General features: G+C 36.3%; 2 protein-coding genes and 1 pseudogene across 6 annotated transcripts; 2 read left to right on the top strand and 1 right to left on the bottom strand.

The window, feature by feature from the left end:
• Nucleotides 1–26,691: 26,691 nt before the first annotated feature.
• LOC121412237 lies at nucleotides 26,692–27,986 on the bottom strand. The gene has a single exon (XM_041605141.1). The coding sequence runs from the start codon at nucleotides 27,623–27,625 to the stop codon at nucleotides 27,044–27,046; it is 582 nt and encodes a 193-aa protein (XP_041461075.1). The 5' UTR covers nucleotides 27,626–27,986; the 3' UTR covers nucleotides 26,692–27,043.
• A 7,590-nt stretch (nucleotides 27,987–35,576) lies between these two features.
• On the top strand, nucleotides 35,577–64,229 carry LOC121411447 (suppressor of tumorigenicity 7 protein homolog). 5 transcript variants are annotated; one of them, XM_041604190.1, is made up of 12 exons: nucleotides 35,577–35,794; nucleotides 46,093–46,175; nucleotides 47,050–47,182; nucleotides 47,865–48,035; nucleotides 48,844–48,922; nucleotides 49,298–49,452; nucleotides 52,676–52,773; nucleotides 55,182–55,369; nucleotides 56,485–56,635; nucleotides 57,155–57,398; nucleotides 61,726–61,865; nucleotides 62,841–64,229. In XM_041604190.1, exons 1-12 carry the CDS (start codon nucleotides 35,641–35,643, stop codon nucleotides 62,934–62,936), a joined length of 1,692 nt encoding a protein of 563 aa, XP_041460124.1. In that variant the 5' UTR covers nucleotides 35,577–35,640; the 3' UTR covers nucleotides 62,937–64,229. The 5 variants fall into 5 exon arrangements, with proteins under 5 accessions (XP_041460124.1, XP_041460126.1, XP_041460123.1 ...); XM_041604192.1 differs by having other exon boundaries at nucleotides 56,533–56,635; XM_041604189.1 differs by having other exon boundaries at nucleotides 35,584–35,794; nucleotides 61,723–61,865.
• A 5,559-nt stretch (nucleotides 64,230–69,788) lies between these two features.
• On the top strand, nucleotides 69,789–87,422 carry LOC121411448 (annotated as a pseudogene).
• Nucleotides 87,423–144,179: the final 56,757 nt, after the last annotated feature.

The following is a 144,179-nucleotide window of genomic DNA, read 5'->3' on the forward strand; positions in this document are numbered from 1 at the left end:
ACAGGTTTCATGTAGGCGTGATTATCATGCACCATCGATCTTTCTCCGCCTACCAAATTGTCCATGATTATTATTGGTTGATACGTGAGCATGTAAGAACATGAAGACTGACCATGGGCAAACCTCATTGACATTTGCCTAATCATTCTTTGTTCTGTTCTCTGTCCCTTTACAATTACAAATCATTACGTAATGAAGTTTATGTACAGCTAGCAAAACCAGAATACCGCAAGTGAACTTTTTTGTACTTGCACTGTAATTACATTCTTCAACGGTATTCATAAAACAACCTTTTATTGTTTATATTGTTATTAGACGAAAATTTGTTAATTCAATTGCTTTTATCCTTTGATTAAAAGAAAGGGAGACAGAAGGGGAAAAATCTACCCTCTTATGCATGTTGATTACGCTGATACAAGTGTATAAACTGTGCATTATAATGTCCTTTCTACTACATGGTTGTACCATTATCTTTAGTCACGTACTAAACATTTTTCCATATAGTATTTTTCCCGCCACTCCTCGAATTCATCCCCATATTTACAAGAACCTTTTTGTGTACCAAACGCTCAATGTCTCTATCCAATTAAGCATTGTCTCAAAGCGGATAACCAAATTCATTATTTGACTTGTAAACGGTCTGCTGGTGAAGATATGCTAAAAGTTTGTACTGTACCTTCATTTCATGTAAACTCAATGTAATCAATTTGCATTATCTCATCCCCAGGTTTCAATCACTAAGGCATGGTTATGCACCACTGATCACTTCCCACTCCTCAATGAAACTTTCGATTAAACAATAGTTGGCGGGTTCGTGTAGTCACTGACCTTGTCGTCCCCACCAGTCTTTTTGACAGTGCTTGTCATCTATTTAATCAATTGTTTGTTTTTGTACTTCAACATTTACTTCAGCTACTCTAAATGATCGCAAACTTAAACAAACTTTTATGTTCGTTTATGACTGTCTTAGCAGTATTTTGTTTTTCTAATATGTGAGAAACCTAATCGTTTCTGGCTAATGGATCTGACATCATGTTTGCTTTTTTCCCTTCTTTTCATTTTTCTTGATATTCATCTCTCAAGCATACCAATTCATGTCCTTTCAAAACAGATTTTTTTTTTTTTTTTACCGATAGAAACCACTGTAAATAATCAAATGTTCGATATAGCTGAATTTAAGCTCTGTTTGTTAATTATGTCTTGTCTCGATTCCCCCTTTGTTAATTCTAAGTATTGCTGCTGAAATTGTTTCATTGTATTTTTTTTTGGTGGTCGGGCTTTGCTCTTCTGCCTATTCATCATTGACCAAGATGGGTCTTATTCATTTTGTACTTGTATATTATGTTCCAATTGCTGATACACGAGCACCACTTTCAAACATGAACACACCTTCACGCACACACACAATCACCTGCACCACTTGCACACTTGCAGTTGACCTCTCTCCAAACCTCCGGTACTTTACATTTTCACGCCCCCCTGTCTGAGTCACATACCTTTACCCCGGACATCATTATTGAGAATTCGCAAGATAGCAAATATTACACTCCCCAAGAATTTAATAACAAATTTAATAATACTTCAGACAATATTTCACTTTTTCATGCAAACATACGAAGTATAAATAAAAACTTTGAATATTTAGTTAACCTCTTACACTCATTAAACAACTTTCCCTTTTCCGTAATTGGCTTAACCGAAACATGGTTACATGAAAATTCCCCTGATATTTTTAATCTGCCTAATTATAATTTAATAAGGACTGACCGTAAAGAAAGAAGAGGTGGTGGCGTTGCCTTTTATATTTCACATAATCTTAAATTCACAGTTCGTTCTGATGCAAAATTATCTCATGCAGAGTCTTTGTTCATAGAGATCGAAAATACTAGTTCCAAAAACATTATCATAGGATTGATTTATAGACCCCCTAATTCAAATACAGAACTCTTTCATGATGAATTAGAACAATTTCTTTATAAAATAGGGGATGAAAACAAACATATTTTTCTACTCGGTGATTTTAATATTAACTTCTTGCCATCAATCGATAATAATAATGCAACTAATTTCATGAAATTGATGTACTCATTTGGCTTCCTTTCTATCATTAATAAACCCACCAGAATTAATTTAAATTCATCAACTCAAATTGATAACATTTTTTCGAACATCCATAATAGCAAAGCTATCGGAGGGATCCTCTGTTCTGAAGTTTCGGACCACCTACCTATATTTTTAACTTGTAAATGTAAACTATCTTACCCAAAATCCAAAAAAGAATATTTCTATCGTAAAGAATCTAAACAAAATATTGAACTATTAAAGCAAGATTTATTTTTAGAAGATTGGGAAGACGTTTACGATGAAGTAAATCCCAATATTGCCTACAATCACTTTAATAATAAATTAAAACATTATTATGAAAAAAATATCCCTTTAGGTAAAGCTAAAACCAAACGTAATAAACCCCAAAATCCTTGGATAACAAAAGGTCTACTGAAGTCAATACAGACACGCAATCGACTCTATAAGTCCCATTTGCGCAATCCAACTGATAATTCCTTAAAAACATATAAAATATATCGTAATAAACTAACTAAACTGATTCGAATATCCCGAAAATTGCACTATACTAACAAAATAAATAATGCCAGTGGTAATACAAATATAACTTGGAAAATTATTAAAGAAGTCTTGGGTACAAAAACCCACCCTCCACCTAATGATAACATTACTCTCAATGGATCTAAAATACTTCATCCCAGTCTTTATGCAAACTCATTCAATTCTTTTTTTACGAATATCGGACCCGAATTAGCAAATAAAATAAATACTCCCAATGCACATTTTGCAGATTATCTGTCAGATCCAAATCAGGAGTCTCTTTTTCTAACCCCAACGAACCCTTCTGAAATTGTCAACATTGCCCGTACCCTTCACAGTTCTAGATCTTCTGGGTCTGATGGCATCAGTATGTTTTTACTTAAGCAAATAATTCACCCTCTTGCTAGCCCCTTGGCTCACATATTTAATAACTCCTTATCTCAAGGCGTTTTCCCAGATTTATTTAAGATAGCTAAAGTCAATCCAGTTTTTAAGAAAGACAATCCTCACGAAATAAGTAATTACCGTCCCATCTCTTTACTTCCAACAATATCAAAAATTCTAGAAAAAATAGTATACACAAGACTTTACAAATTTATCAATAAACACAATATTCTAAATTCGAATCAATATGGTTTTAGGAAATATTATTCAACAGACTCGGCTTTACTTCAAATTTATGACAAAATAAGTAATGCCATAGCAAATAAAGAACACGTAATTGGTATTTTTTGTGATTTAAGTAAAGCATTTGATACTCTTAACCACGATATTTTACTCTCCAAACTCAATCATTATGGAATACGAGGCCAATCTCTCTTATGGTTCAAAGATTACTTGAATAATCGAAGGCAATATGTCACTTTTAATAATAATGACTCTGATTCTCTTTTAGTTCAATGTGGTGTTCCACAGGGTTCGATTTTAGGTCCTCTTTTATTTTTACTCTATATTAATGATATTATAAAAACCTCCTCTATTTTGTCATTTGTCTTATTTGCTGACGATACAAATATATTTTATTCTCATCAAGACCTTAATTCATTAAACTATGTAGTAAATCGTGAAATTTACAAGGTGTCTAACTGGTTTAAGGCCAACAAACTTTCTTTAAATACAAAAAAGACTCATTTTATGTATTTCAGACATCAATCTCATAATATCAACACACCGATTTACATTAACATTGACGGTACGCCTTTAGAACAGAAAACCAATTCAAAATTTTTGGGTGTAATTATGGATGAATTTCTGTCTTGGAACCAACACATACACCATGTTACAATGTGCGTTTCAAAAAATATTGGAATCATTTCAAAGTTAAAATTCCTTCTTCCTCATAAAACTTTATTCTTATTATACAATTCGTTAGTTCTTCCATATATATCATACTGTAATATCGTATGGGCAAACTGTGGCTCTTCTAAACTAAACTCTATATTTAAACTACAAAAAAGAGCTATCCGTATGTGTACAGGCTCACATTACTTGGCTCATACTGACCCATTGTTTCACAAACTCAAAACATTAAAAATCTTTGATATTAATAAGATTCAAATTGCTATATTCATGTTTAAGTATTTTAATAATCAACTTCCTCAGTCTTTTAATAATATGTTTAGATTCAACAGGTCTGTCCATTCCTACCCAACCCGCATATCTGGAAACCTCCACCTCACTAACCCCAAATTACTAATAACCCACAAATCCATTCGACATTACGGTCCCGATATTTGGAACAATCTTCCAGACAATATCAAATCATGTTCAACAATCTACTCCTTGAAAGCTAATATTAAACGTAACATTATTACATCTTACGCAGCCCCCTCTTAAACTTAATATCTCAACTGCTCTCTGCCGCACCTGCACCTACACCTGCACAGCACCCACTTGATCAATGAAGAACTATTACGTACCTTTTATGAGGCCTCCATCATCATCAAGCCTAATCGCTCACGATGGCGGTCTCCTGCATTCATTTATAACCTTGTTTTGAAAAAATATATAACACATCTTTTTTTTGTTAATATTTATTTACAATATTTATACTATGCGACTATTATTTTGTTATGTATTACCTTTGTAAATATTGTATATATGTATTTTGTAATTCTATTATTTTGTCATGTATTACCTTTGTAAATATTGTATATATGTATTTTGTAATTCTGATATTGATGTGAATGCAGAAATAAATAAAATCAAATCAAATCAAATCCAACTGCATGAGCTTCTGTTTCTACCCGTTATGCTGCTAACTTCCCGCTAGTTTTAACAAAACCGAACACTGATTCACTGCATTACTATCAATTTGATATGCGTGCAATAACATTTACGAATCACTGTAAACACGGTAAAGGCTTTTTAACTCCAACGTAGCTTTAATTTTAATCGTTGTTATCAGTTCTAATGTAATCTATTTATCCAGGCATGTGATGGCGCTATTCTAAATTCGGAAAATCCTCGATAACTTTCTGAATTGAGGAAGAAACTGCGGAGCGTTTCATGAAAGGACTTAAATTCAGTTCAATTTCATTTTATTGTCCACATGGAAGTTCATTTTCCTCAAATTGTAAACATTTGTAATAAAACGTTCAATATCACACAAATCACATGCATAAACACAATTATACATATTAATTATGACATTACAAAGCGACAAATACAAGAGAATTCTCCACGATAATGTTTTTCCTACAAAGATGTAAACATAAAAGCCCGTATTCTGATGTCACGTTTAACTTAAACTCAGGTTTAAAGTTGTAGTTTAAGTATGGGAAGCCAAAAGTATCAAAATCTTTATTAAGTTGTATGTTTCTTGTGTTTACTGTGCTCTTTCCTGCATTCATCGATGGTAAAGACAATCATCTATTTATACTTCCTAGACAATCATGAATGATTTGAGAGCCAAGTGAGCTGATGTATAGGATGCCTCTACACTGTTAGTGATTTATGTAACAATTGGCTATCCATACTTAAACCACAACTTTAAACCTGAGTCTAAGATAAACCTGCTATCAGAATACGGGCAAAAGACTATAAGTATAAAGGAGATCGTCAAGGCGCTGCACTGTGGCGACTTGTAAGTTACTGGATGTTTTATACCACAAGTCCTGATTTATCTGACAGTGGCCATAGTGACAGAGCTTGTCAGACAATCAAAATCAAGGAAAGTTTACAAATCTGACAAGTTGTCGGAAAAATGTTGGTCTCACACATGAAGATGGATAAAATAAGCACCTCTATGGTTTTGCCTCATATTGGTTAGAATACAGGAAATATAGACATTTTTTACATTCTAAATCCTCTGTTTTAAATTCTAAAAACCTCTAAATAAAATCTTTAAAATTGAATCTAAAATCAGTTGAAATAAAAACATACCCTGCTAATAACGTGTTCCTATACCAGATTTGTCCCTATACTGTACTTCAAAAATGTCAAAACCGACCAATAATAATTGTTTGTAAACTATCAAGATGTTGGTTTATTTTGACCATTTTATTCCGTCAGACACTTATTAAAAATTGGTTACTTTGATCAATCCCACTTAAGAGTATATAGAGAGCAACTCAAATTCGTAAGTGTTCCCCTTGATGAATACAAAACAAAACAATCAACATTAGTAGGCATCTATAAAATTTCAAATGCATCTTAATAAACAAAAGCAGCTTTCTAGAACTGCGGATCAGATCACTTTGAAAAAATATCATTATTTCAACAGGATAATCATTATAATATCATTTGATTTCATCTTCAGTGCTATATTGATCTAATTCAATATAATTCACATTTTATGGCATCACATAACCGTGTACCACGGGATAGGTTTCACGCAAAAGACAGGGGATTTCGTTGTGACGCGGAAAAGTCCGATAACGACGATGACGACGATGGTGCTATAGTGGCAATAGGTTGTAAGGTGATGAAGACAATAAAATATCCATTAATTTTCAAGATTTGGTATGAGAAGGGCTTTAAGATACTCTTTCCAAACCATTACCATGTCAGCTGCCACGTAAACACAAGGTACATGAATCAGAAGGGGTGTCGCCATTCGCCACAGAGGGCTGGGAGTGATTACCCCTGTTTTTTTTTCAAGTATAGTGAAAACAAAAAGGATAAAAATGTAAGAGAAACAAGTGAAATGCCTCTGGCCGTCTCACCTGCATCACGCGGTTCAATATAGCAGCAGTGCTGACTTTAAATACTACTCTAACTCGCACAAGATGTTCAGTGATACATGGTTACTCTTATGTCCACTTTTTATGAACTAGACCAATAAACTTACAGAGATATGATGGTTATTCAACAAAAAAACCCAACATGGCCAAACTTCATTGACCTTACATGACCTTTGACCTTGATCATGTGACCTGAAACTCGAACAGGATGTTCAGTGATACTTGATTACTCTTATGTACAAGTTTCATGAAGCAGATCCATAAACTTTCAAAGTTAGGATGGTAATTCAACAGATACGCCCAATTCGGCCAAAGTTCATTGACCTTTGACCTTGGTATGTGACCTGAAACGCGCACAGGATGTTCAGTGATACTTGATTACTCTAATGTCCAAGTTTAATGAACTAGACCAATAAACTTTCAAAGTTATGATGGTAATTCAACAGATACCCCCGATTCGGCCAAAGTTCATTGACCCTAAATGACCTTTGACCTTAATCATGAGACCTGAAACTTGCACAAAATGTTCAGTGATGCTTGATTACTATTATGTCCAAGTTTCATGAATCAGATCCATAAACTTTCAAAGTTATGATGGGAATTCAACAGATATCCCCAATCCGGCCAAAGTTCATTGACCCTAAATGACCTTTGACCTTGGTCATGTGACGTGAAACTCATGCAGGATGTTCAGTGATACTTGATTAACCTTATGTGCAAGTTTCATGAACTAGGTCCATATATTTTCTAAGTTATGATGACATTTCAAAAACTTAACCTCAGGTTAAGATTTCGATGTTGATTCCTCCAACATGGTCTAAGTTCATTGACCCTAAATGACCTTTGACCTTGGTCATGTGACATGAAACTCTAATAGGATGTTCAGTAATACTTGATTAACCTTATGGCCAAGTTTTATTAACTAGGTCCATATACTTTCTAAGTTATGACGTCATTTCAAAAACTAAACCTCAGGTTAAGATTTGATGTTGCCGCCGCCGCCGTCGCCGCCGCCGTCGGAAAAGCGGCGCCTATAGTCTCACTTTGCTTCGCAGGTGAGACAAAAAACCAAGAGGAAAGGGAAGAAAGATGCGAGAAGAGTATAAAAAGCAATGGTCGAATATTTATTGTTTTACTTTATTACCAACGTTATTAAACTGAGAACAAAAAATATATGACGTCACATTTAGCTCGCCTCCCCCCCACAATCAAAACTCCCTGGCGCCACCCCGCTGCAAATCAGTGCAGGACATCGTGGAAGGCCTGGGGCGCCATCGGTATCCATTTCACTATATATACTGCACTGCATTTCGATCGGGGGTGAATCCAGTATGTATTCATGCTGATTTGATGCAGTCATTCACGCAAAGATGTGTACGGAACCAATATTTTTTGTCGACAGTACAGGCACCATTTCAAGTGTATATCTTCAGAGCTCCGATGTATGATATCTAGGCGTCATCTTGTAGGTTTTTATTATGATTATACTTTAATTTCATGAGCACATTACTTGGGTACATTGTACATGGATGATCCTACATACTTTAAAGTGATTGGTCAAAGTAATTAATCCACTGGTGGATATGATTGTGTCCCGGGATTGTGTCCTTCCAATAAAAATGGTCAATATCAATCAAAATTTTAAATTGGTTAACTTAAGCAGGTTTCATAGACCGTCTAGCCCTGCACAAAATATTGGAGGGGCGAATAAGGATTAAAGGTTAGCCCCTCCAAACCATATACGTGTCAGCTCCACAGCCACAATAAACCTATATCCAGAACGTCGATTATCAAGTTCTTTTTGGTTTGGTTTTATTTATTTCCTACGACTTGAAGGAATCATAGATGACTTGAATCTACATAGACTTGTGTATTGGTGTAACAAAAATTTAGCAGGAAATCTGTATGTTTTAGCATCGTTGGTATATAATGGATCTACTGGATTATATATTCACACACTTGATGTATTTATTATATACGCCGCCTATGAGAATAACTTGATATGGGATGTGCGTGCTGCGATACTGAACGGATAACGGAGAAGGAAACTGAATTTCCATCTTATATCCGCCCTTGTTTTTCTTTAAATCTAGCCTATAGGCAACCATACACAGGGCATCAAATGTCACCCTCGGATACATTAGCCTTTTAAAAATGAAAATAAACGAGATAGTCATGATAGTAGAGATGCCGTGGCCGAGTTTAGAGACGTGAATGTCGACAGTGATTTTTTTTTATTCAACATTCAAAGAAATCAAAATGCTATAAGCATTCTTGGTTACTATGATTTTGTGCGCCTTTTTTTTTTAATAGTCAGTGGTTGTAGAAGATATTGAAATTATGTCAAATGGCGTACCGTGGGTCACGACATGGGGGGGGGGGCACCAGCGAACATTTTGAGTCATTTAGTGGGCGCACGAAGCGCGCTCAATTGCTAGGTATAATGACTTATAGAGACATTGTGCCTTTGAACAGATATGTATCTCATTCATGTGAGCGCGAAGTGCGAGCTGAAAATGTCTAATATTCAGACCCCCAAAAGACATTATATGGAAATTTTTGTAATCTGTCTCACTAAATAAACTATGCAAGCGCGAGCTGAAAGTGTTTGTATATTTTAACTCCAAAGAGTGACATTTTAAGGACTATTTTTTTAGGAGTTCATGAAGAGCCTACAATATCTTTTTTTTGTTATTTATATGAAGAGCATACATATCTCACCATAGTAATCTAATGCGAGCGCCAAGCGCTTGCTGATTTTGTTAGAACTACACCTAAACATATGAAGCAATTTTTGTAGTCATTGTAATCATTAATATGTTACGTTGCTCACTGATAAAATATTGCGAGCGCGAAGCGCGAGCGAAAATTTTTGAAATTCAGACTTTTAGAGTGGCATTTAAGACCATACGTATTTCACTACCCAAATGATACGAGCGCGAAGCGCGAGGTGAAATTTTTTTATATTCAGGCCAGAAGAAAGGAACATTTTAGGAAATATTTTTAGGAATTCATAAAGAGCAGACATGTCTCACCAATCTATTAATGCGAACGTAGACACTGAATGGATTTTTTTATTTAGACCTTAAAAGGGGGAATTCACTGTAGTCATGATAAAGAAGAATTATGTCGCTACTCGCTACAGTTGCTACATAAAAACAGTAATAACTCAAAGTACGAGGAAATATATTTGGTGTATATTGACTTGAAACGGAATGTTCTATAGTACAATAGGATTATAATCTCATTGAACAGACAATGCGAGCACCAGGAATGATGAACACATAGGCACTAAGCACATCATGCTTCATAAAGTTATGAAAAACAAATTATTATGTAATATAAAATGATATATAATACAATAATCGCTTCTTCCTCTTCTACGTTTCTCTTTCCTTTTCCATCTTTTTCGCCCCCCGGTTTTTTTTGCCAGCCGATGGAGGGAGGGGGGGGGGGGCACGCCACTGTGTCAATGGTCGTACAACGACGAAATCCGGGATATCTTATCATAATTCGTTGAAATCAAATATTGGATATATCCGATATACACACTTCAAGGATGAATTACAAAATGCAGCATTTGCTTATAGACTAAACACTCTAAATAGTATCGATAAAAATAACCAATTCGTTTACTAATGTGTGCCCAACTTTCAAAATGGTAAAATGAACCACAAATGGACTTTTCAACCAATTTTTTGCTAATGATTACGGCCAAAATCTGCCACCTTTCCTAATATTTTTTCGTCGGACGCATTATTCACCAAGAATAAAATCAGGCAAGTCTTTTTCCAACAGTGTATTTAATATGCAGATAGATGATCACACTCATTTTCCTGTTTGCAGAATCCTTATTTGACACATTAAGGAAGAAAGTAATGATTGAGGCCTACATATACCTACTCACGATGTTTGGAGTACCCCAAATAAATATAACTGATAGGCCCTAATAAAAAATAGGGCCTGCTACTCAGCTACTGTAAAATTGATTACTACAGGTTAATCATAAATAATGCATGGGACACATTTTTTCCTCATACGATAAATCAACAAATAATGCATATAGGAAATAGTTTCAGATAATAGCAGTGCCAATTTCATGAACAAAGAACAGGAGGAGAACTTGAGGAAAAGGAGGAGAAAAAGAACTTGAGGAATATAAGAAAAAGAAGAAGATGAAAAAGAAGACGGAGGAGGAGAAGGAGGAGGAGAAGAAGAAGGAGAAGAAGAAGAAGAAGAAGGAGAAGAAGAAAAAGAAGAAGAAAAAGAAGAAGAAGGAGGAGGAGAAGAAGAAGGAGGACGAGAACGAAAAGGAGGAGGAGAAGAAGAAGAAGGAGAAGAAGAAGAAGAAGAAGGAGAAGGAGGAGAAGAAGAAGAAGAAGAAGAAGGGGGAGGAGGAGGAGGAGAAGGAGGAGGAGAAGAAGAAGAAGAAGAAAAAGAAAAAGAAGAATGAAAGAAGTAGGAGGAGGTTAAGGAGGAGTAGAAGGAGGGAAAGAAGGAGGAGGAAAGTGTACTTACATGTCGCATCTCGTGAGCTATATCCGCTTCCTTGTCCGACATCGCTGTCATTCTGTATCTCACTCCCTATTTGTACAATTCTTCTTCAATTGATAGGCCTTACTAATGATATCTCCAAGACGTTTTATTTACACAGTATATAACGGAAATGTGTGATCTTCTAATGATTCACAGAAGGATAAAAGCTATTACGATGTCCACCTCTTTCCCCGTACACAATCTGAGGTATATACACGAGCAGGCCAAAATATTATGTCCTCCCTAATTATATGTGTCGGTTAGTGGTCGAACATGAGTGTATATTGGCGTCGTCGAGAAAAAAAAACAGGTGGCGCGAAAACAAATTGAGGGGTGTAGTTGGTCGTCTGCGTTGCTCAATTCTCACCCAAGATTGAGTTATTTCCTCATATGACGAAAGAGAGTAAAAGATTAATATATATGAAAGGAAAACGTTCACAATAGCTAGATCTACTCATGCCATTTGTAAGTACTGTAAGGAGTCAGTTGTGATGTGCAGTAGGAGTGGGCGATATGTCTAACCCTCTATTATAGGACATAATTATCACAATAGAATTTTCAAGGTAGACATTCCTCTCCTGCTTGGCGAATACTCGGAGTTATCAAACTTTTCAAGGGTTCTGTCAAATAAAAAGATCATCGCAAAATTATGATCACAGTGACAAGGGATAGGTACTTTGGCTATTATTAATCATATATCCTGAGGTAGGCTCATGCACTGTCAAACATCACTGCCGACATCCATAACGCATTATGAACCCCGACGCACCCTCTTTTGCCATCCACTTCTTTTCACCTCTCTCTCCTTCTCTTCATTTCTGCCAATCTCTCGTTCTCTCTCTCCCATTCCTTGCCTGACGTCACATTGCGTGGTCCTGATCTCTGATGGAATTTGCTTTTTCATGAAAAGGTATTTCTATTGTTGTGGTATTTCACATCATTATGTTGTTCAGCCTTCTCGCCCACGCACTTCTCGGGGTCAGTCTGATGTTAAGTTTAATGCGAGGTCTACCATTATATTGAAATAGATTTATGAATATATTCCAACTTAAATAATTTCATTTGAGAAAGCCCAAACATATTTTGGTGATTTTTTAAAAAACAACTTCCGTTACTATGTTTGTCCTTTTTTGTGTTCAGGTGGGCCAGACGAATATTCCGTCCGGTATACGTGTGCCATTTATGGGGCAACCGCGAAGCCCAACATCAATTACTGAAATCTGCTTATATATAAGTTGGTTAGAATAAAGCATTTGACAATTTCAATATTGAATCATCTGAATCAGTCAACTTAAACAACCATTAAAAACCGTCAAAACTGTGGATTTTTAATGAAATATTGACAGACCAGCATGAGACAGTGGCCTAATGAGCAAATAATTTTTAGCGGGCCAAGCATGTCAAATGAGGAAAATATTCTAAAAAGCTGTGAGCGAGCGAGGAGAGCATGGACGACAAATTAATATTCAAGTGGGGGGGGGGTGAAATAATAGTTCACCCCCCCCCCAAACAAGGGGTTCAACACTAAAATTTACGCCAGTGCAGGAGAGTGATCGAAACTTATTGACCTTTTTAACAAAATCTCTTTTAATAATAGATTTCACAACGATTCATAAAATAATATCAAGTTTCACCATTTTTATTCCATTTCCTAAATTTTGTTTGGTCGTGAAAGTTTTGGCGACCCATGGCCACCAAGCCCCCCCCCCCATCTGTACGCCAAGATAAGTGTGTTTGGGGGGGGGGGTTGCCCATACTTCCCCTCAGTGTAGGTCCATGCTTCAGCTATATATTCTTTTGTTTATAACGAGTTTTGTTTTTCATTGCCATTATATCCACGAGGATCTTATTTCAAGTACCAAAAAAGTATCTTAGAAAGAAGACGTGACTTATGGAGGCTATAAAGGTTAGATCTGTTCAACCTGTGCTATCGTGTCTTCCGAAACGATTGAGCCATTCACACACAGGCCCCAGATTTGGCATTATATTATGGTTTTCTGCCAAATGAGATAGAGAGTTTCGTTGGCACATCGATGATTGATTTTCAACGTAACTTTTACTTTCTGCACATACGACCAACATGATTATTTAACGTGGAATGACAAATAAAGATATAAAAAAATATATAGTGATGTTCTTGAGAACATCACGTCTCCCTCTCTCGTTCCCCTTCCTTCTCTTCTTTTTTCTGCCCTTTCCTTTGTATTGTTTATTGTATTGTATTGTATTTTTGTCTGTTGGCGTATGGGGCGTATCCCGCCAAAAGACTGCTGGCTAGCGACCGACGGGTTTCCATTCTCAGCCGTTCTCTGATTGGTCAATTAAGGCAGTGAGGTGTCTGTGTGTTCCGTGTGTGTATGTGATGCGAAGCGTGCAGTACATGTGTTCACTGGACGTGAGGGCATAGAGTAGACACCCAGTCGTTTTCTTGATTTTAACTTTACAATAACAACGATCAGGGATGGGTTTATTTTGTTGCAGAGTGTGCATGTGAAGGATATTACAGCTCTTAATCAGCTGACTCTCTTTCCAAACTTAAAAGTGTAATGACAATTGCTACATTCCAATTATTTGATTTGTTTGTTTTAGAAAGGGTCTTTTATTTTTTACTCAGTCTATCAATCCTCTCATTTATTAAAGAGAGTCTTCACTTAATTGCGTTTCATTACATAAACAGAATGTCCACTGTAATGAAAATGGAAACATGCCAGTCAATTGACCAGCATAATGTGAAAATGGAAACATGCCGGTCAATTGATCAATATAATATGGAAATGGAAACATGCCGGTCTGTTTACCATATATTTCACTGTATAATGAAAGTGGAAACATGCCGGTCAGTTTACCATATGTTTCAAAATAAAAATGGAAACATGCCGGTCAATTGGCTATATGTTTCAGTGTATAATGAAAGTGGAAACATGCCGGTCAATTGACCAATATGATATGAAAATGGAAACATGCCGGTCAGTTTACCATATGTTTCAGTGTATAATGAAAATGGAAACATGCCGGTCAATTGGCTATAGGTTTCAGTGTATAATGAAAATGGAAACATGCCGGTCAATTGACCATATGTTTCAAAATAAAAATGGAAACATGCCGGTCAATTGGCTATAGGTTTCAGTGTATAATGAAAATGGAAACATGCCGGTCAATTGACCAGTGCATAATGAAAATGGAAACATGCAGGTCAATTGACCGATATAATAGAAAATGGAAACATGCCGGTCAATTGGCTATATGTTTCAGTGTATAATGGAAACATGCCGGTCAATTGACCAATATAATATGAAAATGGAAACATGCCGGTCAGTTTACCATATGTTTCAGTGTATAATGAAAATGGAAACATGCCGGTCAATTGACCGATATAATATGAAAATGGAAACATGCCGGTCAGTTTACCATATGTTTCAATGTATGATGAAAATGGAAACATGCCGCTCAGTTCACCATATGTTTCAGTGTATAATGAAAATGGAAACATGCCGGTCAATTGACCGATATAATATGAAAATGGAAACATGCCGGTCAGTTTACCATATATTTCACTGTATAATGAAAGTGGAAACATGCCGGTCAATTGGCCATATGTTTAAGTGTATAATTTTTTTTTATATATTTCAGAATAATGCTCAAGTAGTACAGGCTGTATGATCTGTTATATCCATTTGGTACATTAGATTTTTTTTTATTCCTCTTTAGCAAAACTGTTGGGGGCACATAAAAATCTAAGAATATCAATATCATTACTATATTTTTAAAATTATTATTTCTCTTCTTTTTCTTTATCAAAGGAGGCGAGTTTCCTGTAATTTTACTATTTGTTGTCTTAATGAGTGTTATGTATTAGGTGCTGGAGCCTGGCGAGTATATGCTATTAATAGGAATGTGGAGGCATGCTCTTGCTGTTGTCTAGGGCATTCCTCCTTATTTCATTTCATTGTTGCTTTTCGGGCTCTAGTACCTCACACAAATCTAAGTTATTTTTGTGCTATATTATGTTAAGCATTACAAACATTCCTTAATCAGTCCGGCATGGGTATTCAAATTCTTTCTAATACCTGTCTTTATTTCTTTTACTGTATCTTGCCTGGCGTTACATACTTTTTAGAATGTTTGTCAATGTGTTTTATTTGAATTTTAATAATGTGCAATTTTATATATCGAATGTGCAATATTCTCTCAACGGTTTTTCCATGAGGGCTCTGGGCAATAGTACTGAATTTTACTTTTGCGAGCCCTGGCCCACGGAAAAACCGTTTTCTTACTCTTTTCTTTTTCATTTCTACTATATCTATATTTAATTTTTCAATTTCAAATTGTATTTATGTAATTGCATTGTACAATTTTTGTATGTTTTTATGGCCAAATAGATAATAATAATACTTACAGTATTTTGAAAGAAATAAATCCATACAAGTACAACTATACATGTATAACATATTCTCTGCTAAAAAAAATCAGGATATATTCAAATGATGAATTGGGCATTGATAGCGGTATATAATTCATGGTGGCCAGTTCACTGAGTTAAAAAAACTGTTCTCTCAGCAGGCCCTGCCATACCCCGGCTTTAGCTGGGCTGCCTAGGTGCTCAAGCATTCAATGAATGTATAAGGGGGGTGAAGGGGGGAGGGGGCATCATGCCCCAGCCCATTTTGCATGGGTTAAGAAGGTGTAAATTTGTTTTCAGTAATTACCAATTTGATAATAGAAAAATTATTGGGTTCATAATAAAATAACAATACATATATTTGCATATTTTCAAATGAAATCTGTAAAATCAGTGCACCATATATGTAAACAGGGGCCGCGGAAGCGAGGGGGCTGGGGGCTTCAGCCCCGGCCCCCACTTTTTTCCAAAACAGTGTACAAAAAGTTAAAAATGACCATAGGATTGTGATTTAATTTTTGCATGGTCAGCACCCCCCACTTTTAATACCGTTCCGCGGCCCCCACCTTTTTCCAAAACCGTGTACAAAAAGTTAAAAATGACCATAGGACTGTGATTTAATTTTTGCATGGTCAGCACCCCCACCCCTCACTTTTAAAACCATTCCGCGGCCCCCACCTTTTTCCAAAACCGTGTACAAAAAATTGAAAATGGCCATATAGGACTGTGATTTAATTTTTGCATGGTCAGCACCCCCACCCCCCACTTTGAAAACCGTTCCGCGGCCCCCACCTTTTTCCAAAACCGTGTATAAAAAATAAAAAATGACCATAGGATTGTGATTTAATTTTTGCATGGTCAACATCCCCCCCTTGAAAACCGTGCCCCTATGCAGTTTCGATAGAAAAATCACTTTGTAATATAACTGCATTGCCAGATCCAAATCTGTTAGTAATATATGTCCCATTTTTCGTCCATGCAGGCTGGGAAAATTTATATCTCAGTAGAATAAAATTCACAGAGCATAAAGTGCTGAAAATTGGTTCAAAATTGGATAAAAAATTACAAAATATTCTGGGCATGTAGGCTGGGTGGCTGATGATTTCACATCCCCACGTTTATTATATGAAATCCCGGGTATGAAATAGTAAAAACATTCTACCAAGAACTCAAACAACGGGATTTTGCCGCAACTTATTTCATCTTCATGCATTTTATCACATGAAAAAGTGAATTTACGATTTCATGTAATTTACACTGAAGAAAAAGGAACAAGTGGGGATACGTGACATCAGCCCACAAAACGTACCTAATATGAATATTCATGACGATGTGCATCAGTATACTGTTTTCACAAAATATTGATAAACTTTGAAATTCAATAACTTTGTTATATCCTCCCGCCTACACACAATTGATTTTAAAAAAGGCATTAACATTCCGAATTAAACCTTTCTTTAAATATATTATATAGCTATAGGGAACTACACTTTATGTCATCATATCAAACTAAAACAACTTAAAATACAGCTGATATGCCTTCTCCACTACCCCCCCCCCCCCCCGAGCCACGATAATACCCTAACACAATAATAGCGTGGTAATCCCTTGTACTCATGTATTGAATTTATATAGTCTCATGAGAATTAAAAAGGGGATTAGCATGGAAGTTCCTTTTGATATGGATAAGTCCCTTCAATAGTAAACTTGTCAGACATTAAGCATCCTGCCATATAAATCAACAATATAAAATACATTATAATTACAACTATTAAATCATATGCTATAGGCAAACCAAACGCCCATACTGACATTTTTTTTGCACTGAAACATGTCAATTGACCAGCATGTTTCCATTTTCATTATACACTGAAACATATGACCGGCATGTTTCCATTTTTATTTTACACTGAAACATATAGCCAATTGACCTGCATGTTTCCATTTTCATTATACACTGAAACATATGGTAAACTGACCGGCATGTTTCCATTTTCATATTGCTCAATTGACCAGCATGTTTCCATTTTCATATTATATCAGTCAATTGACCGCCATGTTTCCATTTTCAGTATACACTTAAACATATAGCCAATTGACCGGCATGTTTCCATTTTCATTTTACACTGAAACATATAGCCAATTGATCTGCATGTTTCCATTTTCATTATACACTGAAACATATATATGGTAAACTGACCGGCATGTTTCCATTTTCATATTGTATTGCTCAATTGACCGGCATGTTTCCATTTTCATTATACACTGAAACATATAGCCAATTGACCGGCATGTTTCCATTTTCATTACACACTGAAACATATGGTAAACTGACCGGCATGTTTCCATTTTCATATTATATTGCTCAATTGACCGGCATGTTTCCATTTTCATGTTTCCATTTTCATTATACTGTTATATACTGCGCTGGTCATTGACTGGCATGTTTCCATTTTCATTATACACTGAAACATATAGCCAATTGACCGGCATGTTTCCATTTTCATCATACATTGAAACATATGGTAAACTGACCGGCATGTTTCCATTTTCACATTTTGCTGGTCAATTGACTGGCATGTTTCCATTTTCATTATACACTGAAACATATGGTTAACTGACCGGCATGTTTCCATTTTCATATTATATCGGTCAATTGACCGGCATGTTTCCACTTTCATTATATAGTGAAATATATGGTAAATTGACCGGCATGTTTCCATTTTCATATTATATCGGTCAATTGACCGGCATGTTTCCATTTTCATTATACACTGAAACATATGGTAAACTGAGCGGCATGTTTCCATTTTCATCATACATTGAAATATATGGTAAACTGACCGGCATGTTTCCATTTTCATATTATATCGGTCAATTGACCGGCATGTTTCCATTTTCATTATACACTGAAACATATGGTAAACTGAGCGGCATGTTTCCATTTTCATCATACATTGAAACATATGGTAAACTGACCGGCATGTTTCCATTTTCACATTTTGCTGGTCAATTGACCGGCATGTTTCCATTTTCATTATACACTGAAACATATAGCCAATTGACCGGCATGTTTCCATTTTCATTACACACTGAAACATATGGTAAACTGACCGGCATGTTTCCATTTTCATATTATATTTCTCAATTGACCGGCATGTTTCCATTTTCATGTTTCCATTTTCATTATACTGTTATATACTGCGCTGGTCATTGACTGGCATGTTTCCATTTTCATTATACACTGAAACATATAGCCAATTGACCGGCATGTTTCCATTTTCATCATACATTGAAACATATGGTAAACTGACCGGCATGTTTCCATTTTCACATTTTGCTGGTCAATTGACTGGCATGTTTCCATTTTCATTATACACTGAAACATATGGTTAACTGACCGGCATGTTTCCATTTTCATATTATATCGGTCAATTGACCGGCATGTTTCCACTTTCATTATATAGTGAAATATATGGTAAATTGACCGGCATGTTTCCATTTTCATATTATATCGGTCAATTGACCGGCATGTTTCCATTTTCATTATACACTGAAACATATGGTAAACTGAGCGGCATGTTTCCATTTTCATCATACATTGAAACATATGGTAAACTGACCGGCATGTTTCCACTTTCATTATATAGTGAAATATATGGTAAATTGACCGGCATGTTTCCATTTTCATATTATATCGGTCAATTGACCGGCATGTTTCCATTTTCATTATACAGTGAAATATATGGTAAACTGACCGGCATGTTTCCATTTTCATATTATATCGGTCAATTGACCGGCATGTTTCCATTTTCATTATACAGTGAAATATATGGTAAACTGACCGGCATGTTTCCATTTTCATATTATATCGGTCAATTGACCGGCATGTTTCCATTTTCATTATACACTGAAACATATGGTAAACTGAGCGGCATGTTTCCATTTTCATCATACATTGAAACATATGGTAAACTGACCGGCATGTTTCCATTTTCACATTTTGCTGGTCAATTGACCGGCATGTTTCCATTTTCATTATGCACTGAAACATATGGTTAACTGACCAGCATGCATGTTTCCATTTTCATATTATATCGTTCAATTGACCGGCATGTTTCCATTTTCACATTATGCTGGTCAATTGACTGGCATGTTTCCATTTTCATTACCATTCTGTTTCAACGCAATTAAGTGAAGACTCTTTAATAAATGAGAGGATTGATAGACTGAGTAAAAAATAAAAGACCCTTTCTAAAACAAACAAATCAAATAATTGGAATGTAGCAATTGTCATTACACTTTTAAGTTTGGAAAGAGAGTCAGCTGATTAAGAGCTGTAATATCCTTCACATGCACACTCTGCAACAAAATAAACCCATCCCTGATCGTTGTTATTGTAAAGTTAAAATCAAGAAAACGACTGGGTGTCTACTCTATGCCCTCACGTCCAGTGAACACATGTACTGCACGCTTCGCATCACACATACACACACGGAACACACAGACACCTCACTGCCTTAATTGACCAATCAGAGAACGGCTGAGAATGGAAACCCGTCGGTCGCTAGCCAGCAGTGCCAAAAGCCTCGGGTTTTTGCACCTTCTTCTTTAAACCTAACATGTACATATATATATTCTTCATAACAATTTGATTTTTGTATGAATGAATGTTTATGAAAACTTTAATGAAATGGAAGAAAATAAATGTTTATTTGAATTGAATTGAGAGATCAGGGTCCCATCCCGGGGGGGGGGGGGGGCACTTCCATTCACGAGTGGATACCATGCGCGACCATGGGGTCTCGAAAAGCACCCTAAACACGTAATTTCTATATTCCGAAAATGCACCCCTTAACAAGTATTGGCGTGTGAAACCCTACCCTTAACAAGTACTGGAAACAAAACGATACTCTTGGCAAAATATTCCCTGAAATGAACCCCTAAACAAGTACAGGAATGTTTTATTGTTACGGGTCATTCGGTCGTCGGCTTTACCTTACTTGGTTTAGTACGACCCCACCTTCTACACCTCGCGCAAATCGGACTCTAAACACGAAGTGTTGGGGCAAAAAGGACATCCTTTATAAAACATTTTAATTTGTTTTATCATCCACGCAAATTCGACCCTATAAACAGGTAATTTTCCTAGCGAAATAGATACCCTTTTTTCATTATTTTTGTGTTTTTGACACCCTTATCACGTTACGTACGTAACGTGCCCTATCGTGAAAAAGATCCTTTTTACGTGTTTTTTTTGGTCGCGCATGGTATCCACTCGTCAATGTAAGTGCCCCCCCCCCCCCGGGGTCCCATAACACAAAAGTTAGCGATCAATCGTAATTTTCACGATTGATTGTACACTGAAGTCATTTCATTCATTCATTTCATTTCATTTATTTCATTGTCAACAAAATATAAATCAAATCATGTACAATCATAAATACAAATAAAGTCAATGCAATCAATCGTAGAAAGATGTTCTACGTTCATTGCTAAGCTTTGTGTTACGGGTCCCAGGGGGTGTATATCACAAAGATTTAAGTGTGACTTCATGTGAAACATCCCCCAGAAGAAGGAACCGATGAATCTTCTCCATTGTATGAAGATGTCACCAAAAGATATTCAATTATTCTCAACAACAAAATTAAACTCCTGATTAACAAAAAATTCCAAGAAAGAATTCCACCGATTCCACGATTGCAGAATTAGGTCAACGATTATTGCTGTACGCAGGATTTTCTTTCCGAGGGGGTGGGGGTTATTAAATATGTAAATGTTCAAGCACATTTTGCAAGACAGAGCAAAGCGATCAAGCGTCACTATAAAGGTGTTTTTGCATGTTTGGAATTAAATTGAAGGATTATTTGTACATTTGTAATTTGTAATGGCTTTTTTGTAAACAAAGTATTAAAAACTAAGTTTGAAAATTCACGGGGCAAGTAAACTATTGCTACCCTCCCCCTCTTACGGCCAATGTATTGCTGCTTTGGGCTTGTCAGTCTCTGTGAATGGACCAGAACGGCTGTTATCGATGGCGGTATGTGAATGACCTTCTATTTCTCTAAGTCGGTTTAGCCGCGGTTTAGTCATATTCGTCAAGGTTTCGGCTAGATGAATATTATGAAACCTCAATGATATTGATACTGGGAACCCGGGGGGCACTTCCATTCACGAGTGGATACCATGCGCGACCATGGGGTCTCGAAAAGCACCCTAAACACGTTATTTCCATATTCTGAAAATGCACCCCTTAACAAGTATTGGCGCGTGAAACCCTACCCTTAACAAGTATTGGGAACAAAACGATACTCTTGGCAAATATTCCCTAAAATGAACCTCTAAACAAGTACAGAAATGTTTTATCGTTGCGGGTCCTTCGGTCGTCGGCTTTACCTTATTTGGTTTAGTATGACCCCACCTTCTACACCTCGCGCAAATCGGACTCTAAACACGATGTGTTTGAGCAAAAAGGACATCCTTTATGAAACATTTCAATTTTGTTTTAACATCCCCGCAAATTCGACCCTAAACACGTAATTTTCCTAGCGAAATAGATACCATTTTTTCATTATTTTGTGTTTTTGACACCCTTATCACGTTACGTACGTAACGTGCCCTATCGTGAAAAAGACATCCTTTTTACGTGTTTTTTTGGTCGCGCATGGTATCCACTCGTCAATGTAAGTGCCCCCCCCCCCCGGGGACTGGGAATTAAAATTGTCCCTCCTTATATTGGAAGTGTGTTTTGCAGTGGTGAAATGCAATACGATGCTGGAAAATAAGTTCATACAAAAATATTGCAGACTGCAAATTTTACAAGGTGTCGACCAATACAACCTATGTGGAGCGTTGTGGCCCAGTGGATTATAGTCTTCTGACTTTGAAACAGAGGGTCGTGGGTTCGAATCCCAGTCATGGCGTAATTTCCTTCAGCAAGAAATTTACCCACACTGTGCTGCACTCAACCTAGGTGAGGTAAATGGGTACGTAGGAGGCCTACCCGGTAGGAAGAAATTCCTTTAATGCTTTGAGCGCCTAGGCAGCCCAGCTAAAGCCGGGGGTAATTAGCAGGGCCCACTGGGAGAACAGTTTTCAGAACTGAAGTGGCTTCCCTTGGTAAATATACCTAGTGTATCACACAAATTCAATTTGCATATTATTCAATGCATTTTAAAAATAACCACCACGATTTTGCCATAGTTTATCAGTAGTTTTATTTTGTCCAAAGCAATCACCAAATTAGATTTCACTAAAAAAATCCCCATCATATTCATTCAATCGCGACACACCATAATCCCTTAAGAAGTCGCTCATACACCAAAGAATATAAGCCTAGTTAGGGCAAGTATTAAAAATGGACAATATACTTATGATTTATTAATTCCTAATGACAAGAATGACTCTATATCATACGCAATGTCTCTCATTTTCGGTGAAGGTTGTGATTCCCTAATCCCTATACTGTACACCGAAATATAAAATATTACTGGTACTTAATTACCTTTTTCGAAGCAACTGCAGTCGCCATTACGCTGTCTCTCCGTCTGTATAAACTTCGCTTTGATTATTTTTTTTCCAGAAAAACAGTGTTGGTAGAAGTGAAGATAATGTAGATCTATGAAGAGAAAGAAGTCTGCCCCGATCAGAACATAAGGTGTCTGTGACTCTGTGTCACCAACTGAGCCCTTCCACATCCAGGGCTAGTGACATTTAACAAACTCTTACCGCTTTGTGGCGTAGCGTGACAAAATGGCGGGAAAACAGGGGAAGGTGATTAAAAAATTTTCAGGCAAATAAAATGGGAAAAATCGGGAAATGTCATAATACCATACACCTGTTAACATCATAAATATTTGTCTTGTGTGGTGACATGCTTGTTAATTGAATAAAGTTTGGAAGGGTTGCCAAAAATTGTAGAGAGGGGAGATGCACGGGGGGGGGGGATCTCATCCCTGTGACCCCCGAAAATTTAGTACTAACCATGCACCAACTGCCCTCAAATTTGTTAAATCCTTGCACGTAAAACATAGCATCCACATATCATTTCCTCTTTATGATCGAGTTTCGTTTTCATGGACTATGAAGAATGATCGTTCAACTGTCTGTCTTGTTCGCCTTGTAAATTTTGGTTCTTGTGATGGATAAAGCTGTCCGTGCGCAGCGGGAAAGACTGGGGAGGCGGGGGCGACAGTTGCCCTCTCCCGGAAATTTTCAAGTATTATTTTTTCGGGGTCATATATTTTTGGGGAATCTAACCTATATGCACCGTATCAATCGATATTTAAACAATGTATTTCTCGTGACCAACTCGTTCGCTCTGTTCACTTGCGAGCGAGATTCAATGAATATTTCACACATAATTCTCTGTTTGAGCAGGAAAAAAAAGTATCCCACTCTCATTATGAACTCACATTTAATTTCACTAAGAGGTGTGAATACATTTTTTGAATCTTCAAGTCAGTTAAAATAAAACATTTCTTTCCATGTCTTGAAAAATCGTTACATCCGGCGTTACGTAGGGGCTATCTTGTCATATAACATGGCTGCTCTATAATAGTTTGACAATTTGTTTGGACTCCACACATAAATAAATTGCAATACAAGGGGGAGGGGTCGATTATAGACCAATGCAAATGAATTTGGAACTTAATTATAAAAAACAATGCGTTAATAAGGGTTAATAACCCCCTTTTAAATGGATACTTGTGTGCCGTTATCAGCTTGCGGATTATCCCACTTTCCCCTTCCATAATAAAATAACTTAATATCAACAAACTGACTTTTTTTATATTTGACTTGGGAGCGGGAAGGGGGGGGGGGGTAACTGACATTGATGTTATTGTTTAGCCCAAGTTTTTATTCTTCCTTGTTAGTTTAGCCTTTCTCATAAACAATATTATTGTGATTGATTTCACTATGAGCGCATTTAATTATATACTCCGTTACATGCATCGATGAAAAACATGTACTCTCGTTAATGAGTGCATTTTAAAGATTTTGCATTTAATACAGAGTGGATGCAAGTTAAAAACACAGACCCCATTAATTCTTGGAAGGGTCACTCAAAATGAAGATTGTAATTTGATTGAATAGAGTGTATTAGAAAAAAATCTTTTTCCACTCTATAGTAACTTTAACATTGAAAAGTTTAAGTTGATTGAAGATATTCCTTCCTCTCCCCTCGTTTCCCAAAGTGCATACTGACTACGCCTCCCTCCGCTTTTCCTTAAATCCTCCCCAAATAGCAACAAAAATCCTGATTGCTTTTACCGCTAAAATGAACATCCTGTCAATATTTTTTTGTCTTTTTTCCAGTTCTTCTGCTTTGAGAGGAAATCAGAGATGGTAGTTTTATATTTTTGCTGCAGTGGTTATGTTAGAAGTTAAGGCCTGTATTTCCGGAGATTCTGGTATGAGAAGATTATAACGGCCTTCGAGTTATTGAACTTGGTATACAGTTTGAATATTTTGTGACGGGGAAAAATTCGGGAGAATATTAAACTGTTAAAGGGACAGGCTTTCTCATTGTTTCTTAATGATTTAGGCCTAGGTCGAAAAGTTTTTTTTAATGAAAATGGAAGGAAATAAGAGGTTGTTTTATTGTCTTTCTCTATTTCTAGTCCAGGGGGCGACGCCACATAGGGGTATGGGTTCGACACCCCCTACGTCGCATGCACCAAAAGGGGGAAAAGAGAAAAATTGGGAAATGAGAGGAAGAAGGATGGAAAGTAGAGGGAAGAGTTTAAGAAAGAGAGGACTGTGACCTTATCACTCTATCCTACCCCTATTATCATAATCATTGCAGTGAGAGAAATAATGACGTCATTTTTAGTTCGTCTTCCATCCCCCAATCAAAAGCCCTGGTGCCGCCCCTCCCCCAGTCGTCTCTATTTTTCGGTCGGCACTCCCCCCCCCTTTCCATTTCCCACCATCCACTCTGCCCCTCTCTCTCTCATACTCTCCCTTTCTTTATTTCTCTCTCTTTCTGTTTATCTATTTCTTTCTTCATCCCTTTTCTCTCTCCCCTTTTATCTATATCTCAATCAACCTTTCTTTACACAGATTATTTGTTTCAGTAAAGATGTGTGAACGTAATGAGCTCAGGAATTATAGAGAGAAAAAAAACTATCGTATACTGTAGTAATAAAGACAGCATAAATCATTTTAATTAGAATGAATATCATATAAATATATATACATCTGTTATATATGCAAACATAGGAAAAACAACAATTATTTGCTCATTTCCGTTCGTCAGGGGAAGAGCTAAAATAAATGATAAAAACACGATATAATAAAATATATGGACACATCACCATTCTAGTATAATTCTATATACAGAAATAAATTTCTCCTATGTCATAAATCATAAAATCGTCATTTTTCGAATTTTTATCTATACTTCTTAAACACTTAAAAAAACTTTTGCTCACTGCTTAAAGTGTACATGAGACACATTAGTGGGTAACTGTTGCAAAAAATAAATTACTGTGACCATACTATTATCCTTTGGCAAGAATAATTATGGGGCACTATATTGGCTCTATTTACTTGAAAACTATATTGAACCACAGGGTTAAAAATGATTTTATTAATCCAAAAAACAAACAAAAAATATCGTAATCATAAATAATTATAAAAATATCAAATATTAGCAGCCAGGTAACATCAATAGGTGACGCCGGTCTTCAGTCGACACTCTAATATACTGGTATCTTTTTTTTTTTCATTCTGAACCTTTCAGAAATTCAGAATGAATCGTCATTTTTATGGTTTGAATTGGATGAAGTCGTGGTCTCTTATACTTTCCTAAATAAAGGGTGCAGAACAGCATCAGACTCGTAAAGCTAAATGCAAAGACAAAAGCTGCAACCCTCGCCAAGATTATTGGCTAGGTGGACATAAGTGTAAAAGGTTTTTTTTTTTTTTTTTGGGGGGGGGGGCACAATTGTGTTTGTTGTATTTATTACGAACTTTTTAAAAGAATGGTGAAGAAAACCATCAAAGTTAAAAATACATTTTTCTTAATAGTTATATTGTTGCCCGCATAGCATAGCATAGCATAGTTATCATCTTCTATAAGAGACGTGTGATACACAAGTCACAATAATAAACAAGAATGTAAGACAAACCCGAGTTCAGAATTCCGGTGACCGTTTCATGAAAGTTGTCAGCACTGACGAGTGTTGTCTCTCCGATAGTTACCATAGTAACAGTAAGAGGCCAGATGTTTCGAGTCAATCAAAACTAAGGAATTCACTGAAATTTTCAGCACTGACAGCTTACATTAAAGACCCCCCCCGGAAGATCTGTTTATTTAGACAGTAAGTCTGACTTTATACATTTCATCATAATACTTCATCCCCTGGTCTGTACATCTAATGACGTCACGGCTAGCAGCATCCCGTGATGGCATCATCCTAGATCCACTGCTGTTGATTGCAGTCCCATAAATGTATTTTAAATTCTCCACCATGTTCTCAGCTGGCAGCATCCAATTCTTAGTCACCTCAGAAGACCCGTCCCACCTCAAGAGCGATTCGTCGTAAGGCAGTCCGGTAGTTCGGCAGATCTTTGGCAGCATCTCGTCAGGGTTCAACAGCAGATCGTCGCTGTCGACCACGATCGCTTCGGCGCCGAGAGACTCCCGGACGTATTTCCACACGTCATAGACGTCCTTGTGGAGTTCAACACCCGGGTTCGCGTAGGGGTAGTTCCGTTGAATGTCGAAGGTGTCCTCTTGTGCGTCTTCCCCATGTAACATCCCCAAAGCGGAAAGTTGGCCGAACACGGCTACCCGAAGAGAGGAAAAGACACGGAGAGGATGCCGTATCAAGAAGATGTGTTTGTAGCCTTTGGGGATGAACTTGTATCTCTCTGGAGAGAATGCAAAAGCCATGTCTTTCACCAATACATGTGGACTGGTTGAGTCATCCAGCAAACGCTTGACTGTCACAAACCTATCATCGCGAAATCGGGAAACACAGTGACGTCATTGTTGGTTTGATTGAATGAAATGAGTATTTTATAAATTAATGACTTACGAAATTGTTTCTTTGTATTCGGATGGTTATTCGGCTTTATTCTGAATGGCCAAAATTGATTCGGGTCAATTCTTTGCGATTCTGCACTGAATCAGGGCCCATTCGTCTCTATTCTGGGAGCTCCCCGAATAGAGACGAATAGGTTGCAAAACCACTTTATCCATCCAAATCATGCCATTTTCGGGAAGAATCGGGCCGAATTTATTCGGGAGAATTCGGATTTAATGTAACCGTAATGTAATACGGCCATAATGTAAGAGGACTTGGCAAATGGAATGAGTATTACTTTTGTGATTTAATGACTTATACGCAAGATATTCTTTCTTCTTGCAATAATTTCCTTGGTTCTCCTCTTTCAAATGATCGGTCAGTCTTGTGTAAATATCTTCGTTTCCTTCGTATTCCACAGGCAGGTCTAAAAAGTAGGCCGAGCTGTTCTTTCATCTGCACTGTTACAACCCTGCAGTAGGTATAGGGTTCGAACCACACCTGGATGCCGTCGACAAAACTAAGACACTTGGTGAGGGCCGCAGAAACAGAGCGAGGTGCGCACCAGATAATCGTGCGACTCTTGCCACAATCGGAGGCGACTTCTGATTCTTTACACCGACCCGTTAATTGATGTTGAAATACCACAGTTGCTGGAAGATGCCATATTTGACCCAATATGCAGTTGTCGTTACGAGATGTTGTGTATGTGCACCAAAATCATGTCGGAAGGTTTAAACCAGCAATAGATGAATAGTGTACCTCGATAATAGATTGAAAGGATGAAAACCAGCCATCCGTGGATACAATTGTCGAATTTTGCGAATTGTATTATGATAAAGAATGAAACAAGTATGAAATATTTTCCAGTGTGATGTTTGCATCGGGCATGATCCTATACTATAGGCAGTGGCTTTGTAGCGTTCCAACGGTCATCATCCCCACAATAATAAAATAATACGAACTGTTTTGTACAGATATACTTATAATTGCCCAGCAAGCAATAAAAATATTTCTTTTATTCTATAATCTTTCCCAAACCTAGCAGATTATTACATCTTACCGTTAGATCATCACGATTCTAAGTCCTGCATGGGCCCCGCCAATACAAAGGTTAGCGATCGATCGCACTTTTGATGTTTACGATTAATTACACTTTGTTGTATAATGCAATCAATCGCCAAAAAATGTTCTATACCAAAATTGCTAAGCTGTGTGTTACGAGCCCCGGTCACAGTTCTGGTAACATGTCAATACTCATACATCTTTGTTATCATTAGCTCTGAAGTGACTGCCTAATAGTTAGTTATTCAACTAAAAATTCCCTTACTGTTCCTGTATAACATCTATCCAAACGTAACAGGTCTACATCGCTTTCGTACTTTTTAAAAGCAGCAGGCCAATGCCTGGTCTGGGGTTATATTCTTCCTGATCAATTTCGGGGGGTTGGAAGCAATGATATCTTGGGGATATTCATTTTCAAGGTCTTAATATAGGATTCCTATTCAGTATTATCATCATGACGTGCAATGTCCATGCACTGGCAATAATTTTAACTTTTAATTTCAGCTTGCTTAAATTTCTCTTGATTTCAAAATGAATTGGTATTCTCAACCGCGTAGCCAGGATTTCATTTTGGAGGGGGCGGTAAATGCACGCGAAGCGTGCCAACACTTACAGAGCGCGCGAAGCGCGCTCCCTAGGGGGTGGGTGCAGGGAGGGGGAGTTTCCCCCTCCCTTGCGAAGCGCGAAGCTTTTAGTGTTTCATAAATTAAAATGAAAAGGAGCAGTTTCTCTTGTCTCTAGTACCTCCAATTCGGTTGACTATATTGCGATTTTGAACCTTGTTTTCAAAAGTGATTGTGAACGCAGAAAAGAGGTATACAATGGAGGAAATTATAATTATAATAACTCCGCGCGAAGCGCGGAAGCTTAAGTGTTTTATCAATTTTTCTTGCCATAAAAAGGGTCCCGAGAAAAGGGTATTCTCAAAGATATACTGAAACTTTCTTTGGAAAGATCAGATTTGAATTTGATTACAAACAATTTAGCATCAGTGCATATTTTTAACTCGCAAAACAGAGGAGAAGATTGGTAGAGGAAGATATTCCTCCCCGCGCAGAGCAATGAAACTCTGAATTTCAAAGGGCGGACGGTTCATCAAATGTAGATATGTCTAATACCCAATCGTCTCTAATTCAATTGATTTTTAAGATTATTGAACTTCATTACAAGGAAAATAGTGCGCATAAAGTTGAAACTTCTGTGATTTATTGAAATTATCTATCTATATAATAAAGGATGATTAATTTTTTAGACTTATCCTGAAGCGCTTCATTTTGAATATAAAGAAACTTAAGTGTCATTCAAAATTTCAAACTGAGGGCGCAAAACAGGACAGGAGATGAATGTATACAGGGAAATGACATGAAGTTTAATACAATTTGATAAAAAAAATATTGTACTTCTTTATTTAATACGACACGAATTCCATACCTTCCTCTTTTTAAATTAGGAACCTGTTTGCCCCCAAATTATGGTTGTTTATAGTAATGAGCTGAAAAGCGGGAGAAGCTGACTTTATGGAGGTGACGGCAGAAACTGATATAAAGATTTTACCCGCTCGGAGCCGACCAGACCAGAAGTTGCGCGATCAATTGAAGCTAATTGAAAAAAAGACAACTTCATATATTTACTTCGGCCTAACCTTACTCAAATTCATGCCCTAATGTATACAATTTTAACTTTAACTGGCAAGAATCACATAGCTGAGGTGGAAAAACAGGGTTAGAGAAAAGGTGGGGAACAATGGAGAACTTCAATATTGTCATTTAACCGCGCGCAGCGCGGAAGCAAAATTCATATATGAATTTAGAGCAAGAAGAGTGAAGGAGTTTCTCTTTTGAGAAAAAAATAAAGAATAAAAAGAAAAAACACAAAGCTACCTTTCTTCCCTTTCCTTCCCTTTTCCTTTTCTCTCTTTTTTCCCTTCTTTTTTTTCTTTTTGGGGACGTTTTTTTTTTTTTTTTTTTGGGGGGGGGGGGGGCGACCGCCCCCTGGCTACGCGCCTGGGTATTCTAGCTGTTGCTGGCTATTGTACATCCATGGATGAATTGTTTTAGTGTCTTTGAAATGGTCTTCCGTATACATGATTTGCTTATTAATATGATATTTAGAATTATTTTGTGTTATTCGTTGTAGAGCATTTGTAAAGATCTACCCCAATCATTATGCGATAGGAGTAGGAAATAATAAAAATTATGATAACGATAATAGCCATAATAATAATAATAATGATAATAATGATGATAATAATGATGATAATAACGATAATAATAATAATGATAATAATAATAATAATAATCATCATCATCACAATAATGATAATAATGATGATAATAATGATAATGATGATAATGATAATAATAATCATCATCATCATCGTCATAACAATAATGATAATAATTGTAATTATTTATAGCAATATAAATAATATATGGTAATGATAACAAAAATAATAACAATTATTAGCCTATAGTAACAATGATGGCGATAATGATAATAGAGGGATCTTTAAAGCTCCCTCCTGGCTGCGGCAATAAAATTGCTTCAATCAGTTTCCTGATTTTAGCTGCCCCGTATTTTACCCTATACTTACTATTTTACACTTTTCACTTATAATAAACGTCTCGCCTTTTCTTGCTTTTTTACGTTATTATTTGTCTTTTCTATTGCTGCCACATTAAAAACGTATTTATATATATATTCATTTCATTATTAAATGAAGATGTAAATTTTTTTATTGATATATGCGGAATAAAATGCAGATACTCCTGCAAGAAAGAGCGCTAAAATCTGTTAGATATGATAATGCTAGATTTGTTTTACGAAGTACATTTTATTAATCGTTCGCTGCTTTCCTATCCATCAATAAATTGGTTTAACTGAGTCATCTATTTTGTTCTTGTAGCAAGATTACAAATAATTTCTGAATAAAATGTCATGAATTATACTTTCAGCTGTTATGTTACTTTGTTTTATAAGAACGGAAACCAATAAATGCAAACACAAATACAAAATGCCCTTGAAATTTCATACATACGGATGCAGGGGTGGCGGAACCGGAGGAGGGGGCACTTGTCCCCCAACAAAAAAATTCCAGTAGGAAAAATGCACTTTTTTCAAAATGGAAAATGCCCCTTTTTGAAAATGAAATGCACCGTTTTTTAAAATGAAATACCACATTTAATTAAGTGTGATACATTTTAGGTTACAAAATCATTTTTTGGCTCGTGCTTCGCGATCGCATCAACCAATTTTCCTCTATCACCTGTCAAAAAAAGAAAAGCAAAAATGCCATGGATTACTAAAGCTATTCTACGATCCATACATACCAGAAATAAACTATACAAGACATTTTAAAGAACCCTTCTATTCAAAACAAAAATAAATATAAAACTTATAGAAATAGACTAACCAATATAATTCGGGCTTCTCGCAAATTGTTTTATTCCGAGAAACTTAACAAAGTTAAATCAAACATGAAAGCCACATGGGAGATCATCAATGATTTGATTGGCAAGAAACCCAAAGTATTACCTAAAGACAATTTCACAGTTCATGCTGCTGCAATAAATTCAGATGATGTAGCTGATACCTTTAATTCCTTTTTCGTTAACATAGGACCCTCTTTGGCAAACAATCTTGCCAGACCAAACCAAAGTTTTGCAAAATTTCTTCCCACACCCATCAATTCTTCCCTATTCTTTAACCCCACAAATGTTCAGGAAATAATTGAAATAACAAAAAATCTCAAATCCAGCAAATCACAGGGATATGATAGAATTAGTACTTTCCTTCTTAAGCAGATCATACATTATATTGTCACTCCATTGTGTAATATTTTTAATTTGTCGATCAGCACCGGTAAATGTCCAGATTCCCTAAAAATTGCAAAGGTAAATCCAGTTAAAAAAAAAGACAATCCACATGAAATAACAAATTATAGGCCTATTTCTATTCTCCCCAGCATATCCAAAATATTAGAGAAGATTATTTACAAAAGACTTTATAAGTTCCTAGATACTTTTCAGTTTCTAAATTCAAACCAATATGGATTCAGGAAAGGGCATTCAACTGATCAGGCTTTAATACAAATATACGATAAAATTACAAATGCAATGACAAATAAAGAACACATAATAGGAGTATTCATGGACCTAAGCAAAGCATTCGACACTCTTGACCACCAGATTTTACTTAAAAAACTTGAAAATTATGGAATTCGGGGAATCACACTATCATGGTTTGAGAGCTATTTGTCTGATAGAAAACAATATGTCACAATAATATTTCTTCTAATTTTCAGACAATAAAATGCGGAGTTCCACAAGGATCGATCCTTGGCCCCCTACTTTTCCTTATATATATTAATGATTTGACTACTGTAACGCCTTTATTATCATTTGTATTATTTGCCGATGACACAAACATTTTTTTGTTCAAACACTAGCTTAGAAACTTTAGTAGATACATTTAATCGTGAATTACCTAAACTATCTTTATGGTTTAAATGTAATAGGCTATCACTTAATATAGACAAAACAAACTTTATGTATTTTAAGCATACAAGTTCACATATTACTGAGTTTCCATACGACATAAGCATAGATAATATTCCACTCAAAAGGAAAAAAGAAACAAAGTTTTTAGGTGTCACAATAGATGAAAATTTGAATTGGAATGAACATATACGTTGTATAACTACTAACATCTCCAGAAACGTAGGTGTACTTTACAAAATGAAAAACATAATTCCTCATACTACACTCGTTTTACTATACAATTCATTGATATTGCCGTATATATCGTACTGCAATATAGTTTGGGCAACGTGTGCAAAAACTAAAATTAATACAATATACTTATTACAGAAAAAAGCAATTCGAATTTGTACTAATTCGCAATATTTATCACACACAAATCCATTATTCCATAAACTAAAGACTCTAACTATTTTTGACATAAATTCATTTCAAAGCTTACTGCTTAAATGTTCAAATACGTAAATAACATGCTCCCACCTTCACTTCACAATTTTTATACTATGAACACATCTATCCATTCATACCCTACGCGGAACTCTTCTAATTTCCATTTAATCAACCCAAATTGCTTATTGCGCAGAGATCCATGGTCCTGATTTGTGGAACTCTCTACCAGAATCTATAAAAGATCCACGTCTCTTTACTCATTTAAAGCAAACGTTAAAGCTATGCTGATATCAGAATATTTGAAGTAAAATTTCTGTGTCAATGTGTCATCATTAAAGCATCATCACCATCATCATCCTCTCCATCACCTTCATCTTCACCATTTCACCGTCATCTTCATCCTTATCATCTCCATCTTTGCTCAAATTAGATTACTGCTGTTTTTCATAAAATGTACTGTATATCGATTCTGCTGTATTAATGTATTATATTAATCAATGAGTTTTAACCTGGGGTTGTCATTTTTTCAAGCTTATGATGACAATCCTTCTCCTGCAAATTGTAAATGTTAACTAATTTGGTATGAGATCAATTTTGTTTGTAATGATAATTTTAGTACATTTAGTTATGATTCATGCCAAAAAATTTATCAATAAACTAAGTTTGTTATGTTATGGAAAATGTATTATATACGAATGATGTAATTGCAGAAGTAAACAATAAAATCAAATCAAAATCAAATCAATAATAATAATAATAAGCAATTCTTAAAATAGCCTCCGATATGCGTGTGGAAGAATTATTGTTTTGTATAGGGCTAAATTTTGATACATGTGCTTTTTATGTTTTTGTTTAGTAAGTTAGTCATTTTGTTCCTTGTTACAAAAAAAATCTGAGAATGACCAATTTCAATTTGGAATATTACATATTTTGAGCTCGGGCTTCGCGCTCGCATTATTCGATTGGTGAGATATGTAAGCCAGTTAAGCAAGTTTTACAACTTCAGATTTAAATATTTTTCCAAATCGCTCAATTACTTCACGCAGATGATAATCTCATTGTGAAAATATCTGTTGGCACCAAAATGCATACTTTGACATGTAAGTGCCCTTTTTTTGGCTATGCCTTACAAACGAAAATACGTTCAGCCACCTCTATGTATAGATGTGCTTTACTTGTAAATTATATATAGTTTTAAAATGTCAGTCGCTTCATCAACTTCCTTCGCTCGCTGGCAGAATCAGTGTTTTTTCCCCCAAAGACGGTGCCCCTATGCCCTATATTGTAGGCAAGAGCGGAAATCTCCAGGGGCCGGACAATTTGATAATCCAAAAAAAGGTTATCACCCCAAAAAGGAAGGTAATCTTGTTCAAAATAGTGCTTTATTTCGATTTTGAATGATGTATTTTTTTCCATCATAAAAAGACCAAAAATAGTAGGGGGACATTTGATATTGTGTCCCCCTATACTATTTGGGTAGGGTAACGCGTCCCTCTGTCCCTCAGGGATTATGGGAAATATATCTGTTTAAATTTATCGTTCATGTTGGTGTGTTTTTATAGATGAGATAAGAATGTGATCGAAAATAAGAATGCTTATTTTTCTTCGCTCTTTGCTACTTTCCAGTAATATCGAGCAGTTGCCGAAGTGGTCACTTTTTTGCAAGATCATTCGCTTCTTCCACCATCAACCATGATCAAAGTGGTCTAGCGCCATCTCTCATTGATGTTTTTATAGCCATTTACTACAAGTACCGCCTAGCTTAATGAAATTTTTAATAGTTTGGGTCACTTTGGTTGAGATCTTTCATCAGGTGGTACGAGAAATTTTGCTAATCGCTACTCACTTAGAGGTACATACACACGACAGCTAAACCCCTCGATGACTGTATGATGGCCGGTATTTGGGACAATTTTGTGGACAATATAAAGTCATTTTTTGCATGGGTTTGGGTATATTTGTGGGTGATTTGGCTTTTTCTGGTTGGTGTACTTGTCTACATTCTGAGATCACCGTTGAAAGTTATGGAAAACGTGAATGTTGGTGAGTAATCTCTGAAAACATGATGCCAAGCCAATGTAACTCTGTGTCAATATTGCTACGAGTACGGTGTACAGCCATATTCTGAACTGAAACTGAATGAGCTAGTTTGAGTATGTGAGATGCGTATTTGCCTGGGTCCTGAGGGGGGGGGGGGGGAGGATTCAAATATATTGCTGTTCACACGCGTGACCAAGACATTTCTAAGCACCCCCTAAAAACGAGTATTTCTCCGTGTGTGCAAAATAACCCCCTAAACAAGTTTTTCGCAGGCTTTATTTACGGTACACATTTTGGCCTGTAAACAAGATGTCGCCAAAATATGACCTTGGGGGAAACAGGGAAAAAACATACCCTACACATGTTTGGCTAGTCTTTAAAAAAAGCTTTTGGGAAAAACACACCCTAAATACGTTTGACCCTCACCCTGCGATTGATTGACCATTGACCAGTCTTTCAATTAAAATCAACCTTTTCTTGAAAATCAGTGTTTTTGATACCCTTAACATGCTTAACAAGTCCTAGCGCGGACCGCATCCCAAACTGAAAAAAAACCCCACCCCTTTAAACTTTTTTTTGTCGTGCGTGTGTACAGCAATATATTTGAACCCCCCCCCCCCCGGTACCTGGGTCTGGGAGTAGGGAATTCACTTACCAGTTTACACACCTGTAAATACAAGTCTAATCTTGTCTGTGTAGATCTAGCCTTCTACATGTATGAGGTTGTGATAAGGAATGAGAGAAGTGCACATTTCTAAGCCAGAAATCATGGATGATCTAAAATTCTAGAGAGGATGTTTGTCAGAGCTCTTCTCTGCACTGTCATACATTATCAAAGGTTCAAACCCCACCATTGGTGTTTATTTTTATAGTGACATGCAAATGAAAAGTCGATAATGTCCCCCACTCAATATTTCAATTTTTATAGATTTGACAAGGACCAACCTGACTGAACCATAAATGTTAATTTACAATGTAGGCCTATGGAGGAAAAAAACTTTGTTTTGCAGGACAATTAGGAGAAAATTAAATTATTTCATATCTCATATGACAAAATACAAAAGAAATAATGAGTGGGGTATGTCATCAGTCACCTCATTTGCATAGCGACTGAGATGTACATACAACAGTTTTGTGAAATAGAGCAAACCTTTGAAATGTCATCACTTCCTTATTTCACATCTGATTTCAATGAAATTTCTAGTGTTATCCTTGTTGGATTTTTCTCTTTATATTCAAATAAACTTGTTTTTGGGTGGAATGTGGACTTGTCCTTTAATGGCATATTACATTGGACTGAGAGTGAGATGTGAATATGCAGTATGTCACTAGACAGAGACGTGTACCGCAGTATTGTGGAAGGTCAGGGGTCAGGGGGCAGGTCAAGGTTAATGTACTCCATTTTGGATTTGAGCAAAAACAAAAAGTATGAAATTTTACAGGAGCATGGGAATCTGATGCTGGCACATTGTGACTGTGTTTTGGGTTTACTGTTCATATTTTTGTGTGTACAACTAATTCTGTATCCATGGAGCTACCCCAGACTTTACTTATCAGTATGAATGTATTGGGTATTATCACAAATTATCTTTGTCTCTTTTGTTAATGTTGATATTTGAGTATAATGGTCTAGTTTCTATAATCTTCAAAGAGCTCTGCAGCCTTTCTCACACCCGTTCTCATTACGCTTTCTAAAACTAGTTTACTGGAAACTGATTCAGGAAACCACTTTGGAAGATCGCTTTGCTAGCGTTCTCACTTGATCACACGAAAGTGGTTTTCAAAATCACTTCACGTAAAGCGCTCTTGTTGCTATGGAAACGCTCTCAGTGGGGTGAGACGTTTCGCGCGAAATTCGAAACTGCAGCATAGGCATTCTACACCTGTTGTGTGGATTAGCGCGCTCAAAATGTGCAAAGATCGCTTCCCGAAGAACGGTTTTGTCCTCACTTATGCTAAAACCAGTTTAACGAGGCAAAGTGATCTTGAAAACTACATCGCGAGGTGGTTTTCCAAACTGGTTTGGAAGATCGCTTCCAAGACCGCTTTGACCGTTCTCACTACGCGTTAAACTAGTTTCCAGTAAACTAGTTTTAGGAACGTAGTGAGAACAGCCTCATAGGTGAGTTAGAACCTGATCAATGGGGATTGAGGTAAAAAATCTTGTGTGAATCACATACAGTATTCCTCATAACATCTTAATTAGAATTTCAGTCTTGTATTAATCTAGATTTTAAATGACAAATGTAAAGAAATCATTAAATATTGATAAACCTTATTTTGATGGTCTGATTTGGCATTTTTGACAGGTGTTTTTTTATATTAATTTTTATGTTTTTCAGATATTTAATTGATGCATAATTATGGAAATACAGGTTGGCCACTCAGTAAGTGGCAGCGGTGGGATACAATTTCCAAACTTAAAGCATTAAGGAGTAAGGCTATGTATTGTCTACCAATCATAAGGGAGGGGGGGGGGGCAATATGTGATCACTAATGGTGTCAGCGGTGGGATACATTTTCCAAACTTAAAAGCATTAAAAGCAGGAATAGTATGTATTGTCTACCAATTATAAGGGGGGGGGGGGGGGGATTGGTGGGATACAATTTCCAAACGTAAAGCATTAAGTAGTAAGGCTATGTATTGTCTACCAATCATAAGGGGGGGGGGCAATATGTGATCACTAATGGTGGCAGCGTTGGGATACAATTTCCAAACTTAAAGCATTAAAAGCAGTATGGCTATGTATTGTCTACCAATCATAAGGGGGGGGGGGGCAATAGTGATCACTAATGGTGGCAGCGGTGGGTTACATTTTCCAAACTTAAAAGCATTAAAAGCAGGAATAGTATGTATTGTCTACCAATCATAAGGGGTGGGGGGGGGGGTAATGTGCTCACCAATGGTGGCATTGGTGGGATACAATTTCCAAACTTAAAGCATTAAGTAGTAAGGCTATGTATTGTCTACCAATCATAGGGGGGGGGGTGGCAATATGTGATCACTAATGGTGGCAGCGGTGGGATACAATATCCAAACTTAAAGCATTAAAAGCAGGAATAGTATGTATTGTCTACCAATCATAAGGGGTGGGTGGGGGGGGGGGTATGTGATCACCAATGGTGGCAGCGGTGGGATAAAATTTCCCAACTTAAAGCATTAAGCAGTAAGGCTATGTATTGTCTACCAATCTTAAGGGGGGATATGTGATCACTTATGTTAGCAGCAGTGGAATTTAAGCAGGATGAGGCCATGAATTGTCTACCTATCACTGATGGTGGCAGCAGTGGGATACAATTTCCAAAAAGCAGTCAGGCTATGTATTGTCTACCAATCATAAGGGGGGGGGGGTGGTCACTATACTCACTAATGGTGGCAGCAGTGGGATAAATTTCCATACTTAATGCATGAAGCACTAAGGCATTGTATTGTCCAATGTCCACCAATCATAAGGTGGGGGGCAGCAATATGTTATCACTTATGGTGGCAGCAGTGGGATACAAGCAGTGAAGGCTAAAAATATGTAATGTCAAAAAGTATTAAATATGTAAAGTCAGAAAAGTAGAATGAAAGGCTGCATACATCTACAGTCTCCAGATTAAAGCATGTATATGTTCGAGAATTTTTATTTTTCATAACCCTCTTATTTCTTGATGGACTTTCATCAGACTTTCACCAATACTTCTCTGACCTTTTCTGCTTTAACTAGAACCAGGTTAGTGTCATGTTGAACTTCCCCTTTAACATTTTATATGTTATTATTCGTTTGATCTGCTATTCCTAGGTTGTCACGCTTTTAAGCTTTGCTTTCATGACCACCCTTGCAACCATCTTATTCATTTTGTAACAGAAAATACCACTGAAATTGTTTATTTATATGTATGGTGCATTTGATGATTTCAAACGAGATTATTTGTACATCATCATAATGTCGAATTTGAAATATGTATTTTCTTGTCTAGACTTTTGTTTATAAAAATGTTGCAATTTTTTTTTTAAATAAATGATTTTGTTTTTAATTATTGATATGCTATCACATCCTATTCATATATTTGTTATTATTTTAAGTTATCATTGTATGATTAGATGATGATTGTCAATGTTATCATCGCTGCCATTTTCATTATTTTCGTCGTCATGACCATCATCATCGTCATTAATATCACTCTTTCTTTCATTTTCATTAATAGACGGTTGCTAGCAATCCAACTTCTTATTCATATTTTGTATAGTTTTTACCTTGCATAAATATTGGATTGCCATAATAAAAAACATGAACAAGTATAGGCATTATGATAATATGTTTCCAGTGACTTATTTCGAAGCAAAAAATTCATTGAAATTATGCCGGAGTGGGGTTGGAAGGGGGTAACACTAACCCCCTGCCCCCTAGCGTGCATAGACCTCTATTTCCTACTGTGACCACACCCACAATTTCTATGTACTCTGCATCCTCATATCAGATGTTAATGTATTTTTTTCGAGGAAGTTAAATCTGCAAGAATAAAAACTATGGCATGGTACCTTGTGTAATTTCAAAATGCTGGAATCGTCCGATGTTTCTTTAAATAAATCTTGAAAACAGACTGTACTGGAAAAACCACTGGGGCGGATCTATCAGGGAGGGGGGGGGGGGGGCGCCTGGATCCGGATGATTTTTTTTTCTCCGGTGGTGTAAATTCCCCTTTCCTCTTTTTGCTTGTTGGGAAAATTTTTGATGGGAAATCTCCACGGGTCGTCGAAAAAAAGGCGGCGTCTATTTCTTGCTTCTGCTATGCAAGCGAGACAAAATGATCTCAGCTTATGAATTGTGATGATCAAATTGTTACGTAACAGGAGAAAAAAGGGACAAAAGGAAAGAGAGAAAAGAGAAAAGAAAGGAAGGAAAGGGGGTGGAAGTAATAAGAAGAAAAAGAAGAAGGAAAACGAAGAAAATAGAAGAATGAAAAGAAAAAGAATAGAAGAATATACCGGTATATATAGTTTAAATTTCGGCATGATTTTAAACATGTGATTTCATATTCCATGAACCGAGACACATTATGGTGACATGAATGCATGTTACAAAATTACGATCAGAGACCATTTCAAGTCAACAATCTCGAACTATACGTAATAAAGCATTGTTGTGCAGCTGCTTCCAAATATTTTTACAAGAAAAAATAAAAGATATATACTCATGGTCATGAAGTTCTGTTCGCGAGCAGAAAAAGGAGGTACGCACTCCCAAATAGAAAAAAAGTTGTGGGGGCAACCGGGCAAGGCACTCAACCACTGTATCCATGTATGATTTTAAAAAGAAATTTGAAGATTATTTTGAACGTATTGATTCATAATCGATAAAAAATTAATGATTGAATGACCTCAAAAGGTCAAGCGAATTTAAAATCCATACTTTGTTGTTCGAAATAGACATGACATACTCTGAAATTTTACTTTATTGATCGTGGGTCCGGCTATAGCCGCTGTGCAGCGCCAGATCAGCAGCAACTCCCACGTCTTTCAACGTCTTTTGGTTTGACTCGACCGAGGTTTGAACTCCCGACCTCCCGGTTGTGAGACGGACGCTCTGCCAACTGAGCCAACACCGATTCAGGTCAAATGACTGAAGAAAATAATGACTTTAAAATTTCACAATCTATTCGATCAAATTTAAGAGACTGTATAATGTGTTTTCTGTTTCTCAGAAAACAAGACACATGTTCTCGTATCCAAGTCATTTCACGTGAATGACAATTTGAATAATCATGATTATTGATAAGACTTATACCGTGCGTATATATATATATATATTCATTCATTCTCATAAATGCCATAGAAAACTGATCCGCTCGGCGTTCCACTCCCCAATTATTTTAAGCATTTCATGTTTTGCAATGCATGTATAATTATGTCTACTTCTTATTTTCTCAATAGGCAAATGACCTGACTACATTTCTAATTAGTTAATAAAATGTCGATTTGATTCTTTAAAAAATGATAGCGAGTGCAAACCTACAGGGGCGGATCCAGCCTTCGCCAATAGGGGGGGGGGCGGATTGTTTTTCAGCCACATTTTCCCCAATCGGTCGCTCGAAGTTAATTTTTGTTTGTTTCTTTGAAAGGTTAGTCCTAATAATCACTTCTAAGATTATATATATTCATATAGTATCATAAGCCTTAATTAGAAAGTGCGAGCGCGAAGCACGAGCTTTTTTGTTTATTTTATGTATTTTGTCTTAAAACTTAAACATTTTGGGCAATGTTTGTGATCCTAAACGAGGTGTGTATCCAACCAAATAATTGCTGCGAGCGAAGCGCATGCAAGCAGAAATTTCTAATATGCGTTTTGATCTGATACAAAAAGGATCTGTTAAAGGCAGCTTGTTAGCCGTGAAAACGTTACATATTTCAACTATCAAATACCGCAAGCGCGAGCTGAAAATTTTGACATTTTTACCTGAAGAATGGAAAACGATAAGTATATAACTAAATAATTGATGCGAGTGCAAAGCGCGAGCAGAAAATCTTTTTTATTTCTAATATACCTTTTGATCTGATGAAAAAGATCTGTTAACGGCTGCTTATTAGCCATGAAGACGTTACATAATTATTTTAACTATCAAGCGAGCGCGAAGCGCGAGCTGAAAATTTTGACATTTCTACCTGAAGAATGGAAATTCTAAGCACTTTTTATAATCGTGAAAAGGATAATAGGCCTATAACTTAACAATTGATGCTAGCGCGAGCGGAAACATTCTGGGGCGGTAGTCTGAGGTCATTTTATCTTTTTAAAATTTTTATTTTATCTCTTAAAATGAAATTGGTATTCTGAGAAGACATTTTATCCCTCAGATAAAATTTGAAATTTTATCTTTGGTATAAATAGGTGTGTCTTACAAAGATAAAATGAAGATAAAATTGTTCTCAGAATACCAATTCGGAGAGACTTTAAGGGTATTTATCTCACTGATTTTAACGGAGAAAAAATATTTTATTTTATCTGAGATAAAATGGATCTCAGAATACCACCCCGGACACTCTTCATGTTTTGTATAAAAGGATGAGTAATTGGAAAGTTTCCTACATTAATAATGCGAGCGCAAGGCGCGAGCAGACAATTTTTGATTTTGTGATCTGAAACTGGATAAAGAGTTAAATAGAGAACAAGCTGCGTATTTGAATAAACACGTGTTTCAGATTTCGACATAGAAATACCTATCTTGCCATAAAAATCAAGAAATCGAACGCAAAGTGCGAGCTAAAATATTATTCCGATCTGAAAAAGGGTCAATTTAAGCTCTGTATTTCAAGCGCTTTGCGGAAAAATTGTGAGATGGATATGGATCACAGTTTAAAAAGAGCTAATATCATGAATATGTTTCATTATTATTATTTTGAGTTTTTACATAGGACCGGGAATTCTATAAGGACATTATTTTCATCGTATTAACATGAGGACTATCTTCCTATTTCCCTTCCAAAGCACGAGAGCGCAAAATCTGTATTATGGCCTGAAAACTGGACATTATTTTAAAGCACTTTTGTAATTATGAATAAGATACATGAGTTAATATCTTTCAACGATCAATGCGAGCGGAAATCGTGAGCCGAACTTTGTTATAAACTGTCATGAAATGGGGATTTTAAGTAGTTTGTTTTAGAATTGATATTGAGATTTACATAACTCACCAATCAAAACGCAAGCGTGCAGCGCTGGCTGATATGTTTTGACAATCTGACCTGAATAGGGATGTTTTGATAACTTTATAGAATACAGGAAATCGATACCCGACAAGGTACCTGACAAATCCAATTTTGTGAGCTCGCAGCGCAAGCAGAAAATGTCAATATTCAGACCACAAAAGATACATTTTGAGAGAGCACTTTTTAAAAATCAATTTGTAAATCAAACAAAATAATGAAAGTTTAAATTCCGAGCTTAAAACGTTTTGTATGTTGACTTCAAAATTTGATATTTTAAATTCCATATTGAGCAAGATATGTAAATCTCCTAAAAGGAAATGCAAGCGCAAAGCGAGAGCGAAAATATTATATCCCGACCATGATGAAAGATTTTTTTTTATTATTTTCCAAGTCTTCCCCTCGTCTTATTTTATTCACTCGTCTTCCTCCTTTTATGTTTCCCCTTCTTTATTTACTCCTCTCTTTTCCTTTCTTGTTTTTCTTCCTTTCCCTTTTTTTGCTCGACAATAAGGGGGGGGCGGGCCCCCCGGGCCCCCTGGATCCGCCTATGGACCTACTTTGTATATATTGATCGAGCCAGGAGCGGATCCAGATAAGGGCACATCCGGCCCATGCCCCCCTTTTTTAGAGACATAAAAAATATATGTTAGGGGAATATGTCCTGCATACACATTTTTTTTCTTGTCACATTTTTCCTGGAAAAAAGAGTGGGCCTCCATTTTGTAGCAAAACCACCTTTGTTTTGCTTGTCAAATTTTTATTGATGTAAATCATTGATTGGGAGTGAAGACCCTTGGGAAATCCTGGATCCGACCCCAAGGGATTTTTTTAAAATACCCCCCATATATCACTGATGCGTTTTGTCTTTGTCAGCAAGATTTCCCTTGACGAAAGTAGACTAATTATTGTTCTTAATCTGTGTAAATGCTGTCCTGAATCCAAGGTTCTGTCGGTTGATTTGAGAATGTGGTTTTTATTAAAAATGTATGAAGCGCATTTTGCCATGTCGTGGTACCCCCCCCCCCCCCCCCCGGCCGTGGCCCATCCCAGCCCCATCCCTCCTTGCGTTTCTTGCAATCAAAGTCTTGGATAAAAATTGGATTTTCCGTGAAAAATTCACGGGAAAATCTCCTTTTCTTAACTCGACTTCCTATAAGCGTAAGTAATTGATTATTCTATTTTTGTGGGGGGGGGTGGAGGGGTCTTTTCTTTATCTTTAAAAAAAAATTAATCGATCGCTGGCTTTGTCGCTTTAGCCATGGACCTGGTAGGTCCATACTTCAGCTTTTGATCAGAGGAGAAAAAAAATGACAGACGATAGGTGACCTTTGACCTCAGCTTAAGTCTGTGAAAACTGATTGCCTGTCTGTGACGAACCTCCATATGTTCGGAGATTGAATACCATTTCTCGCTAAATTCCTACTTGTCTTCTGTGGCTCTAAGCAATTATTAATGTCTCTAGATATTTGAGGTTTCAGATTCGTTGCATTTTTTAAGCAAGGATGAATGGTAAGGCGGAAAATTTTATCGCATTTTAGTTGTTAAAATTTTCCGCTGTGTGAGCTTATTGCGGATGCCCCAATACCGGTACGACTGCGTGTGTATAGAATGAGATCGAGATCCATTTCGGCCTGATTTTTGTCATGCATGTGTGTGCAGTGTGTGACTGCTAGTGCTACTGGCTGCTGGTGTTTGTGGCTGGGCGCTTGTGCATAACCTAAATCTTATTTTGTCATAAAAATGGCTTGCTAAGTCAATCATGCTGCTGCCATTTAATCTGACAGACCATGTGAATGTTTGGTCTTTTTGTAATATCAAAACAGCAAGTCAACATAAACATTGTCTTGATTAAAAAGTCATCCAGTCGGTCCAGATTTGAACGTTGCATTGAATGATGGGGGGACCTGTCTAAAAAGCTAACGCTAGGCCTACGCACTTTGTTTACAAACTATTAACACTGTGCCAATTTTAAGATTTGAACAAGTTATCTTTCACTAATTTGTGTAGACAGGAATAACCGTCATTTCTGATGATTTCAACAATTTCTGAGATTTTACGATGGTGAGCAGAGCCAACGTAGTTCAGCGGAACAACCAAAATACAGAGACTGAAGCTTTTGGTCTGTAATTTGTGGCAAACATTCTAAAGATCATTAACCAAGATGAAAATGTCATATAATTTGTTATCCATTATGACTTCGTTGACGACTGGGAGATCTACAGGATTACCTCACTCCCGTATACCAGATGATGATGATGAGTGCATAGCTTTAGGACCCCTTGTACATCGGGCAGCAAAATTAAGAGGTGTAATTCGGAAAACATGGCAGGATTTTCGTATTTGTCAGTTTGTGAGTTTTTATGATTCACAAACCTGTTCCATCCAAAATCTTTTAAGAAACCAGGCTGACCAGTATGGCTTCCAACAAGTTTGCTTCTTCAGCTCCCAATCAAAGTGTGGCTTATGCATCTTCATTTTTCAGTGTTGCCAACCAGAAATAGAAATTGAATATATCCTTAAAACAAAATCCTTGGAAAGAAATTTTTATTTGTCTCAGATAACTATTTTTTTTAAATTCCCTTATCAATGTTCTCTTCTATTCTCTTTCCTACAGTTGCAATGTTCTTGAATACGCTCACTCCCAAATTTTATGTGGCGCTGACAGGGACTTCATCTCTCATCTCTGGCTTGATTCTGGTAAATTTTTATATTTTTTCATTAGAGAATGTTAGAAAACTAGGACTAGACCATTTTTGAAAATTGAATCATTGTTGTACTATCAAATGTAATTCAGTAACAAACTTTCCACCTGGGGAAATGATTATAAGTTATGAAAACTTCCACTGAACTGTACTTAACATCTTATTGCATCATCAACAGAAAAGTGTTAATTTTGTTTTGTTGTATGATTTGTAGTACAATTTTTTTGGTATGCCATATTCAGTTGTTTTATTTTTGTTATGGAGATCATTGATTAGATTTATTTTGAAATATCAGAATTAGTATTACCAGACATGTTGGTTCAATAGTACACTTACATGTAGAAGGGCAGAGGTTGTTTGATATCTGGCTAAGAAATGCATGTGTTTTCTGTTACATGTTTGGTTCCATGACATTTGCTCCGGCGACAGTTGCTCCACTCTAAATTCCACACACTAATTTGATGACCAACTTCAACTCTGGGTACAACACTATTCCCTACCCTAACCCTAAGCCAAACATAAAACCCTATTGCATCCCTAACCCTAGATCTTAGACGAAGTTAAGACCGGAGCAATTGTCGCAGGAGCAAATGTGTGTCACCTCTATTATCCCTTAATTGCCGTGATTTATTTTTGCAAAAATATATTAGCAAATAAATAATTGTATGAATTATTATTTAAGTTTAGTTTAAAAAATTCTTCAAACTTTATTTAAATGATAATGTTCTGTATTTAAATTTGTAATTTGCAGTTATATGAGGAAGAGATGGAAGGAAGGTAGGGGAGTCCAATCTACATGAAGCTAAATTTGCTTTTTATAAGAAAAAGCTGTAATTATGAATGTTTCTACTTTTCTGTCCAATTAATAGATCTTTGAATGGTGGTACTTCCGTAAATATGGAACATCGTTTATTGAGCAGGTGTCACTTAACCACTTGTCCCCTTGGTTAGGAGGTGCAGAGAATGGGGGAGGGACTTCTACTGGGCAACAGTCACCACCTGGTAAATATATATTCACGTCAGGGCTCTGTGATATAATGCTTAGCTATTGATCATAGGGCTGAATTTCATTATTGAATTAATTGATTATTGTGTATGATCAATAGTAATAATGAGCTCCCCGATCAATCACTAAGGTTATGTTACATACCCTGTTCAGGAAAATACTAAGTGACAAATATTACACAGGGTTTACATTGGTCGGGAAATTTATGGAATGTATACCGTATGTAGTTAAGATACATAAATTGAAAGATAATCCACTAATATCAGTCTATAGAAAGCAATCTATTTCATACACACCAAATAAAACGCATGCGAAACCAGTGTGTCATCAATGTGCAGCAATTATGATTGTAGCAATAATTGCTAATGGCACCTATGTTAAGATGAGACTAGTTAACATACAGGTCAAGTGTGTGAGAAGGAACCGCACAGCCTGTACCATGTTTTCAAATTCATCTCTTCAAGTTTATATGAAAGTCCTTTCCTACAATTCAGATAAATAAGGAAAGATGTGTTCAATACTTCAATATGTAACAGTAATACTATTAAGAGCCCTAGAGGAAAAAAAAGGTCCTACATGTATAAAAAACGAATTTAATGGGGATTATAACGCTTGACATATTATTCAGTAGTTAGTGATTTAGCAATAATATATCACTGGATATTTTTCATTGAACAGAGTGTAAAACATGGCGGAATCCACTGAACCTTATACGAGGAGCAGAGTATAATCGGTACAACTGGGTGACGGGGAAAGATCCATTGACATACTATGACATGAACCAGTCTGCACAAGATCACCAAACATTATTTACCTGTGATTCAGATCCAACTAGACACCAGGATGAGGGTAAGATGCTGCATTTGCAAACATTTTCATTTAGTGATTATGTTGTATATCATCATCATCATGAAAAGTATCTTTTTACCCCCTGTTGTTCCTTATGAAATTAACATTAGTTTTATAAAGCACTGAATAAAATTACACTCCAGAAATTCTGTCAATTTGAAGAAGAACCAATGTTATCTTGTTATCCCCAGTTTGTTTTGAAATGATCAGACTCTTGAAAACCCAATGGTTTTATTTGAGAAATATGTGGATGTAGGATATTTTTTTCCTTTATTTTGTTTATTTGTTAATGTTTTTTTAAAGTAAAAAGAAATGGATGAAATTGTATGTGCAGATTATATTTGATTAGTTAATTTTTTAAAGTAAATCTTCATCTGTAAAATATTTCTAGGGTGAAATTTGCAGACATTTTCATTTAGTGATTATATCATCATCATGAAAATTATCTTTTGACCCCCGTTCCTTATGAAATTAACGTTAGTTTTGTAAAGCACTCAATAAAATTACACTCCAGAAATTCTGTCAACTTGAAGAAGAACCAATGGTATCTTGTTATCCCCAGTTTGTTTTGAAATGATCAGACTCTTGAAAACCCAATGGTTTTATTTGAGAAATATGTGGAGGTAGGATTTTTTTTCCTTTATTTTGTTTATTTGTTAATGTTTTTTTAAAGTAAAAAGAAATGGATGAAATTTTATGTGCAGATTATATTTGATTTCTTAATTTTTTAAAGTAAATATTCATCTGTAAAATATTTCTAGGGTGAAATTATACCTGTTTTACGGTTTATCTCTTCTGAAACTTGCAGTTATGATGAAAGCATGGCGAGAGAGAAATCCTCAGAATCGTATAAAAGCAGCACACGAAGCCTTAGAAAAATCTGGAGAGTAAGTATGGCTCACCTCATTATCTTATTTCAAGTCAAAATGTAGCTATATGTACCATGTCTAGGAGGGGATTCATAATAATAGATGGTTGGAATAAGACTTGTAGTTCGTAGAACAACCTTGTTAATGGAGAGTCATCTCTACTGGTGGTGATCCTCGAGCTCGATCTTGGCCTGAGCCTGGCCTAGAGGATAACTATGTGGCCATTGCCTTGACTTAGACTTAAGTCCTTGGCCTTGTTCTTTGACAGTCTACTTTTGTCTTGATGCACATCACTGGTTCAGAACTGGAATTCCAATGCATTGCCCTTAAGTGGTATTTGGAGTTACTTTAATTATTCATCATGAAAACTACTTTTCTTATCACAATTTACAGTTGTGCAACAGCATTGATTTTATTAGCTGAAGAAGAAGCAACGACCATCGTTGATACTGAAAAAAAGTTTCGGCAAGCTCTCAAAATTGCTGAGGCCAACTTCAAGAGAAGTCAGGCTCTGCAGCACCACAGCCCGCCTCATGAGAAAATACACAGTAAGTTATTCATGTTTGATTTTCAGGATATTTTATGCGATGGTACAAGCATATGACATTTCTGACTGAAAATATAGTTTTCCTGTGATAACTTAAGATATGTTTGGACTAAGCCTGAGTCATATCGATTATTTCGAAAACCGGTGTTCGACAGCTTTAATTCGATCGAACATCGATGCATCGAATATATTGAAGGCGGGAAAAAATTTGCTCCGGCTATCGCGTCGATGCGCTAGCGCTATGCATGCACTACGCACTGACGGTATGCGCTGGCGTTAGCCGGGTGAGCGTTGCACAAGCAGATGACAGAGCAAAGTTCGTTTGTATTTTCTATGACCACAAAACACACAAAAAAAGGCAGGGGACCAATGCAGAATTCTTCCCAAAATATCTTCAACAATGATATTTGCAGATGACAACATATAAGTTTAATGTGAAACAATAATAAAGACATGAATCACGCAGAGTCGATCCGAATGATTTTCGGTCAACTAGCATTCGCAGTCCAGACTCGCATTCACCAGCCCCGTCCGCAGCCCCGTACACTCACTCTCCCGAAACGACAGGCCAGCTTGTCAGCGCCAGCAAACAAGTGCAACCAACGGAGAGCGCTATAACTTGCCTGTGATTGTGTAGTTGGCTCCAAAATGAGTTCCAAATAAATTTATGCGAATAAATACGTAATTTTCTCTGGATGGTCATTTGAATTGCTATTCAATGCTGATATAACGATTGTGAGGAAAGATTGTGGAATATGAGTTATGAGTTATGACGATGTTCGAGAATTAATCCTTATGATGACAATCCATTTTTTTTGTTGACACAATAATGCATGCGATCGAAATAAATACGAATGTTTCGAATCGAGCCCTAAATTCATATAAATTATTACGATTTAAGAAGTTTATGGTCATACTAAGAATATTGACGATGTCAGCAAAGTATGTTATGTTCATATGGAAGAATTAATACTGGCATTATTTCTTTTGTTATTCCATATCTCTGGACGTCTTCTCCGAGCTCCGAGAAAAGAAGCACAATGCGCATGCGTGTTCGATGACGTATGACATATTTTCCATTCATGAAATCAGAGCCCAAAGTTGGGCACAAACTAGCTTCAAATTGATGGGAAAAAATGTCAAACGCAATTTTCTCTGTTTTATCATGTAAAATGTTATTATATGGTTATATTACGATCTTGAAAAGAGTTTTTGAATGTAGGCAATGTTCGAGAATCAATCCTGATGTGATGATTATTTTTTTTTAGACAAGTGCACTCTCTCGACTCAAGTCGATCGTCATGAGATGTCCGCCATTGAAAATTGAAACGAAATACAAACGTTTCACATCAAGCTCTAAATTCATATTAATGATTATCATATGCAAATTATTGTTAAATATTACGATCAAATAATGTTCTGTGGTCATGATATTAATATTGTTCATGAAAGCAAGATTTATTTTACGTTGATCGCGTCAATCTCCCGGCCATTTTCTGGTTTGATTAAAGAACAGTACTGCGCATGCACGATCGATGGCCATGACTTCCATTCACGAATTCATCGTGCATAAATTATCTCAGCACGAGCAGACGAGTAAGACTCGAAGTATGATCGAAATAAACTTCAAATTAATGGTGAATAGGCATCATAATTACACAATCGGTTTCATTTGGGGGGCAATAGAAATCAAGTAAGTAGTAGTCAAGTTGGACATTACTGATATTTTGATGATTGATTGTGTGATCCAAACGAATCGGCCGGCCGACGTATTTTTTTTATTTTTTCGATGCACCGATTTTGCAAAATCTGCACCGGTGTTCGATGACATCGATCGAACACCGATTTTAAAATCGATTCGACTCAGGCTAAGTTTGGACTTTCCACTTCAAACTTTCATGATGTACAGTTGTGCTCAAAAGTTAGTGAGCCCACCACAAAATGTACTCCTTCAATTCTGAGTGTTGAATGTAGACGACACTACAATGTTGGCAAGCACAAAGAAACAAACTTTTTCGAATGTAATGTTTTATCACCCGACTTCACAATTAAACATTTATTAAAATATCGCAGAACTTGACCACTTTAAATTGTTTATTTTCTGGTGGATTTCAGTAACTTTAATATCACCACTGTATATTGGAGGAATGATAATCTGATGAGATCAAGGTTTCATATGTAAAGTAGCTCTTTCCTGCATTTATTGAAGAAACTTTGGAGCAATCTTCTTCAATCTTGCATCATTTGTGCATTGGTAAGTGTAGATGATTGAAGAAGATCTGGGGGTCACAGGTCCTCAAAACGTCACAAATTTTATTTTCAATTTTAAAAGTTATGTTTGTAGTATATTCCTAGTGAGACAATGGCTTAGACATGAATTTTGACTGTGTGCAGTTGGGGATACATCTAATTTAAAAAACTTTTTGAGAGTGTATAAGTATTTTTTTCATATTTGTTGGAGCTTATATGAAAGAAGTATCACGTATCAGCGATTATGTGAGTAAAATTTTAGCTTGCTGGATCAAGGTCAGAGGTTATTGAATTGTCCATCTGCTGTCCATCTATTGTCCATATATCCTTGAAAGTAATTTGATATGTCAGAATCTACTGAAATTCACAATATGACAAGCTAACAAAAGATTGCCTTTTTTAAAGGCAGAAATGTCAATGGTTGATTCAACAAGTTACAGAATCATCGATAATCAGCTTATTTTTGCTTTGAACTTATTTCCTTGATTTGAAAAAAAATGAAACCTAGATTGATTCTTTTGGCGTTGGGGTAGTGGTATTGGCAAGAGTTCAGGTACTTGCAAGGGTTAAGTTGTAATAAAGAAATGATATTGGTAGAGGCAAATAAATTCGAGCAATAAATTTGAGAAATTCTGCGCTCAGATCATCTTTCCGTAGTTTGATTTCGTTCTTGTAAGGTTTCAAATTTGTTTGAAATCATATGAAAATTTTGATATGAATAGTGAGATTTATTACTCATTAGATCTTGAATTTTCATTTATTGTTTTATTGGCGCATTTGGTCCTGTTTTTGCAAAACTTACTGAAAACAAAACGGCAATCAGAATGATAAAAATATAATTTCTAAAGTTAATAGGAAAAGGCATGAGCACTTCCTGTTAACCCTGCCTGTGCAACATTGTCAGAAAGCACGTAAGGCATTTAAACACATATTTATTATTGCTGGTGTTTCTTGTTTTTGTATTTGCCAAACAGGAAGAGATCTGAATGTTCTGGTTTATATCAAGCGTCGAATTGCCATGTGCATGAGGAAGCTTGGTAGAACAAAGGAAGCAGTGAAAATGATGCGTGATGTAAGTCAGGGCTACTCTTTCATATGATATGAAGTAATTCACAGATATAGAATAAATGTGATGATTTACAATAACAGATAAACATTTATTTTCCTCCATATTACAAAGTTACATTCATTCAAGAATACACTTCAAATCAATTTCTATAAAGAATATAAATATAAACAACTTATGTGTAAAGAGGAAGGCGTATGTCCCTAGAAGCATAATGCTTGTGGCGGGATACGCCTGTGGACAAATATATACAATACACAAAATACAATACAAAGATAAGAAGGGCGAGGAAAGGAGAAGAGAAGTAGAAAAGAAAACGGGAAGAAAACGAGAGAGGGAGAAGTGAGCAGGAAGGCGGGGGCATGAGTTACCGAGTACCGAGCAAGTAGAGCGTACAACAATGTATGATGGAGAGAGGGAGAGATAAAAATAATAATGCCGCAACATTTGCACATTATTCACGTTAACTTAAGATCAAAAGGAATGTAAGGTATTAGGATATTCAAGCAAACAGTTACAATAACAGTACTTGTGTAGAATCTATCTGTTTAGGAAAAACTCCCAAGCACACAGAGTCATCCAAGGGAATTAGTTATCGAATGTAATTGATACTTTCATACTAAAACAAAGATTTAACTTTACTTTGTAAATAAAAAAAGTATTATGATTAATTTGTATTGAAAAGTTCATGTAGTTCAGTTGGAATATTTGGTAGATTCACCTATGCATATAAGATGGGTAGTTGACACAATTCCATAAGGAAGTGGGCATTTATAATCAAGATGTGAGAGTTGTAAAACCTAGGCAATTGGTTTCAGGTTTTGTCTCTTTGTTCAAGCTAATGACTGTGCTAATACAAAACCACTATTTCATTTAATTAATATTATGTAGCTGTGGATTTTTGCAAGGGATAGTTTTTTTTCATGTTGACAATGATTGACATTGACATATGCATGGTCCTAGTAATTATTCAAAATGATATTTATGTACTAGTTAGTACTGTATTAAAAGACAGAAGCATAAGAAGCACACGAGAAGTTCAGCAGTGTAGATCTAGATGGTGGCACCAGTCTCGTAGAACATGCATCATATTTAATCGTCATACCTTCAATTCATTTTCTACTTGTGGAGTCGTGTATCGTACCATTTGATACAAACTGATCTAGAAATGACAGAATTTAATTGTCTTACAGTTACTGCCCCCAGAGGGAATCTTAAAAGGAAAATGATGGGAAAGGGTAGGAATGGGGTTAATACCACTGTTTGTAAAAAAATCAGAATGTGTTCCATCTTTGTTGTATATAGTTGATCAGGTCAGTATAATCCATACGCTATGAAATGTTGCACGAATGAAGTTGTGATCAGAATGATATTTCATATCGATGATGTTGCCCCATCATTCTTTTCCTTTGGATTTTGAGTGATAGTAGGGGAAATATGAAATCATTTCTGTGCTGTCCATTTAAATGACAAATATAAAGTAATTGATCTGCCTCCGTACATTTAATTTCAGTTACTATTGCTGGTATTGGGATAGGGTGTCATTAGGATGGGTTATGCCATTTGTATTTGTACAATATTTGATGCAAGATTATATTGCAATAATGGTTTTATGAATTACGTGAGAATAAATTATAATAAACTTGTCATTGACAAATTATTTTGTTAATATGGAAAGATACTGACTTACGCTTATAGAATGGTTCTTATGTTAACTTTGAAAGTCAGCTTTTATTTCTTAATCTTACCAGACTATGTTTGAATATGATAGACAACTTTTTTTTAATGTGGTATAGTTGTCATTATTTTATATTTTGTTCTTCTTTGGAAAGTAAAACTCAGGAAATATTGAGAGCAAATGTACGAAAAAATAAGCAAACATATAAGTAGAAATGGAAAATACCAAATCAAAATACTAGATTAAAAGTTGTATGGAGTAAACTGATTAGGGGTTCATAATTGGCCTCAAGATCTGTCTTACGCATCTCCTAGAAGAATGTGAATTGTACAAAAATATATATTTCTTATATGCAAACATGAATTGCAGAGAGGCAGAGGGATCAAATTTGTGGTGCTGGACAAAATGTTACATGTCCATGACTGACATAGCCTTGTTGAAAGGGAAGTTCATTCTGAAAAAAGATGGTTTGCTTAATCGAATAGAGGAGCATAACACTGGGAAATCAATGAAAATCAAACGTAAAATAAGAAAGTTAACTGGCATCTTTGAATTTCAACAAAAGAGTGATGTGTACACATAATGGGCAATATGTCCATTTAATGAGGGAACCAATGACATTGCACACTCAATATTTTTGTGTATTTTATTACGTATCACCCCAGTGACATGAATATTTGATTTATAGTTTATTTTTACACCACTCTTCCTCTTCTGTCCTAAAAATTTGTTGCAGCTGATCAAAGAGTTTCCAGTAGTCAGCATGTTTCAGATCCATGAGAATCTCATAGAGGCCCTCCTGGAGATGCAGCTCTACGCAGATGTCCAGGCTCTGCTTGCCAAGTATGACGATATAAGTCTACCCAAGTCAGCCACCATCTGTTACACAGCGGCGCTCCTCAAAGCCAGAACAGTGTGTGACAAGTGAGTTTGCAGTCATTATTCATACCTTGTCAAGATAAGGTGTTGTGAAGTGACCTCAGGGGAGGGTTCAAGTTCAAGAATCATCCCTTACATGTAGGTGGAATTAAATAATTTCTTAAACTTGAAAAATTAATCTTAGGTGGGAATGGAAAAGTTGTGTGAGAAATTCTTAAGAGAATTGATTATACAGCTTAATGAGTAAATAAAAATCTTGGATATATGTATTGCTTATGCTCTAGGCAATTCCATCATATTACTTGATACCTTCCCCTTACATATTGGCTCATCATGGTATATCATGGTGTTTTCCTTTATCAAGGAATTTACCCACATTGTGCTGCCCTCGACCCAGGGAAGGGGAATGGGTACCCAGCAGGATTAATTTTTGGATGCACTTAGCTATGGAAACAGCAGCTTGGTGATGATGGCAGTATAGGCCTCATGGGGCTATACATACATGCTCATGAAATCATTTCATATTGCAGGCATATGTAAATTGTACTATGTAGACGGGAGTATGGCTGTTGCTTAGCCTGTATTTCATGGAGAGTTGCTTAGCCTGTATTTTATGGAGAGTTGATTAGGAGATGGACGAAGAGAAAGAGAGAGGATGAGAGAAGAGCTGGTGGGTGAGCAAAAGGAGATAGTACTTCTCCTTAAGGGTAGTCCTATGTCTTTGACACTTGGAAGAATAATACAGCTTGTATAACAATTAGCCACCACATTTTTTTTATATATATACCTGAAAGCTTGTCTAAATAGAATAATTAACAAGAAATTAGGGGACAATGTCTCTAAGTAAGACTTATAGAATTTAACAAATACTTTATTGGCCTTGTTAATATATTTGATTTTTTCCCCTTGATATCACTTTAATATTGCATATGATGAAGTGGACATTTGTTTTAACATAGAGCGGATTAAGAGTAAAAAGCCATTCTGCATAGTCTCCTGGATCAATTGAAGAATAATGGTGCCTGTGTAATCTAGTGATATCCCATTTTAATCTCCACAATGGCTTTTGAACATTTATTGAGTTGAAATCAAAACAGCAAAGCACAAACTGACATATTGTTCTCTGTTTTGTTTTGCTTTGTTATTCTCTGTGTGTATAGAAACTCCAACATCCATAGCAGCTCCCAAATTTCTCTTTCATCGTTCAGGTTTTCGCCTGAGATGGCATCTAAGCGGGGGCTCTCAACCGCTGAAATGAATGCAGTGGAAGCCATTCATCGAGCTGTTGAGTTCAATCCTCATGTACCAAAGGTGAGTTAAATTGTATTCCATAAATTCTACTGTATGTATCCCATATGATGCATTCAAGGGAAATTGCAATATGCGATAAGTACAAGGCGCATGTGCTGAGTAATGGTGCAGTCACATTTCCCCTATGGTGGCCATACAGAAAGTTGAAAACAGCCATTTTATTAATTTTTTTCTCGCCTGAACAAAGTTTGGTAAAGACCTAATAATACTTTCCATGTTGGTCTGTTGGTTTGTTGGTCTGTTCAGGTTTTGTTCAACTTGCTCTCATGTCTTTATTTTTGCATCAGTTATGTTCATGCTTAGTACATAGGACTAAACTTGTATTTCAGATAGCGTCTAAGTTTTTACCCGCTGTGGGTAAAATATGTTCCCATAATACCAAGTACTGCATAAAAAATGCACATCTGCAAGGTTGTGTAGAATTAAAGCATAAAAATGGGACTTGCATATGCAAGTATTGGTAACATTTTTTAACATGTTTTACTAATGTACTATCACGTTTTTGTTTTGTTCTTCCAGTACTTATTGGAAATGAAAAGCCTGATCTTGCCACCAGAGCACATCTTGAAGCGAGGGGACAGTGAGGCTATCGCTTACAGCTTCTTCCACATTGCACACTGGAAGAGAGTAGAGGGCGCACTTCAGCTTCTTCACTGTACATGGGAAGGAACATTTAGAATGATCCCCTACCCGCTGGAAAAGGGACACCTTTTCTACCCCTACCCCAGCTGTACAGAGACGGTAGATAGGGAGTTATTGCCTTGTAAGTTGAAACACCGATCAAACTTGCCCCCCCCTGAAATACATGTTGGTAGGCAAAGGCATTCCAGATTCAGATTATTTCACACCTCTTTAAAATAAACAAAAATACATAAATACAAATAAAATTCTTATACAACAGAACAGATATTGACTAGTATGAATTATAAGTAGTCATAAACAAATAGTAAAACACAGAAATACAAACAATGATTTTCTCTCTAAGGCAGATGTGGGGGAAGATAGAAAGCCATTGGCCTATCGAGGTCTATCCCCCTGATTACTGTACAACAGGAAAAGGCTTACACATTTTACAAAGAAGAGAAAAAACAAACAAACAAATATAATGCAAGAAAGGGAAAAACAAAGGAATCAAAATCCTAATAAGGAGGGGGGGGGGGGTTGGCAAAGGAGGGGACACACAAGTGTTGATTATTTAATACTGTATTGTAATAGGTTATTATGCCGTATATACACATAAATATACTGATGCAGATGTATAAATAGATATACCCAAGGAATATAGCATTTTGAATTTCACTTAATTATTTTATATTTTATGATAATATGACTTAAAAGAAAAAGGGAAAAAATAAATACTGCTATGTGAAACTTATAAAGGTTATTCAAAGGGATAATTTGTAGTTTTTGTCTCACCTGCATAGCAGAGTGAGACTATAGGTGCCACTTTTCCGACGGCGGCGTCAACATCAAATCTTAACCTGAGGTTAAGTTTTTGAAATGACATCATAACTTAGAAAGTATATCGACCTAGTTCATAAAACTTGGCCATAAGTTTAATCAAGTATTACTGAACATCCTATTAGAGTTTCATGTCACATGACCAAGGTCAAAGGTCATTTAGGGTCAATGAACTTAGACCATGTTGGGGGAATCAACATCAAAATCTTTACTTAAGGTTAAGTTTTTGAAATGTTATCATAACTTAGAAAATATATGGACCTAGTTCATTAAACTTGGCCATAAGGTTAATCAAGTATTACTGAACATCCTATTAGAGTTTCATGTCACATGACCAAGGTCAAAGGTCATTTAGGGTCAATGAACTTAGACCATGTTGGGGGAATCAACATCAAAATCTTTACCTAAGGTTAAGTTTTTGAAATGTCATCATAACTTAGAAAATATATGGACCTAGTTCATTAAACTTGGACATAAGGTTAATCATGTATCATCAAACATCCTGCGTGAGTTTCATGTCACATGACCAAGGTCAAAGGTCATTTAGGGTCAATGAACTTTGGCCGATTTGGGGGTATCTGTTGAATTACAATCAAAACTTTAAAAGTTTTTGGATCTGATTCATGAAACTTGGACATAATAGTAATCAAGTATCACTGAACATCCTGTGCAAGTTTCAGGTCACATGATCAAGATCAAAGGCCATTTATGGTCAATGAACTTAGGCCGAATTGGGGGTATTTGTTGAATTACCATCATAACTTTGAAAGTATGTTGGTCTAATTTGTTTAACAAATTTTCGGCATTACTCCTATTTGTTTAAGATCAGTATGCTCGATCTGTAATGAAAATCATAAGATCAGTATGCTCGATCTGTATGAAAATCATAAATCATAAGTCAGAAAAAATTGGAACCAGTGGGATTCGAACCTGCCATCTACTGCTTTCCGGGCAGCGACTCAACCACCAGGCTATTCTGGTTCACGGTTAAGCCACGATGAACTGGAATTCAAATACCCTTGATCTCTTCTTTCTGACTCATTACTATTCAAATGCCATCCGCCGTGGACAATAGATAGTAAATTAAGAGGCTTTTTTATAGGAGGAGATTATAATTTGTTTAACAAATTTTCGGCATTACTCCTATTTGTTTAAGATCAGTATGCTCGATCTGTAATGAAAATCATAAGATCAGTATGCTCGATCTGTATGAAAATCATAAATCATAAGTCAGAAAAAATTGGAACCAGTGGGATTCGAACCTGCCATCTACTGCTTTCCGGGCAGCGACTCAACCACCAGGCTATTCTGGTTCACGGTTAAGCCACGATGAACTGGAATTCAAATACCCTTGATCCTCTTCTTTCTGACTCATTACTATTCAAATGCCATCCGCCGTGGACAATAGATAGTAAATTAAGAGGCTTTTTTATAGGAGGAGATTATAATTTGTTTAACAAATTTTCGGCATTACTCCTATTTGTTTAAGATCAGTATGCTCGATCTGTAATGAAAATCATAAGATCAGTATGCTCGATCTGTATGAAAATCATAAATCATAAGTCAGAAAAAATTGGAACCAGTGGGATTCGAACCTGCCATCTACTGCTTTCCGGGCAGCGACTCAACCACCAGGCTATTCTGGTTCACGGTTAAGCCACGATGAACTGGAATTCAAATACCCTTGATCCTCTTCTTTCTGACTCATTACTATTCAAATGCCATCCGCCGTGGACAATAGATAGTAAATTAAGAGGCTTTTTTTATAGGAGGAGATTATAATTTGTTTAACAAATTTTCGGCATTACTCCTATTTGTTTAAGATCAGTATGCTCGATCTGTAATGAAAATCATAAGATCAGTATGCTCGATCTGTATGAAAATCATAAATCATAAGTCAGAAAAAATTGGAACCAGTGGGATTCGAACCTGCCATCTACTGCTTTCCGGGCAGCGACTCAACCACCAGGCTATTCTGGTTCACGGTTAAGCCACGATGAACTGGAATTCAAATACCCTTGATCCTCTTCTTTCTGACTCATTACTATTCAAATGCCATCCGCCGTGGACAATAGATAGTAAATTAAGAGGCTTTTTATAGGAGGAGATTATAATTTGTTTAACAAATTTTCGGCATTACTCCTATTTGTTTAAGATCAGTATGCTCGATCTGTAATGATTCGATCTGACTTATGATTTATGATTTTCATACAGATCGAGCATACTGATCTTATGATTTTCATTACAGATCGAGCATACTGATCTTAAACAAATAGGAGTAATGCCGAAAATTTGTTAAACAAATTATAATCTCCTCCTATAAAAAAGCCTCTTAATTTACTATCTATTGTCCACGGCGGATGGCATTTGAATAGTAATGAGTCAGAAAGAAGAGGATCAAGGGTATTTGAATTCCAGTTCATCGTGGCTTAACCGTGAACCAGAATAGCCTGGTGGTTGAGTCGCTGCCCGGAAAGCAGTAGATGGCAGGTTCGAATCCCACTGGTTCCAATTTTTTCTGACTTATGATTTATGATTTTCATACAGATCGAGCATACTGATCTTATGATTTTCATTACAGATCGAGCATACTGATCTTAAACAAATAGGAGTAATGCCGAAAATTTGTTAAACAAATTATAATCTCCTCCTATAAAAAAGCCTCTTAATTTACTATCTATTGTCCACGGCGGATGGCATTTGAATAGTAATGAGTCAGAAAGAAGAGGATCAAGGGTATTTGAATTCCAGTTCATCGTGGCTTAACCGTGAACCAGAATAGCCTGGTGGTTGAGTCGCTGCCCGGAAAGCAGTAGATGGCAGGTTCGAATCCCACTGGTTCCAATTTTTTCTGACTTATGATTTATGATTTTCATACAGATCGAGCATACTGATCTTATGATTTTCATTACAGATCGAGCATACTGATCTTAAACAAATAGGAGTAATGCCGAAAATTTGTTAAACAAATTATAATCTCCTCCTATAAAAAAGCCTCTTAATTTACTATGTTGGTCTAGTTCATAAATCTTGGACATAAGAGTAATCAAGTATCACTGAACATCCTGTGCGCATTTTAGGTCACATGACCAAGGTCAAAGGTCAATGAACTTTGGCCATAATGGGGCAATCTGTTGAATTACCATCATAACTTTGCAAGTTTATTGATCTGACTTTTGAAACTTGGACATAAGAGTAATCAAGTATCATTGAATATCCTGTGCAAGTTTCAGGTCACATGATCAAGGTCAAAGGTCATGTGAGGTCAATGAATTTTGGCCACATTGGGGGTATTTGTTGAATTACCATCTTATTTCTGTAAGTGTATTGGTCTAGTTCATAAAACATGGAAATAAGAGTAACCAAGTGTCACTGAACATCTTGTGCGAGTTATAGTAGTTTTCAAAGTCAGCACTGCTGCTATCTTGAATCACGTGATGCAGGTGAGACGGCCAGAGGCATTCCACTTGTTATGATTAGAAGCTATTTTTTTAATGTAGTCGCAAATCTTAAGCTCTTTTAGTGCAATGTGTGTCATTGATTTGAGCATCTCAACATGCCCTGTTTTAGCTGTGGCTATTATCAATAAATCAATGCTTATTTCATGGTTTCTGTCGTTTCTGCAGCAGCTTTCCATGAGGTGTCTGTCTATCCCAAGAAGGAGCTACCTTTCTTCATCCTCTTCACAGCAGGGTTGTGTACGTTCACTGCCTCGTTGGCACTCCTAACACATCAGTTCCCTGAACCCATGGGTGCTATCGCAAAAGCAGTGAGTATTAACAAGTTTTCTTGATTCTCCTGATTGGTACGTTCCTTCTTTCTCTCATGCATTTCTATATATCTCTACGTCAATCTTCCCTTCTGTCTCTCATCTCTTGTTGTCTATCCCTCTTTGTTACCTCTGTCTTTCGGTCTGTTTAGGATTGATTGCAATGGCCTAGCCACTACAGAATATCTTAATCCTAAACGTCCTTACTGAGAATCGTTTTGCGGGGCTGTACTATGTTTTAGTTTTTTGTCTCTCAGAATGGACTGGGCACGTTATAACTTATTTCATCATCTCTTCTCATCCTTTCTATCCTTTTGTCCCTTTCCATTTTTTTTTCTTTTTTATCTGAAAATAATGCATGGGGTTTATTGTCATTTTCATTTACTTGGAGATAAAAGCTAGTTTTGGTAACGATCTCAAAATGAGTTCGAATAGAATCCAATAAAATGATCACCCAAGTGTTTATATTTATAAATGATAAATGTGTGCTAAATGGTTCTGGGAAAAATTGTGCAATTGCTGAGACATGAGCAAAATAAGCATGGAATTCCATAAAATGTCAGATATTTTTCAAAGCAATATTAACATCTATTAACTATCCCACATATGCCTTTTTGTGTTAGTGATCATCAGAATTATCTGTTTTCAGCTAAGATTTCATGATTTCACACAGATAAGTTTATTTCAATGTACCAGATCTAGATAAATGATAGTACGGTGTCAATTAACCTCGATTGTAAAGACTTTTTTTACATGATATATTTTTTGCTGAAACTACTTTCTTTTACCTCAGAGTTACCAGTCATACAAATGATTGTTTTAAACGACAATCATTTTGAGATATTGCACATCTTGCTTTCTCTTTAAGACATATATTATTGCTTCAAGGAAAGCATGCTGTATGATTACATGTATGAGATGTTGACTGTTACTATATTTAATGTTTATGCTTCCTCTCTTTCCATATTTTTGTAGTTCCTCTCATCTCTGTCGGCGCCGTTCAGTTTTGTGATGGAGAGACTTGAGGGCATCATACCAGCAAGCCTCTTACAGCAGTTAACACGTCTGTAAAGACCACCGTCACCACCACCATCAATCATCATCATCAAGCTAGGAAGAGTTATTTGATGTCATCATCTGCACCTCTACCGGCTTAAGTTCTCTCACCAACCAACACAAAGTTGCGTAAAATCCACCACTTTTTACCGGTGGCCTGCGACGGTTGGACTGTATGAGCTGTGCTATCAGTGTTTGTGTTTTATTTTTCTGTTCACGTCATACAATGTTGTGTTCGTTTTCAAATGGTTGGACATGGCTGTTCCCAGTTCCGCTGTTTTTTTCTTCTGTTTTCTGTGTCTGTGAAACCTATTGAACCTTGTGGCTGTTTTCTCTGAGCTTTTGAGAGAAAGAGAATCAGTTATTTACCTGCTCAGCGAAAGAAGAGAATTGGAAATGTTGAGGAGTAGGCTAAACATAATTTGCAGAATTCTTATCTGCACCATGCATTCAGACATTTAACTTGTGGCTTATTTAATGTATTTGCTTGTTGTTTGAAAATAGCTTATGAAAAGTGGGCAAAATGGTTGTTAGAAAGTGAACATATGAATTCTTTTCACTCCTTAGATTCAAGAAATTGCTCTGCCATGTGTCTGTCACCTCTAGGCATCCTAGATTTATTACAACTTCTTTACTCCAATTTAGAGAGACTTCAGTTTCCATTGCCAAGTTGTTTGTAAACAACTTGCTCAACAACAGTCCCTGTATGTTTGTCCTGGGAAATTTTCATATTTTACACATATTTTTTTTCTGCTTAAACCAAGTTCATATTTGTTAACAGTTATTAGTATATTCCACAACTGGTAAAATGCAAAGATTATCCCAATTTGCAATATGAATTTAATTTTTGTGGTGAAAGACTAAAGGAAGGAATTTTATATATATTTTTATATGATTGATATCAAGTGTTTTGAAAAGTAGTTAAGGCAAAAATCTCAAAGGAGGGGTGACTTTAGATATCAACAAAGGCACACCCCCTTGTCTGTTCTCAAGAGACTTGCCATATTCTTCCTGCAGAAAAAAAATTATTCATCCAGTTTTCCAAGTTTTTTTGAAAGTGTAGTACGGTTTGAACAGAAGTGGGAAAATAGCACCCTCCGGTCCTCCCATTTTTCCCCTGACCGTGTCTCCACCATGAGTCCCCCACCCCAAGGTGTGCTCCTACATATGCTTTTCTCATTTTCTTTAACCGTGTATTAGAGTTGGGGCAATATAGCCCCTCCTATATTACAGGTTAAGCTTAGCCCACTTTCTTTTCTCAGTGTTTTAGCAAAGTGGGATAGCCCCACTTATAGTACAGGATTATTTGGCCTTGCAAAATAAGTGGATTACTTGAGCAATTGCAGTGCTAAGTGAGATAGTCCAGGGTTAAATTTGCTAACGAGAAAGGACACTCGGCCCAGTTAAGTGCAGTGCTTGATGTATACCCTAGTGGCAACGTAGCAAGCGCTTTTGTCCAATCAGAGATAAAGCGCTCATGATTGGCTACCACCAGTCCGGAAGTAATGAATGGACACATTTGCCAATAGATCTCAACTAGATTTTGACAAGAATTTTCGTCTAGCAAAGGAGAGCCAAAGTAGTTCATATACATACTTCCTGTCCTCAAACACCCCTGTATTATTGAACCCCAAATTCTAATCTTTAGGTTTGGGTTAGTACTTTGAGGTCTCTCATTCATCAGTTGGTGCTCACAAGTACAGGTGAATAATTTTACAATACATGATACTTCATGAAATGACTTGTACAGCTCAGTTTTGCAGCTGTATGAAGTTTTTGTATTATTTTTCTTACTCAACAGATGACTCTTGACTTATCCTCACTTTTTTTTTTATTTTGTGTCAGTTTCCTTTTAGCTACAACTGATCTCATGTTACATCTGATTATCTTAAAGAAGAAAATCTTAAAGACTGGGAAATTTCCAAAAAATGAATAATGTGGGGGGAAGAATATCAAATTTTTACCATTGTTTTGATATGATTTTCCTATTTTTCTTGGTGACTTTACCACACTATATTTCAATCAAGAACACCCTTATTTTCCAGGTACATTGGTTGGGAGTTCTGTCATTTAGATTTCTTTACCTCTCATGTTAAAAGTTTCCTGTAGGAAAGTCTGATTGAGCCCAAACCATGTTTAAAACGATTAAACTGAAATTTACATGTACAAGAAGCATTTCTCTGATAAGGAAAAGCTGTTTCGTTTTTATGTTATTTACAATTTATAACACTGCAGGACAGGGTATAACAGTACTTATTTTTTTGTTCCCTTTACATCCAACACATCTATTGTCAGTCCTGGAGTCTGTCATTATTATTTATATTTTCACTACAAGTTACGAGAAAGAGAGGAGTTGGTACATTGTAATTGCAGCATCTTGTTATCTCATTTTGTAAAAAAGATTTTATTTCAACAGGAATCATTTTAAAAATTCAATTTATAGCCATGGGCAGCATTACGAAATGTCACTAAAGGCCACTGCTCACCTTTTGACAGGTCTACGACCCGATTTTGAAAAAAAACCCCAGCATTTTGAATATTTTATAATAATATAATCGGACAAACTTATCTTATTTGAGGTTCAGAATGCTTCTATCAAAATGTTCAATAATTGAAAGTCTTAAGTTTGCAGTAATGGCTAAACTGGCTAACAGTCATAGCTAATCGTAGGATTGTTGTGATATCCTTACGATTCTGAATTAAATTCCTTGTAATAACTATGAAGAGGATTGAAATAGCCATAAATTTTCATTTGATTATTAATTTTGCGATTCAGAGCTGAGGAAACTAATACATTTTCATTTGATTATTCATTTGATGATTCAAAACTACAAACAAGTTTGTTCCATGATTTAGTCTTCTCATAAATTGTTTTAACTTTTTATTTACAATTCGAGCCTCAGGCCAATCATAAGGTGTGCAGTGGCCTCAAAGCTTAACATTATATCCTGTGAATTATTAGAACAGTAATATTCTTGGACATAAAAACATGACACTAGGGCTCTGTGACACATATCCCAATGGTTGATCAATGGGCTCTTTAATTGATCACATGCAAATATCAATATTACAAATCAACTATGTAATTAGTCCCTATCAAGAAATTTTGTGTTACAGTGCCCAGGAGTCCAGAAAATAATGAAAGCATTACGATTTTGTTGTATTTTTTGCATAGCCAAACCATAGCTTGAAATCATTGTTGAGTTGAATGTTTATTTAGAATGTAACTTTTTGTGTCTTTGGTTATAAGATGGATGTAACACACACACAAGCACCGGTCAAAATATTAGATATATTTATGTTGTGACAGTTTGCAACACTTCTTGCCAGTACAGTCAGTTTTCTTGTTCTTGAATGAATTTCCTTTATTTGCTACCAACTGAAGATTTTTAATTTCGGGTTGTATTACAGCGCACCTAAAATATATTTGATATTTCACTTTGATATCTCAAGCTGGAAACGAGGACTCTAGGCTATCTGTTGAATGATGCTGTCACTTGCCTATTTCACATTAGTCTTTTCACCAATGACACTGTTAATGTGCAAAAATTGATTGAAATTAGGAATTCATCTACAAGTACCACATTGCACATGACACTTGGTATTTTATGTAATAGTGCACTTTAAAATGTTTTAAAATCTTGAAGATTTAAAAAACTGAGGGGGTATTTAAATATCTTGTTGATTGCCACAAGTGCACATGACTTTACAAATATTATAGTGATTATCTATGATGTGCAGGCAAACGGAAATGTTCAGTGAATGTGATTAACCCAAGCTGTCTAGTATGAGAACAGAGAGTAATATTTACTGAAGTCTTTTTTAATATGTTTAATTAAGTGAGGGTGTTACTTGCACATGTAATGAATACAAGATGTACCTTGTCTGTCTCAATGTTACAGATAGTAAACACCTTCAGTTTTGAACAGTGGCAAGTTTAATAGAAATTTTTGAGATATGAGTGAAAACTTCCTTAGTTCCATACTTCCAGCTGAATTAGCTTGTCAGAGTTTAGACTTAATGGCATGTATTTGACATAATGCTCATAATATGCAAATTTACAAGTCAACAATTTTATCTGGGTAATAATGATGATATGATCTTTACATTGGTTTTATATAATTATTGGTTATAAATTCTGACAGCATCTGGTGTTTCATTGAATCTGTCTTAAACATATTTCTTAATATGGAAATTGACTCTAATTTGTTTGAGCCATATCCAAGACATACAATCATGAAAACAAGTACTTTGTATCTATTTTTCTTTTTAAAAGGTTTATTTCATTATCTATTGCATTCATTTTTCTAGAAGTGAAGCTTGTGTTTGTTTAAAAGTCACAACACTTGAGAAAATGATACCACCAAGATTCAGAATGGTATGAAAGGTCCTAAAAGTTACTGCAACTCTGGTTCTTCAAAGTCTAGGGGGTGTTGCAGGAAAATATTTGCAATCAATTGCAAATTTCAGTTCCAATCTCCAAGTGATAAATCAAATTAACTCAAGCAAACCACTTTATACTTGCTGTTACAGTTACAAGAAACAGACCAGCAATCAATTGCAAATTGGAAACTTTATTTCAATACTTAAAATTGATTTGGATGCCTTAAAAATTGATTTCTAGTTTCTTGCAGCACTCCATAAGAATTCTGATATTGTTGTGGATATGAATGTTGGAAAGCAAGCAGTTCGTCTATTTGTATGGTAATGTATAATGTAAGCCATTAATACCAAAGATAATTTTGAAACTGTAACATCATACTTCCACAGGTGTCATTAAGCATCAAGTTTAATACACATTGATCAGGTTCATTCTCTGTTCTAAATCACACATAGTCATCAGTATTCATTGTAGGAAATCTGTAAGTAGACATTTAAAGTGACATCATGATTCATGAATAAAAATCAGTAAGATGAGCGTTTCTTAGGGACTAATGAGATACACAAATTCACACAAATTGAAATAGTACTATATAGGTTCGTGCTTTAAAATAAATTATGAAAATGTTCCAATGCAGAGCGATGCTTTTCCTTTGGAAAGTCAAGTCAAACTAAACATTTCATATTCTGTTATGTGATCTTGCCTTCTCACAAAGAAATGTTCAGTTATTTCCATATGCCCCTTCCCTTACAGGGTCCTAGTAAACTAGATAAACATGGCTCTACATTTATTGTGGTATTTTGCTTTGATTTTTTTATCCTGGTATAAACATCACAATTTAGTACTCACTCTCTAGGCATCAACTGGATAGGTTTACTCTCATAGTTTGTGTGAAGGAAATGAAAACATGAATATGGACATTATTCATGAATTTTATAGCCACAAGAAGCACAGTTGGTCTCCTGTGCTATAAATTTCTAGATGTATGTTTGTGTCTATGCTTTTCTGTCTTTGATTGTTAAACATCTGAGATGCAAACACTCAAGAAGGTATAGTGTCTATTCTAATGCTTCCCTTCATCCTCTCTCTTTTTTTTTCATTATTTTGATTTTTTCAATGCTTCCTTTTCTTCCGTTGCATCATTTTGAATGTTTCAATTTTTGTTGAGATGTTATATTAAGAGATCTTCTTATGAGGAGTGAAAAGAATTTCTATGTTACATGTTGAAATGCTGTCTGATGCAAAAAAGTATTAAAAAACAGAATGACAAGAACTGAATGTTGTGCTTGCTTTCTTTCTTTTTTGTTATGAACAATATTTTTTGTGTTATTCAAAATGATTATGGTGACATTCTATTTTTATACGAATGTGATGAATTTGAATTGGCATGAAGAGGATCATGATGTTGTTATTTGTATTTATCATTATACAATTGCCAGTGTGTTAATTATGTGTATGTGTCCAGGGGAATCTTCATAGTCCCTAGTTCATTTACTTTCTCTGTCCTCTTCTATGTTAGATTTTTTTTGGTGGAGAGGAAATGATTTGTGGAAACCTTTCCAGGGTGTTTTGTCATTTGCCATCTATCTATTTTTTTTTGGGGGGGGAGCAAGTCTGTGGTATTGGAGTATTATAAATCAAGGAATGCTTGCCATGGAATAAACATATTCTTATGAAAAATGAATTCCTAAATTGTATGATGTGATAACCATCTTTTCAAGGTATTCTATTTCACAAAGTCAGACTTGGCTATGTATCAGATATTCAGTCTGAAGACAATGGAATGAGAAGTATTTTTTCGGTTCCTTAATCTAAAAAAATAACTTGGGCATGGAAATGATGGTAAATGGAAATTATTATCTATCATCTCATAGTAATATTTTCATATCGTAGTATATATCAATCATGCCATTATGCAAAGAGTTAAGAGAATTTCGATTGAGGATACATTTTTGGTGTGCAAGCTTAAACTTCTGTTCATCAGGATTTTCAATTATAAAGGTGCTGTTTTTTGTTTTTCTTAGATATGCAAAAGAGAATTTTGAGAATTGATTTTTTTTCAAGAATCATATACACAGAACTTAAGAAAATATTGAACATGACGTTTTATCTTGCTTGCTCTCCCCATGCTGACAACATTAAGTAACGAATATTGAATTTAAAATTATGACATAATAAAGGGCATATAATTTACCTTTTGAACTTTTTGCAATATACATACCCCAAAAAAATATATAGAGAACAATAAATGCCTTGTGAACAATTGTTTTGAGGCATTCCATTGCAGGATTTTTAGTGTTCATTTCAGATTTTATCAATTTAAAAAGAGAAAGCGCTATTTTGGGCTATTTGCATAGAAAAAGTGGCCATACAGCAGGGGCCGCGGAAGCAGGGGGGTGGGGCTTCAGCTCCCCACTTTTTCCAAAACCGTGTAAAAAACGTAAAAATGACCATATGATTGTGATTTTTTTGCATGATCAGCCCCCCACTTTGAAAACCGTTCCGTGGCCCCTGTACAGTAAATTTTGTTTTTATCGGAAACAAAACATGTTTTTATCTTCAGTAGAAGTGGGCGTGGTCGATCGAGGACCATGTGTTTTGGAAGGCTGAGCTGAACGAGAGTCCTAGAGCGGCGGTCGGATATGGCTCGGCAAAGCGAATTACGTAAAACAGCATCGTCCAGCGCCCGGGGCCCCTGGGCCTCCCAGGCTAGGCATAAGCGCATGCAGGGCCAGCGCTAGCGCAGCGAGTGTAACAGCTACGGGATCATGAAAATGGCCGGGTCACGAATGAACAAGCGATTCTGCCTTATAGGAATTACTTTATTACTTGCCACATGTTATGGATGGATTCGGCTTTTGCTTCTCACCTTTTCATACGATACCCTTCCTCGCAAAGCTGCACATCCTGTAAGATTTTCTCTCAAATTACCTCAAGAATCGGTAAGAAGCTCCGTCCTTGATTCAATTTCTCAGTAAGCAATACGGTACATCATTCTCAATGGGTGGGCCGCAGGCGCAAGGTGAAAGAAAATCGATGAGAACTTGTTTTGGTTGTGATTGCAGCTTCACTACCAAGTACGAGTAACAGACCTACTCTACAAAGAAGAAAAAATTCAAGCCAGGGAACAAAATTATTTCAATAGGGCCTAACAGAAATTTACACATTGTCATTAGGAGTAAGGTCTAACATTAACAACAATCATACAATGATTTCCAGTCGGCCTTGTCATTCAAGTTTTCGACATTAAACTTCATTGACAAATAGTATTGAGGTCAAGCACATCTGAATCTGTCACTGTTATACATTATAGATCTATATCTACTGCCTACATTCCAACAAGAGTCCCAAGTTGTAAAAAAAGTTCAATAAAATTTGAATTTGAGATCTATCGTCAGTAGAATTTTCTTTTTTTTTGATATACTACATCATACATGTATGGTGAGACTACCACATATCGACCACCTCTTTTGAAACCGACTACCTTACCCGCGTTAAAATTATTGCGTAATACAAACGAGATGCGCGGGAGAGTAGGCGCAGAGTCCATAGAAACGGTAAGAATCGATTTTTACAAGAAAAAAAGAAGCAACCAAAAGTAAAAATTTAGTAGAATTAATCAAAATTGTATTGAACAAACCCCGCTGAAAAACTAAGAAATTCGATAGGAAACGGCTTTAGAACAAATATCCGTCTTCAATCGTCGAATCATGTGCCGGAGCTCGCAGTGGAAGTAGTGAGGCGATCAGTTAGCATGTTGACATCATAGAACTGCTTTGGAAGAGTAAAAATATTTCGCCACCGCGACAAGAATCGGCCGTAAACTTAGTGTATCGCGGGTGGTCGGTTTAAAAAGACGGGTGCAAATTAGCAAATGTAAAATCGTCGTATTTGTTGTTCGTCGATATATACGCGGATTGAATCGGAGTCACGAAGCAAAACATGGGAATCTGATCTGCTCAATTTTCTGCACAAATGAGACGAAAACTGGGTAAAATTGATGAATATTTTTGCAGATACGATGCTTAAAAGATTAGGTGGTCAATAAGGGGTAGTTCCAACCATACCTCTACTATTCAAATCAGAATGCAGCATATGAATATTTACTAACCGATTTTGTCGTTAACATGGGGTAACAAAGTAAATGAACTGACCAACACTGCCTGTTGTCTCTCTTTTTCTCTCCTCAACAGGATATATTCTTGGGATTTATCGTTATGATTTCTGACATTGTTTAAACAATGTCAGAACTCACCAGTGTGTGACTCTAGGAATGACAGGAATTACTGAGTGCACACTGGTGAATGTAGCCAATGTAGTTTCAGGGAAGAACCAAGAGAGACTGAAGCTATTATTTGGTCTATCTTTGACTACATTTGTTTTATCAAAAAAACTAGCCTGTAATATTATTTGTGAAGAGAAACTAAAATGATTTTGATAGGAAGGTAGGCCCACTCCTTGTACGAATGTATTGAGTACCGGGGTAGTAAATTAGTGTGTTGTTATTTCAGTGGGCCTATCTATACACTTCTCAGAATGTTGAATTATGAGTAATGAACCTGGTCAAATATGACAAGTTGAGGACTTGAGATGGAGTTATAAGGATGATGGTTCATAATATGCCTTTAAATAAATACTACAGCTTCATGTATTGAATAATTGTATAATACTACTAGTACTTCTGTAATTGTTTTGATTTGAATATGAAAGTGTGTTTGATCTTTGAATAATAAACCGTGCTTGTATAGTCTATATCACATTATGATGTTCTCCTTGTCTGTTTCAAATAAAGTCATTGAAAAAGAATCACTTTGACTTCTTATTTTGTCATTTGTATTTGTATTATAGGCCTAGTACTGACAAATAGATTGACTCATTTTTCCTGTTTATTATCTAGATCTACTAACTATCGCTATTCTGATGGTGAAATCTACAGTATCCCTCTCCACTAAGTATATAGTTTTTTATGTTGATATAATTATTATGATATTATATTTATTTCTATTAGTTTACTAAATCTAGATTTAAACATGCCTGTCGAAATGTTTTATTTCTTCTCATAGTTATAACCCATTATAAATTCATAGTCATTCACAGAAATACAGTTTGCTTACATTTACTACATCTTCACAGTTTGTGCTTATTTAGGTAGATTTTGGCCTTCTTGACCATGACTCTTATCAAGCAAAATATGGTGACCTTCTCTGGTTCATTAAAAAAAGGCAAAATGAAATAGAAAAAAAAATGTTTCCAGGCACACCATCACTGAATTGAATGGACATTAATTTTTAAACCAATTTGCGGCATTTCATGAATTTGAAGCCTTATTTGATGAGCTGCAGAGCCATCTCCTATCATTTATTTGGCTTCATCTTGGCACCTATTTCCCTCTGCTGTGCCCCCTATTTTTTCTCATTAGAAATTGATTAAAGCATAATTAGTGAAAATTTTGCCACTGTTGTGAGAAAAAACACACAATAATTTTGACATTTCCATTGTGTTGTAACTCAAATAGGATTAAGGTTAGATTCATAGTGAATTTTCTCCTTGAAGAATGTATGCCATTGAACCAAAGGTACGGATGCAGTTTCAAGGGTAGACCTACAGGATATAGAATTATTATTTTTTCATTTGATGTATTTTGTATGATATGTGGGCTCTGCTTGAAAAGATTTTTTTTCAATTTCTTCCTTTGTCCCATAAAATAGAAGTAACATTCTCTCTTGTTTATTCTTCAGGAATGGTATGAAGCACAATGCTTTGGAAAGATTGATGAGAAATTGAGTATTTCAACTCTAGAAGATACCATAGGGAGATGGCAAATCGCTCTGCATCCTGACTGTGTGTAAGATAATCTCTTATTTGTTTAACAGGAGATGAAGCCATTGCAACAAGTTCTGTGAAAACAGAAAAATCAAAGAATAAAATCAATGAAACAAAAAAGAGAGTTTTGTAAAATACAAACATGACTCTTAAATGGGCATCAGATTTGAATGTTGATCACTAATGCCACAGTGATCATCCCATTCCCATTGACAATGAGACTACGGTGTTTGATGTCACACATGAAAAACTCTCTCCTTTTGACAGTGAAAATATATACCCCACAAAATCTCTCTCTTTGCTCATTCTAATTGTAAAAAAACCCTTTGTCCATGATAGGCCTATATTGTGTGAACTTGTATTACATTTCCTCTTGTAACAAGAACACCTGTGCCTTGTAACAAAGGTTAGCATTTAATCGCTAATTTCAAAGAATAGTTCTGATTGGTTCCCAGTCTTCTGATCGAAATGCTCATGCAATGATGACATGGATCTAGGCCATTCCATTGAGCGATTCATTGCTAACTTTTGTGCTACGGGCCTAGATCTATCCATAGACTTGATAGAGACAATTCAAGTGAAATATGTACAAAAGTAATGGGGCCCATGATACATATATTATTTTTCTCACAAGACAGTTAATTTTCTAATGCATAGTTGTTATCCTGAATTTGTGAATTATGATTTAAATTTAGTTTTTATTTTGATTGAAATGTGTTTTGCTTTACAATGTACTGTTTGTTAAACAGGGCCTCCTTGTAGTAACACTAACAGTATTTTCAAACTACTGACAAAGCTACCCTGTTCATAAAAAGACTTAATGAATGAATAAAGTTGTATTGAAACAGGAACTTTTGTAACTACTAAATTGTTTTTTTTTATATTCTTTATCCTCTTTTCTCTATCCTCCTGTATTCAGAAAGGCCTTCCAAAAATTCACCACTATGTACAGTATCAGTAGGAGGTCAGGCCATGTTGTGATCCCAGAGACATTCCAGACCAAGGTCTTAAAGTGGTTGGGCAATGACGAGGAGCTTCTCAAGGAAGTAAAGCTTCAGGTTTGTGTGTAAACCTCTATCTCATTACAACCTTTATATTGTTATCAGTATCAGGACAGGTAATGTGATTCCTGGGACATTCTAGACCAATGTCTTCAAGTGGTTAGGTAATGATGAGGAGCTCCCCAAAAAAATCAAGCTGCAGGTTTGTTAGTCAGTGGTAAAACTCTGTTTCATTACCACTTAGATACCGTTATCAGTAGGTCAGCTTATATGTTTTGATCCCTGAGACCTTCCAGACCAGGGTCTTGAAGTGGTTAGGTAACAACAAGGAACTTCTCAAGGAAATCAAGCTTCAGGTTTGTTTGTAAATCTCTGTCTCATGATCATATTGGCAGTAAAAATGGGGCTAGTCTTTTTCAGTCAGACCAGTGGCCGCATACAGTCGGTACCAGCGATCCAGCGCACATGTGACTTGCCAAAAGATATAGATAAGCTAAGAAGGGTCCCTACGGAAATAAAACCCTGTGTGTTTTGTATACATAGCACACATTACATGTAGATCAACGCATATCTCATCAAGACCCCATGTTTTTACTCTGCCTACATTCCCTATATTAGTAGACTCTGCTTTTCACTCTGCCAGTTAGATCATAATTCCATAGACCCCCTCTTTCAGGGTTTTGTGAGGCGCCCCTTTCAAAAAATAATTTGAGTGCACTCCACCTGTATGACGATATTATTTATGGATACATCAATTTGGTAAATGTATTGTCTTCAATAGTTTGTTCAATCTATCTATTATCAACACTCCACAATATTTTCTTTCTTCCAGTACATTACAACTATCTTCAATCGATACACCCATGAGAGTTCTGTCTTCAACCCTCTGCGTGCCAAGAGACCTGGAGTTTCTGATCTAGGGGAAGATGTAGACCGTTACATTGAAGAACTTATTGGCAGCACTCAGAACTGTGATTTCTGCGATTTCAAATTGTAAGCTCAAGTTGTCAGATTTTTTTGTGGACCTTGTGTAAATTCAAGCTTAAAAGTTTGATTAATCACATTTTAGCAGCTGAAATGTATGTAACTATTCTCATCAGGTTTCATGATTTTTGTTTTTCCTTAGCTTGGCCGGTTTGGTTTACCTGTGCCCAATCATACAATTGATTTTATAATTACAGATGAAAAAAGACAAATAATAGTAGAATTGCAGTACAAACTAACCAAGTTTGTTATTAGGCCTATATCATTGCAAATCTAGATTTAGTACTGTTTCATTAACTAACTCAACTTTCATGCATGGTTTTCTAATTTCTCAGCAATTACACAATTTCTTCCAGAATACTTTGACACATATTTTTTTAAAGTTAATAATAGAAACAGACACTTGGATGGTCATTTGAATGGATTCTATATGAAATCATTACCAGTCTGGCAATTATCCTTAAAAGCCACAGCACACCTTGCGACTGGTACACAATCCGATTTGGAACAAATCACAGTTTGTTTCTTTTCTGAAAATGTAAACGAAAAGTATCTTTTTATTTGAGGTTCAAATTAACCGAAAGAATACTAATAACAAGTTTGGATGATTGCAAGCTATTTTTTGGAGTAACAAGTGGAATGCCTCTGGCCGTCTCACCTGCATCATGCGATTCAACATAGCAGCAGTGCTGACTTTGAAAACTACTATAACTCGCACAAGATGTTCAGTGATACTTGGTTACTCTTATTTCCACGTTTTATGAACTAGACCAATACACTTACAGAGATAGGATGGTAATTCAACAGATACCCCCATTATGGCCAAAGTTCATTGACCTTTGACCTTGGTCATGTGACCTAAAATGCGCACAGAATGTTCAGTGATACTTGATTACTCTTATGTCCAAGTTTTATGAACTAGACCAACATACTTTCAAAGTTATGATGGTAATTCAACAAATACCCCACTTCGGCCAAAGTTTATTGACCCTAGATGACCTTTGACCTTGATCATGTGACCTGAAACTTGCACAGGATATTCAGTGATACTTGATTACTATTATGTCCAAGTTTCATGAATCAGATCCAAAAACTTTTAAGTTTTGATTGTAATTTAACAGATACCCCCAAATCAGCCAAGTTCATTGACCCTAAATGAACTTTGACCTTGGTCATGTGATGTGAAACTCACGCAGGATGTTTGGTGATACTTGATTAGCCTTATGTCTAAGTTTAATGAACTAGGTCCATATATTTTCTAAGTTATGATGACATTTCAAAAACTTAACCTCAGGTTAAGATTTTGATGTTGATTCCCCCTACATGGTCTAAGATCATTGACTCTAAATGACCTTTGACCTTGATCATGTGACCTGAAACTTGCACAGGATGTTCAGTGATACTTGATTACTATTATGTCCTAGTTTCATGAATCAGATCCAAAAACTTTTAAAGTTTTGATTGTAATTCAACAGATACCCCCAAATCGGCCAAAAGTCATTGACCCTAAATAACCTTTGACCTTGGTCATGTAACATGAAACTCAAATAGGATGTTCAGTAATACTTGATTAACCTTATGGCCAAGTTTCATGAATTAGGTCCATATACTTTATAAGTTATGATGTCATTTCAAAAACTTAACCTTAAGTTAAGATTTGATGTTGACGCCGCCGTCGGAAAAAGCGGCGCTTAGAGTCTCACTCTGCTATGCAGGTGAGACAAAAATGTCGTAACTTTCTTCTTTTACATCCGATTTTGATGAAATTTTCAGTGCTATGCTCATTGAATTTTTCTATTTTTTTCAATACAAGTTTTTGTTGGGGTGGACTTGTCCTTTAAGTTTAATCCCGAAATCGGGTTGCAGACCAATCATAAGGTTTGTGGTGGCTGTCACATCTTGACAGTTAAGACAGTGCTGACATACTGTACATTTGGCCAGTCGTTTTCTCCTTAATCCCATATCCTGATATTAAAAAAATTGCGTTTTGTTATTGACTCAAAAAATATAAATTCAGATTCTTCATATTAGATTTTTTTATTTTTGTTTACTGAAGGCTATTCTTGATGTTAAGAAATGGGATAAAAAAAAACAAATTTGTCATTGCCAACCTATGTTGGCATATGTTGGCTGAAGTGTTGAGGTGTGACAGCCCATTTACAGAGCCTAGAAGTGGGAAGATTTTAAGGAATATGGTATACATTTAAGTACATTGACTATAACACAACCTTGACTCTTCTCTAACTTGCATCAAAATCAGACTCTGTCATTTGATATACATTCATGCATACATTGAGTCTTTTCTACCCTCCTTTCTGTCGGATGTTACTTGTCCTCAACACTGATGCGTTCAATTAATTCTATTGTCCTAAATTGAACATTGTAATATTCCAGTGAATGAAGTCTTGATAGCAAAATGAGACTCTAATCTCAGATTGTGTGACTTATCAGCATTTTTGGTGATCAAACTGTAAGAGCATATCTTTGGTGGATATTCGAACCATTGTATTTGGATACATTACAACACTGCGAAACATTTTAAGCTAATCAAGTCTAAACTTAACCATCTATTGCCACTGTTTGTGAAAAAAATCTTAGAAATTGATTCCTATGATATGATCAAGATCATAGTTAAACAGGATATGTAACCGCTTTGCCATGAAATACCTCACTGTTAAAGATTACTCTCTCATTCACACAGTAAGACCGCTGAAGACACATTTGGTCGCATTGAATCTGAGCATGCAGTAACCGCTTCCAATACCTTCAAGTACGATGCATACCATGCTCTCATTATACTCAAGAACCATCATCCTTTCAAGTTCTCTGAGGAACAGTTCCTTGACATGTTTGATGTCGCCATGAAATGGTAATGATATAAAACTCTGCATTAGTAAACCTAGTAGTAGTAGTACATTGTGTCATTATTAAAGATCACGTAGAACAAAGAACCAGACCCAACAACCCATTAGGTTAGCCAGCAGGTTATAATAACATTATAAGAGCATACAACAATGGTAAATCACAATACATTACACATTACAATCACAATGCATTATTATATTACTGTTTGATACAGTGATATACAATAATAATATTAAATATCCAAAATACAATATAAGTAACAATAAAGTTAAATTATAAAAATTTTGGAGCAGTATTCTAGATCAGATTATGCAACTTATGTGTTATTGACCATCTGTTAATAGTAAAGCCAAATAGATTTCTGTGGTTCTAAGGGATTTGACGTGGGCCAAGTTACCGGTTGTGATGTTTCAAGCTTGTATCCCAAGTACAAATTATCATTTATTTCAATCTATTTTAGCATCACATGATCACATTTTATTCAAAGATGATAGTGAAAACAGAGAAATAGTGTATAAACAACAAGTTTAGACAGGTGACAGGAAAAAGAATTGGGTTGCCTGTATCACCAAGGGACAATGCTTTTTGAAGATTACCTCATGTCCTGTTTTTTAATCAGGTTAAGTTTGTAAAATCTGATAATTATCTATGTGTGTGTGTTTGTGTAAATCATAGCCTAAACTTCCTATCACAATTTGAGCTTGATTTGTAGGACCCATCAAATTTAGTAGAGTCAAGATTGATCATAACATCTTTACCTGATATGACACATATCTACAGTTGGAGATATTCACCCACCTGAATCATTTTGATTTTTTTAGGTTCTTGAAGGTTCACTCAACTGATAAGCAGTATGAATACCCACAGCTCATGTGGGATACTCTACCTAAAGCCAGTGCTAGTCAGATACATCCCCATGCTCAGGCCAGTGTTAGCTCAGAGAGACATTATGGTAAAGATTCTTTACTTTTACGGATTATCACAAGAAGGCGTATGGTGTGACCCATTTAATTCAGTTTATACCTGGGAGCGTTTCATCAATATTTTCATCCGACAAGTTGTCAGATCTGACATCTTTCCTTGATTCTGATTAGCTGAGAGGCACTGTTCCTATGGTAACTGTCGGATAAACTGGTACTTGTCAGATAAAATGTCCGACAAGTCCTTTCATGAAACGCCCCCTGATCTCCATCTTGAATACCATTCTCCCTTTAAACTCCAGTACACGTCCACAGAACCTTGATAAGCCTACATATCAACTAAGTTTGTACAGTATCCAATTTAGTTCACAGCTAACTAATGATTGTATTGTGAATGTGGGCCTAGTTCTTTCTGGAACTTCATTATTACTAACTCTGTTAGATGTAAAAACACTGAAAAGGGTGAAGAAAAAAGGAAATAAGAGAGGAAAAAGAGCAAAGGAGGAGGGAAAAAGGGGGATTGGAAAAGGAGAAGAATAAATAGGTAGTGGGAGGAGAAGAGGAGAACAAAGAGACAGAGGTAGGGGGTAGTAACAAGCTTTTATAATCTGTTAATACGGCAGGGGGCAAAAAAATGAATTGGTGGTGTTTAGATTCAGTTACCCATGATCCAGTTTTCCATTGGCTACATGTGATATTTTTAGTCCATGGGGGGGGGGGGGATGAGACAACTGTCTCCCATAGGCTCCTGTACAAAATACAAAAATTAAAAATGTTACACCAGTCCCTATAACCACTGGCAATGGTTGGATATAAAGGTATTTAGCAAGTATTTTGTTTTATATCACATTTTATAGATTCATTCTTTCTCTCTTATTCTGAAAGGTTTGATGGAACACATTAAGCTCTCAGCACTGGAGTACAGTATAAAAAATGATGGACAAAACTATTTTGCTGATTTAATTCAGGTAAACTTAAAATTCATATTCATTTAATTTTAATCGAGAGAAGTAGAGAGAAAGAGTTTGCAATCAAATGTAAGTCCAAAAATCAAGTGCAGTTTAATTTTCAACCTAATTAAAAGAGTAGATTTTAGACTTGCGCAGAATTGTCTAAACCATGTTCAAAAGCATCTCTTTCAGCAACGGGCTCTGAGTGACTCATAATGTATTACATTGAACAAAATATACAAATGTACCGGCTTTGAGATAGCATAGTGGGGAATTGTTCAACTGACAATGGACTGGCCACTCCGGTAATTTTCAAGGGGCCAGTCTCTTATGCTGTTAATGCAGGAACTTAAGAAAAGGGGCACTGAGAAAAAGATTCCTGCTCCCTGTACAATAACTTTGTGGTGTGTGCCTGTTCATGCCCTGGTCTCATCTTCTTTTGGAGGTCTGCCCCAGATGTAAATAATCATATCGGATTGATCCATTGTATCTTTTAAACTCAATTACACACAAGGGCTTTGGGATGATTTTGAAGGGGGGGGGGGGGCTGACCATACAAAAATTCACAATCAGATGGTAGTTTTTACATTTTTGTTCTCGGATTTGGTAAAAAATAAGTGGGGGGGGGGTGTTAAAGCCTCCCCCTGCACTCTCCACCCCCTGGTTCCACAACCTCTGGCACACATACACACTACCTTTTGCCAAGTTATTTTAAGCCAGGCTTCACCTGGTCTATGCTCTGAAAGTACCAATTCTAGTACATGGTTATTATTTTCAATGGGTTTCCTATCTCAGGTTCACAATGCTCTTGGTCTCACTGCCATGTTTGGAGATGCTACAGCTATGGCCTACCTCACACCGAAGAAAGACTATGAAGTCATGATTATCAGTCCAATCGCCGGTCAGGATTTTATCAGGTTAGAGGCCCAATGACATGAATTCACAATACAAAGGTCTAGTTGAAACCTAGATTTCAAAGCATTCTCTGACCGAGAATCCAGTCCAATCTGTATTCTTGAAGTGTGTGCTTATGCAATGTTCTTTATGCATATTTCAGAGCTGCTAAGTAGTATGGATTCTCCATATTTATTACTTATAAATCAAATGAGAAGAATACTGGTGGTATCATGCAAAATACCAATTTCTAAAGTTTCAGTTTTATGTGTTGTTATATGGTATTTCTTTGAAAACACTGATTTCCTCACAGCCTATTTACAGAGCCCAGATATGGAGAGATTTACAATTTATACGAAGGTCAATTTGAAACCATGATTTAACCCCCCTCCGGAATTTTTAAAGCATTCTTTGACTGAGAATCTAGTCCAATTCTGTATTGTTGGAAGTGTGTGCATATGCAGTGTTCTCTTTGGATATTTTTATTTGACAAAACACAGAAAGGGTTTAAACAAAAAAATTGGGTAAAATTGATTGATTAAATGTGAAGAAAAAATTAGCAAATGGTTAAGCTTGGTCATTCTATTTAACCCTTTGCACACTGATGTTGCAATTTTGCACATTCGTACAATTAAATTCAACAATCGTATTAATTAGTATTTTCCCTAACTTCAGATTAGATAAGCTTATAAAAGGCAATAGTTCTTGAATAAAATCTATTCAAAGTATCAATGGTGCAATATGGAAATTGAATTAAAGAAAATACCATTGAAACAATTGTCATCCCTCCAAAACCAATTCAGCGTGTTAAGAGTTAAGCAAGTGATGCTTCAGCATGAATGCTCATCATTTATCAGTGAACTGACAGCTTTAGGTAATATACAAAGGACCTGAACGATAGGATCAATATCGCACCAAAGGGTGCTTATGCTACCCTGGATGCTATGTTAATTTCACCTATAGTAAAATTGATTAGTATACCTATGAGAACATATATTCATTAGATATTTGAAATATTGTAACTTCCTTTGTATATTCTTTGATTTTGTTTGTTTGCAGGTTACTTTTCTATACAATAAGGGCATTTATTGATGATCTTCATTTATATGCATGGAGTCTTGCTGTGTTTTTACCCAAACTTGTAAGTATGTAAATTTGCATTTAGCCTTTGATTGTATTCTTAGAATTGTCAAGTTATTTCTATCACATTTCCTTCATTACCAGTCTTGTATGGAGTTTTGGGGTTATTTTTCCGACATCTGTTCTTTCCAGAATCCTTTTTTTGCCCTGCCCCTATGTCTTAGGGCCGTCCAGCTGTCAGACATAGTTTCATTCTGGCAATAACTAAGGAATTATTTTTCAATCTTGGTCTATGTTTTTGTATGTGACAATGGTCCAATCATTCTTATTTGAGGTATCACAGGTCAAAGGTTACATAGGTCGAATACTTTGTTGTTTCAAATTGGGAGGGACTATGGTTTGAGTAGATTTTGGGGTCATGAGGTCAGAGGTCAAATTTGTCTACCTTGCTTCTTAATCCTTGACATGTATGCATATGTGAGTAGGATGATCTGAGTTGATTTTAGGGTCACAAGATCAAAGGTCAGAGGTCACATAACTCACTGGTTGAATATTTTGAATGTTAGTTGTATACTTGGTCTGGAAAAGGAGAAGGCATAAATTTAAACTGTGTATAGTTGACAATCCATCTGTTTTTAAAGCAATTTTCAGGGACCCTTTCATTGTTTAGGGGGCAAATTATTCTGTGCTGCTTACAGGTTTATCTTATTCATTGAGAACTTAGGACTTGTCCTGAGGAAAATATGATTTGTAAATATTTATATATATGTCAATATGGGAGCCATTTCAGGGACTGAAAATAAGATCTCTCGAAGTTCTCTTTCAATCTTTAAAAACAACTATAAGTTCAAACAATTGCAAATAATATCACTATTTTGAATGCCGTCTTTCAAATTTTATTGCTGTAATCATCTCTATCAAACCAAACTCTCTCCATTTTTGTACTGGCTCCCTCTGTTTCTATAATTTCATCCCTTTTGCTCTTCATTTTTCCCTTTGCTTATGACTTGGATATTTTAATTGCTTTTAGTGTTTCTTTCACTTTTGTTTTTCTACCTTCTCCTATTCCAGGAACCATATGGTACACCAAAGCCAGAGGAGATACCGGCTGTGGCAAGAATCATCAGTAGAGGGCCTCCTAACAATCCAAGGAATGATATCAGTGCTATGGAACTTTTTGCTGTAAGTTTATTTTTTATTAAAGGACAAGACCACCCTAACAAAAAGTTAATGATATAAAGTAATTAAATTTTAAAGTTTTACAAACAGTAATGTTAATATGCATAGCCTGAATGGTATGCAGATGAGGGGACTGTTGATGTCATCCTCACCCACTCACTATTTCTTATGCATTTTATTATACGAAATATGACATATTCTAATTTTCTCATTTTCATATGAAACTGAGTTTTATTCCTTTCTGAACATTTGAAATTACCATTATTTTAACATTTCATGGTTCAGTCAAGTGTTTTAGAATTTGTAAAATTTGAAATATTGTATAATTCAAACAATTAAAAACAAAAGAAATGTTGAGTAAGGGACTCTCTCTGACTCTCTCGTTTTCATGTCACTGGGATGTGCATTATATGGTTTTGTGAAAAATAAGCAAAACATTAAAATGTCATAACTTTCTCATTTCCATATATGATTTTGATGTCATTTTTATCTGTTATGCTTGTTTGATTTTTCACTTTTTGTCTCGCCTGAACTAAGTTTGGCAGAGACCTAGCAATCACTTTTCCTATTGGTCTGTATAGTCTGTTGGTCCATTGGTCTGTTCGAAAATGTTAAAATTTTTGTTCAACGTCGATCTGGTGCTGCACAGTGGCTGCTGGGCCAGCGATCAATTGGGCAAAATGATTTTTTTTAGTATTTCTGGTTTCAGATTTCATTTTGAACAGTGAAATACGGATTTTCATTTTTATTTGTCATCCTGGCACTTCAATTCATTTGAATGAAGGATAAAAGAGCACAGTTCATTTGTAAAATGCCTTGTTCATGGGCACAAGTGCTGTGGCTGGCCGGGATCAAACCCCCAACTTTCATGTCTCTAGCCAGGTGCTTTAGACCACTCAGCCTTGGCACCTCCATGTTGTGAGTTCATGCTATTCTACATATTCTGTTTTGCACTGAATATTCTATAAGGAAGTTTGATTACATTTCCAAGATGTAATATTTTTATGAGAACTGTGGATATAAAACTTTTTGATAAATATCTCTTGAATCTTTAAGTTTATAAAAGAAGATAATAATAATTTGTGCCGTTGAGACGTTTTCAACTCCTGTTAACCCCACGTTGTTCCCATTAGCAAGCTTCCCTTCTGGATTTGGTGACATCAAGGGTGGGTGTGTTATAGATCCCATCAGCGTAATTTTTTTTGATTGGTAGCTTACATGGAGGTTGATGCATGGAGGTGTGCTGTACTGCACATTTTGTTTACACCAGTGGGAGACCAATTCATAGTCGTATATCAATCTACCCCCCTTTCCCTCCCCTTTAGCACATGCCATTCCCTTCCCTTCCTTCGTCTTTCTCAGGCATGGAACCCATAAATCCACACAAATTCATCCTGTGTCAATCTAAATACCAACATGCAATAAAAAGCAGATTATATTTTATACAAAATAAGTAATAACTTGAAGAGACCTTGCAGTGTGAGTTATTTTGATAGTAAAATGTATGCACATATCTTCAAGTAATGTGCAGTGTGTGCAAAGGTGGGCGTGGCCATTGGTTTAATCTGTACCTGCCAGCTATATGCTGGCGGATTGCTTAAGAATAATTTGGGTGGCTTGCAGGAAGAGCTGCATCCCTCATGAAGACATAATCCCTTTCTAACCAAATGAAATAAATCCTCGGTTAAGCTCGTAATGCATATTACTGTTTTCAAAATATTTCAAAATATATAAGCCTATTGTATGATATAAAGACTTTCTCATGAAATCATTGTTTTTCTGCAACTGCATGTTATTAGCTTTAAGACCATTATTTCTTTGTCACTCACCAGGCATCCAATGTGAATGTAGACCCCTTTACCATCATTGAGCACATCAAGAGATCTGTGAGCTTGAAAGGACGGATCCAGGCGGGAGACCTCCGGAAGATAGCCGAGCGGAAAGAACAGCTCCAGCATGAGATGGACGAACTGGAGAAGCAGGAGGAGGAGCTGGAGCTGAAGGAGAATATGGAGGAGGCTGGGAATGGGGAGGTTGAGGGAGATGGAAGGGAGGTGAAGGTGATAGGAGTGTTGGATGATCAAGGGAAGGAGAGAGGGATGGTGAGAGGAGAAGAAGAAGGAGATGGAGTTAAAGAGAGAGGAGAGGAAAGACTGAATCGGTGATGGAAAAGCTCATGAAAGAGCGACTGAGAGGTGAAAATAACGATAAAGAGCAGAGATTAATAGGTGATGATCAAAAGACTAAAGATTCTAAAGAGAGGTATTTAGAAGGGCACGACATGAGGAGACGGGTCATCTGGCCTGGTGATGGGAATGGTATTGAGGAAGAAATTGATGATAAGACGTGAAGCAGAGATAGTGGGAATCGCCGTGCCACGGATGAAGATGCAATTCAGTACTGCCTGGTGTTGATGTGATAATCATGAATTGTGCAATGAAAATAATTAGAAGGATTGAGAGTGGTTGAAATTATTTCCCGATTGATGAGGTTCATTTTTGTGTACAACCTAGTATCGTTATGCAACTGGGGCCAGGAATGATCAGTTGATATAAGTACTATAAGTACTGGTATTTAGGCCCACTTGAACTTCACAACCTCTTAATACTAAAAGGCTATTGTCAAAAGTGAGAGCTGCCCCTATCCCACTTGGAAACCAAAATCGGCTTTTCATTTACCATTTTCTGCTGTTTCATTATAGGCATTACAAAGGGAATGTGTGGAGAGCTGCTATTGAAAAACACATTTATAGCTGGATTCTTGTTTAAAGGCAGCAAAGACAGGGTGCCAAAATTATGATAATAATATTTGTCTTTTATATAGCAAGATATCTATCAATGACCGCTCAAAGCGCTTTACCATTAATATTACCTGGTTACGGTATTCATTAATAAATAAATAATAATACACAGCATTTATAGAGCGCTTTATACATAATGTTTCAAAGCGCTAAGAAAAGAAAGAAATGATAGGAGTACGAATAGTATAAGACAATTAATTAGGATTATATAGTATACAACAAATATAATGAAAGTAAGAATATCATTACTACAATTAATTAGAATACAATATAGAAATAATATAAACAGATACAACTTAAATACAAAAGATCGACATCTGAATCAATTAAAATCATAAACTACTGAAATATTAAATACAATATGACTTGTGATACAATTTAACTGAGGGGTATAATTACATGCAAATTCATAGGTTTCTTTAGCAGCCTGTCTGGCGTACACTTGCTGAACCAACCGAAATGGCAGTTGTTTCCTACCGGTACCCTATTAGCACCTGGGTGGGAGTGGCAAAGTGTGGATGAACGCCTGCCAAAGGATGCTATGCCATGGTGGGATTTGAACATGCCACCCTCTGATTACAAGGCAAGAGTCAGAACCGCTACACCATAGTGCTTCCACATGAGGAAATGAAATGAGGAAAAAATTTTCCATTAACCAAGATCAAGTTTGCCTCGTCCTGTTGGCAGGAAATTCAGACAGTTGAATGGGATGTAGTGAAGTATGTACCTTTCTGAAGTTCCTCCTGAAATCTATGGTGATAGACAAACAAACAAAACTTAGTACCTGGCACTTTCACCTAACTATACTCAATCTCTTATTGATGAATGAGGAAATATTTGCCATGATAAACACATTCAAAATAGGATATTGCCTCTATTTGCCCACAGGGTATTCAGAATTTTTATAAATTGTATGTTATATCAATCTGAGGTAATTTTAAAGCTGGTGATGAGTTACAAGTAGGAAATAGTGAAGGATAAATGGGTATTTATGGAGACAGTTTTATTCAATCTGTTCAAGTTGGTTGAATTCTCTCTTAAGTTATTTTGGTGACTTATTACATGTATATTTTGCAGCTACAAAGTGTTTCAAGCCCAGGAAGTATATAGGAAGTTCACCTGATGGGAAAGTTATGATTTTTTTTACTGTGTTTTATTTTCTCAACTCGAGATGAGTTACATCTCGGTTAGATATTTTCAAGAAAAAAAATATCTGAAAATTTCAGAAATCATTTCAAGTAACATTGGTAATATAGTTGATGTATTCTAGATCAATAAATGACTATTTTTCAAAAAAGAAAAATTTATAGAGAAACTTGGATGTGCAATATATGATTGATAAGATCTTGCAAGGGTATTTGCATGAATTTTGATTGTACAGAAGAAATCATAAATAGACATCATTTTCCTAGATAAACAGATTAACAGTAAATAATATATTGGACATGAAAAATTGTGTGTTTTATGTAATGTAAATTGATCTGTCATTTTTTTGTTGGTGTAAAATATGACAAACCGTATTCCTTTTGTAAATAAAGAGTACAAGATATGCAACTTTATAATGCTGTGGCATGTTTGGCAATAAAGCTCTTAATCATTTTGATTTTTCCACACGCTTCCCTTATTGAAGTATATTTACATTTTACCCATAAAAATTGATCTACATGTATTTGAATGTTATGTGATATGGCAGGGGTTCTCAAACTTTTTCTTCAAAGGGCCAGATGAGACTGCAAGTAAACCTGAAAGGGCCAGGGTGGTGGTGGTGATTTTTTTTTACCTGATTGCTAAGAAAGCATAAATGCTTGTAAGCAAGCAACCAGAGGACCGACGGCTTAAGGTCCTCTCCGAAGGACCTGGTACTGAGGATTAATGCCTTACTAAAGGGCACTACCGCACCAAGTGGGAATCGAACCAGGGTCACTGGAATACGAATCCTCCGCTCTTCCGACTGAGCTATCGCGCCTCCTCGAGGGTGAAGTAGATACTTAGAAAAAAAAAATGTGCGCGGAGCGCAAAGACCCTTGCGGTTGGGGTCCTACATGCTCTCCTGTGCACTCTGGCCCTTATTTTGGGAGCATTTATCCAACATCCAACAGATTTATAACAGTTTCATATGGAACGCAGGAAAATTAGAAAAAGATTTCAAAATACAGCGAAAGTCAATATTATGATAACTAAATTGTAGTACTTTGTTAAAAGAAATATAGATTGTACCTATACATACCTGGTATTGGGGAGACAGATGATGTCTTGAAGAATCTTTTCTTTTGTAAAAGTAGATCGAATAATAGAGCATGTCTGTTGTAGACTCCTACAAGGATGTCAGTCTCATAATCACTTTCAATATGAAGAAGGCTCTGGTGCAAATGTTCACTGGTCAGACAGGGCCGCGGAAGGCTCCCCCCCATCCCTCTTTTTTTCCCAAAACCATGTACAAAAACGTACAAATAATCATATGATTGGGATTTTTTTGCATGGACACACCCCCACTTTGAAAACTGTTCCGCGGCCCCTTTCAAGGTACTGCAGTAGGAATTAGTTCTTTGAAATGTTCATTGTGGAAAATGCACTTTCGCACCTGTATTTTGTACATCCAAACATGGTGAGAACAGCGCTGGTCATTTAATAAGAAAGTAGATCGAACAGACTCAACTAAACTTTGTTTAAAAGTCAAATTTATTTGACTGTCATTACTTTTATTACTGTTTCATGGATACACAATGTAATCATATTGAGCTATGTTTCATATCTGTGACTTAAAAGTGATTTAAAGAAAAAAAAAACAGCAGAGTCTCGCAGGCCGGATTGAGAATCTCCACGGGCCGGATCCGGCCCGCGGCCATAGTTTGAGAACCCCTGTGATATGGCTTTTATGAGTTTACAATTATGGAAAAATGCAATGAGCTTTTAGTATGTCAATAAAACACTATTAGATTCATGGGTGTAAATCCAGGGGGGGGGGGGGAAATCCCCCACTTTTCAAGATAGGAAAAAAAATCATCATCAAATGGTTCATAATTTTGATAATGTGTGGATTCATCTTTAAATGCTATCAAACTGCTTAACTTGGCAGGCGCTCCGCTACCGTGCTCAATGTGATTCTTTCAAGAATTTGGCTGTGACAAATCCCTATATATAGCAAAGGTTATATCCACTGCATCTTCTGAGTTTAGTTCTAATAAGTCCATTTTATTCATACATATATGATTCCAGCAATGACTTTTGAATATGATAAGGGGGGGGGGGGTCATCTGGTATCTTTGTGGAAGCAGAGGATTTTGTACAAAAAATATTTACTGAGTTACTGATGACATTGATTAAATCAATGCTGTTGATAAACGCTCATCTTTACCATTTTATCAATTTACAGGGGACTTTATATCACATTAATTAACACAACAATAAAATAAATATTTCAAAGTTGAATTTTGCTCAAAATTTGAAATGTTGCATCTCTCAATATAATCTTAAGATTATTCAAAATCTTTCCCTTTCATATACATCACTGTGATATTACCTGCCACGTTTTTGGAAGTTTATATTGTAGCATGTGATGGCCTATGAACATTTCATATGGCACCCTTATTCCCGGTATTCATGATCCTATTTTTTCCATTCTCATCTCACCTTTAACCATTCAGGGTCATTCTCAGAAAAATGAACCAATTGATGGGGGGAAAAATCGTACAAATGAAGTCTACAGAATGGGTTGAAAGATGCATATTGTGAAAGTACCATGTATGAGAAAGTGGCAACAGAAAAGGGGCAAGTCGCAGTTGTGTCAATTTGAAGTACTGACCGGATTAACTCAAGCACTGTATATCATCGTTACGGAGGTTAATCGTTAGCCTTGCCCACTTATGTTACTCGATTAAATCACTTTTGAAATGATTGAAATTGAAATGCACACAATTTAGTTTTAGCGTGGTATCAACAATTTCATTTTCTGAAGCAAAAATCTTTGCAAGATGGAAAAAATATTTAATAATGTTTTCAGAATCAGGACTTTACCAAATAACATATAACAAAACGTACCATAAAAATCATTGCACATCTTCGTTTAGTTTAATGTTCATAATTTGAATGAGGCAACCTTAAAATAACTTTCATCCATAACCTGAGATCCTTAGCAATGCATGACCAATGCTGGAATCCAAAGATAGTTTACCATTAAATCCTCTCGATAGCATTTAACCTTGTCAATCTTCGTTACGGAAGTTAAAATCAAGTTACAAATTGCAATACTTATTTTGTTAGCTTGGGAACATCTATATCAATGTATTCGTCTACTTTTTTTTAAAAATTTATTAAAGATTAATGTGGAACGCATTGCTTAATACCCCCCCCAAAAAAAAATAAATGTTAAAAACAGAACAGGAAGCGGACAACTGTCATTTTTGTTGTCGTTCTTGTTCAAAGTTGGAATGAGAAAACCGAATAACCAGGCCACAGAAGTGCAGTTCATCTTGAAGGTTTCTGGCAATAAACAAAATATAACAATCGCAGTCCCGTAACCAGGATGAGTTCTCTGGGTTACGAGGAATCCCGCCGCTTGCCAATAGCCAAAAAAGATAGAGAGAAAAAAAAGAAGAGAATTTAAAAAGGACATGGGGGAAATGAATAAAGTGAGGTGAATGAAACAAGAGGCTAAAAATTTACAAATACATAAATTATTAATGAAATCTATATGATCTAATTGCGATTTGTTTTAATTATTTTGTTTCATTGAGATACGCAATTACGCATCCTGTTCGTGATTTAAAAAAAATATGAATAGCCAAAATGTTTGATTATCTAAATACGTATAATAAATTCCAACAAACCGTGAGTGTTTGAAATACCCCTTTTCATGTTTGTCAGTAGGCCTATATCAATTATTTCAGCGTTTTTTCATGCGCATTAAGGGGTCATCCAGGCTGAAAAATCTGATCTGAACAGATAATAATCAGACAAACAAAATACTGCAAATATGATCAAAATCGAACAAGGAATAACAGCGTTATGCCATATGAAAGATATGCATTATTTTAGTGAAACAGTTTGGTCTATGCATATCTTCATGAATATTAAAAGAGTTGATTGATGGTGTACATACATATAATCCCCATTTGTTCTTTTGCATTCTCTTGCATGAAATTATTTTTTATTCAATTTATATTCCTTTTTTTTGAAAGTGTGCTTAAAATGTCTAGTTTTTCATATGGAATGGCATATTTTCAGCTCGCGCTTCGCACTTGCTGCTTATCATTTTCTTAGCAAGACACCATCCTTTTTTATGATTACAGAAAGTTAACAAAAATGTCCCATTTTCGGTTCTAAACCTATATAAGCGCGCGTTTTTACCCTTGCAATAATTGTTTATTGGATATATATCTTGTTCTCAAATTAAAACGTCCAAAAAATTAGTGTTCTCAGATCAAAATATAAGATATTTACAGTCGCATCAATTAAGGTAACCATCCTTGTAATTAGTAAAAACAGTGTTTAGAATGTCAAGGTTTCAGTCAGAATACGAAAAAAAAATCAGCTAGTAATTTGTAATTGCATTAATACTTTATTCAGATAACATCCTGATCATTTCTACAAAAAAAAATGCTTAGAATGTCAAGTTTTCAGATTAGTCTATTCACAAGTGTTAGCTCGCGCTATGCGCTCACATTTTTGATCGGTGAAATAACCATCCTCATGAGTCATTGCAAATAGTTTTTCCTTCTCTTCCTTGTCTATGAAAGCTTGTTTCTCCTTCTTCCCCTTTTCTCCACCATTTCTACCGACTTCAGCATTAGACAAAGCCATGTCACCTGTTCTGGAACTAGAATTGTACTAACAATCTCAGCAAAGTACAGCAGAGAAGTTTATTAACTTCCGTAACAGTATTGTTACGGAAGTTAATGCACTTTCTATAGCAAAGAAATTTAGATATTTTAAGTTCTAAAGAAGATTCCAATATTCAAAATTGTAGTATGAATTATTTGAAATTCCAAAAGCATTAAATATCGTATATAATTCTGGGGAAATTGTTCTCGCTGGCAATTTTCCCTCTTTACAAAGTGATGTTGAAAATAAGATGTGCAATAATAATTTTACAAGGATGAATAGCTATTATTTCTATGGGTACGTAGGTGGAGGGTACCTTATATAATTTATATCTGTATGATCCGGAGTGATGCAGTACAGTACAAATTTGTAGCATATTCAAGAAAAAATGTTACGGAAGTTAATGCGTTACGGAAGTTAATGTTTTTGTGCTTTGTGGTCCAACGTGGACCTTATTTAGCAGCCCTACCTTTGAAAACTGTATTTATTATGAAAGGTGTCTCTTATCCTATATAATACTGAATCCTTAACAGAACTGCCAAAGTGCATATTTTCTTAAGGTGCGTTACGGATGTTAAACCTGTTTAGTCATACATTTCATTTTTTTAAGAATAGTCCTTTATTTTCATGTAATACAGGAAACACATATGGTACTTCCCTATCAATTATTTATTAATGAATATCACTCTACTTGCAGACACCTTATCATGTAATATCATTCAGTTTTAAAAGGGAGAAAAAAATTGTGGCAGTATTCGTTACGGAAGTTAAAATGAATTGAGGACAAAGTTAAAAGTGGAATTAATCAGAGTGATCATCGAATACTAGGATAAGCCCAGTTTTATAGACGTATTCACCATGCTGCCCTCACCAGACATTGATGTAGGTAAGAAATACAGAGTACATATAAAAGAGAATGATAGTAAAATAAAAAACTGACCCGAGACAGTGTATATTCTAACAAAAAGCAAAAATAAAAGGCCTGTGTAATAAATTTAGAGCTTTACTAGTCACTGGTCGCATATGGTTTGTGGAGCTAGTCTATTATTGTCATTTTGTTGATAATATTTTTGTAGAAAATGTTCAGGGTTGTGAAGCTAGCGGGCATAAGATAGTCGAGACACGTTTTTTGTGAATTGTAACATTTTTTTTGAGAATGACCCTTCAGCAAATGAGTTTCAATGAACCAAACTCGACTATTTAATCCAAATTTGCTCTTTGTATATATTTCATGTTTTCATTCTTCTAAAGTTTATGTTATAATATACCCTTATCATCCTCTGTAATGGGATGTGACATAACTGAAGGAATTGATTTTGAAATAGAGGAAATAAAGGAGTGGAAAGAAAGTCTGAGAGAGAAGAGAAGATAATCTGTGAAGATAAAGGAAATGTCCTTTCTAATTCGAACTCTGGTTTTACTTTAATATGAATATAAGTTGTGGCTGTAACTTTAAAATGAGAGGGAATCTTTCTTTAAGTGATTGAAAATTTTGATTCAATTGTTTTTCATTCAATTATTCATTCTAATTATACTGGACCTAAACAGATATACAATGTGTAAGATTATGAAATAACCACACTGGTCAGAAATGAACATAACTTTGATGTGAATCATCAATATATAAATAAACCCCTCAAAAAAAGTTTGGAAATCTGTGTTTGGCTATTGATTTCTCCCAACTCCCAATTTTACACAATGCATGTTTTACATCATTCAAATGATCATTTAATTCTCTTTAAATGATACCTTGCTTGTTATGATCATGCAATCAGGAAAAGAGCAGGATTCAAAAGTGTTGGATGATGTCTGAATTGAAAAGCTGCAAAACGAGCAAAAAAGGTTTGGAAATATCCGGGGAAATCTGAGTTTGACCATTAATTTCTCCCAACTCCCAAATTTATACAATGCATATTTGATATCCTTTAAAAGATCATTTAATTCTCTTTAAAATTATACCATGCTTGTTATGATCATGCTATCACAAAAAGAGCAGGATTCAAGTGTTGGATGATGTCTGAATTGAAAAGCTGCAAAACGAGCAGAAATAGTCATGATGGGTCAATACAGAACATGTTTCTTTTGTATGTGTCAAGAGTTGGAAATCCATTCAAATCAAGGCAAGCCCTGTTACAACCGATAATGTCGCACCAACGCATAATGTCGCAGCAACGCATAATGTCGCAATCTGCGACATTATGCCAAGAGCGTCCGACGCATAATGTCGCAGTCAACGCATAATGTCGTAGTTTTTCTAACGCATAATGTCACATGTCGCAACGCATAATGTCGCAGCAAATCGTTAACGCATAATGTCACATGTCGCAACGCATAATGTCACAGCGGTATTTTCTTCAGGACTTGAGCTACAGATAAGATATAAAACATGCTTTTACTTAGTATTTTGAGACACGAAAAAGAGAATGAAATTATTTTGAAATCAGGATTACTCTTTGTATGGATATTTGTCGCTTTATTGCCATTTCGTCTACTGCCTTTTCCCCACTATCGCATGGTCTGATATCATTTCGTCTACCATTAGTTAGTCAACTATCAACATAGTCCAATAACCATTTCGTCTAATTACCATCTCGTCTAATAGCCAGTTGGTCTAATAGCCGTTGTGTTTATTATCATTTAGTCTAATTGTATTTTTTTCAGTTGGTCCAATATCCATTTTGTCCAATATCATTACGTCTATTACCTTTTGGTCTAATAGCCAATTGGTCTAATAACCACTTGGTGTACTCTCATATTCGTCCATGTTCCAATTGGTCTAACTTCAGTTGGTTCGCTATCACTTTGTCTAAATCCATTTCGGCTAATACTCATTTGGTATCGTTGCCACGGGTCCAATCACCAATAGGTCCAATCATTGGTTCTAGGACAATTACCCCATGGACAATCACCCTTCGGACAACTAATCCCTGACAATTTTACCCACCCGAGGACAATTACCCCTGGAAAATTACCCCCTGAGGACAATTACCCCCGAGGACAATTACCCCCTGAGGACAATTACCCCCTAGACAATTACTCCCGGACAAGTACCCCCTGTAAAACTACCCCGAGGACGATTACCCCCTGAGGACAATTTCCCCCCCTGGACAACTACCCCTAGGGCAATTTCCCCCCGGACAATTACCCCTGGACAATTACCCCCGGACAACTACCCCGGACAATTACCCCTTAGGAAAATTACCCCCCCCCGAGGACAATTACCCCCGGATAATACAACGGACAATTACCAAAACATTACCCTGCCCCGGGGACAATAACCCCCTATAGACAAAGGGAGTGCACAGAGTTAGGGCCTAAATAGTAAAATTACAAGTCGTTCTTGTGTATATTATCTTTGCATATTTTTTTTGCTTACTGTATTAAAACTAAAGCCACATCTTAATCTGGAATGTGCACCAATTGTTTCATAATTCTTAGCTTCTTGTTAGATGAATTGTTTTTAAAATAACAGGTTTATAGGTTCTTCTTGTCAAAGTAGTGTTGATGGTTTGCGTTACCGGCTTTCAATATTTCTACCTGTGAAGGAGTCTTTTAATGTTTTATCTATTTTCCTGATTTTTTCCTGAAATTAAACCCCAAATTAATCAAGAAAAAAATCAGATCAGTTGGAATCAGAGAAATTAGGCATTTGTGATTATTATGTCTAATCGTGTCTTTTCATGAATGTTCAATTGTTCTATGAAAACTTAGTATGTGGGCCAGTTTACACATTTTCTGATGTACATATGCGTAGCTATATAGCACAAGCCCCCACCCCCATTTTTCATGATGCAGAAGGCATTGCTAAACAAAAAAAAAGAAAAAAGGCGGAAAAGGAAGAAAAAATATAAAAAAAAGAAGAAAATGAGAGAGAGGGAGCGAGAAAAAGGGAGAAAGAGCGATATAAAAAGAGAAAGTTATTAACATAAGATAAAGTAGAAAATATATTGAAAACCTGTGCCACCGACCCAGACCATTATAATGGTTCACGCCCGGGGGGGGGGGCACTCAGTATATAATAATGTGCAGCGGAGGGGACCCCCATTTTTACACTCAAATTTCCGTTCCAAGGCATAGCATCTTTGTCTTATTGAGAAAAAGAACAAATAAAGCCGCTCCAAGGCAAAACATTTTCTTCTTATCGAGAAAAAAGAAGAAAGAAATCCGCTCCAAAGCTTGTCATATTTTTCGTTAAGCCGTTCCGGTCGCATTGATCTGCTACAATGAGCTGCAATTTTGGTGAAATGCGGCCGCAGAGCGCTGTCCGACCATCACCTCTGCGCGAGCGCACCCGGCAGACGTGCCGCCGGGCGAGCTACATCATGCACGCATGTCCGTTCCACAGGGATGCATCAGCACTGACACGCTAGCGATCCGTTCCAAGGACCCCGTTTTTTGTCTCCCCCTCGGGCACACCCCTACCACTTTTTTTGGTCGAGTGCCCCCTTCCCCCCTGGGGTCACGCTTGATTCGATGCCAGAGATAAGGTGGGGGGGGGGGTATTTTCCGGGGGTAATTGTTTGGCGGTAACTGTCTGGAGAATCATTGTCCTCGGGGGCATTTGCTGGGGGGGGGGTAATTGTCTGTGAAATAATTGTCCAGGGGATGATTGTCCGGGGGTAATTGTCCTCGGGGGTAATTGTCCGGGGGGGGGGTAATTGTCCTCGGAGGCTAAATGTTAAGAGGTGGTTGTCTGGAAGGTGATTTTCTGGGGGGTAATTGTCCTAGAACCGGTGATAGGACCTAATGGTGATTGGACCCATGGCAACGATACTTAGCCGAAATGGGTTTAGACAAAGTGATAGCGAACCAACTGAAGTTAGACCAAATGGAACATGGACGAAAATGAGAGTACACCAAGTGGTTATTAGACCAATTGGCCATTAGACCAAAAGGTAATAGACGTAATGATATTGGACAAAATGGATATTTGACCAACTGAAAAAAATACAATTAGACTAAATGATAATAAACACAACGGCTATTAGACCAACTGGCTATTAGACGAGATGGTAATTAGACGAAATGGTTATTGGTATGTTGATAGTTGACTAACTAATGGTAGACGAAATGATATCAGACCATGCGATAGTGGGGAAAAGGCAGTAGACGAAATGGCAATATAGCGACAAATATCCATACAAAGAGTAATCCTGATTTCAAAATAATTTCATTCTCTTTTTCGTGTCTCAAAATACTAAGTAAAAGCATGTTTTATATCTTATCTGTAGCTCAAGTCCTGAAGAAAATACCGCTGTGACATTATGCGTTGCGACATGTGACATTATGCGTTAACGATTTGCTGCGACATTATGCGTTGCGACATGTGACATTATGCGTTAGAAAAACTACGACATTATGCGTTGACTGCGACATTATGCGTCGGACGCTCTTGGCATAATGTCGCAGATTGCGACATTATGCGTTGGTGCGACATTATCGGTTGTAACAAGCCCCTGCTTCTGTAGTGATGGTACTGTAAGTCATAGTTTTAAATACCCATGCATGTTTGTTTATTTGTTATGTTTTTGGTTGTGCAGAGGTGTGTTTGGTTCCATGTTAATGGTGATGTTAAGGTGCATGAAAACATTTAACAGAAACCGCAGAGAAACTCACTCATCACCACTGAAAAAAAAGAACAGTAACTTTCAATATTGTGTCATTTTGCAACATTTGAAGTTTGACCTTGGCCCACATTTCACGGCATTGCACCTCCATGTAAACCATAATCATACCCTATAGGGAATCATTTTAAAGAATTGAATGATCTATTCATTGATATTAGTTACACATTCATATTCACTAAAACCGGTGAGGAATTATCGATCAAAGTAAAAGAAAAACGCTGAGAAATTCACTCATCACCACGAAAAAAAAAGGAACAGTGACTTTCAATATTGTGTCATTTTGCAGCTTTTGAATTTTGACCTTGCCCCTTATTTCAAGGCACTGCACCTCCATGTGAACCATAATCACATCATGTAGGGTATCATTTTAAAGAAAAATTAAATGTTCTATTCAGTGCTATTAATTACACATTTATATTTACTAAAACGAAAGAGGGATTATCGATCAAAGTCAGATTTCCAAACTCTTTTTGAGTTTAGTTACAGCATTATATATACATGTATAGTATATATTTTAATGGTCAGATCTAACAAATTTCCTTTATTCTGCACTGGGAAGCACAATGGAGATGGTACCTGTTGAATAAAACATTCTTTGCCGTAATATCAGACAGGCCATTGCTTGAAACGTTCCTCAGATCATAAAATACATGAAAATAAATATTTTTCATCAGTAAAGAAAAAAATTCCTCTTACAATCCCTCTCTATTTCAAAGACAGATAAATAAGCCTAAAGTAATTTGACATATTGCGTGTTTTCCCAGGAACGTGTCACAAATTCCTATTTTTGTTAAAGGTCAAGTCCACCTCAGAAAATTGTTGATTTGAATCTATAGAGAAAAATCAGACAAGCACAATGCTGAACTTTTATCAAAATCGGATGTAAAATAAGTTATGACATTTCAAAGTTTCTCTTATTTTTAACAAAATAGTTATTTGAACGAGCCAGTTATATCCAAATGGAGAGAGTCGATGATGTCACTCACTATTTCTTTTGTTTTTATTGTTTGAATTATACAATATTTCAATTTTTACGAAATTGACGATTAGGACCTCCTTGCCTGAAGCACAAAATGTTAAAATAATGGAATTCCATTTCACATGACAATGATGAGAAAAATAAAATATTTCATATAACAAAATACGAAAGAAATAGTGAGTGATGTCATCAGTTCCTCATTTGCATACCGACCGAGTTGTGCATATAACTGTTTTGTGAAATGAAGCGAAACTTTAAAATGCTATAACTTTCTTATTTTACATCCGATTTTGATGAAATTTTTAGTGTTATGCTTGTTGATTTTTTCTCCTTTTATTCAGATCAAGTTTTTGTTGGGGTAGACTTGCCTTTAATCATATTTTTAATTATGTTTTTTTCTACAATTAACTTTTCTGATTTGCTGTAAGATTTGCAATCTAGTGACATTGTCTCTTCCTTTTCATTATTGATTTTCAAACAGGTGTAATATTTTTTACCCTTACCATCAATAATGACGTAAATAACAGTTTATGAGATGAAATTTATTATTGATGAATTCCCATCAACCCCCAATTGGTTAAACATCATGAAACATATGAACCTAGGCCATGACAAAGAGAGCAACCTTCCAGATAATATTTATTTCTTTTATTCATTTGTTTATTTAATAATTCATTAATTGATTTATTTGATAATTCATTTATTTATCGATCTATCTATTCATTTATGCATATCAATATTTCACAAATGATTATGGTTTATATCACAACATATCATTTCAGTTTAATATAATAAAACGTCATCTGCATGAAATTTGCATATATATGTATCAATTAAATGAAAAGAGCTTTTTAAGTAAGATGTATATCCTCTATCGAAATGAAAAAAAAAAAAACGCGATAATGATAAAACCCTAACAAATCAGCAATTTCAGACATTTATAGAACTATTACATGGTAATGAATAAATGTGTGTTGTGAAAGCTATATATTCTGTATATACCCGCGATATTTGATTAAGAATAGCGGCACTCTGCGAGGTTTAAATGGCTTTGATATTAAGAAGTTCCGGGGCTCCTGACTCCAACCGTATAGAACTGTCCTATGAGAATGGTAGGGTTGGGCCATGGCCCCCAAAGTTCTACAACCAAGAACAAAAAAGAAGGTGAAAAGAAAAGCACAGGAAAATTGTATAGGAGATGATTTTTTTTACTGAATCATAATTTCAAAAAATATCTCAAAGTTATTCTCATGAAAAGGTGAATTTTTTTCTCACTCGCTCGGGACGTATATTAAGCATCTTAATGATCTTTTTAGCACATGCGCCCCTGTTTTTTTGTTTTTTTTTACACTTCACGCTTCTGCCGCAAAGAATCCTGTTGACAGTTGCGTACAGATCACGAAAAACGAATGGAAAGCCAGAAGGGTGAAATATATTATTCTCTGGATATCGCAAAATTTGAATTTTGTATTAAAAATGTCAAAATTTTTGCTCGCCCGCTCGCAACTTGTTTTTAAAAGATAGATTTTACCCGATACGCAATTTCTGGCCCTTTCAAAATTGTCGCCTCATTACACCATCACGCAATTACTTTAATGTTGTCGATATGCCAGCAACCCGATTTCATTACTTGTAGTTGTTATACAGAATCTCTGAATAGTGGCTCTCGATGTTGTCATTCCCCTTCTCTGGTGCAATCACATCATCGTATTGATCGTCTTGTCTAGGGCACGCTCCGGATTCCTTCCAATTTGGTGGAGGTTGGACCATACTGTTACCGTAATTCACCAGAGATGTGTAGTTCTCTGTGGTTTCTTTCTGATCAACCCGTTTTGCAGGATCCATGATCAGATGCATGTATGCATGGCTCTTAGTGTTGTCATTCCCCTTCTCTGGTGCAATCACATCGTCGTATTGATCATCTTGTCTAGGGCACGCTCCGGATTCCTTCCAATTTGGTGGAGGTTGGACCATACTGTTACCGTAATTCACGAGAGATGTGTAGTTCTCTGTGGTTTCTTTCTGATCAACCTGTTTTGCAGGATCCATGATCAGATGCATGTATTCCTCGCTCTTGATATTCTCTTCTCTCCCTTCTGATTTCTGGCTGCCGACCATGTTAACATATTCTGGATGATCTGCATTTTGTTGATCGATGTTGGTTTCCACCATTTCCTTTGTAGCGGGCTCCCTCGGCGATGCGTCATGAACTGCTTCGGAGAAAAGTCCAGGACTGTCCTGTTTGTTGGCTTTTCTTTTCTTTTTACGCCGAAGAGCAAACATGACGCTAACCAATATCATAATGAAGGCAGATCCCGAAATTGGGAAAGTAATGGTAAGATTACGATACATTGTATCTTTACCCGAACTGGCATTCTTGTTTGGTGTGTTAAAAACAGAAGGCGATCTGTCGACAGGAATTTGCATGTGTGGTGGAGGTGGTAGCGTGCATGTGATTCTCTTACTCGGGTTGGCTTCAATATCCAAATAGAAATCTGATTGAATTATCTCCCATTCAGCGTTAAACATGAAAAAAGAAAACTTGTTTGGGTAATGAACGTGCTGTGATATATGTGGTAGTGTGTAGATCTCTTAGTGTAGTAAAGATATACTCGAGAATTAGTCATGTTCTGAGCTGCCCAATAATTATCCAGACTGCAAGTCACTACAGTTTTGTTTGGGTCTTCATGAACAGTTAAAATACAATTAGAACAGCCGATGACACGTACATCAATGGACCGAATTTCTTCATTATGATAGTCACTACACTTGAAGATAGCAGAATCATTAGCTCTGATGTTAGAGACGGTTATGTAATTAGAATCAATGTAGACACCGTAAGTAGGACGCTGTGTATAACGAGGATCGTCGATGTAAATACCTGTCCTATCTGCAATTAATGTATCATTTTGATACCATCTCTTGTAGTTATTAGTATACCCCCATCACGATAACAGATTAGTGTGATATCATCTCCAACACTAGCTATCTTTAGTTCGGGATTCCCTTCCACTCCGTACGCCATGGATAGAATAAAAAATGGAATCACAAGAACAATAAACATCTGTGAAAAATCAGCCATCTTTCTGAATTTAGATCCCATGCGAACAATCATGAAGACATGGCATATATTATACTGAACAATGGATGAGGAAGTACTCTCCAGTAAAATTAAGTTACTGTGCAAAGTAATCACGATAGGCGAAACTTTGCTACATTGCTCACTGGTGTATTGTACAACGCCTACTTATGGACTGTGGGATGGTCGCTAAAATTGTGACTTTCCGTGGGGCGGCAAATACAACCACGATTCTTGGACATGATAATATGTAAAATATTATGAGTGAATACATGCAACATGTTGCCATCGCTAAATTTTGCTCCTGACCTCAAAATTAAAATAATAATATGCAAAATCGTACCATTGATTCGACTGGAAATTCCGCCATTCACCCCGTGTGTTAAGGACTTCCGTGAACGCGCGCAAGCGTGCACAATGCATGTAACCTCGTTCGCGTTTTATTTTTTTTATTCGCTGTACATGATATACGTTATATACAGAATATACGATGGCGGATAGGCCTGTCGTCGTCTTCGTCGTGTTTTGACAGCGAAAATGACGATTTATCACTAGCAAATATATGCTACATGCACGTCTTACCCAAGGAAAGAGGGCCAGTAAATTCCTTTCAAGTAAAGAGCTAGAACAAATTTAAGCCTTTGCTGCATTCGTTGATGTAGACTACCTGGGACTTCAGAATAAAAATAGCTATTCGTGCAGCAGAGAAGTTTGCGATTGACTTGCATGCAGCCCGGCCCCGGGAGACCAGCCCGACGTCCGACCAGCATTTCAGCAAGATCCGAATGGATCAAAATAAATATAGATGTAGGCCTACCGCGTTTACATCTTGCCCAGAGCCAGGTCAAACATCGTTCGTATCACCAGCATTGAGCAATCAAGCGATCGAAGGTAATTTGTTTTCACTTTGTGCTCTTGCATTTCACTCTCTGCAAAAGTGAAGCGGTGCAAACTTTGATGATTTTTGTATAGGTCTACATCTAGATTTCTTAATTGAGTCGATGAATAATGTGACTCATGACTTACTTCGTCTTCTATTCATAGGCTTGTAAATGTGGCGGTGAAGTAAGTCATGACATGAGTCACATTATGTATCGATTCAATTAAGAAATCTAGACCTATACAAAAATCATCAAAGCTTGTACTGCTTCACTTTTGCAGAGAATGAAATGCAAAAGCACAAAGTGAAACAATTTTGGCATGGACAAAGATCGCTATAACAAGGATCACCATCTCAAAATCATCCTCTGTATCTTTTTCACCTTCGATAGCTTGATTGCTGGAATGCTGGTGATACGAACGATGTTTGACCTGGCTCTGAGCAAGATGTAACGCGTTACATCTATAACGTTAGTTTCATCCATTGAGTCCATTCGGATCTTGCTGCAATGCTGGTCGGGCTGGGCAGGAGCGTAACGGGTCGGTGGCCATGCAGGAGGGGCAAGAGCAAAAAAAATCTCCGGTCTTATCAGGGGCAGATCCATGATTTTCCAAAAGGGGGCAAATTTTTCAGAGGAAAGTTTCGACCAGCCCCCCCCCAAAAAAAAAGTTTTTCAACCAATTGACAAGCAAAAAAATAAAAATAAAGGTTTTCACCCACAAAATGAAGTATATTTCGTACACGAAAAAAAGGGTCTTCAATTTCAAAAGAGGGGGCACACCTTTGTTTTAATGGCATATTTACATTACAAATTTTAGTATTTTGCTTCTCAAAGGGGGGGGGGCAGGCAATGGCGTCATGAGGCAACATTTTGAGGGGCGATATGGTGTATCGGGTAAAAAAAAACAATGCGAGTGAGCAAAAAATTATACATTTTTATTACAAAAATCCAATTTCAGATTTTGACATAATGTTAAAGAAGATAACATATTTTTCACCCTTCTCTCTTTCCTTTTCCTTTTTTTCTTGGTCTGTACGCCACGGTAAACAAGATTTTGTTTATGATTTTGCATGCTTATTTAAAAAAAATAAAATCACCTTTTCATGACAATCTATCTGTTCTTCTTTCTTTCCTTTTCCAGTTCCTCTTTTTTCCCCTTTCCCTTTCATTCTCCCCCTTTTCTTTTTCCCCTTTAAGTTCCGGTGAACTCCGCCAGGGGGGATAGCTTGCCCCCCCTGCACTGTTAAGCCACTGCTCCCTGGGATGGGCCGGGTTGCATGCAAGTCAATCGCAAACTTCTCTGCTGCACGAATAGCTATTTTTATTCTGAAGTCCCAGGTAGTCTACATCAACGAATGCAGCAAAGGCTTAAATTTGTTCTAGCTCTTTACTTGAAAGGAATTTACTGGCCCTCTTTCCTTGGGTAAGACGTGCATGTAGCATATATTTGCTAGTGATAAATCGTCATTTTCGCTGTCAAAACACGACGAAGACGACGACATCTTATCCGCCATCGTATATTCTGTATATAACGTATATCATGTACAGCGAATAAAAAAAAAAACGCGAACGAGGTTACATGCATTGTGCACGCTTGCGCGCGTTCGCGGAAGTCCTTAACACACGGGGTGAATGGCGGAATTTCCAGTCGAGTCAATGGTACGATTTTGCATATCATTATTTTAATTTTGAGGTCAGGAGCAGAATTTACCGATGGTGACATTGTGCATGTATTCACTCATAATATTTTACATATTATCATGTCCAAGAACCGTGGTTGTATTTGCCGCCCCACGGAAATGAAAAACTAGATACATTTTCCTTGTCCCCACAGTCACTATAGAGATCAGTGCCCACAGTCTATTAGCTTGTTGTACGCGATCAAATGGGAGGCTGATGTCACACATTCGTACCGTTGCACACAAGACCACTGATCTCTATCAGTGCACAAGACGTACCATCCAAAATGTACCGACCACGAACGACGTAGAGGGCAGCACACACACAGGTGTGCTATATAGGTCATCGACGCGACAAGAATAGAACGAGTGGGTATCATATTGAGAGCATGAATGATACACACAACGGAGTGTACAGAAAATAGAGGTAAAAATATATGAAATATAGATAGAAAAAAAAAAAAACAATAATGAAAAATATATAACATGATTAATAACATGACAGCAAAATAATTAAACTAATAGATTATGACAAAATAGATTATATATCTAAATAAATGACTTGAGAAAATTTACCACTTTGAAAATATATATCACTAAATGATTGTCCTATTTTGTACATCTTCAGTAAAAGGGTTTAATTCTGTCATGAATAAACCAGTCTGCTAATTTCACCCAGATTTAGTCAAGCTCATTTTGTGACCACCGAAATCCTCTCAGAGCACTTTTTTTTAGTAAATTGTAGAGTTGATTTATTTTCATTTCCTCTTTAACATTATTTTTGCTTGAAAAGTTTTTACATGAAATATGATGCGTAAAAATATAACATATTTTTTCCTGTATTTTTCATAATATTTTACATGGTGGTGACAACGGCTTTAAGACTTTGCATATCAATATGATATGAAGTATACGTGAGGTTGATACGTCTCATCTAAATTTCGCTGCACCATAATGCGCCTAAACCGCCTCTTGAGTATACAAGCGCCATGGCTGATGACATTGACCGCGCCGGTGCCCCGGGCCGGTCGATGCTGAGGTAGGGTACGGTTGCCTGCATGCATATGCTAATTAACACAAACTTTTGTAAAGTTATGGTATGAAAATAGTACATGTGACATAGACCGTTGCGCCTTAATCGTTCTCAAGTCAAGACCCTTCGGAATATACATAGCTTGATACTGAACCAGATAATTTATGTCTAATATTAGGTCTAACGTTAGACTAGGTCTAGGACTTGGCTTTGCTAATAAGTTCATATCAAATTGTTTGCGCTCCTTTTTGCAGTGCATAGCTTGTTAAATTATTTCCCTATGGAGAATAATAGAAAATACGCCGTTTTTGACGGATTTGCTAAGATATCTCCCTAAGGCCCCCATCTCACTAGGATGGCGATCATGGCGACCATGGCGATCTGTCTAAATCCCGCAAAGCGTAGCAGAATCGTCCTCGAATTCTATTTTTAGCCTGAGAGGCGATTGCACTGCAACTTCACTGCGACGGACCTGCGCTGAAGGTGATGGTAATACGCTGATAGTACGACGCTGCCACTCTCTTGTCACGATTTGAGGCAGATGTGATGCGCTGCTTCTGCGATCAAAGCGACCGTACAACGAGGCTCATACGCTAATTAGGACCTCTGTACGGTGGTGCTACGAATGAAGCGATTGTGTTACGTTCATGATGGGCTCTTGAAACGATTTCAAGCAATCGGCATATTAATCGCGGCACATGAGACATTTTTCATTCGATTGCCAACCTCCGACCAAGATGGATGTCCATAATTTGGTTGGACTTATACATCTTAGCATTATACAACAACAACATCAGTTAGAAGTTGAATACGAGGACCTGATACGAGGACAGGAGGCCAAAAAGATACTGGGTCCGATCCTGGCTGTCACCTAAGTCATAATATACAATATCTATTAAAATTTCATTCAAAATATGTCGATGAGCCTAATAGTTAATATGAGGGATGCGTCCAGAAAAAGAGCATAAAAATCTTTGATATTCTGTTGATTTTTTTAAACAAAAGTTTGTCACTCAAAATTGTTAGGTAAATTCCTTTCAAATTTGCTTATAAGAAGTAGTGTACTGATGTGACAGCACTCATAAGGGGGGGGGGGGCACAATGCCAGAATCCCCATAAAATGTGCTGAGTCCCAATCAATACATCAGTGACAAAATTTTAATATTGTCTACTGTCACTGTAGTTAGAATTCATTCTTTTTTTAAAACAATTAAGTCAATTTATATATTTTTGCGGAGGTAACCCATTGCGTCAAGACATGTGAGCGTCTGTTTTCTCTCTTTCGAGCTGGTTCGGCTTTTAATCCTCCTCCTGTACCCCCTCTTCCTCCTCCTCTACCACCACCATATCCTCTTGTTCTTCCTCTTGGACCGCCGGCAGCCCCTTTTTGGTCCTTTTTCTGGGAGGTATATTTGAAAACGTCGTGGTGTCGCCTCGTAATCTGTTGAAAATGTGATAATCCGCCACCATCGGGACGGTGTTTTGTAGCAGCGTGGACGGTCGCTGCCCAGTCATCAGCGGCGCAGCAAAAGCGCAACGCGAATGCCTGCAGCGGGCTGAGAACGTGTGCCACATGCCACCAAAAGGGAAAGCGTCGTGGTGGAAACGGTGTGAAGCGTGTCGAGCGCAAGGCAGTCGCCTTGTAAACGGAAGCAGCGTAGCAGAATTGTCTTGGGAACGGGCCTGAAAAACACGGGCGATCGGTGCCGCTTTTAATGCGCTTCTACTACGCTTTATGCGTTGGAGCTCCGTTACAGCTACGAATATGTCGTTTGTAATACGCTCTTGACTCGATTATGATGCGCTTTAGCACCTCCGCGATCTCGCTACGTAAGTTTTGAACATGTTCAAAATTTTGTGGCGACCAGGAAGATGGTGGCGATCTTTGCCGCTTCTGAAAAGATCAAGGTACGACGGAGAAGATTGAAAAGATCAAGCCACGTTCAAGCTACGATATACCACGCTTTGTCGATTTTTGACGATCGCAGCGGAATCTCCATCTAGTGAGATGGGGGTATAACGCGTCAACAAGGTGATCTATCAAAACAGAATAGAATAGAGCAGATTCTCACCTTGAACATGATATGATTTTCATTTAATTTTAATCAAATTAAGTTCTGTCACTTTTGAGGTTTTTTGGAACCTTTCTTGATGATTTTGGAAATCCATTTGTACATGAGCCAATGGGCAAGTGCGGGAAACGAAACGTTTGGTGCGACTTCACATTGTTGTAAAAAAATATATACGTCACAATAGACCCTATCAAAAAAAGACATTTTGCAGAAAATGCTGTAGATTGCGAATACCTAAGAATTATTTTGATTGGATAAAAAAACCTCTGTCACTTTTCACATTTGCAAAAGCTTTTGCAATAATTGGTCACTATAGTTTGGCGGGTTCAGCCGATGGCATTGTGTGTACACAGTACACACGCATAGCTAGGCAACGCAGCGCGTGAAGAATTTTGCACGTTTTCATTATTCGTACAGCGACGACTTGAGTGTATGTTGGATAGGACCGTACCATTTTTGACCGGGGGTGTGCCAATGAATGCAAGTGATCAAGAAGAGTTACAAAACTGAAGGGAGTGAGAAAACAAGGAAAGTGAGAGGGAAATTTATGAAAACAAGTAATGCGAGGAAAAATGACAAGAAAAGGAGAGAAAGGAGAAGAAGTGAAAACACGCAGCTGAGTGCGCTCACGATATGTAAGTTGAACACCCCTGCACCGCAATGTAGCAGCCCGCCACTATACACGTAGACTGCCTGCACGATGCGAAGACAGCGGCGCGTATTAGTGACTGTGCGTTAAACGTCCCATTTCTATGCCTTATAAGAGGAGCGTTTTTTGTACACAACAAATTGATATGTAGAGGCCGTATTCGATCCTGCCTGATGGATTGCAAAATGTGGGTTGGATTTGTGGATATAGCAGGATTGTTCTAGATTTTCAGACCACAATTTACATAGTAAGTGAAAAGTAAAATTCTAACCTTCAAGTCCATACCTAGCTAAGTCGAGTCGCGTTGAGATTATCCTGCCAGCGCAGTGCGGGCCGCATATCATTCGCGCAGCGCAGTATTACGCGCACCGAGGTACAGGTGACCGGGGAAGTTTCGGCGCGGCCAGACCAGAACATCACGGTCTTGGCTTGGCGTTAGCTTGTGTAGATTGGTAGGGGCAGCGAAATTAAGCAGAAGAGCGGTAACACAAATGTCATCAGTCTATGTATTTTTATTGCTACGTAAACTACAAGAATCATGATTGCCTTTTGTCTTACAATTTTTAAAAAATACAAATATACCAAAATAATATTATCTAACATAATTCCTTCAAGGCTTCATTATCAATGAAAAATAAGAAAATTGAACAAACGAAAAAAATCAACTCTACAATCTTCCAAAAAAGTGCTCTGGGAGAAGGTGGTCACAAAATCTGAGCGAAGTGGACCTTCCTAAAAGCAACACGCTTGTGTGTTGCTGCCCTCTACGTTCGTTGGTACCGTCCAAAATGTACCATTGCACGGCTTTAGGAGGTGACGTCACAATGCGATTTCATTGAATAAGGTGACAATGCGCGTACAGCCCGCTGGCTGAATGCGCAATGTTGTCCAAGACCATAGAGTTAAATACGTACTAAACTTTTATATAACTCTATGTCCAAGACCATGTGCGCTTAATTGTCGGCCCGGCTTGTGGGATTTTGCTTTTCGCTTTCAATATTTTGCTCCCTTTTCATAGATTACTGGATGGAAAAACTCTTGTTTTTTCATATTTTCTCTAGATTCCGAGGCGTTGTACAACACAAATAGCGAATCATTCTTATTCGTGCAATGGTGCGAGATTTCGCATTCGGTGAAAGAAAGAACCGCTCTATTCAACTCGGCTATCGCCTCGTTGAATAGAGCATCTTTCTTTCACCTCATGCGAAATCTCGCACCATCGCACTCATGCCTATTCGCTATTTGTATACTGTTAGGGGGCAAGGGGCTGTTGCCATACGCTCCCCCAAATAAAAAAAAAACTCCACGAACGAGGAGAAAAAAAAGATACGACAAGAAAAGGGATGGAGTTTTGTGATTTTTTTCTGTACAGTGTGTATAAATCTGAAAATCAGCCCTTCGTGTACGCCAGGTTCTGACCCCATTTTTTTGTTACTATGTGCGCCACTGATAATGACATGTATCGTATGCAAAAGAAGCATGTTTCGCTTGCGGTTAAAACAATAGTTCAAAATAAGGGCTTTTCCTCTATTTCAATATTTATCATTTGGTTTTCTCTTCATTCTCTGACTTTCTTTCCTATCTTATTTTAAAATCAACTCATTTAGTTATGTATGGCTCATCCGATGCAAAAAGCCCCCCCCTCAGACACATTCACTGAGATCACTCACGTACCAAAAACACACATACACACCCCCACACACCCGCACCCAACTTAACTCACGCACACTCTCACACTATACATTTCTCATCTCAGAACCGTTTGGTTTATGCCTATAAAGCCACACAAATTCAGACATATCGAGAAAGTGCAAATTGAAAGGTCTTATTCGGTGTTTTTCCCAAAGGTATTGTTGTCATGAAAATAAAATACTCTCTGATATGCTTTTCACACTGTACTTTTTGTCCTAAATTGGTGGGGCTAAGGGGGGGGGGGGGTCTTAGCCCCACCAATTTCCCGGAGTTAAGCTTAGCCCACTTCGTTTTCACACTACGTTTTAGCAAAGTGTGCTAGCACGGTAAATAGTACGGTACTATCTGGCCCTGCAAAAAAGCAGGGTTAGCCGGCTTATTGTGGTGCTAGCACCACAATTGCGGTGCTAAGAGATGCAGTGTGAAAACGAAACAGGGCTAAGGAAAGTGGGGCTAAGCATTAACCAATCACAGAAGTCGAATTGCACGTTAATCACGCTCTGTATGGTAAAATCATCAGTATTCACGAGCTGAGGGATAGTCCGGGGTTAAGGCATTAACCACGGTTGAGCAGATAGTATGGGGTTAAGAAAGACCATAGAGCTATCTCCATGGTATGGGGTTAAGGATAGTCCGGGGTTTAAGGGGAAGTTCACCCTGAAGAAGACTTTGTTGTAAAAATAGCAGAAAAAATAGTAAAAAATATTGGTGAAGGTTTGAGGAAAATCCGTTAAAGAGTAAGAAAGTTTTTAGAGTTTAAAGTTTTGGATTTGTGACGTCATAAACGAGCAGCTGCCCCATATGTTATGTAATAAAAACGCATGAATTTCAAATTTTATATGGTTCCTGATGACTTGATTTTGTTTTCTATTCATGATCGGATGTGAAATGATTGTCTATTGATATACAAAAGGTACAGTACAGTAAAAACTATTTTCAATTTTCTGAGAAAATGATATTTCATTGATTTTTATACCATTCGTATGTAGGAATGCTGCTCGCATATGACGTCACAAATCAAATAATTGAAATTCTAATAACTTTTTAATTATTTGATGAATTTTTCTCAAACCTTCGTCAATGTTTTTTCTGCTATTTTTACAATAAACTTTTTGTCAGGGTGAACTTCCCCTTTAAGGATAGTATGGGGTTAAGGAAATGCAATGTGAAAAGCTTCTCTTCATAAAAATTATCTGATAAATGTAATAATTTATGAGAATTGAAAGTGATGTTGTTTCATAATAATTATACTTGCTTATATAGCGCTTAACACTTACTTTGTCAGAAGTCTCTAAGCGCTCTACAGTATTATGCAGCATAGGCCTAATAACCCTGGCTTTAGCAGTGCAGCTGTTACGCGCGCTGCGTTTCAAGGAATAAATTCCTGCCAGGTACCCATTTACCTCACCTGGGTTGAGTGCAGCACATTGTGGATCAATTTCTTGCTGAATGAAATTACGCCATGGTTGGGATTCGAACCCACGACCCTCTGTTTCAGAGTCCAGAGACTAATCCACTGGGCCACAACGCACCACGCATTTAACCAGTGACAAAAACAAGTAGTAGTAGTAGTAGTAGTAGTAGTTGAATCTCTCCAGATTATACGCGCCAGTCAGGCTTCGGCAAAAGAAAGCCCATGGGAAGTCAAATCATAGAGCAATTAGGATACGATTATATGAATAAGTTGATTTTATTTTGTTACCAATCCACCTATTAGTAACTCCTACAGAATTTCATAAAATCTACGCTAAATAAAAAAAAATAAATATATAAATACAGAATTGTAAACAACGCGCGTGATGCATGATTGTTCGTGGAAAGGGCAAAGTTGGTTGGATGGTTGGTGTTCATTTTACAAACTTCTGTGCAGTGTCTATTTTCTTTTTAATGTGTGTGTGTATTTCAGTTTTGTCAGACGTCTGGGATCGTCCTTTAATTTCACCATCCGAAAGACGTGACCAGGGCTCGAACCTCAGCAATATTTGCATCAACTTCCCCCACATAGCTTGGATTACAGGCGCACGCCACAACGCCCAATTCATAGATATGAATATACAAAAAATTCTGAAGAATGATCACAATACTGCAATGATGACTAAATACCTGCAATTGAGGGTAATAAATAAATATAACCACGCATACCTGATCACACATCATAACACTGGTAGACCATTGCGGATAGGCTTGTAAAACCTACTCACTCATACAACATTAATACACCGGTAATAATAATGAAATATTGAATAAGCGCGAGGCATAAACTAGTCAAATTGAAATCAATTCCTGAAGAAAAAAACACAACAATTACTATACTATACTGTAATTCTAACAACAATATCTTTCTCTTTTTCCTTCAATTAGGCTATATGCAATCCAAGGTATACCAAAGATGTATATCTATCATAAATTTCTGTGATGTGTTTCGATAGATAAATAATATTATGTTCCAATATACTGCATCATGCAACCAAAACAGGTTCACTATTCTGAATGTTCGTTCGTCTGAAAACGTAATAAGGTTCTTTATTCCGAAGGTTCGTAATTCCGAAACACGTAAATTGCCTATACCTCGATGTTCGTTAATCCGAAAACGTAAAAGGGTTCGTTAATCCGAATATTTGTGGCGTTATTTCGAAGGTTCGATAATCCGAAAACGAAATAAGGTTCGATGTTCCGAAGGTTCGTGAGTCCAAAATCGAAATAAGGTTCGTTGTTCCGAAGGTTCGTTAATCCGAAAACGAAATAAGGTTCGTTGTTCCGAAGGTTCGTTAGTCCGAAAACGAAATAAGGTTCATTACTCATTACGTTTTCGGACTAACGAACCTTCGGAATTACGAACCTTATATCGTTTTCAGATTAACAAACCTTCGGAATTACGAACCTCACTTTGTTTTCGGACAAACGAACCTTCGGAATTACAAACCTCATTTCGTTTTCGGACTTACGAACCTTCGGAAATACGAACCTTATTTCGATTTTGGACTAACGAACCTTCGGAACATCGAACCTTATTTTGTTTTCGGATTATCGAACCTTCGAAATAACGCCACAAATATTCGGATTAACGAACCCTTTTACGTTTTCGGATTAACGAACATCGAGGTATAGGCAATTTACGTGTTTCGGAATTACGAACCTTCGGAATTACGAATTTATGCGGGGGGCACCGTTGCTGCTCAATTTTTATGAAGATAGGGAGGCAAAAAGTAGGGCGGCGGAACAGACTTTCGTTTGGGGGAAAAGTCAACAATATAGCACTCATGTCAAAATGGGCATTTTTGTGATATTAATTCCGAAACACGTAAATTGCCTACATATACCTCGATGTTCGTTAATCCGAAAACGAAAAAGGGTTCGTTAATCCGAATACAAAATTGGGCTCGTTATTGGTTAAGGGATACATAAATCATAAAATGCGAGCACGAAGCGCGAGCTGAAAATTCATGATACTAGTATTCGGACCTGAAAACTGGATATTCTAATGCCCTTTTTACACAGGATTTTCTTAACCCCGGACTATCGCTAACCCCGTACTATCCTTAACCCCGTACTATTTTTTTTCCTTTTCACACATGCCAAATTGTTATTGCTAACCCCGGATAAGGAATGCTTGCTTTTTACACACGAAACTCGCTAACCCCGGACTAGTGGTTTTTGTCGATCATTCGTAGTACAAGTGCTTCACTCGTACACTTTTTACACACGCTACAATTTCCTTAACCCCGTACTATACTGGAGCCAAATAGTACGGGGTTAAGCTTAGCCCACTTTCGTTTTACACATGCGATCTTAACCCCGTACTATTGCTCTTAGCACCGCAATTGGTGGGATAACCCTGCTTTTTTGCAGGGCCAAATAATCCCGTACTATAGGTGGGGTGGGGTTAGCCCACTTTGCAAAAACGCTGTGTAAAACGAAAGTGGGCTAAGCTTAACCCCGTATACTATAGGTGGGGCTAAATTGCCATTTAGCCCCACCAATAGTACGGGGTTAAGGAAATTTTAGCCTGTCTAAAAAGGGTATATTAACCAGAAACAGGATGAGCACCCTATACTATCTGAGGCAAGCGCCAAGCGGCCAAAAATAAATATAACCTAAAATGTATTATGTTCTACTTCAAAAAGGGTATTTAATTTCGAAAAAGTGCACATTTCATTTTGAAAAATGGCATTTTCCATTTTCAGAAAAGGGCGTTTTTCCAATGAGGATTAACAAAAAAAAATCATAATCCGCAGAAGCTGTTAAAAATGACACTCTCTCCTTCAACATTCTTTTATCTGGAGGTTATTCGCTTGTGACCAACACGCAGTCCCCAATATTCATTCACTTAGGCAGCAATTGCTCAGAGAAAAAAAAAACTAAGATGCTTGATTCAGGCGCAAATTCTTGATGCAATGCATGCTTCAACCACAACATACGCATGTAACATCCTCGGTTGAAACTATTATACTGTTATTTTTTTATCACAACACTGTTTCTGTTAATGAAATAAATTAATTTCATTTTCGGACTAACGAACCTTATTTCGTTTTCGAACCAAGGATTAGAAGGCGCTGAGAGTCAGAACCGCTACGCCAAGTTGCTTCCACATGAGGAATGAAATGAGGAAATATTTTCCATCAATAAAAAACAAAGTTCAATCTTATGTTGTCCTGTTGACAGGAAACGGGAATTGACCGTGATTTTAGAGACGTTCTTGTGAAATCATTATGAAGATGATTGAAGGTTACCGAATAGGATGTAGTGAAGTACCTATACCTTTCTAAAGTGCCACTAGAAATCTATGGTGATAGACCAAACAAACACAACTTGATAGTACCTGACACTTTCACCTAACTATACTCAATCTCATATTGATGAATGAGGAAGTATTTGCCATGATGAACACATTGAAAATAGGATATTACCTCTTATTTGCCCACAGGGTATTCAGATTTTTAGAAATAAATTGTATGTTATATCAATCCGAGGTAGTTTCAAAGCTGGTGATGAGGTAAAAGTGGGAAATAATGAAGGATAATTGGGTATTAATTGATTAATATGCAAAGCGAATGCCAAACATTAATTTTCGTATTCAGTCTATTCCAGGGCCCCGTTGCATAAAACTCTAACCGGAATTTTCCGGTAAAAATCTCCGGTTAGAGTGAAAACTCCGGTAAAAAATAATGAACCGTAGTTTGTCTGTTGCATAAAGAATAACTGGATTTTTTTCCGGTTACTTCCGGTTCATTTTCATAGAAACTATGGTTAATTGTACCTTAGCTCTGAACTTGGTGTTTAGTTAACCAGAGAATTTATGAGCAAACATTTCAAGATGGCTGCTGTACTGCATGCTCTGTAAATCGCTGCATTGAGAAGGGAAAGGGTTTTCCGTGATAGGCACCATCCGCTTGACGTTTATGTTTTTATGCAACGGGGCCCCAGCAAAGAGAAGTAATGAAACAACACCAGTTTGGAATCAAACCGACGCTGGTTTTATTTTTGGTGTTGTATAAACACCTATCTGGTGTAAGACCAAAAAGAAACTGGTGTTGTTTAACACTTCTCTGGTGTGGACATATATAGATTCCGGACTGGTGTTAAATCAACACCAGAGATTCTGCAGTGTAGCAGCACTTAACAGACTTTTTTAAAAGTTGCCTAATACAGTAACTAAATGCTTCTGTTTTTCAAACTCTTACATTTTTAATGTTCAAATGTTGAAAAATTGAGTAGATTCTATTTTTGTTTCAGTGTTTCAAAAGTGCTGTAACCATGTTTATAAATATCAAATTGTAGGCTAAAATAAATTGAGAGGTGTCATCAGAATTGTTTATTGTATTTCCCTTTGTGTTCCTTAGCAGACTTCTGGGGATTTCAGAATCTTGCGATCATTGCAAGTTAATTTTGAGTAAAAAAAATCAATCATAAGTCTAGTAATTAATTGCAAAAAATTGCACTTGATTTCGGGGGTCGTTTCATAAAGCTGTTCGTAAGTTAAGAGCGACTTTAAGAACGACTGGTGATACTTTCTTGTAGTAAATGATATTCACCATTCAGGGGCGTCGATCCATTTTCAGATTGGAGGGCAAAATCATGAATCAACTTTCCAAAGGCGCTCGATCACACAAAACAACAAACAAACACACACACACACACATGCCTATATATATATATATATATATATAGATATATCTATGTGTACATATATATGTATATATACACACACACACCCTCAAACACACACACACACACACACATATATATATATATATATAAAGGTTATTGAAAATCGAAGTGGGCGTTCTTTTGAGGTTTAGAACTGAAAACGGGACCATATTCACCTATTTAATAATGAAAAGAATGGGTTTTTGTTATAGAAATGATGCGAGCGCGAAGCGCGAGCTGAAATATTTTGATATTCCAATCTGAAAAGTGGACATTTTGAGAACGATTTTAGACGAAGAACGAGTTGTGTATTTCAATCTCGCTTGCTGATTTCTGTGTAACATTACAATCATATTTTATTTTCAGCACATGCAGATTATTGGGGTGGGGGGCAAAACGATGTTTTTGCCCCCCCAATATTTTCATTGGTGGGACGATCGCCCCCTTCCCCCCGGGATCGACGCCTCTGTCACCATTAAATGTAAGAAAGGATCACCAGTCGCTCTTGAATTGCGAACAGCTTTATGAAACAACCCCTGGTATATATGTTTTTTATTTGCAACTAGCAGTGAAAACGAATTTGCTCGAGTAATAATCAGAGATTTTGAATTTTCATCAGGAACTGCAATTGATCGAAAATATTTTCTCACAACACAAAAATATTCAGGGACACTAATATGAGTGCTAAGGACATTCAATACGTGCACATAATTACCTACCATCCTTATACCCCCGCCAAACGATGTTTAAAGCGGATATTTAGGAATCAGTATACGGTCAGTCCATTGCAAATCTTTAAGGTCGAAATACATGTAGGCCTACTTCCTCTTTTTTTTTTTTACCAATTCTCATGACGTTTGGAATACACATTGGTTTTTTCTATGTGTCAGAAATCGTGTTGCCATGGTAACAGCATTTTATATTGCGAAATGCTGCCGAGACTGCCAGAGGCGTTCCAATTGTTTGCATATTCCCTTTTTGTTACGATTAAGGTAATAAGTTGCCATGGTAACAGCATTTTATATTGCGAAATGCTGCCGAGACTGCCAGAGGCGTTCCAATTGTTTGCATATTCCCTTTTTGTTACAATTAAGGTAATAAGTTATTTGTTTGAAAAAAAAAACATCTGATCATGGAATGTGTGCTATAGCTATTTCGCACCATCAGCTTTCCTTTGACAGAGCCAAAGACCTTATAATAGTAGTCGATTTGACAGTCTCATAGGCTCAATACACCAACCTAGAAATGTTCTTTCCGATGAAGTTTTTTTCTTGATTCGTGTTAGTATGGGGTCCTAGAACAAATTCAGCTTGGTTGTCCAAATTTGCCGTTTGGGCAATTTTGCTAATTTGCATAAATCCAAAATGGCCGCCAGATGCCATTCTGAAATCCTAACTTTCGAACCCCTGTCCACAAAATGATGAGTAATGACTCGTTTTAGGGGTTTAGAGATGTGTAGAACCGATTTCTGTAATCATTTTTGCAATATAAGGTCATCTTCAGGTCAAATCCAAGATGGCCGCCATATGCCATCTTGAAAAATTGACTTTTGTTCCCATTGCCTCAGAATGACGAGTAATACCTCTATTTAGGGGTTGGGGGTGTGCAGAATCCATTTCTGCTTTCTATTTTGCAATATAATGTCATCTTCAGGCCGCCATATGACGCCATCTTGAAATACCAATTGTTGAACCTTTTGCCCCAGAATCATGAATAATAACTCTATTCATTAGTCATTTGGTATGTTGATTCAATTCATGCAGTTATTTTGCACAAAGGATAATCTTCAGATCAAATCCAAGATGGCCGCCAACCGCCATCTTGAAAAATTATAGTCCGAGGCTTATACTTGTTAGAAGTAATGTAAAGGGATTTCAGTAAGAATACTCATTTCTTTTATTAATTCTCAAGTTCAAGATCAAGGTGAAGTTACATCTTAGATGTCAGATTTCAACATTAATTGCTCAAGTTAGATTGAATCATCTTTAGGTTTGGGCTATGATCCATTTCGAGTCTATTTTTATTTTTTTTAAGGTCCATCCATACCTTTGTACTGAAGAGGCTTTTAGGGTCTTATTTGAATTTGAAAGTGTTTTATCAATATTTTTTTCTAAATCAATGTGTCCAATGATTGGTAGGCATCAGTTTGCCATAAAAGACGATGGTGTAGCGCTAGGCCTTACATTTTCGAGAGTGACTATAGAGCTCCACTCTAGAGTGGCAGTCTCTAGAGCAAATTTTTACAGATGAAGGAGGATGGCGCTGAGACACGTTTATATAGAGATGCTGTCCTAGCCTTCCTCCTAGGCCTTTGGTCTGCCAATTTAGCATTCCGATTATTTTCTGACGTCTTGACCCCTGTACTAAGTAGCTCTCCATAGAATGGCGACTATTATCTACACCTTCATAAGTGTTAGTGTCTATGCCGGCAAGTTTTATGTCACGTTTGCAGGTGTCTTTGTAACGGAGGTGTGATCTACCGATGGGGTGAGACCAATCACACAGCTCACCTTACCTTGGCGAATCCAAGAAGGGATTTGCCAAGGTTTCATGCGGCAAATATGCCCCAACCACCTGAGGTGCCTTTGACTAAGGAGCGAGAATAAGCTTTTGATGCCAGCACGTACGCTGAAGGGCCTCTGTATTTTTCACTTTGTCCTGCCATTTAACGTGCATGATACGTCCGAGGCAGCTGACATGGAAGGTGTTTAGCCACTTTTCTTGGTCGGCGTACGTTTTCCAGGACTTACTTCCGTGCAGGAGCTTGGCCATGACTGTGACAGATTTTACAATCCCGATGCTTATCTGCTTGTCCTGTGAAAGGGGGCAAGAGACATATAGTCGGTCCAAGGTAGGTGAGGAGTTCACCACAACCAGACGAGTGTGTGCTGTTGATATACATATCTGGAGGACAGTCGGTGCCTTGAGTCTATCAGGATTTCTGACTGTCCCAAAGGCTGATGGATGATCCAAACCCCTTACATGCACATTACAGGCAGCTGTTATGTATGACTAGGTCTTGTATTCCCACTTCTTGAGAGGCAGGGGCGACATCGTTTCCGTAAAACATTTCACGAATGAGAAAAATCCTGACCTTGAAACAGTCTTGGGGAGCCTACCTTCTGCAGGAGGCTAAAGAGTGCACTGCTGCTGACCAAGTCAATGGCTCTTGTCAGGAGGAAAAGTCCAATAATAATTATAAAGGAAGTTAATAAATGAACTAATTTTTTTGAAAAAAAATTACGGAGAAATCACTTTTTATTCAAATAATATTTTAAAGTCATTTCACCGTAAAAGTATGGTTGCACATAAATAAAAAAGGATCAAAATTCCCGGACATAAGCCTCGGACAGTAATTTTTCAAGATGGCGGTTGGCGGCTATCTTGGATTTGGTCTGAAGGTTATCCTTTGTGCAAAATAACTGCATGAGTTGAATCAACATACGAATCATGAATGACATCATGAATACAATCATTATACTATTGGGGCAAAGGGTTCAACAATTTATATTTCAAGATGGCGTCATATGGCGGCCATCTTGGATTTGACCTGAAGATGACATTATATTGCAAAATAGAAAGCAGAAATGGATTCTGCTCACCCCAAAACCCCTAAATAGAGGTATTACTCGTCATTCTGGGGCAAGGGGAACAAAAGCCAATTTTTCAAGATGGAATATGGCGGCCATCTTGGATTTGACCTGAAGATGACCTTATATTGCAAAAATGATTACAGAAATCGGTTCTACACATCTCTAAACCCCTAAAACGAGTCATTACTCATCATTTTGTGGACAGGGGTTCGAAAGTTAGGTTTTCAGGATGGCATCTGGCGGCCATTTTGGATTTATGCAAATTAGCAAAATTGCCCAAACGGCAACTTTGGGCAACCAAGCTGAATTTGTTCTAGGACCCCATAGGAACATGGATCAAGAAAAAAACTTCATCGGAAAGAACATTTCTAGGTTCGGAAAATGTCAAATCGACTATAGCACCCGTGCGCAGTTTGGGGCCTGCAAGACCCTTTACATTGACCAGACTATGGCCCACAATGCATTTATTATGTGTTGTTAGACAGCTACAGACTGGTGATTGTTATGAGATATATATGTACATACACATTTCAAATATATATTTATAATTGTGACTCACACGAAGTCATGTTCATTTCTGACCAGTGTGATTATTTCATAATCTTACACAGCGCATACCCATTTAGGTGCAATATAATTATCAAAATAATAATAATTGAAAAACAATTGATAAATCAACATTTCCAATCACTTTAAGAAAGATTTCTTGACAGATTGATGTCATAAACACGACATATTATGTTCATCCAGGGGCGGCGATCTGGGGGGGGGGGTGCCTTCACTTTGAAGCACTGGAAAAGTTCCCTTATGACGCAAGAAAAATGTTACTACTTATGAAGAAAAAAAAAACTCGTAAGTGTAATCCTACGTGCCTTAGATTTCATGAGTCACATGAGTTGGGTAGATAAACAGGGGCTCTTGCCCCCCCGCAAAAAAAATAACAACCAAGAAAAAAAAGAGAAAAGAAAGAAAGGAAAGAGAACCCGTGGGAAATATTATATTTTTTTAATATTATGTGAATAATCAATCATAAAATTTGATTTTCCTTATAAAAATGTCAAAATTTTTTCTCACTCGCTTCGCTCTCTCGCAGATTCTTATAGATTCTACGTGATACGACATATCTATCCCCCTCAAAAGTTCTGGCTCATTACACCATTGTAGATGAGTAATATTCTTTATTATGAAATAGTGTCCTTTCCGAAAGAAAATGTGCCCTTTTTCCCTATCCCCCCACTTTCAACTTCGTTCCGCCGCCCCTGTGTTCATCTTCAAGTAAAACCAAAGTTCAAATTAAAAAGGGCGCTTCCTCTATCTTCACACATGTATCTTCTCTTCTTTCTCTGACTTTCTTTCCACTCCTTTATTTCCTCTATTTCAAAAGAAATTCCTTCAGTCATGTCACATCCCATACAATATAGCCTACACCCACTCATATATGTTAATCCTCATTTCAAAATCAATTTCTTCAATAATATCTATACCTCTATCATATTCCATTATATACACACTCACCCATAACACTCTACAAAACAATTACACCCAAACGAACCAAAGGCCCTCACATAATCTCTTTTTTACATCAGAGCTGCTTCTTACTATCTCATTGAAGAATATTTGATAGAACCACACCAAGCCAGATATTAAGTTGGCCTATGTGGAACTTGAAATATGTTATTCTGTGTATTTTTCTTAATTATTGACACAAAAAGAAAGAAAAGTTTATTATGATCTTTTTTTTTTTATAGAAAGTGGGTTTGTTTCAGTTGTAGTGCTTTATGACCTTGTGATACAAAAATAATGCTGTTTATATTATTTTTTTAGTTTTTGTTTCCTGCTTTGAAATCTCTGTGGTACATTGTCAGACCAGTAAGGACTGGGGATTTGACTATATTTAGGAGTCAAATATATTAGGCACAGTATGACTGGGTTTTAGGAACCTACCCTTTGCTATTTTGGTAAAGGACAACTATTACGTAAATTTAAACGGATATCTGAAATATTACTTAAGGATTTGTTTGTGTGATCTAAAGAGGCCCCATAATAACGAAAATCATGAAATTTATTAATGATGAATCTCCATCACATTCCAAAATTCGTTGTTTGGGTCATATCCATCTCGTACATAAGTAAACGTCCCTTAACAAACCCCCATATTAGTTAAACCTCATGAAGCACAAATGAACTCAGGCCCTGACATACAGAACAAACTTCCAGATGATAATCATTCATTCTATTTATTTGCTTGTTACTTTATTTATTTATTTATTCTATTTGTTTATTTATTTATTCATTGATTTATTTATACGTTCAAGTATCTATTGATCTTTCTATTCATTTATTCACATTTATATTTCACAAATGATAAAAGTACACGGCATAATATACTTCATACTATATACTATATACTTCAATTGAACAAAAATATAACGTCATCTGCATCATATGATATGTATCAATTAAATGAAAAGAGCTATATAAGAAGTCCTATCGAAATGAAAAAAAATGATAAAGCCTAGTAAATCAGCAAAATTACATATTTTTTATATAACTATTACATGTTAACGCAAATGTATTTACACTATATACAAAAATGTTTCCGTATAGATATTGACTTTAAGTTAATGCAACCATGGATAGGCAACAACGTTCATTTGATTGAATATTAGCCCGTTATACTCTCTGCTCTTCCATGAAAGCCAATTTTAAAGAAATCATGGTAACATTTGACACAACCAATAAACTCTTAGTGATCCGAGGTCAGAATAGTACAACTACTTAAATCAAAATTCAACGGAGTTCAAGCCTCAATGTAGGAATTAAAGCAAATTCAAAATAATGCAAGCTAGGCAATTTAAAGAAGCTCTAGTGTCTAGACGTCAGTATGAAAACAGATGAGCATGTAGTTAACTGAAATAATTCTTCATATGATAATGAATTGCTGTGTTTGCTCGGAAATATAATTGTAAATTGAACTAAAATATATATATAATGATCACACATGTATTTAATGATAAAAAACTTATAATATCCTCAAAGATTAAACCTTTTACATACAACTGTTTGTACAAGCAATGGAACCTGTGGGCTAACCATAGATTGCTCAGTACATTATTCACATAATGTATAAACAACTGTTCGCATTTGCAAATGTTTTTTTTCTTCGTGCATAGATCATGACAAACGGGAATATACTATGTACATTTTGCCACTTTTTTATGTTGTCTTTAAAAGCCTGCAGTCTTTAGCAGTTATTATACAGAATGTATGTTCTATATCATCTCTGAATAGTATCTCTCAATGTCGTTATTCCCCCCCTTCTGAAGCAGTCACATCGTCGTATTGATCATCTTGACTAGGGCACGCTCCGGATTCCTTCCAATTTGGTGAAGGTAGGACCATACTGTTATTCACCAGAGATGTGTAGTTCTCTGTGGTTTCTTCCTGATCAACTTGTTTTGCAGGATCCTTGATCAGATGCATATATTCATGGCTCTTGATATTCTCTTCTCTCCCTTCTGATTTCTGGCTGTCGATCATGTCAACACTTTCTGGATGATCTGCATTTTGTTGATCGATGTTGGTTTCCACCATTTCCTTTGTAGCAGGCTCCTTCGGCGATGCGTCATGAACTGATTCGTAGAAAACTTCAGAACTGTTCCTTTTGTTGACTTTTCTTTTCTTATAACGTCTTATAAAAATAATGATACTAAACAATATCAGAATGAAGACAGATCCTAAAATGGGGGCAATAATGATTATATTACGATGCATTCTAGGCTTGTCAGGACTGACATTCTTGTTTTGTGGTGGGTAAAGTTTGGTCAAAGTAACGGTAATTACGGTAGGTCCTGGCCTATACAGAGATGTCGGCCTATATGGCGATGTCGTCGTTACATTTTGAATCGTTTGTTGTGTAGTCAATGTATGAGTTGGTGGAGGTGGTAGCGTGCATGTGATTCTCTTCTCCTGGTTATTGTTAATATCCAAATAGAAATCTGAATGAATTATATCCCATTCAGTTTTATACACCTCAAATGAAAACAGGTTTTTGGTAATGGACGTGTTGCGATATGTATAATAATCTGTAGGCCTATTAGCGTACTTAAGTTTTACTTGAGAAAGAGTGTTCTGCTCTGCCCAATGGTTATCCAGACTGCAAATTACTTTAGTTTTGTTTGGGTCCTTATGAACAGTTAAAATGCAATTAGAACAGCCGATGACACGTAAATCATAGGACAGAAATTCTTCATTATGATAGTTACTACACATGAAGATAGCAGAATCATTAGTTCTGATGTTAGAGACAGTTATGTAATTAGAATCAAGGTAGGTATCATAACTATGACGTTGTGTATAACGAGGATCGTCGATGTGGACACCGTTCCAATCTGCAATTAATACACCATTTCCATACCATCTCTTGTAGTTATCATTAATAACCCCATCACGATAGCAGCTCAGTGTAATATCATCTCCAACACTAGCTATCTTTAGCACTGGATCCCCTTCCACCATGTACGCCATGGATAGAACAACAAATACAGTCAACAAACATGAAACTCCTGTGAAAAATCAGACATCTTTCTGAATTTAGATCCCATGCGAACAGTCATGAAGACATCGAAAAATAGATACTGAACAATGAATGAGGATGTACTCTCCAGTAAAATTAAGCTATATTTTGCAAAGTAATCACGATATAGGCGAAACCTTGCTACATTGCTCACTGGCGTACTTTTAGGGGGCTGGGGGCTGTTACCATACGCTCCCCCAAATTGAAAAGAAATATATCCACGAGAGAGGGGAGAAGAAAGAAAGAAAAGGAATAGAATGTGATGAGGTTTTTTGGCGCAAATATACAATTCTGAAGATCTGACCATCCTGTACGCCAGGTTCTGACCCCATTTTTTTCTTACTTTTGCGCCACTGATAATGACATATCATATGGAATTGAAGCATGCATTGCTTGTGTTTGACTTTCGGTTTTTAATAGTTTAAAATAAGGGCCTTTCCTCTATTTTGACATTTATCATTTGATCTTCTCTGACTTTCTTTCCTCTCTTATTTTTAAATCAACTCGTTATGTATGGCTTATCCGATGTAAAAAGGCCCCCACACATATCACCCCACATACCAAACACACAAACTCACATCACGTACCAAAAATACACAGACACACCCACACACACCCGCACCCAACTTAACTCTCGCACACTCTCACAATATACATTTCTCATCTCAGAACTATTTGGTTTATGCAAAATGTCTGTATTGAGGATAAGATATAAAAGCCACACAAATTCAGACATATCGAGAAAGTGCAAACTGAAAGGTCTTATTCGGTGTGTTCCCCCCAAAGGTATTGTTGTCATGAAAACAAAATACTCTCCATGTTCTTCATAGAAATTATCTGATAAATGTAATAGTTTATGAGAATTGAAAGTAATGTTGTTTTAGCTGCCATGAGTTGTGATTCTGTGAAGTAAAGTATATATATTTTTTTGAAGGGCTTGTTCCTTCTTCGTATTTCCTTTCAAGCTACAGTCATGTTTCCTTGTACTATCCTGTTTAGCAAGTTAGGGGAGGGGGTCACTTGAAAACCTACTGACCTACTTCAAATCAATTGAAATGCTGATACACTCAACCAAACTTGATTAATCAATAAAAGAAACACATACATGGTTTATTTGTAATATTCTTTGCACGACTTAATCTGCAGATTAAGTAGTGATGAGTCCTTTATTTTTTTGCGTGCAAGATTATATATCATAAAAATACTTTTACATGTAGTTTAAAGTATGATTAAATTCAATGTTAGTATTAACGAAATTGACTTTGATATGGAAATCTGGATTCCTCTCACGTTATTACCATTGGATCGAATGTAAGAAAGGAAGTAAGAGTTCAATAATGATCATTTTATAACACAACATATACAATGAAATCATTTTAGCTTAAACATGATTAATGATTACTCTTTATGATAGATATGAAGTTCTGTGAATATTGATTCAACCTTCAAATTTTTTAGGCACTTTGATAATTTCTCATCATCAACTAGCAAAGATTACAATAATGATAGTTATTCATTCATTTATCCATTACAATATGGTGAAACGGGTATAAAAGTTCAGCAAAAACAAAGTTTCTTTGAATAGATGCTCACTAAAAAAACACAACACAGCAACAAATACGAGAAATGGAAATGATACACCGAAAACATATTTAAAAGGCAACGTTTATAGTTAAAAGAAATAAGTAAATACGATAACATAAACCATTACATAAACTACACTATTACAACAACAAAAACTATCACATGATTTCGTATACTATTACACGATAGCATTGACTATTACATGGAAATAATACATATCATGTATGCAGAATTTTGATGTTATAACAAGCGAAACTAGGTGCAAACTCCATATTCTCATTTAACCAATGACGAAAACCACAATAATTCACGTTATATACGAAAAGAAGGGGGCGCTATTACATTACATTTCATGACAATAACAATATATGTAAAGTGATATTTAGCGGATATGTATATACAAGAAACATTTAAGAGGAATGCTCTTCTTCTGCAATTATGACATGGTAATAAAGAATATAACCACGCATACCTGATCACAGCATAACAAGATGTAGATCATTACGGATAGGCTTGTAAAACTCACTCACTTATACAACATTAATACACAAGTAATAAATTCATGAAAAAAATAATTAGCGCGAGGCATAAACACTTACTTATCGAATCAAAATTTAAACAATATGAACTCTTGAAAAATCATTATGCACAAATATATTATGATGAATAAAAGATAGATAACATGGTTTACTTTATAGGCCTATCATATATCGGAGGAGATGCATAAAAAATAGTACTGCTAGCGACACCTCTCCCAAGGGTGTACAGAATTAATTGAGTATGGATTCTTACAAGTCGTAGTAGAAACTAAGAAACTAAATCAGGAACTATTTTTAGAACAGCTTTGTATACAAACATGACTGCGTAATGTGTTAGAATACTAATAACGATTTTTTAATACATCTGGCTGGGTGAGTTATAATATATGGTATTCTTGAAATATTGTACATACGTATTAGTGCTTAATGATAACATCCCCAGTAAAGAAGATCGTTAATAAAAGCAAAATAAACAAGCAAAACAAGAGAGAAGGAGGAGGAGCCATTGATTTAGAATCGGAGCAAAACACATAAGGATAGTGTAAACAAATCTGATTTTAGTTTTTAAATATTTTTAACAACCCTTTGTCACCATTAAACTGTTCGCTATTTTGTAATAGCTTCTTTTCCTTTTTTTTCTAAGTTGAAATCATTCACCGTATCAAGGGTTCCAACTTGACCTCACATTAGAGGACATAAAATAGGAAACATGTACATTACAACAGTAATTAATCACGTGTTTCATACATAGGTTTTCATTGCTTGTCCTCTAACGTCACTGCTTGTGGGAGCCCTCTATAAACGATGAATAGCTATATTTGATTAGAAATAAAAAATAATCATTGAGACAGAAAAATCATAATATTTCATGACATAAATCTATGATGTGCTAAAAGATAAATTCTATCACACATTATTAAAAAACATATAAGCAAAAGCGCATTAAAAGGGAAAACTGTGCTTAAGCGATTATGTATGTTCGCGCTTTGAGAAGTAATTACTCTAAATTTCTTTATACACATAAAATACTTTGCTAATAAACAAATGTTAATTTGCCGAAAGAGCCACCATTTTCCTATTTATCACCTTTTCAACAAGTTGATGCGAGGTTCCTAATTCCGAAACTCGTAAATTGCCTACATATACATCGATGTTCGTTAATCCGAAAACGAAAAAGGGTTCTTTAATCCGAATACAAAATAGGGCTCGTTATTCGTAAATAATACATAAATCATATAATGTGAGCACGAAGCGCGAGCTGAAAATTTATGATATTCGAACCTGAAAACTGGATATTCTAAGTAGTTTCATAACCAGAAACACGATGAGCACCCAACGACATAATATCTGAGGCAAACGCCAAGTGAGCAAAAAAATTCTATCCTAAATGTATTATGTTCTACTTAAAAAAAGGTGTTTAATTTCGAAAAAGGGCACATTTCATTTTGAAAAAAAAGGCATTTTCCATTTTTTTAGAAAAGGGTATTTTTTCCAATGAGGACAAAAAAAATTATAACCCGCAGAAGCTGTTAAAAATGACACCCCCAAAAAACTCCCTAATCTGGAGGTTATCATGTTATTCGCATGTGACCGACACGCAGTCACCAATATTCTTCGCTCAGGAAGCAATTGCTCAGAGAGAATAAAAAATCAAAGATGCTTGATCCATGCGCCAATTCTTGATGCAATGCTTCAACCACAACATACGCATGTAACACCCTCTGTTGAAACTATAATATACTGTTCTTTTTTTTTTTAACCACAACACCGTTTCTCTTACTTCAATAAATTAATTTCTTTTTCGGACTAACGAATCTTCGGATTAACGAACCTTATTTCGTTTTCGAACTAAGGATTAGAAGGCGCTGAGAGTCAGAACCGCTACGCCACGTTGCTTCCACATGAGGAATGAAATGAGGAAATATTTTCCATCAATAAAAAACAAAGTTCAATCTTATGTTGTCCTGTTGACAGGAAACGGGAATTGACCGTGATTTTAGAGACGTTCTTGTGAAATCATTATGAAGACGACAACTTGAAAGTACCTGACACTTTCACCTAACTACACTCAATCTCATATTGATGAATGAGGAAATATTTGTCATGATAAACACATTCAAAATAGGATATTGCCTCTTATTTGCTTACAGGGTATTGAGCTTATGGACCCCATGGAAGAGCAGTTAAGTCATGTCGACTAAACTGAAAATGGGCAATCCATCCGTTTTGTTTTTTTTATGCGGAAAACAATTACTATACTATACTAGATTTTTAAAATAAATTGTATGTTATATCTATCCGAGGTAATTTCAAAGCTGGTGATGAGGTAAAAGTGGGAAATAATGAAGGATAATTGGGTATTGATTGATTGATAGGCAGAGCGAATGACAAACATTTTTATTCAATCTATTCTAGTAAGTTGAATATTCTCTCAATATTTTGGTAACTTATTTTACGTGTATATATTGAATGTCATGTGATACGGCTTTTATGACTATATATGACTATTTATATTAATTTAATTCATATCAGATAAAACATCTTGAAATTGAATATGGATATGACAAGATCATTTTTTTAATCAATTGCATTAGAAACATTTACAGCACCTTGTTATATAAGTCACAGAGTCACATGTGTCCCACATGAATCATGTAGCTTTTCATTACAAATCATCACTGTCACCTTAGACAGAACAATGGAAACTGCAGGAAAACTGCAATGAAAATATACATGGCATCCCTAAAAACTGCAAAAAAATCCGGAATCTATAAATCTCTGGTGTTGATTTAACACCAGTCCGGAATCTATATATGTCCACACCAGAGAAGTATTGAAACAACACCAGTTTTATGAATCAAACCGACGCTGTTTTTTTTTGCTGTTGTATAAACACCTATCTGGTGTTAGCCCAAAAGAAAACTGGTGTTGTTTAACATTTCTCTGGTGTGGACATACATAGATTCCGGACTGGTGTTAAATCAACACCAGAAAATTTTCAGTGTAGCAGCACTCTACAGACTTTTTAAAAAGTTGCCTAACACAGTGACTAAATGTTTTTGTATTTCAAACTCTTATATTTTTAATGTTCAAATGTTGAAAAATTGAGTAGATTCTGTTTTTGTTTCAGCGTTTCAAAATGCTGTAACCATGTTTATAAATATCAAATTGTAGGCTAAAATAAATTGATTTAGAGGTGTCATTAGAATTGTTTATTGTACTTCCCTCTGTGTTACTTAGCAGACTTCTGGGGATTTTAGAATCTTGCTATCAATGCAATTTAATTTTGAGTAAAAAAATCAATCATAAGTCTGGCAATTAATTGCAAAAAATTGCACTTGATTGCGGGGGGGGGGGGGTCGTTTCATAAAGCTGTTCGTAAGTTAAGAACGACTTTAAGAACGACTGGTGATACTTTCTTGTATTTATGGTAAATTATATTCACCACGAAATGTTCACTGGTGATTATTTAGCGTGTAAGAAAGGATCACCAGTCGTTCTTAAAGTCGCTCTTAAATTGCGAACAGCTTTAACAATCCTTGGTCTGTTTTTTTGCAACTAGTAGTGAAAATGAATTTGCTCGAGTAACAATTAGAGATTTTGAATTTTCATCAGGAATTGCAATTGATCGAAAAAATTTCTCACAACACCCTTTAAGAAGAAATATTCAGACACTAATTAAAGTGCTAAGGACATGCAATTCATCTACAGAATTTCCTACCATTCCTTATACCCCGCCAAACGATGTTTAAAGAGGGTAGTTAGGAATCAGCATACGGTCAGTCCATTGCAAATCTTTAAGCTCGAAATACATGTAGGCCTACTTCCTCAATTTTTTAAACCAATTTTCATGACGTTTGGAACACACATTGGTTTTGGGGTAAAGATGCGCAAGACACATTTTCCTGTGTGTCAGAAATCATGTTGCCATGGTAACAGCATTTGATATTGCGAAATGTTGCCGAGACTGCCAGAGCTAGGCGTTCCAATCGTTTGCATATTCCCTTTTTGTTACGATTAAGGTTATATGTTATTGTTTAAAAAAAAATCTGATCATGGAATGTGTGCTATAGCTATTTCGCACCATCAGCTTTCCTTTGACAGAGCCGAAGCACTCATGTGCAGTTTGGGGCCTGCAAGACCCTTTACATTGACCAGACTTTGGCCCACAATGCATTTTTTATGAGATGTTAGACAGCTACAGACTGGTGATTGTTATGAGATAAATGTATATATGTATGTACATACACATTTCAAATAAATATTTATATATTGTGACTCACACTAAGTCATGTTCATTTCTGACCAGTGTGATTATTTCATAATCTTACACAGCGCATACCCATTTAGGTGCAATATAATTATCAAAATAATAATAATTGAAAAACAATTGATAAATCAACATTTCCAATCACTTTAAGAAAGATTTCTTGACAGATTGATGTCATAAACATGACAATTATGTTCATCCAGGGCTGCGATCTGGGGGGGGGGGGGGGTGCCTTCACTTTGAAGCACTGGAAAAGTTCCCTTATGACGCAAGAAAAATGTTACTACTTATGAAGAAAAAAAAAACTCGTAAGTGTAATCCTACGTGCCTTAGATTTCATGAGTCACATGAGTTGGGTAGATAAACAGGGGCTCTTGCTCCCCACAAAAAAAAAATCACAACCAAGAAAAAAAGAGAAATTTTTTGCTCACTCCCTTCGCTCACTCGCAGATTCTTATAGATTTCTACGTGATACGACATATCTAGCCCCCTCAAAAGTTTTGGCTCATTACACCACTGTAGAAAAGTCATTTTTCTTTATTTTGAAATAGTGTCCTTTTTTCCCTATCCCCCACTTTCAACTTCGTTCCGCCGCCCCTGTGTTCATCTTCAAGTAAAACCAAAGTTCAAATTAAAAAGGGCGCTTCCTCTATCTTCACACCTGTATCTTCTCTTCTTTCTCTGACTTTCTTTCCACTCCTTTATTTCCTCTATTTCAAAAGAAATTCCTTCAGTCATGTCACATCCCATACAATATAGCCTACACCCACTCATATATGTTAATCCTCATTTCAAAATCAATTTCTTCAATAATATCTATACCTCTATCATATTCATTATATCAAGGAGTTACCAGCATTCCTTGATTATACATTCACTCACCCATAACACTCTACAAAACAATTACACACAAACGAACCCAAAGGCCCTCACATAATTTCTTTTTACATCAGAGCTGTTTCTTACTATGTCATTGAAGAATATTTGATAGAACCACACCAAGCCAGATATTGAGTAGACCTATATGTGGAACTTGAAATATGTTATTCTGTGTATTTTCTTAATTATTGACACAAAAAGAAAGAAAATTTGTTTATGATCTTTTTTTTATAGAAAGTGAGTTTGTTTCAGTTGTAGTGCTTTATGACCTTGTGGTACAAAAATAATGCTGTTTATATTAATTTTTTTGATTTTTTGTTTCCTGCTTTGAAATCTCTGTGGTACATTGTCAGACCAGTAAGGACTGGGGATTTGACTATATTTAGGAGTCAAATATATTAGGCACAGTATGACTGGGTTTTAGGAACCTACCCTTTGCTATTTTGGTAAAGGACAACTATTACGTAAATTTAAACGGATATCTGAAATATTATTTAAGGATTTGTTTGAGTGTGTGATCTAAAGAGGCCCCATAATAACGAAAATCATGAAATTTATTAATGATGAATTTCCATCACATTCCAAAATTCGTTGTTTGGGTCATATCCATCTCGTACATAAGTAAACGTCCCTTAACAAACCCCCATATTAGTTAAACCTCATGAAGCACAAATGAACTCAGGCCCTGACATACAGAACAAACTTCCAGATGATAATCATTCATTCTATTTATTTGCTTGTTTATTCATTCATTTATTTATACGTTCAAGTATCTATTGATCTTTCTATTCATTTATTCACATTTACATTTCACAAATGATAAAAGTACACGGCATAATATACGACTTCAATTGAACATAATATAACGTCATCTGCATCATATGATATGTATCAATTAAATGAAAAGAGCTATATAAGAAGTAGATCCCCTATCGAAATGAAAAAAAAAATGATAAAGCCTAGTAAATCAGAAAAATTACATATTTTCTTATATAACTATTACATGTTAGAACAAATGTATTTACACTACATACAAAAATGTTTCCGTATAGATATTGACTTTAAGTTAATGCAACCATGGATAGGCAACAAAGTTCATTTGATTGAATATTAGCCCGTTATACTCTATAACTATTGTTATATAAGCTATATAAGATGTAGATCCCCTATCGAAATGAAAAAAAAATGATAAAGCCTAGTAAATCAGCAAAATTACATATCTCTTTATATAACTATTACATGTTATAACGCACATGTATTTACACTATATACAAAATACGTATAGATATTGACTTTAAGTTAATGCAACCATGGATAGGCAACAGAGTTCATTTGATTGAATATTAGCCCGTTATACTCTCTGCTCTTTCATGAAAGCCACTTTTAAAGAAATCCTGATAACATTTGACAAGAACATTACAACCAATAAAATCTTAGTGATCCGAGGTCAGAATAGTTGCAGGATTAATGAAATCAAAATTCAATGTAGTTCGAGCTTCAATGTAGGAATAAAAGCAAATTAAATTCCAAACCGTAATGACGTCATCATCGGCTGTGACTTGAAGCCGATTTGGACTCTACTCCGACAGCAGGGCATGCTGCAAAGCAAAATTATGATTTCATTAATCCTCACATTATGCCGAACTTCAAATAGAGTAATTTTCTTTTGATAACTTTCATATTAAATGCAAAATGTGAGATATTAAAATATAATGTCGTATCGGATCGCACAGTGACAGACGGGCTTAAGACATGATACACTCGTGCTAATAAAATCTTCAAATATATATCTCATGAGTCGGTACAATTAAATTGACAAAATAAACATGCGTATGCGTACCTGCATTTGAAATTCGTCAAAATGATTCTAAAATATTTTTTAAAGGCTGCGAGACCGCCGGCGTAAGACTCCTACCTTCAACACTGCATTATCTGTCTCAATTTGATATTTCATATCACGGTTATTGTGCCTTTTTTTTTGGGGGGGGGGGTTCTTGATATGTAATATGAAATGCTGCAATGTGCCTTTTATTGGAATGCAGAAAACTAACAGAAACCAATAAACCATACTCTCTCCAAAAAAGTCCCAGAAACTAACAAACATAATACATGTTATCTTTAACAATAATACAAGCTAGGCTATTTCAAGAAGCTCTAGTGTCTAGACGTCAGCATTAAAACATATGAGCATGTAGTTCACTGAAATAATTCCTCGTAAGATAATGAATTACTATGTTTGCTCGGAAATATAACTAATTTCAAGTAAAGTATATACAATGATCACACATGTATTTTATGATACTAAACTTATAATATCCTCAAAGATTACACCTATTACATACAACTGTTTGTACAAGTAATGGAGCATGTGGGCTAACCATAGATTGCTCAGTACATTATTCACATAATGTATAAACAACTGTTCGCATTTGCAAATATTTTTTTTTCTCCGTGCACAGATCATGACAAATGGGAAAATACTATGTACATTTTGCCACTTTTGGATGCTGTCTATATAGGCCGGCATTCTTTAGCAGTTATTATACAGAATGTATGTTCTATATCATCTCTGAATAGTGGCTCTCAATGTCGTCATTCCCCTCTTCTGGTGCAATCACATCGTCGTATTGATCTTCTTGTTTAGGGCGCGCTCCAGATTCCTTCCAATTTGGTGAAGGTTTATGGACCATACTTCACCAGAGATGTGTAGTTCTCTGTGGTTTCTTTCTGATCAACCTGTTTTGTTATATATATTTTGTTATATATTCATGGCTCTTGATATTCTCTTCTCTCCCTTCTGATTTCTGGCTGTCGACCATGTTAACACTTTCTGGATGATCTGCATTTTTGTTGATCGATGTTGGTTTCCACCATTTCCTTTGTAGCGGGCTCCCTCGGCGATTCGTCATGAACTGATTCGTAGAAAACTTCAGAACTGTTCCTTTTGTTGACTTTTCTTTTCTTATAACGTCTTATAACAATAATGATACTAAACAATATCAGAATGAAGACAGATCCTAAAATGGGGGCAATAATGGTTATATTACGATGCATTCTAGGCTTGTCAGAATTGGCATTCTTGTTTTGTGGTTGATAAAGTTTGGTCAAAGTAACGGATATTACGGTAGGTTCAGGCCTATACAGAGATGTCGGCCTATATGGCGATGTCGTCGTTACATTTTGAGTCGTTTGTTGCGTAGTCGAGGTATGAGAGGGTGTGGTTGGTGGAGGTGGTAGCGTGCACGTGATCCTCTTCTCCTGGTTATTGTTAATATCCAAATAGAAATCTGAATGAATTATATCCCATTCAGTTTTATACACCTGAAATGAAAACATGTTTTTAGTAATGGACGTGTCGCGATATGTATAATAATTTGTAGGCCTAATAGCATAGTAAAAATTTACCAGAGAAGGAGTGTTCTGCTCTGCCCAATAATTATCCAGACTGCAAATTACTTTAGTTTTGTTTGGGTTGTCATGAATAGTTGAATTGCAATTAGAAAAGCCGATGACGCGTACATCGTAGGATAGAAAGGCATTATAATAATAGTCTTTACAAGTGAATGAAGAAGAATCGCTAATTCTGATGTTAGAAATATATATGATGTTACAATCGGGAATGTTGATGCCATCGAAATTACGTAGTGTATAACGAGGATCGTCGATATCAAGACCTATCCAATCTGCAATTAATGTATCATTTTGATACCATCTCTTGAAGTTACCATTAATAGCCCAATCACGATAACAGCTTAGTGTGATATCATCTCCAGCATTAGCTATCTTTCTCTCTGGATTCCCTTCTACCCCGAACGCCATAGATAGAATAAAAAATGCAATCAGAAGAACACTAAACATCTGTGAGCGAGAAGAATCAGCCATCTTGGATCTTATGCAAATAATCATGAAGGAACCGAATCTACGAATAATCATGATGAGATACCTTCGATGTTGAACAACCAACTGAAAGTATTCCCTAGTTTCGTCAAATAATATTTCAAAGTATTCACGTGATGGACTGAACTTCGCGATATGAATTGCGGAAATAAGTTCCAGAATTCACTGAAAGTATTGACAGATCGGAATATCAAATATTTTCTTCTCGCGCTTTGTGCTCGCATGATTGATTTTCATGATAAAGAGGGTATTCAGAGTGCCCAGATTATAGGTCTAAGTCTGAAATACGCACATTTTTCTATCAAGATACACAGCTTGTTCTTTATTTAAATCGTGCTTAAGTTATCCAGTTTCTGATTAGAATATATACAATTTTCTGCTCGCTTCGCGCTCATATTTTAAATCTAGGAAGATACCCATCCTTTTCATTATTCACAAAACATGAATAGAGTTTCTCGTTTTAAGATCTGAAATTTCAATTTTTCTTTTTTTTTTCTGGGGGGGGGGGTCGCATCAATTGTTTAGCTATATCCCCTTCATGATTGTAAAAAGTGGTTAGAATGTCCATTTTATTTAGGTCGGAATGCGAAAAAATGTTGAAATATGCATAGTCTCCATGGCTAACTGGATCAGGCCAAAAAATATTAAAAGTTTCTAATCAATTAAAAAAATAAAAAAGTAATTTTCTAGCTACTTATCCATCTTGATCGGGATCACGAACATTGCCAGATTGTTCAATTTTCATGACAAAATACACGAAATTTCCAGAATACGTAAGACATGGAATAGCTTTAATAATAATGTTGTCACTGCTCCAAATGTGCACAGTTTTGAGCTGCCCTGGATAGATGCTGAAAAAATGAGCCAATGAAATATGACTACGAAAGCCCTGTTCCCGGAACTGAGCCAGCCATCTTGAGGAAGAAAAACCTAGAACTGAATACAGAGGCATAACATGCCTACATTCAGGAACTTCCCTAGCTATCTCTAGGTAAATTTTGGTTCGCGCTTCGCGCTCGCACTAATTAAATAGTGCTTATGAGATAATTACATAATTTTTATGTTGTTTTATAAGATAAAGGTGAGTGACTGTTAGAACTACCCCTTCAATGAAAAAAAGAAAAAATCAACTTCGATCGGCCGATTGGCGAAATAAGGGTGAAAAAAATTCGACCCCCTCTTTTGCCAAAGGGTGGATATGCCCCTGAAATGGTGCTACCCGGGCACCCTTAAGCATTTTTTTTATTGACGTAAAAATCCAAGTCCACTTTTTCCACAATCCTCTCAATTATGATGATCTTATTTTACATGATAAACACATCATGTTTGGTATGAAATTAAAGCTAATGAAACGTCAAATTTCAATATTCAGATCAAATGGCATTTGGGTCATGTAAAGGTCATTTTAAATCTCATCAAAGGTCAAATTGGGGCACAGAATGGTAATGGGACACATACAACCGGAAAAACAAATATAGCATATATTATATGCACTTCTTAATGAAGTTTGTAGTTGAGGGTGCGCAAAGTATGGATCTGACGGTTGCCACCTTGGCACTCTCCGGAGATTATTCTATTGAACTTTTTCACATTCCTCTTAATTGTGACTTTTCTATTTTACGGAATAAACATCTGGGCCCGAATTCACAAAGGTGGTTTTTGCCGAAACCATGGTTTCAACAGTGGACTTTGCTAATTTTGCGATTCAAAAAGGTGGTTTCAAATGAAACTACGGTTTCTAAAAACCATGGTTTTAAATGAAACCACCTTTGTGAATTCGGGCCCTGATGTTTGGTATCAAAAGAGCATTGTTGATTAAATAACTTGCTTACGGGCATAAGTGCTGTCGGCGGTGATCGATCCCCTGACTTTCAGATGTATCTATTGAGGCGCCTTGGACCACTCGACCATGACACCTCACACACATCAGCCCACATACTGCACACACCCACACCCTCACTCACAAACACACCCTCACACACAAAATATAATGACACCCTCACACTATTTCTCATCCTTTTATATCAGAGCTGTTTCTATGATACGTGTATCTTTATAAAGAATATGGTATGATAAAGTCATACAAATTCCGACATAGAGAATGCGGAAATGTAAACGGTGCAATATTCTGTTTGTTTTTAATAAATCCAGGTAAAAAGGAGAAAAACTTGTTTCAATCCTTTATGAGAATAAAGGGAGAAAGCAGAATATATGAAAATTGAGATTGGATTTGTTTCAGTTGCAATGTATTATGATCTCGTGATACAAAAAGGCTGTTAATATTATTTTTTCCAAGCTCCTTTCCTGCTTTGAAGTTCTTTTATTATATTAATTACAGTTCTTTGTATGATTTAGTGCAACAAAATTAGAAGTTAAAATTGACTATACTTGTTATGACGTTTGGTCTATATAGTTTACAACCTTCAATCTTGGGGCATTTTAGTAATTTATTATTCAAGATCAAAAGGGCAAAGATTACAAAAGGGATATTTATTAATTTATTTCTGCATTAGAATATTTGACAAAACAGGTTCAAAAGTTCAACAATTTTTTAAATAATCTTTTGAAAATAAAAAAAGAGCAATACGGCAATGTACATCAAAAAACATTGAAATGAAATTATACTGAAAAATACTTGGACTAAGCAATGTATAGTTCAACAATAACAAAATATTGTTCTAATAAACATAATTTGTTAATTGCTTCAAATAACTAAAATTTGAAGTAACGTAGGATAATTTGAGTGCCGCTTTTGTATTTCATGGGTATTGTTGGGTATTGTATCATCCACAAAAAAAAAAATGAATGAATTTAGTATGCCTGTAATTTAAGTATAATTCAGATATAAACGTACAAAAATACTTAAGAGGAATATGCTCATATTCTGCAAATATGACTACAATGCATGCAATCAATTGAAATATGAATGCATAGATCTATTGATTTAGAATCGGAGCAAAACATACAAAGGGATAATAATTCAATCTAATTTTACTAAATTCTAGAAAGAAATGTTCATAAGAATTTCTTCATAAAATGAGGAATATTCCGCAATAAGCAATCTTTATTACAATAGACAGAAAAAATCACAATCCTATGTTTTTTTTTCGTTTTTGTACACGGCTTTGGAAAAGAGTGGGGGCTGAAGCCCTACCCCCATCCCCCCGCTTCCGCGGCCCCTGCAACCAGCCAACCAACCTGATACCCCAAAATAAACAAACAAGCAGGCCTACATTGCTTGCCTAATAAACAAGCTAGGTATTTTGAAACAAGCCGTTGTTTAAAAAAGTTCATTAGTAAGATTTCTTTGAATCAAAACTGATACATTAACATGAAACAGCATATAAAGTTATATTTCAAAAGATTAAACCTACAAGTATCATTTTAACAGACAGTAAATGCAGTAATATTTACAAGGATTATTCAGCTCATTATTTACATATTTCCATTATCATAAGACGTTTTTATCAACATGCTTTGTTAACACATTGAAGTAATCATTACAAAGGAAAAGATGTATAATGTAGATTTGGCACTTTCAGAAACGATTTCGTTCATATTTTACACATAATTACTTTGTTTATAATTAACAAAATATTTTTTTCAAACTTGAATGACGATTGAGAAATTACCTCTCAAATTAGCGATAGCCGGTGAATGGAGCTAAAAGGTTACATTTTTTCTCATATTTTCAGTTTGTTGACGATTTGACTGGATGCATGTGACCACCACCACCAACCTATAACCCAGGTTAAAGAGTGTATGTTCTATTTCATCTCTGAATAGTAGCCCCTCAGTGTTGTCATTCCCCTTCTCTGGTGCAATCACATCGTCGTATTGATCGTCTTGTCCAGGGCACGCTCCGGATTCCTTCCAAGTTGGTGAAGGTTGGACCATACTGTTACCGTAATTCACCAGAGATGTGTAGTTCTCTGTGGTTTCTTTCTGATCAACCTGTTTAGCAGGGTCCATGATCAGATGCATGTATTCATCGCTCTTGATATTCTCTTCTCTCCCTTCTGATTTCTGGCTGTCGACCATGTTAACACTTCCTGGATGATCTGCATTTTGTTGATCGATGTTGGTTTCCACCACTTCCTTTGTAGCAGGCTCCTTTGGCGATGCGTCATGTCTTTGTCTTTTCCTATAACGTCTTATAACAATAATGACGCTAATCAATATCAGAATGAAGACAGATCCAAAAGTGACGGCAATAATGGTAATATTACGATTACGATGCATTTTATTCTTGTCCAAACTGGCATTCTTGTTTTGTGATGAGTAAAGCGTGGTTAAAATAGACGGAGGTCGATTAACGGGTATTCTGTTTGTAGCTGCAGGCTTACTTAGCGATGTCGCCGTTACATTTTGAATCGTTTCTTGTGATGTCGAGTAGGTGGAGGTTGTCGTTAATTGAAGACTTTGAGGTGGTAGCGTGCACGTGATTTTCTTGTCCTGGTCGTCTTCAATATACAAATAGAAATCTGAACGAACCATCCCCAATTCAGTCTTATACACAGAAAATGTATAAATGTTTCTTCTAATAATCACATCACGAGATATATAACGGCCTATGGAATTATCTGTAGCATTAAAAAGAATTACTCGAGATCTGGTTTCCTGCACTGACCAATAATTAATCAGACTACAATTCAGGTCAATTTTGTTTGGATGTCCGTGGGATGATGAAACACATTGAGAACAACCGATGACGCGTACATCATAGGACCCAACTTCTGAATTATACCTGCCAATGCACTTGAAGATAGAAGAATCTTTGATCCTGATGTTAGAAATATGTAGTAAGTTGTCAAGGCGATCATAGCGACCGTCATCATAATATTCAAATGCATTTTGTTGTTTGTAACGAGGATCGTCGATGAGAACACCCGTGTGATCTGCAATTAAGGTGCCATTTTTATACCATTTCCTAAAGTTATCAAGAGCAAGCCCTTTCCGAGGGCAGCTTAGTGTAACATCATCTCCAACATAAGCTTCTTTTAACACCGGATTCCCTTCCACCCTGTTCACCATATAAATAGTAATAAATGCAATCACAAAGATACAAATATCTTTTGTCCAAAAGATGTCAGCCATCTTGGATCTCTAATCACGAAGGAACCAAATCTATGAAGGATGAGCTACCGTCAATGCTGAACAATCAACTGAAATTCTTCTCTAGTTTCATCAAATGATATTGCAAAGTATTTATAGTGCATGATGGTCCGAAGTTCGTGGTATTAATTAAGAAAATACTTCGGCTGTCAGAATGAAAGTGGCTAAAGGCGATTATCTTTATTGACATTATAAGCCACGCCCTCTTTTTCACATTCCTCTTAATTGTTATTTTTATATTTTAATCTTTATCTTTATAAAGAAGATAATATGAATAAGTCTACATACAAAATAACAACATATTGAGAATGCGGAAATTGAACGGTCTAATATTCTGTTTGTTTTTAAATCCAGGTTAAAGGAGAAAAAATGTTTATGTCCTTAATGAGAATGAGAGAAATATAGCAGTATATGAAAATTGAGAGTGGTTTTGTTTCAGTTGCAATGCAATTCGTGATACAAAATAAGGCTGTTTATATCAATTTGTAAGCCACACCCTCTTTTTCACATTCCTCTTAATTGTTGTTTTTATATTTTAATCTTTATCTTTTTGTAAAGAGTATGATATGAATAAGTCTACATACAAATTACAACATATTGAGAATGCGGAAATTGAACGGTCTAATATTCTGTTTGTTTTTAAATCCAGGTTTAAGGAGAAAATTTGTTTATGTCCTTTAATGCTGAGAATGAAAATTGAGAGTGGTTTTGTTTCAGTTGCAATGCAATTCGTGATACAAAATAAGGCTGTTTATATTATATCATTTTCGAAGCCCCTTTTCTGTTTTGTATTTCTTTTATTACATCGTCATGGCAGTTATTGAGTGGTTGGAGGATGGGTGATAATTCTTGAGTAGTCCGCCGCAGAGATTTCCTTGTGAGCGCTCTATCAGCTGCATTTCTTCTCCGATCGTCTTCAAATTTGACATGAAGGTTGAGTAGGGTATAGCAAAGAAGCCTATCGATTTTGGTGTGGGCGGATGTCACATGGTAAGGTCAAAGGTCATTTTCACGTCAACATTGAAGTTTACTCTCTTACCTAACTCCGCAACCGTAAGTCACTTTTCAACCAAACGTGGATGGTAGATGGACTTGGGGTACCTGCATGTTTAATATGCTGCAGTCAGAGGTCACATGGTAAGGTCAAAGGTCATTTTCATGTCAACGTTAAAGTTTACATGTAGGGCTCTCTTATGACACCTAACTCTGCAACCGTAAGTCACTTTTCAACGAAACTTGGATGGTAGATGGATTTGGGGGACCTGCATGTTATGCTGCAGTCAGAGGTCACATGGTAAGGTCAAAGGTCATTTTCAGGTGAACGTTGGAGTTAACATGCAAGACTCTCTTTCTTCGCAACCATAAGTCACTTTTCAACCACATTTCGATGGTAGATGGACTTGGGGGACCTGCATGCTAGGGTCATTGTTATTGTTTTTTTTTTTTTTTTGGGGGGGGGGGGTCAAATTTCGGTGTGAGCTCTATATATCGCAATGACGGATGACGCAGTGGGTTCGGGGGATACATGTGCTCGGCTGCGCGACCCGCCGAGCATCTCTAGTTTATTTTGGAATTTAAATTTATGGAATTAAGTGCAAAGATTGCTATTTATTACTGTTATTTCCATTTTTTTATTGGAACGAAATTGGAATTGTTATGAAGTTTGGTCTAGTATAGTTTAAAACCGTCAACCCTCAGGCATTTAAGTTATCCAATACTCGAGATGAAAATAGCAAAGAATACAATTTGGATATTAATTAATGTATTTCTGCATTAGATTTATGACAAACCAGGTACAAAAGATGAACAAAAAGTTGTTTTTCTTTGATGATCTTTTGAAAATAAGAAATCGCATTTCGGCAATGCACTCAATGGGCATGGAAATGAAGCAATACTGAATATGTGATTGGACTAGGCAATGTATAGTTTACCAATTTATTACTATATAAACAATAACATGAAAACATAGAAAATATTGTTCTGATAAATCTTATTTGTTACTTGCTTCAAAAAACTGAAACCAGAAGTAAATGTAAGATAACTTGGGATCCATTATTGTATTTCAATGGTATAATATAATCCACAACAAAGTATGAATAAATTTAGTATGTCTCTAATTAAAATAGTATCACTTGCCGTATTATTCAGATAGCACATGTTCATATTCTGCAAATAGGACTAAAATGCATGTAATCAATTAATTGAAGATGCATAGATCCCTTGAACTATAGATTCAGAGCATAAGATACATTAGGATAATATCTAATTTAATTAAATTCTAGTAAAAAAATGTACATTTCTTCAATTTCAATTTATTCATAAAATGAGGAATATTCCCCAGTAAGATATCTATAAGAAAATAAAGGAAAACCATTTCTTCACTTCTCCCCCCCCATAGATCGATAAAAAAAGCCCGAAGGCAACCATTCACTCAATCCCAACTACTCTCAATTATCATTTCTTTTTAATTTGAAATGCAGCGTACCAACCAACCGTTAAATCAACCAGCCAACTTCCCACCAAACCACCCACCCAACCAACTAACCAATCACCCAACCAACCAACCACCCACCTACCCAACGAACCAACCAACCATCCAACCAACCAACCACCCACCTACCCAACGAACCAACCAACCATCCAACCAACCAACCACCCCAAAGCACAACAAACGAACATATATATATATATATATATATCATATATTGTAAAGAAATGGATGAAGAAAACAATGGTAGACGTAGCTTAAATCAAGGTTCCCCAGAGCTATCTACCCTTTGGAAAAATTGGTTATGCCGAAAAAATGTCTCTGCCGGGAATCGAACCCGGGCCCCCAGCTTTGAACGCCGGTGCCTTAACCACTTAACTTTCACAAAACCCACCTTCACCCGACAAAGGTAATTGTATAGTGTCGAAAATCTGTCTTTCTGACGGTCAATCGGATCTCGGTCGGCTTAGCCACTAGCCCGTCTCTGTGGTCTAGTGGTTAAGGCACCGGCGTTCAAAGCTGGGGGCCCGGGTTCGATTCCCGGCAGAGACATTTTTTCGGCATAACCAATTTTTCCAAAGGGTAGATAGCTCTGGGGAACCTTGATTTAAGCTACGTATACCATTGTTCTCTTCATCCATTTCTTTACAATATTTTAATAAAAGAGTTGCTAAAGCTGTTGTACATGTATAGCTTCACACACACACACACACACACACACACACGCACACCTATATATATATATATATATATATATATATATATATATATATTATATATATATATATATACAGTGCGTCCCAGAAAAAACGAAACCGAGATTTAGCGATTATTTATCATTACTTAATCATAAATAAAATAGACAGATGACCTACCAATTTAAAGCTTAGAATCTCCTCTTTCGTCTGATATTACTTAGATTATTTCTCATTCACGCATGAGTGAGCAAATATAATTTGAAGAAAGGATATCAAAAACTCATTTGGCGGGGGGTATCTGGGTTTCAAAAAGAAAACCACATTTTTTAAAAGTTCAATATCTCCTCTTTAATTTGTTACCTAAATTACAGAAAATGGTCAAGAAATAACAAAGTTCTGGTCATTTGAAATAAGGCTTGAATTTCAATAATTTCATATGATGAAGAGGTTCTCCAGGCTGGCTTTCAAACTCACTCAACACTCCGTTTTGTTGACGATCAGCCATGCATTAAATCTTTTGTTCACCATGCGAAAGCTTCTGTGGGAAACCGGTGAAAACACGTTTATCTCATGAAATTATGGAAATACAAGCCTTATTTCAAATAACCAGAACTTTATTATTTCTTGACCATTTTCTGTAAATGAGGTACCAAATTAAAGAGCAGATTTTGAACTTTTCAGAAATGTAGTTTTCTTTTTGACACCCAGATACCCCTCGCCAAATGAGTTTTTGGTATCCTTTCTTCAAATTGAATTTGCTCACTCAGGCGTGAATAAGAATTAAGCTAAGTAATATCAGATGAAAGAGGAGATTCTAAGCTTTAAATTAGTAGGTCATTTATCTATTCTATTTATGATTAAGTAATGATAAATGATCGCTAAATCTCGGTTTCGTTTTTTCTGGGACGCACTGTATATATATATATATATATATATATATATATACTTAATATATATATTAAGTTAAACATCCAACCAATAAAATATTTATACTTAGCTCCTACACAGTCGAGCACTATTAGATATTGCAGTATATCACTACTCAATTGCTTACCTATATATATGTATATATATTATATATATT

Source organism: Lytechinus variegatus, chromosome 3 (genome assembly GCF_018143015.1).
Source record: "Lytechinus variegatus isolate NC3 chromosome 3, Lvar_3.0, whole genome shotgun sequence".
NCBI classification, from domain to species: domain Eukaryota; kingdom Metazoa; phylum Echinodermata; class Echinoidea; order Temnopleuroida; family Toxopneustidae; genus Lytechinus; species Lytechinus variegatus.

Excerpts from the sequence above, each read along its gene's own strand:
- LOC121411447 (XM_041604189.1), top strand. The coding sequence starts at position 35,641 with ATGATGGCCGGTATTTGGGACAATTTTGTGGACAATATAAAGTCATTT. Across the intron at positions 46,176-47,049 it reads TCATCTCTGGCTTGATTCTG|ATCTTTGAATGGTGGTACTT; the intron begins GTAAATTTTTAT and ends TCCAATTAATAG. Across the intron at positions 56,636-57,154 it reads TCAATCCTCATGTACCAAAG|TACTTATTGGAAATGAAAAG; the intron begins GTGAGTTAAATT and ends TTGTTCTTCCAG.
- LOC121412237 (XM_041605141.1), bottom strand. The coding sequence starts at position 27,625 with ATGGCTTTTGCATTCTCTCCAGAGAGATACAAGTTCATCCCCAAAGGC.